Raw genomic sequence first — 129,367 nt, 5'->3', positions numbered from 1 at the left:
GCAGAGTGAAGTGCTCTTGGTGGTGGACTCTCCGATATCGTCTCTACTCCACATGAATAGTCTATCCACCCACAAGAATCCCATGCCTGTCATTGGTTTAAAATGGACACAGGAGCCAATCTTGGTCTCCGAGACATGGAAAGAAGCAGAAAGTTTTCTCACTCCTAAAAAGGAGACACAAAAAAGAGGTATTCCCACTCTTCCTCTGGACATTGGGGTCAAACACCTACCCAGTGGGCTTACTATAAAGCACTAGGCCCTATTTTAGCAGATGAAAAAGAAGGCCCAGAAAAAAGAAAAAGCTAGATATCTGAGTAGAGGGACTTGAAATACCATAGTAGAAAATAGCAATCGTTCTTCCTACAGGCAGGAGCTAAGCCACTTCTAAGAGGCTGGCTGCTTTGTCTGATAACTATTTGCAGAAATCTCTTCCTATCCCTACTCTCTGCTGTATTATAGGGCAAGGACCATGTCTAGGACAAGGCCTCAGGCACAGTGCCTTGTATAGCCCAATCAACAGTGCTCAGAAAAAGTTCAAGAGCAAAAACCCAATAAATGGGGCTTCCCTGGTGACGCAGTGGTTAAGAATCCGCCTGCCAAGGCAGGGGACACGGGTTCGATCTCTGGTCTGGTAAGATCCCACATGCCGCGGAGCAACTAAGCCCATGCGCCAGAACTACTGAGCCCGCGTGCCTGCCTAGAGCCCGAGCTCCGCAACAAGAGAAGCTACGACAATGAGAAGCCTGTGCACCGCAATGAAGAGTAGCCCCCGCTCGCCGCAACTAGAGAAAGCCCGCGCACAGCAACAAAGACCCCAACACAGCCAAAAATAAAAACAAATTTATTTAAAAAAATAAATCTTTTTCAAGGAGTGAGATTGGGTATTTGATAGTGAGAAAAAATGATTCGAAAGAAAGATTTGGGGGGAACTAGTGCTATTCTAGGATCCCCTCCCCCAAATTCTTCATTCCTCAAGCCTTTTTTCTTTTTTTTTTAGTTATTTATTGTATTTATTTATTTTTGGCTGCATTGGGTCTTCGTTGCTGCGCGTGGGCTTTCTCTAGTTGCGGTGAGCGGGGGCTACTCTTCGTTGTGGTGCGAGGGCTTCTCATTGCGGTGGCTTCTCTTGTTGCGGCGTGCGGGCTTCAGTAGTCGTGGCACACGGACTCAGCAGTTGTGGCACACAGGCTCTAGAGCGCAGGCTCGGTAGTTGTGGTTCCTGGGCTTAGTTGCTCTGCGGCATGTGGGATCTTCCCGGACCAGGGCTCGAACCCGTGTTCCCTGCATTGGCAGGCGGATTCTTAACCGCTGCGCCACCAGGGAAGCCCAAGCCTGCTTTCTTCTACAAAAGTCTGCTTTCTTTAGCTGCAGCTCAAGAACTATATTTTTCCTACACTACCCTCTCTCAATTGAGAATTAATTCTACATGCTGCCCCTTCAGGATCCTGTTCTGCCCTCCACTGGTCATGTCAAGTTCCTATCCCTCACTGTGAACTAGATTTTTTGATTTTTTTTTTTTTTAACTATCAAGACCCAGGTCCCACTTCCAGACTGATTGAATCTAGTATGAAGCCAGAGCTGAGAACCAGGATATGACTGTATAATAGACGGCTGTCGCCGCTAGATCTCCAGAATTGTTGAGGAAGTTCTATAGCTATGAACAAAATCCCACCCATATTCCATGTCTGAAGAGCTCACGGGTGTAGGGGACAGATGCCTTCATGTAGGAACTGGAGACAGTCAACCTGCCAGCAGACCCACTTCTTTGACGCAAGAGAGAGAAGGGGAGAGAGACAGGGGGTACCTCTGGGAGGAACGCATTCTGCAGAGTGGCAACCATCCCTTCCATCGCCCCTCACTGTTTAGAAGGTTGGTTTTCAAGCTGGGATCCCCGCACGATAAAACTGAGGCCGAAATGTCGCTTCCTACCACTACCGCTAAGTTGAGGACTGGGGATGGGCTCTGGACTGGCAGTTGGCAAGTCACTGGTCTGGCACAGCACCTGATCCTTGCCAGAGTGGAGGGGGGAGCAGGAGAGAGGTGCTGAAGCTGACGGGAAGCACTAGAAGGCGGGCTGTGTTGCCCTCTTTGGAGCAGCAAGAAGACAAGTGTTCCACTTGGCTCTGACAGAATCCAAGGAAGGTGACTGGGCTTTAGCCGTCACGCTTTCCCAGGCAGCTAAGCGTACCATGGTCTAAACGAGAACATTGCACCTGAGAGAGATCTCCACTTGGAGCATGGCCAGGGGTAGCCTGGAGAGCCCACTGAGGAACCAGCACAGGTACCCCAAGAGAGAAACTGCATTCAGACAGCAAAGGGCAATCAGTGTTGGCCAGATAAGCTGCCCCAGCCTACAGAAAGGAGAGGTGAGTACAGACCTCCTCACCAGAAGCAGGCAGGTAAGAGGAGGCATTGCCAGCTTCCATTCCTACATCGGAATTGTAAACGCTCGCTCGTTTTTTTTTTTTTTTTTTTTTTTTTTTTTGTGGTCGCACCGCGCGCCATGCGGTGTCTTAGTTCCCCGACCAAGGATGGAATCTGCTCCCCCTGCAGTGGAAGCGCAGAGTCTTAACCACTGGACGGCCAGGGAAGTCCCTGTAAGCGATCTTAATGGCGTCTCAGCCCAATTCCATACCTTGTGTCGCTCCCAATATATTAAAAGTGTCATTGAAATCTTAAGACTCAGTAGTGCTCATTTTAGTTTACAATCATTTTCTATTCAAAGGTCTTCTTCCTTCTATTGCCCACACCCCTAGAAAACTCAGTCATCTTAAATGCTGGAGGGTGGGATGGGGATCTTTGTTCTCTCACATCCCAGCGCCCTTTGCTGCGCTTAGGTCACCACCTTGCCCCGAGGTATCAGTTCCCAGGTCCACGAAAAGATTCCAAGAGGAGACTCTGACTTCAGAACCAGTTCCCTAGTCTGAGGTCACTGTGATCCGAGGTGTTTTCGAGAAAGCCCCTCCCCCTCCCTCTGAGGCTAAACTTTCTTTCCCGTGGGTCTGAAATTCTCAGCATTCCTGGCATTCCCCAAGGGCTGCGACAGCTCTCTAAACATTCCTGCCCAAAGGCACCTGAGGAATGGGGCCGCAGTTCTGTGGGAAGGCAGAAGGAAGCTAAGTGCACAGGGCAGCCAAAGTATTTGGGAGGACGACAGGGAGGCCTTACACACACACACACACACACACACACACACACACACACACACACACACACACACACACACACACACACACACACACACACACACACACACACACGAGGGTGGAGGGTGCCAGAGAGGGAGCTTGGTCTAGAGGAGAATTTGCAGCACCTCGGTTCCGGCTCAGCCTGGTTAGGAACTTACCTTGGAAAGGAACGTGGGCCAGCAGAAGCTGGTGCAAAGCTTTGGAGGCTGCAAAGGAACCCAGGGCCCTAATATAAATTTTTAATCAAGATTTTTCGCTAGTATCACTTGCTGGAACCCCTGGGGGAAAAAGTTTTCACTGAGGCCCTAAGTGTACCTCAGTAGCCCAGTCACTAGAGCCTCAGAGATGAACTCCATCGGCAAAAATCCTCTCCCTTTCTGGTCTCTTTCTCTCCCTCCATCTCCCTCCGCCTCCTTTCTCTTTCCCACACACCACCTGAGAGTTTATTGGGGTAAATCTTCCTGAGAACTGGGTACACCTGCAGTTTATTCATCTATGCCTCAGACACACCACTAGAGGGCAGTGTCGTCACTGATCCCCTAAAAAAGGCTCCCGGTTTCCTCTGGCTGCAGTGTTCAGGCAGGCCCAGGCACACATCCTGTGACAGGATGTTTCGGAACTTTTCCTTCCACTCTCATTGTAAATAAACAACCTCGGGGTGGATCCATCCAGATGCACATCACAGCACAGCATGAGCTGCCTGGGCCAAAGCTTCCGGTCTATCTGTAACAGTCTTGCTCAACTGTAGCACAGGTCAAAAGCCGGAGCTTAAACTTGCATTTTCGTCCTTCTGAATTTCTGCCTGAATTCTGGAATTTCTCTCATATGCTGCCCTCAGGAGCAAAAGGAACTTTTCAAAGGAATGAAGAGTTGAAGGATCCTGCACAGCCTTTTTTGTACAAAACTCTGTTTTGTTTCCATGTTCAAGTTACAAGTGTTTGGCTTGCTCAAAAAGCAACGTTGCCCAACTGGTCAGAAGTGATTAGTAGCTTAGTCGTGTGTGCAAACATGGGGACCAGGAGCCACACGTTTCTCTCTGCTGGAGGCACTGGGAGTATGAACTGGGGCCCAGTAGATCTGGTCCTAGTTAACGTGCCTAAAACACAAAGTTGCTAGAAGCTTTGGGCGTTTTTGGCAGAATTCCCCTTCCCGTGAGTTCCACTAGTGCTCCTAGGCCCAGGGGACAGGCTCGTATCTGACTTCTCTGAGATTAGTATTTGAAGAAGCCATGCAAACTAACCCACTGACTGAAGGTCTGGGTGAAATGATGATAAATCAGGGAGTATTAAAGGAATGAGGTAAGGGCTAGAACATGGGCATGGACATCGCTGCCCCAACATTGGTGCTGTACTTCCTTAGACAACCAGTACCTCCTGATATCAAACTCATCTTCAGTTTATCAGCAAAGGCAGATAAGGTGAAACATTTGCAGCCAGAAGGACATCTGGAATTTTCCTACCATGCTGAAATACCATCCAGAGTTCAAGTGGGCCATATTTGGACAAAGATTGCTATGTTTTTTTTCCTATCTTTTGTGTTTTCACTGCTATATAATAACATTAACACTCTTTACACAAGGTCAGTACTATTTACCTAAGACTTTCTCAAAGGTCTCCCTTCTCTTTTCCTATTCTTTTCCCTCAAAGGATCATGAGTCCATATTATGCTTTTGAGGGGAAAAATAAAATAGAGAAGTTTATTGAAATGAGTCAGGTGGGGATTGTAACTCCACAAATCCACGTGCACTGAAGGGAAGATGGGAGCTGAAAACCAGTCCCAAAATTTAAAGATGACATTTCAACAGGAAGCTCCCAGGGTTGGGCCCACATTGTGCTTCACAGCAGGCAAATACAGAAAAAAGCACATAAAAACAAAGATAGAAGAAAATGGAGCAAAACCTAACTAGGTAGAATGTTGACAAAGGGTGGAGATGGATTCAAGAGTTTTACAGGTGGCACCTGTGGCCCTCATCACCCACACACCCCATGAACATTACCAAGGAGGCATCATGGCCTTTTCTCTTACAGGTACCTTCTTTACCAGATGTTGCCCACCCCAGGAAATCAGGGAACAAGCACTTCTTTGCTTTCAGCTCACCTTTACAAGTCCAAGATTTGGGGATAAAAAAAAAAAAAAAAAAAACCAGATAGCTAGGAAAGGATAAACAGTAGGTGAAATCCCAGCTGTAACTTGGCTAAATAGAGTTGTTTCAGAACATGACAACTGGGCTTCAATCCATATTATTCTGAATGTATAATCGATGTGTCCTGTCTGTTTCCAGGAAAGGAATTTGTGTTCTGCTTTTTTCTTCTCCACTTTCACTTGGAAAGAATGGCTTTCTCATTAGGCAACGTTCACATGCCCTCAGAAAATGTGTTTGGAGTAGAAAGACTCCCCGGAATCACAGATTAAAATGCCAGCAGAGTTGAGTATGTTCCCCATTCTGAGCTGGTGAAATGAGCACTCATGCCGTTCTCCATGTGGGGAGCTTCTCAGGTAAGACTATTAAAGCCATGGAGTCATCTACTTAGTGTGGTTATTAAAATCCCACAGCACCCTTGTGAAGAGTGTGTGGACTGGCAGCCAGAACATCTTTTCCCATTCCAGCCCCTATCTTTCCTGAATTTATAGAAGCAAAGCAAGTAGGTAAGATTTAGGTCCTCTCACCCGCTTTGCAGATATTAATTGAGCAACTGTTCAATGTGTTAGGCACTGGAGTACAAGATCTACGGACTTCCCTGGCGGTCCAGTGGTTAAGAATCCACCTTCCAATGCAGGAGATGGGGGTTCAATCCCTGGTCGGGGAACTAAGATCCCACGTGCCACGGGGCAACTAAGCCCGCGTGCTGCAAACGAGCATGCGAGAGCAACTGGAGAGCCTGCGTGCTGCAACTACAGAGCCCACCCGCTCAGGAGCCCGCGGGCCACAATTAGAGAGAAGTCTGCGCACCACAACGAAGATCTCATGCAACTAAGACCCGATGCAGCCAAAAAATAAAATGAAATAAATCAATAAATTTTTTAAATAAATAAATAAACAAGATCTAGCCTAGACTTTGCCTTCACAGCGTTTAGTCATGAGGGAAACAAGCCAGTTAAAAGTCAATTATAACTTCACACCCACAAGCGTGGCCGTCACCACTTAAAACAAAACGAAACAAAACCAGAAAATAACAAGTGCTAGCAAAACTTTGGAGAATTTAGAATGCTCATACACTGTTGGTGGGAATGTAAAATGGTATAGCTACTGTGGAAAACAGAGTTACCATATGACCCAGCAATTCCCCTCCTAGGTACATATCCAAGAAAACTGAAAACATGATCAGGCAAAAACTTGTACAGAAATGTTCACAGAAGCATTATTCATAACGACCAAAAAGAGAAAACAACGCAAATGTTCATTAACTGATGAATGAATAAACAAATGTAGTGTATCCATACAATGGAATAATGTTCGGCCATAAAAGGGAATGAAGTGCTGATACATGCTACAACGTGTATGAAGCTTGAGCACATTATGCTGAGTGAAAGAAGCCAGACACCAAAGGACAAATATTGTATGATTTCATCTACATGAAAAGCCTAGAAGAGACAAATCCCCAGAGATAGAATTTAGACTAGTAGTTGCCAGTGGATGGGGGAGGAGGGGAGTGAGGGGCTCAGAGGGTGTGGGGTTGTTTTCTGGGGTGATGAAAATGTTCTGAAATTAGGTAGTGGTGATGACTGCATCTGAACTGTATACACTTTAAAAGGGTGAATTTTATGGTATGTGAATTATATCTCAATAAAATGAAGTAATTATAAGGCAGTCTGATGAACACTTTCTGAAAGAAGTAACTTTTAAGCAGAGAACATAAAAGATAAATAAGGGGCTTCCCTGATGGCGCAGTGGTTGAGAGTCCGCCTGCCGATGCAGGGGACGCGGGTTTGTGCCCCGGTCCGGGAAGATCCCACATGCCGCGGAGCGGCTGGGCCCGTGAGCCATGGCCGCTGAGCCTGCACGTCCGGAGCCTGTGCTCCGCAACAGGAGAGGCCACAACAGTGAGAGGTCCGCGTACCGCAAAAAAAAAAAAAAAGGATAAGTAGGAAGAGGGACAGAGGAGGAAGAGTGAGCAACGCTCAAGGACCAGCGGAACAGCTGGGTGCTGAGGGGAGAAAGCACGGCACAGTTGGGTAAACAGTGAATTGCCCCGTGAGCTGAAGCAGCGTTTGTGGTGGGCAGTAGAGAGACATGAGGTTTGGGGTAGAAGGGGCTAACCAGCCAAGCTAAGGAATTTGGACTTTGTCCAAATTATAACAGGAAACCTTTGAAAGAATTAAAGCTCAGGGGCACCAAGATCTGATGTGTTCTTCAGAAAGGCTGTTCCAAATGCGGAGTGCAGAGCAGGTTGGAGACAGAGCAAGGATGGAGGCGGGGAGATTAGTCAGGAGGTTACTGCACTGAGACAAGTCAGAACTGACCGTGTAGGGAGAATTGGAAGGTACGGGGGAAGGGCTTCCAGGCTCCCTGGCATTAATGCCCTGCCAACCCTAGTGGAGATGCGGTCTCCTGAAGAGGCGGGGCTGCAGGGAGGCCCTGCTTCTGCTGCGGGCCAGACTTGCCTTCGCTTTTCAGACCACCCCAACCATAAAGAGCCTGACCACCTGCCCTGGAAAGACAGTCTGCTCTGCATCAGCTACGGAGCTGGGACGCAGAGACACCCGAGTTCAATGCCTGCTCTGCCGTTTCCAAGCTGCCTGACCCTGGGTAGCTGTTTCATCTCTGATCTCAGTTTCCTCGAATGTGGGGTGAGGGGTATAGTACATAACTCACAGTCTTTACTCACGGCTCTATGTGACTATATAGGTTAAAAAAAGCCTTGTACCAGGCCTGCCCTGTAGTGGGTGCTCAAGAAACTTGTTTTCTGTACCTTTCAAGCCCTCTGAGATTGTAACTGTGGTTTCAGTCACAGTCATAATTCTTCAAGGCAAAGTGGGAGTCCACAGGGTAAAAAAAAAGTCTGCCTTAGGCCTGGTGCTGTCAGTATTTAAGAGAGCTGGGAAACACTGTTCCGCTATCATCCTAGAAATAGGTGCTTGCCCAAATGACAAACGTAAGTCATCTGGATCCAGGCTCTTTAAAGACCATTTCAAAATCAAATGTATTTAAATAAATTCCTAAAAAGAAAGATCTGAGAGCTCCTCAGACAAGTTACCGAATTGGGCTTGTTTACGCTCCAACAGGAAGGCCAAAGTTCCAGGTAAGACACCCCTTTCAGGAGCTCAGCATAACTCCAGGGCAGCAGACCATATAAATAGTTTGAGGCACTGAACAAATGGAATGTCGTCTGGAATGATAATGTGAAAACAGAAAAACAGTCATGTAAACACAGCAGGCGATTTAATTTAAAGAAGCACATTGAACAAGCCACCTAGAGCTTTCTAGGCACAAGTTAAGGGAATACATTTTAAAAACCAGGCGAGGATAGAAAGTATCAAAATGTATTTTAAACCCTTACTAAGGAGTTTATTGTTATCAGCACTGAAACCAAGGTCTTTCCTCTTCTCCTTTGCCAGGTTGCAAGTCCTACTCATAAAATATAATTTTAATACAGATATCATCTAGTAAACAAACCTTTAGAAAGCTCTCTCGCTCTCTCTCTCACACACACACAATGTATCTTTCATGTATCTGAAACATGTTTCCCTCTCATCTTCCTACACTATGAAAATTCATCTCCGAGGAGACACCCCCCTTCCTAAGGATTTCCCTTTCTTCTCTGGTCACTGCAATGGGTTGCAGAAAGCACAAGGTGGCAGCAGCACACGAGAAATGCAACTAGAATAAGCTCTTGGGCATCACGGAAACTCATCAACAATCGATTTATTTTCATAAAAGTAGAAGAGACTTTTCCATTATAAGAACAAACATGCTAAAAGTTTGGAAAATATGACAGTGAAAAGAGGAAAGAGAATTATACCACCCAGAGATACGGACAAATGTTTAATTCTTCCTGCCATGATGAGTAGTTGTGATTATACTAGATATGCAACTGTATATTTCTCCCTTTTAAACTTTAACAAGTGAGCACTTTAAAATCTTATTTATTCATACATCGCCTTGTTTCAAAAAAGATTTAAGGCATCTGCATGTCTGTCCGTATTTTTATAAACGCTTTAAAAAGATAATTTATTAGAATTAGCATATTTAACCATTTTCCCATTAGCAACAATTACTTTAAGCAAAACGTTATCAACAGTGCCTGAGCTAATAAGTTCACATTTCTAAGATGCAATATCTAAAAGCAAAAACAAAAAAGTTAGTTATTAGGGAGAATCAGAACTGAACAAATGAAATGGTAACCCTCTCTTTTTTCCTAAAACAGAAAATGAAATCATGGTGTCCTTTCTGGGGGAACAGCATTTACTCTAAAACCTCTGTAACTCCAGAAAAAAAGTACAGAATATATTATTGCTTTAGCTGGTCTGTATGTACTGGGATCTTCATTTTCTTATTTTCAAACCTATATCAACAGTGTATAATATGTATTTTACAGGTGTGGGAATAATTGTACATATATGCATAATTTTACATGCAGAAAATATCACATAACAAAATAATTTTTAAAATACTTAAGTATTGCTGAAGCAGCCAAAAGTCCTTTATACTTTTAGAAGATTGCCACTAACTAGATTTGCTCCTGGAAAATTAAAACCAAAATTCATTTGCTGCTTTGGAATCATTGATGAGTTCTTAAAAGAACTGTATAAAATCATTTGGTCTGGTCATCTCCTTTAGACAGAAAAAACCCATTATTATTACCCTCTACTCAGGCAAGTGAAACCTTCAACAACATCAGGCAACTAAGTGGGGAGACAGGGTACTTAAAACCCTGTAGCAAGCACTGAAAAAATTCCATATCATCTCCCCCATGTTTCAGTACCTTAACTCACCCCTTTAATCCGCAGGTCAAATATGAAAAGTTAGAAATAATGTAGTCACTCTTCCCCCTTTTTAAAGTGAAAACTTAATTTGCTTTATTAAATGAACAAAATACTGACTTCCATGGGAGGGGAAATTCAATTGTCAGGAACAAATATTATTACAGTCCAGAAACTCCAAATGGTAAATCTTGATTCTCTCCTTTGTAAGAACCTATTAGGCAATCACATGAAATTCTCTTCCAGAAAAGATCCCATTCAGACTCCCCAGGCCCCAGTCAGAACTCCAAACAAAAGGGTTCTCACTCTGAAGGTTTCACTTGCTCCTTGCTGCTTTCCCCCTTCCCAGGTAGCTTTGAAGAAGTTTCCCATTTTATTCAAATGCTCTCAGGCAGTTCGGAAAGGGGATTTCCTGAACTCTGAGCGCCAAGGTTAAGTCTTCTGTGGTCCAATATATTGCAACTTGGAAGTGACTGAAGGGGGAAAAGTCAGCTTTAAAGAAATTACTAGTGCAGGAATTGAGAGCACTTTCTCAACATTTCTTCACCATAGAACTGCATAAGAGACTCAAGATTGAGTCTGGATGATTTGACTAGAAACTTTTTTTGCCTCCCTAGTAGCTGAGGTTTCCCAAAGATTGGGCTTTTCCATTTCCAGAGCCCTGGAGAAGATTAAAAAGCATGTACTATATTAAGTAACATGCCTTGTGTATGGAGTATCCACATTTTAAAAGCCTAGAAATTCTCTGGCTTGGGAAAGCTAGAAAAGTAAACACCAACTATGACGACTGGCGAACTTAATCTTTCCACTGCTGAATCTCGTCCCCAAACTTTTCATAAAAATAATTTAGGTTTTGGCCCTTGGAACTATTCCTTACGAAAACTGCTTATCATTATACAAGAATAGTTTCCACTATTTTCTGTTTGTTTTTCCTCTATTTCTATTCTTTCCCACATAGATTAAACCAAAATAAGATTAGCCAGACCTAATTTGATTCCAATCCAAGCCACACACCCTATAAGTATTCCATTCCAAATCAAGTTTAATTTACTAACTTCCTTGGGGCCCAACTGAATGACCTACTGGAAAGAGGTCACAGAATAATATTGCAGGCCAAAAAAAGAATGTGAAAAACACAAACAAGCCTGGAAACAGATTGGCCCAAACACATGACTTGGTTAAGATGTTTCTTGTGGAATTCCAATGTTAAAAGATTAAGCCTTCCAACAGGAGAAGCAGCCAAGGGAGAAGTAGATGCATTTGTATTTACTTATCATTCGTTCATCCACTTATTCGACAAATATTTATTGAGCACCTATTATGCAATCAGACCTTGTATACTCATGGACCTTACAATAGTAGAAGAGACTTCAGGAGACTATTTGCTTTTCCAGGTGTCCAGGTCTGCACTAAAGCCTGTCTCCCCTCTGTCTTCAGTATTCCTTCCGTGTACTGTGAAATCTGTGAACAGAAGCTTCATATTTTACCTGCTTCTATCTTTTGATAATTTAGAAGCTGAATTAAAAACCTGCCTTTTGATTCTGGCAACAAATGACTTTTGGATTCTTTTAATCTCAAGGATTTTAGACCTTTTTTTTAAACCTCCTTTTGAAGTCAAGTTTTACCTCTAAAAGATAAAGTCAATTTCATTTGCTAACAATATAAGAGCTAATAGTATAGCAGCTACATATGGCTTTATACTAGTGATAAATCACTAATATTGTTATAGCTCATGTTACAAACTTCCACCATATTTTTGACCCTCAAAATCACTCTCATGTAATAGGAGAGGTATTACTATGTAAGAGTGTATTTTGTAGATTAAGAAGTGGAGGCTAAAGAAGGGGAAATGACACATCCAAAGTCACTTAGTAGGTGGTGAATCCAAATCTTAAGACTATCTGATCAATGTGCTTTTCTACTTTTCCTCAATTTAAATTTAGTTTAAAATTTAAACTTTTGTCTGTTTGTGCTAGCGAGTGGGACTCTGTTATGCTACAAACACATCAAGAATTCCTCCTTAAGATTCAGAAGTTTCCTGCTTAGTTTTGTTTAACAACATACCATATGCCCCATTTGAATTAAAAACAAAAATTAAACACATGATAACAGTAGACTACAGGTATATCAGACTTCCATAAATAGAACAAAAATGCTCTTATTTAGAGCATGTCATTTTGGTGAACAGGAAATCAGAAAAACTATTTTAGTCCTCATTTCAGCATTATTTAGCTAATTAATCCTCTATGTCAAGTTCTGTGACAGTTTTACACACTATAAAAGGTGTATAAAAAGTGTCCTTTAAATTTATAAGAAGAACAAAATCATTAATTCTAAAATATTTTATACAGTACCTAGTGTTACTGTTACATGAATTCTGAAAAGGGAGAGAAAAAAGCCCAGTTTCAGCTCAGCAATATCTTAGGAGAGAAGGTACATTTTTTTGAGGTTTCTTGTTTAGTATCTAGAATATTGTAATCACAATCAGTGAATTCTTTAAATTCCTTTTACGGACATCCCTTTGGACCATGAATCCAAAATTATGTAGGCATTTTCCCTATTACACGATTAGACTGATTGGTTTGCACAAGGTACACAGTAAGTGACTAGGAGGATCAAAGGTCAAAATCTCTGCTCGATATCCTAACGTGCCAGGATCACTAGGTCACACCTCTGCTAATAAGATAAAACTGTGACAGAACTCAACAGAATTCAACAGAACTCTCTAAGCTGAGCCTTAGTTTAGCCATCAGTTCCCATGCTAAATCTTAGCAGATCTGCTTCTTTCTCTTTCTCTATTCATGCCTAACAAGCAAAACAACAGGTAAAAAGCAAGCTGTAAATGTGGAGCCAAGAATCTGAATAATCCACAAGCCAGAAAAACCTGACTGAACGAGAGTTAACTAAATGGATTTCTTTTCTACAGTTTAAAAAGTGAGTTTTCTTTCTTTTTTTTTTTGCGGTACGCAGGCCTCTCACTGCTGTGGCCTCCACATTGCGGAGCACAGGCTCCGGACGCGCAGGCTCAGTGGCCATGGCTCACAGGCCCAGCCGCTCCGCGGTATGTGGGAATCTTCCCGGACCGGGGCATGAACCCGTGTCCCCTGCATCGGCAGGCAGACTCTCAACCGCTGCGCCACCAGGGAAGCCCAAAAGTGAGCTTTCTTAAATCATATAATGAGTCCAAGGATTCAGCAGGCTACAATGTGAGTTTGTATTAGAATTTTATTTTCATGAAAAGATTTTCAGAGTCACAAAATGGAAATAAGAAAATGCACAGGGACTTCCCTGGTGGTCCAGTGGTAGAGAATCTGTCTTCCGATGCAGGGCACGCGGGTTCGATCCCTAGTCAGGGACCTAAGATCCCACATGCCACGGGGCAACTAAGCCCGCATGCCACAACTACTGAGCTCGCGTGCGTCAACGACAGAGCCCGCCGTGCCGCAAACTACAGAGCCCATGCGCTCTGGAGCCCACGCACCACAACTTGAGAGAGAAAACCCGCATGCCTCATCTAGAGAGAAGCCCGCGTGCCGCAAGAAGAGCCCACATGCCGCAACTAAGACCCAATGCAACCAAAAAATAAAATAAAATAAATATTTTTTTAAAAATAAGAAAATGCATAAGTTGGCCTACAGAAAGAGAAAAAGGCCTGTGAGAACTCTATCACAGGACAAAATTGTAAAAAATCACAAAAATCTTTCAGAAAAGGTAATCTAGTCACCCAAAGAAATGTATAAATTGGCTGGAGAAGAGCTACTGAAAAATATAGACCCTGTCCTTAACAGGTTAGTAAGAAATAACAATACTAATAGTTCTGCATTTACCATGTAATACATATTGATTTAGGCATTTTTTAAAAAATCTTAATCCCTTAAAAATTGCTAGATCCCTAAGAAGTTTCACTAGTCCTTCAAAGCAATCTCTCCTTCCTCTGTGCTTGTTCACATTATATCTATCCTTTAACTATATGTAAACCTACTGAAGACAGAGACAGTCTGATTTATTTTACTACTGCCTTCAGCATATACCACAGTGCCCTGACCAGTAAACAGTAGAGTTTAAAAGAGTGGTTTTCAAACTTTGGGTGCATAAAGTATCACCACCAGATTTTGTTAAAGGGGTAAATCCCCAGACGCCAGACTCCAGAAAATTGGATCTAGTATATCTGAATTGAATCTAGTGATTAATTCAAACATTCAATAAACATTTATGAAGTACTTACATGGTAGGTGTCATTCACTCGACTTTACAGATACAGAGCCATGAGTAAAGTAACCTGCTAAAGGTCACAAAACATAATAAATAAGGGTCAGGCTTAGGCTAAAGTAGCAACCAAGGTCTCCCATTTACTCATTCATTCATTCTTGTATTCACTTATTTAACTGGTAATTGAAAACCTCCTATGGGTGGGCCTTTGAAAGGAAAATGTACACAGACACCAAATGCCAATCATTTCCATACTGTTAGCTGACAGTCCTGGAAAACGTTATCCCCACCAGCGTAGTCCTGGAGTAGCCGTCAGAAAGGGTGCAAGAAAGAAGAGAGAAGGGATGTCCTAGTTTTATTTCTAGGAGACAGAAGCACTGCATGATTTTAGGAATAGGCTTTTTCTTTGTACATTAATTTTTTTCATTGGGAATTGTATTTTTTAAAGATGCCTTTTTCACATTTTTTTCTGTTTAGCAGCTTAGTCAGCTATCTTTTAAATGTTAAGAAAATCCACCTCTCTCTTTAAGTCCATACTACCTTTCATAACCTCCACCAATTTAAACTGAAGTTCCAAATATTTTTGGTTGAAAAAGAGTCTATCGCTTGCTTTAATTTTTCTCATCAATCTCACTCATGGGAAAAAACATTCCTATTTCTGAACTTAATTAAAACAGAGATTAAACTTTCTTATACTCCACAAATTTCATATAACAAGTAAAATACACATGTTTAAGCTGAGCAGAGTATTTTCCTACTAGAGCGATATGCATGTGTAAGGTCTAAGAATGGACAAGTGTAAGATCTAAGATATCTCAGGAGAAAATACAACAAAAGGAGATACACTGTGTGTACAATTTCAAATTAATACATATAACTGGACAAATAAAATGTCCACATGCCAGTTGTTTCTTTTTCTAGGTCAGAAGATGAACATTACTTTTAAACTTGTACAATTCAGGAGGGAAAAAAAAATGTCCTAGCCCTTTCAATTGCCACTGGGGTACCCTGCCTCAGTGATTAAAAAAAAAAAAATCATCCCTAGTACTGACACCTGTAACTGCCATCCTCTGCTTTGCCGCCTAATATAGCACGTGTATCCAGGGCAACAGAAACTGCTTCTTGTTGTACAGGAGCAGGTCAGGAGACAAACAACCTCTTGCTTTGATATGCTTCCTGTTTTCTGCTATCAGGACATACCAGTCTCTAGTAATCAGGTACACTGAAAAAAACAAGTGGAGAAGTAGAGAAAGAAACTGACTCGTTGCCAACCTTCATGAATTCAAGCTGATTCACCCTGTTTGTTTAGTTCCCGTATCAGCTCGGTTAATGATACTCCTCTGGAATATATTTGTTCAGGAGTCCGGGCAGAGACATTTCTTAGTAGGAAAACAGGCCCAGGTTGAGCCTGGGGATTTGAAAGGAAGAGAAAGCTAACTGAGAAATACTCTGAGCTTCTCAAGTAAACTAAATCAAGAAGCTCTTTCTTTCTAAAATATGCTTGCCTTCAACCAAGATTTTGTTCAGTGTTTCTTGGGTAGCCACAATTTTCCAGGGGCTATAGAGATTATGTTACATTAATATCAACACATAGCACATCCTCTTTCAGGACAGAGCTCAGACTTGCTTCAATTGGACTTCTGAGGACAGTCTCCCTAGCAAAGCAGATATTTAAGACCAGAGGGCAGTTTTATTACTCACTCAGAGCTTTCTGATTACTTTTTGTTTAATTTCAGGGAGGACAATCATTATCTTCTCAACTTCTTCACTGGTAAAACTCACACGAGAAAAGGTACTTCATTTAAATTCTTCTCCCATCATAGCTATGAACAGGCATGGCGTCACATTTTCATTTATCCTTCACAATGAGCCAACCAAGTTAGGCACTATTTTGTCCTGGGTGCAGATGAAATTATAAAGCAACTTGTCCAAGGTCACTCAGCTAGTAGTGGTACAGCCAGGCTCTGAATTTGAGTAGGTCTAACTTGGAAGCCAGCACTTCATAAGGTGGTGTGTGTATGAAGAACCTTAGCTGCAACTCTCAGGTGCAATACCATGGCTCATCAGACATTGAGTATTATTTTCCTAAATATTCCTGACTATGACTGACACCAGCCCTCCCTCCCCAGTTCCTTCAAACTTGCCTCAAATTCTAGGTCCTAAAGGTGTCTCCTCAGTCCTTTAAGGAATTAATCTCCCCCTCCTCTTTTTTTGTGCACATCCTGTCTAATCCTTAACCATGTATATGCATTTTGAGAACAAACAGACAGTCTGATTCATTTGGGTGTCCCTATGGACTCCAGGTGATTCTGAGGCAGGGGTAGAGGGATTACCACACTTAAAGAAACACTGCCTCCAGCTGTTTGTGACTTTGGATTGAAATCATGTTCTAAAGAGACACGAACAAAATAAAAGTTAATTTCCACTCTCCCTCCACTCAAATAATTTTTATGATTTCCTATATCTTATGGTTTTATAGTATTGTTTAATCTCTGACCTTTCTCTAAACAGGTCGGTGTTGCAGACTAATCTTATTAGTGGTCAGACACCTCCATTTTCAGGTACTAGTAAGATATCTGATTCTGTTTACATCACTATGTGACCTCAGGGTAAATAAAACACTCCTCTCGGTCTTATTTCCCCATCAACGCAGAGATATTCAGCTTTTTAAAGTTATGAAGATGTTATAAGCCTATTTGAGACCAAATAAGAGAAACTTCTCAAGTACCCTGGGGAGGGGAAATAATTCTTACCAATTTAAGTTACTTTTAAGAGTTTAAAATAATCTAAGTATAAAAGGGAAAGGGCTATCCTAAGTTCATAAGTGAATCAGGGGTAAATCCTCAAAACTGGTTCTAATTCCCCCACATATGTTCTTCCCCAAAGAAATAAATCTTTAGGTAACTCACAGGAAAAGGATAAAGTGTCCTGACCGCTCAATTACCAAAAAAAAAAAAAAAAAAAGTAAATGGATGATGATTTCACCGTAGGGGGAGTGTTTCTCAAGTAACTAGACACCAAAAGCTTGTAAAGGACACTGTACTTAGTTCCACCTCAATTGCAGAGCTCAGAAGGAAAGAAAAACACACAGAGAAATAAGTTTTATTTAACCATGGGTGACTTTGAGAACTTTATGAGCTATAGGAACATAGATCCATATTTGGGAATCCATTATAAAATTAAGCATAGAAATGGTAAATAATTACAGATCTTTCAGATGATCAGAATGTACTAGAAAATGTGGAATCCTGACCTCCACTAAGAACTTACTAGCCTTGGCCATTAAGGACATGATTTGGGGCCAAAAATAAAATCCATGTAACAAATTAAATGAATGGAAATACAAATTTATGCTCTAAATGCCCAATTTCTCATGATTAGGGGAATAAATCTGCCTTTTCCAAACATTAGACCTATCAGCATGTTTATGACACAAACTATAGCCCATGACACGTATTGAGGCTACTCTCTCTGTCAAAAGAGAAGTGAATTTCAATTCTCATCTTTTGGGAAGTTCCAAAGGACATTCTGAGAAGCAACCACCCTGTGCCAACACTCTTTTTGGGGCAACAGAGAATAAAATGGTGTTGGCTAGGATTTGTCTTTTCGTTCACTGTGATATACCAAGTACCTAGAACCAGAGCCTAGCACAAAGTAGTATACAAGGAGTATTTGTGAACTAATGCAAGATGCAAAATACAAGAATTCTAGGCTACAGCTGGTTTCCATGTTCTGGAAGAAAAGAGGGGATCCTTCTTTCTGGATGGAGATACTGGCAGGAAGAGAAGAAAGGTTTTGTCAATGTTAATTATCAGGTGGTCCCCTAGTCGATGGCTGCCAGCAACCAGGCTTTATTCTAAGCACCGCAAGAACTCGTGGTGGCTCAGTCACAGGGCGACTTCACAACCTGCCTCTAGCCGTCATCCAACACTCCACCTCCTACTCACCAGGACTGCCTCACAACCAGCTGTGAAAACTTGCTTGGCTGGCACCTCTACATAGACCCTCATTCATATGTGACTAGAGACGGAAGTGTCTAGCATCTATTAAAACCCCTACTCCGAGTTTGCGCCAAATTTTAATGGGGTGAGGAATGAGAATTTGTGCACCACTTTTTAATTATGATTTTATTAGCTTAATTAAATTATATAAGCTCTCTGATGTCTTTTCACATCCAACTCAATGAACATCTATCTATACATGCTGATGTTAGTTCTGTGCTGCATTCTAATTTGAACACCACTTTACTGTGATTTAACTACTAAAAAAAAAAGAAAAAATCTTGACTTTTATAGTCAATCTCCTGAGGTTCTCAACAGGCATGAATAGATTTAAATTTTTTTCAAATCAAGATATGTAAGATCTGCTTACCATTTATTTGCACAGAAAATGAGTGAGAGAATGAGAAATCACAAAGCAACAAGCAGCTTTCTGTCATCTTTTTAAAATTTTCTAGTAAAAGTACGAGTTGGAAAATGTTTCAAGGTCCTTACAGCTTTTACAGTTAAGAAGAACTCTGTAAGTGCTCTCTGGTTTTTATTTCATCTGATAATCTAGATGGTTATCAAGGATTTAATTTTTTACAAAGAAAGGTAGCTCTTAATTCCAGGTCTTGAAAAGGCAATGTACAAGATGAGACTGGAACACCTAATGCCAGAAAACAAGGAGGCTATCCATGACCAAAAGGACACAGGAGCTAACTTGGAAGGGGCACCCACTGGCCACATATGAGATAATCTGGACATAAAAAAATAATGACTGCAATGGATTAAAACACTTTAACCATATAAAACAAACATATGACTTACCTTTGGAGGCAGCCTGGGCTCTGGCCCATTACTGTAAAACTGGTAAATAAAGGAAAAGCATGTGATCTTATCTTCCTTATATTTTAGAGAAACCAAGTAATTGATGAAGAGCTTGTCTTTAAAGAATTCGAACTACTAATGTAAACAGAATGATAGAACTTGAAAATTATCACTGCAATACCTAATGATATAATAGATCTGGGCAATAATTATCAATATTTGCTAAAACCATTACATAAAAGGTTGATGTCGAATTTTTAAATAGAGCAATCAAACTAATAACATCTGAATTTACTGACCTATCTTAACATCATTAAAAGTGAGACAACCAGACATTATGCACCTTCTGATGTGATTCAACAGAAATACACAACACTTATAAATTACTGCCCAAAAGGTATACATATATTGAATCTAGTAAAGTCTCTTCATCTAATTAACAATTTATAGAAAATAGGGGGGATAGAGGGACAAGTTAAACAGCATCTTAAAGATAGAATCAGCCAAATCCAGAATGTGGGAAATTCTACAGCACAAATGATCTAATTTCTTCAATTTGAAAAAAGGCATAAAAATTGGGGGTGTGTGTAATTTATAGGTTAAAAAAGGCTTAAGAGACATAGTAACCAAATGCAATGAATGACTCTCATTTGGATCTTTATTTGAATAAACAGTAAAAGGACATTTTTTGAGGTGTCGGGAAATTTGAACACGAAGTATTACAGGATGCGGCAGCCATGAAAATGGGCTTCTCCATGCTCCTACTGTGGGGTGGGTAATTAACTGACAGCTGCTGTGATTTGAATCTGCCATGGTGTGCAGCTAAGGCCCTGCTTCCTACTGGCTACTCCCTGCCAACAAAGGAGCATAGCAGGAATACAAAGGCAAGCCCATTCCTGCAAGATGTGGGACTACTCTGATGAATGGGCATCTTTGGCATGAGGACTTTTACAGACTTGCTAAAACTTTCTTCAAGCTGCACTGTGGATTAAGACTTCCTGCTCAACCATCCTCCTTCCCTCTCTTCTTCACAGCAGTCAGGTCTATGCTGAGGTTTCCCAACCTGCCCTAGCTCCTGCCCCATTTTTCCTCACATGTGCTTTCCCCCAGCAGATCTCTTGCAGGCCTGCCAGAACCCCAACTAAACAGATGATATCAAGAAATTAGCATTAAATGAGTTGGGGATGCTAATATTGTGATTATTTTTTGAGCCTTATCTATTAGAGACACATACTCAGGTATTTACAGGTAAAACGATAGGATGACTGAAATTTAACTGTAAAAATACCTCAGCAAAAAATGAGAAAATGGGGGACAAATTAAGATTGGAAAAATATGGGTAATTTATCTTCTTTTGTGTATATCTGAAAACATCCATAGTAAGATGTGAGAAATACCTGACCAATAATCCTCAAAACTGTCGAGGTCATCAAAAACAAGGGAAGTCTAAGAAACTCACAGCTAAGAAGGGTGTAAAGAGATACGACAACTAAGCATCATGCGGTATCGTAGAGTGGATCCTGGAACAGAGAAAGGACATTTGGGAAAAAGTGAGGCTACATGAACCAAGTATGAACTTCAGTAAATAATAATGTACCAATATTGATCCACTAATTATCACAAATGCACCACATTAACGTAAGACATTAATAACAGGGGAAACTGGGTGTGGGGTATTCGAGTACTCTCTGTACCATCTTCATAATAATTCTGTAATAGAAACTTGCTCCAAAGTTTTTAAAAAGTAAAAAAAAAACAAACAGTAGATTATTTAACTATCTCATCATGTAAGAAAATAATGATCCCAAATTAAACTTTAATGTTTTTCTTTACTCACTGGGATGCAATTTTGTGGCTTTATCCTCACCAGTCAATTAGCTAGAAAATGCTATTGAATTTCTGAGAGCACAGAGAGTAAACTGAAAATTCAGTCTCCCCATGGACCACCCCACAGTGTCTATACATACAAAAAAATGAAAACAAAACTATAACTCTGATGAAACATACATTTATTTGTTCCCATCAAGGTTTAAAATTTGACAAAAATGCATTTCTGTTACCAAAAACCTTCAGGCAATAACAGAGATCGACCTTAACACAGAAGAACAAAGATTTCATTCCACAGACTCTTGGACTTAAGAATTCATTTGAGTTCCAGAGATAATACTAAACTAATGGGGTCATGTCAAGCTGCCAGTATCCATGCTGAGGCTTTTCCTGATACAATCTTTTGCAATGTAAGCAACAATGAAAATATCATTTTTTTTACAAGTTCATGTTATATTACTTATATAATGTCCAAAGACAAAAGGAGGACCAAGATCTTTGCTTAAAAATAGAAGTGCATAATGCAAATTTGCAAGCTTTGACCTGCATCAGAATCATTTGAAGGGCTTGTTAAAACACAGATTGTTGGGCCTCGCCTCATTCTGTTGTTGGGTGGGGCCCACGAATTTGTATTTCTAACAGGTTTCTAAGTGAAGCCAATGATACTAGTGGGGGGACCACACTTTGAGAACCACTGGGAAAATATTTAATAGGACAATAATTATGGCATGAAAGTGAGTATGTCATAGCAAAAGGCACAAAGTATTGCTTTGTGACCTTGGGCAAATTAACCTCCCAATCTGTACCTTGCATAGGTTTTAAGGAATCAAATAAAAACAATATTTAAAGCACTTAACACAATACCTGGCATATGTGGTTACTGAATTATTAATTATTGAATGTTTTTACACTATACGAAATTAAGGTTAAAGTTATGTTCATACTGTTAACTGAGTCACTATGCTTAACTGAACTTAAGATATACTGATCTCAAAAGAGTTACAAGAAACAAGAGGTACTTTTAGTCTTCTTATGATCATTAATTACCATTCTGAAGTGTACATTTATTCATCCAATTACAATGTTACTGATTAACTGATTTACTTTAAATAATAAAGAATACAGTTAATATGAAAATTACTGGCATAACTTTACTTTAGATTAGTGATGTTGTTTACTATCCTGAATTATCCATTCATGAAACTTTCAATCGGCTACAGAAGGCTAATAATTTTCCTACTTTTCTTAACACTGTATCAAATGAATGCATTCTTACCAAAACTGATTTGCAGGTTCTTCAAATGGAATTTCCTATGCCTTTGACTGATAGCTTTGTTTATACTTTTGCACTACAAAAATAATAAAAGGAGTCAGATACCTTTCTATTATTTTTCCTAAAACTTTGCTTCCATAAAGCTAAAATGTCCACTGATGACATCATCCACCTTTGTTTAACCACAGTAAATAGTTTACATTTCAAAGGAATGCAAACATTTCCCTGGATAAAAGCCTGTAATGTAATATAGACTGTAAATTTCATGTCCCGTAGTATATCTAAGCAGGTATAGCTGCTGATCATATATGGACTAAGACAATAATTTATCCTGAATAATTTTTCATACTTCAACATGAAAAAACATACCTAGCAGTCAAAACCCTTATTTCGTTTTTCTTTCACATGTATAAAGTCAAAGTCCAATCTACCTTTCCTAACTAGCTCATATTAATTTTTTTTCATACTGCTCAACTATCTGACACCAAGTAGCATTCTCCTTTATTAAAAGCATCTTTATTCAGTCAGAGCAGTTTTTTTAAAGTGAGAATTGAATTGTGCATTTGGTCCAGAATTAAGAGAGAAGTGTTTTGCTTTCTTTTTAACCTTACATGGTTAGACATTAAAAAAAAAAAAAAAAAGGTTTGTAAAGGGTATTATAACCAGCCCTACCTCTTTAACATGAAGGTCTAATATTACATAATTCTTTCCAAGAAGCTGACCGAGAGTAAAATGTAACCAACCTCTTGTAGAGGTGAAAAGAGAAAACTAGAGGCATGAGATTAAAAAATCATATGGGTAGTTTATAGCTACTCATAGAATTGTGTGCACGCACAGAGTGAATCTAGAAGGAAAAACAAAAAATAGGGATTTGATGAAGTCTAAGATAAAGAGATCCAGTTCCAGTTGAGACTAGGAGACCTTGCAAATTTTTTCAATAAACTTGCAAATGGAGTACATTCTTACATAATGACTTGAGACTTTATCTAAACAGTCTGACTGAAAGATGCTTGTTCACTTGTTAGACATGTATGACATTACTGAGAAGATTTAGAGTTCTAGAAGTAAAGAAGACTGATTAGCCTGTGCAGGTGTATGAAGAATGACACATTAGGCAAGAGGTTATGTAAACCATTTACTAAAAAAACACAGACTGCATTTTTACATTCCCAGACCTCTACCTATCTTTTCTAAGTATGAGGGACCTGAAATTCTTTGACCACCATCAGATTTAGTGGATGACAGAGCAAATTTTGGATTAAGAAATTATTTGTGCAGTTTCAAAACACAAAAACAATTAAAATTTTTAGTCAGGTTGAACATGTACACTTCCTCATTCAAAAAGCCCCACCACGAATGTATTCAGATCTTATCAATACCATATTTTTGTTTTGTAAAATACAATTCCTTCTACAATAATATACTAATAAAGATTTTAAAGTACTGCATACTGTTTCAGTAAGAGGCACATAATGAGAATATTAACATTGTCCTTTAACTTCGAAAATAAAACTCATGGTCAGGGTTTCACCGATAGTACAGGAAGGAAAAAAATAATTAACCAGTGTTAAAAATTAAACAAAAATTTACTTTTTATTGAGTATTTATTACTTTACATGCAAAGCATATTAAAAGTGAATCTATATCACGTTGACTACCCCAGTGAAAACCTACGCAATGGGAATTATGAAAGCTGTCTACACAATACTAATGTGATCAATAAATGATCCACATGTTTCTCTATAAATTTGCATTACCTGAATTAGCTGATTTTTCAACAAAACAGTAATTTTAGCTTTCATATGGTCTTTACTGGTAACAGCAGACATCTGATACTTAAATTTAGCAGAAAAGCATAATAATAAAAACCCTGAATAGCACAGTCAAAACTTTCAAGAAACAAGTTCACCAAAAAAAGGTAATATACATCTATTAGGTATCCAGAGGGGGAAACAAAACAAAACAAAACAGGCATGTAATAAATGTCCATCAAGTGATCATCACTAACATTCTATTATTACCAAAGTGACTGCCAATATGTGAACTGTTTATTAGACTTAAATACCTAAAACAAACCAGTAATCAATAATGTATACAGAAAAACTAACTTAAAATTACATTTGAATACCATTAACAGTTTGGTGTATCTGACATAAACTGAATTCTTTTTACTTCACCACTGCTACAAATGCCTTTAAAATGTTCTTTTCATAATACATAATTATCTTACAGAAACATGGTAAGATACTTCCCAAAATGCATCAGGTCTTTCATCCACCACTCAGTAAATGCTGCAGCAAATTAAACAGTACCTATTAACCAGACCTAAAATACAATGGCTGGATAATAAATACAAAAAGAATACTTTTGAATGAACTATTCAGATTAGACTGGCTAATGCTACTTAAGATATAGCACTCTTAAGATAGCACTGACACACACTATACAGATTGTACAATGCTAGATAGAAGGGCTGGTCCATGTGCATTTTTTGGAAACTTCTGTAATATCTAGAATTGTATACCCAGTTGACTAATAAATACTTGCTGAAAGAATAAGTATGAAAATTTAACATAACCCCCTCAACCATATTTTTCTCACATATAATTATTTTGGCGGGGTAGGATGGGGATATGACTTTAATATGCTGTGAGATTCTAGCTAAGTAAACTAAAAAAACAACGTGGGCTCAGGTTTTCTTGGACTATGATTCAAGTCTACACTGAGAATGAAACGACCAACTTCTATACATCAATGAGAAAACGTAACAGGATGGGGGGAAGTACCTTTGTTGATGGACCTGATGAGCAAAATGTTTGTCTTATTAGTACTATGTTTTCAGTTTATTGAAACAACAAAAGTGTCACTAGTTCTCAGATAAGTCGTACAAGTTACAATCCTGATCAATGGGATGTCCTTTATTTATGAGAGCATAGTTCCAATGCAAAAGAAGTCAAGTTTACTGTTACATATTAGGAATGGTTTAGATATAATAAGAGAACATTTACCACTGACTTTAACATGTTATTTTAAAGTTCTGATTCCTGAATGTTAGTTCCTTCTCACTTAATATATTCTCCCCAGTGATAAGCTGGTGTTTGGTTTTTCGTATTATAAGATGAAAATATATGCCTGAATCTTATAACAGGTTATTAACAACATTATGAATAGTTATTAAATAAGTGCCAACATTGCATGAACTTACTAGGTACTGAGTCAAGATCAAAGAACTACAAAAAAGATGAAAGATAACTATCACTATACATATGAATACTGTGTAGGACATCAGATTAATCATCAAACCCAAGGTCCTTCCTATTTTGTCTTTTGGTGTTGAACATACGGACGTGCTACTACATTGACTTGCATTATTTTCCACAAAGTATTAGTGGACTCAAAAACTTGCATTTTAATTTCTAATTATAAAAATCCAGAGTAATCCAGAAAACAGAAACCACATGTAACTGAGGTAGGTTTTTTACCTTAAGAATACATTGCTTTCTACTGCAACTAGAAAGTTATTTTTAAAAACACATTGTTTCAGATATCTGCTCCTGATACTTAACCTTCTGTTATAAACTACTTGAGCAAGTATTACAATGTTAATCTACTATATTTAATAAATTCCCTTAGAAATACACACCCTAAAGCCTTCCTCTTCCTCTCTAAAGGTAATTATAGTGCAATAAAATTAGTAACAATTCTAGAAAGATGAAACAGATATTACTACAGTAATTCCCAAGTTTATGCATGTCAGAAATCAAGGAGGAGAGTCACATTCATTTTAAAGATGATAAACTTACTGTTTTGAAAATAATATCATAAACACATTAGAACTTTGGATATGCTTTATTATGCCACAAATTCCCAAGAGATATAAGAAATATTATTTCTGAACGGGACTAATAATTTCACAAATACTAGCACTTTATTGACAATAGCCAAGTTTTTGAAGGTCATGCACATGTATTTAAGTAACCTTTTTAAAATCTCGTGCTTTTTATAAAATTTAAAGGGAAACTGTAGCAGATCCTACTTTATTTTTCAATATTCAGTGTAAAAATCTATATGTGATATAAATATACATTTTAAGGACAGGAGGGAGGACTGCAAATGAACTGCTTTGCCTAAGTTGCCAGGCTCCTGCATAGGTACCGTTATGTAAAAGATCATTGTTGGAAATGCTCCTGATAAACTGAAATAAAGGAAAAACTTTAAAACAGCTTGGTCTTTAAAAGCATTAATACCTGGCATAATTTTAAAGGGGGAAATGAAATATTCCTTTACTTCCAAATGGATTAAACAGAAAAGTCAAAATACTTCTCTTATTGAAAAACGAGTACACAAATACATTTTAAGGCTGGATACTAACACCATTTTCACAACATCCAAAGTATGGATGGGAAACTAGGCAACACCGATATTTCTGCCATACGTAAACAAAGGGAGATGAGGACTTCACCCCCAAAGATGGTGACTGAGCCTGGCATACCACTTTGACATGTGGGCAGCAGATCACTGTTCCCATGCTGGGACTATTCTCCAAAAAGGATGCCCTTATGCAGTAATTCTACAACTTTATCAAGTTTGGTAATCTAACATTGAACTTTTTGCTAAATATATATATGGACATATGTGAAGTTCTCCAGTGACCAAGTTAATTATTAAATAAACTAAATGGTGAAAAAATGCTAATAGCTAAAATTATGTTAATTTCAGGGTTTTCAATGGAAGATATAGGAGGAAAGAGGCAAGGGTAGCTGTTTCCAAATCTAAGTTATGAACAGAATCATTAGATGTTGAGCTTTAAAAATTCTATCCAGGGTCTCAACCTAAACCTATCTAGAAGCTATAACCCAAGAATTCTTTTTAAGCAACCCAAATGATTCTGATGATTAGTCAAGGTTGAAACTTCTGAATTGGGGGCATGGGGGAGGGGAGAGGGCACGATCTAGATTATTGCAGAGTTTTAGTATTCAACATTGATATTTATCATTTACTCTGCATTTTTTCCCAACTGTCTCACCTTCCCTATTTTTCTAACAGTGAATAATGAAGTGGCTTAGCACGTAAAAGGAAAAGAGTCAGTAGGGTACCCAAAATGGGTTTTTACTATGTTCAAGCCATTTACATACATTAATTGGATAAAAGGGTACCAGTAGACTGTTTGAGATTCAACTTCAGACAGATATTTCTTAATGTATTTTAAAGAAGGTTTCCTTACTCAACATGAGAATGTAATAATATAAAATAATTCTAAACATTATTGTTACTTAATAAAAGAGAAAATTTGTATAATTCTTCAAAATAATTGTTTTTATAAATCCAATGTTAGGAAGAAAATCCCTTAAATTTGAGGTAGGGGAATAATTCTCTCATATGGGAACAACTGTGTCACAGTGTTATCCTCCAAGTTAGAAATTAAGCAAAGTATTTCAGTATTATTTCTGTTTACATACTGTTTTGTTACAGTAAGTACAAATGTTTTAAATGTGGATAAATATTTTGGTTTTGATTTTAATGCATATGATAATTAAAAATATGGATTTTTTTTCCTTCTACACTGAAATTGTATACACTCTCTAAGCTTGATGAATAAACAACTTTTAAAATACCCCATGTTCACTTATAAACCTTGGAATAATAATAAAAAAAAAAAGTAGTACCTACATAAGAAATTTTACATTAAAATTACAATTGTATGTTTTTCTGAAGTCAAAGTGATTTTAAATTTATTTCAATATTTGAATACAAAATAGTACATTTTAATTTACTATAGCATAATTCAAGTATTCTCTTAAATTTTATATTTAGCCAACTAGTATATGATATTAACTGACTTTTTATAATAGCTTTCCTTTTTTAAAGATGACTGTTATACAAAAGAGTGTGACTCTATGTTCCTCTAAATTGCTTAGAATAAGTTGAGAGAACAAATGACAGTAGATAAAGACCTTTAGGAGTAAATCATCAACATATAAAAGGTTGCACACATCAGTAATAAGGCATTTGCAGGTAACTCCCTAAAAAGTATTTGAATTCATGTAAACAAAGACTATGTATATTCTTTTAGGGAGAAAATGCACTACCATAGATGAAATATATTCAGATGGTTGTGACTTTAAACCATATGTTATTTGAATACCACACAACACCGAAAGAGGCATAACCTACCAGTTTAATAACTAAAAGATGTTACTTATTTGTGAACTAAAAGGTTGATACTTTTTGAAACTGATAATGAAAAAGAAATATTTTGAAAATAAACATCCACTGTTTTCTAGAAATAAATATACATACTTAGTTAGTTTAATGTATTACAGCATAGGAATACTGTCCTAGCGCCCAAAACATTCAATCAGTAGTTTTAAAATATTTTTCCACACTGAGCCTTGAATCTTCTACCTTGTTAGCTGCCCAACAACTTTCAAAAGAGTTTTATTCTCCTGCTTTAGTTGTTCATTTTCATCTTCTATGTCATCTAGGTCCTTAAGGAAACAAAAAGGAAAATAATACGTAAGTTTTTAAAACACTTAAAAGTATTCTGAAGGTGATAAAAAAAATTTCAAAAATATACATTCAAAGATAATTCATACAAGCAATTAGTCTGCAAACGAGGGCTAGTTCTGAAAACAACTTTGGAAGGAATATGCCCCACCTAAATGCAGCATCCACTACTTAGACTCCTCACTGGTATCATGATAATGCAGGCCAGCTCCTGCCAGATCTTTCAGTTTTTAAAGAGAAGCCAGAAATCAGAATTCTTTATTGTGAATCTTCCAATTTTTAATCACTATAAATAATTTAAGTTTTTAGTTAAAAACAAATCCCTCCTTCCCCAAACTAAGAGCTAAATACATATGCAGTCAATGTGAGGTTTGGGGCCTTGGATTGCAACCCTGTGTCAAATTAGGCATCAAAAAGATCCAGGTACAAGTTCTAGATGTACCCCTACCACCTTGGTGATCTTTGACAAGTATGCATGTTGCAGGGGGAGAATTTGGGGAGGTGATAGAACTGAGGTATACAGAAAAGGAGGTCTGGGGCTTACAGAGTTGATCTGGTTCAATTTATGTTAGGCTTCTCTATGATATTTTGTTTAAGGGAAAGGTTTCGAGCTTAAAAAAATGCGAAAGCCACTAAACTAGGTGCTTTAAAGTTATCTGATTCTAGCTCTATGTTCCTTATATTAATCTTAGTACCATATAAACACCAGTTGGTAAATACAAAGGCAATCCACTATAAGTTTTAGTTTGAAGAAAGACTATTTCAAGGTAGACTATTTACTGATGGTTGGAAAAGAAAACATTTATAGATTTATCCTTGCAATTCAAAATACTAAACTTGGAGAAATCAATTTGAATTCTAAGTGTACTACTGGATAGCAAAATTCTGAAACATTTAGTATACTGTCTTTGAACAATTAGGTAAATGAGTTTTAAATGTTCAAACACAGAACTTGTATTTACTCACAAACTAAATTAATGATATTAGGAAACTAATTTGTTGAAACTAACAATAATAAAGATACGGGATTCCTAAAATCACTACAACTGAGACCTACCTAAGATTTAGAATTAAATAATAAAATACATTCACATATCATTTACTAGATTACAAACTCTGTAAGGGCAGGTTTTTTTTTATTCTTTTTAATGAACACACTGACTAAGACAATGCGAATACATCATAGACATAAAAATATTTACAGATTTTATTAAATCATATTCTAGAACCAAAAGAGGGATGCCCGTGTTCCAAACCAAGATGAAAGGCAGTCTATAAGAATGGAAGAGCTTACTTAGAATTAAAACTATTGAATACCTGAGGGTCAAATACTGGCTCAGCAGATAACTATGTGATTACTACATATGACCTTGAGCAAGTTAAACTCTGAGTTTCAGTGTCCTCATCCACACCCTGCAGTTAATGCTGGAGAGCTGTATTAGAATAAGTCTGCACATAATGAAGCTTTCTATTTTCCCTTCTTTTAGAATTAGAGTTAAGATTGGATGAGGAATTTGTTCCGTTTTTCCCTGAAGCAAATTTATTTCTTTCCTCCATCTTATGTAAAGTCTTCGAAAAAGGGAAACTATGAACTCTCTCCTCATTACCATTATCTAAGTATGGCCTAGCATTAATACCTGCTTCTTAAGCAGGGAGTAAATTTTAGGGCTGAAAGAGAAAAAAAAAAGACAGACCTTAGGTTTAGGCTAAACCTAAAGCTGGGGATGCATATGTATAACTGAAGAAAAAAAAGTGGTGAAAATACCACAAAGACAAGGACATATGGAGTTTCTTATGGCAAGACAGTAGCAATTTTAGTTCTTCACTGGGGCAACTCTGTACCAGTACCATTTTATGTGTGGTGCTGACCAAGCTGCCTCTTACCTCCAGACTCTAACAAAACACAGAACAAATCCATTCACTGGTCCATCCCCAAAAGAACAATATTAAGTAAATACAACTGACTGGTAACTGGCCAGAGGAAATCAGTTTATGGAATGAAATGACGGTTCTGGCTACCACAAATTACTATTGCATTAACAAAAGAATGAACTATTTAGTTCATATTATTATTTAATAAAATTAAATAATTTCTTCATATTTATGTATTTTCATCCAGTTGACAGAAAAAAAGGAAACCATTAAACTGAAATATGTGAATACTCACTCGATTTAACAAATCAATTTCTTCTTTGAGTTTTCCAATCATTTCCTCTTTATCTTGCATTAGTCTCACAAGTCTTAAGTTTTCTTGTCTTTCTCTTACCACTTCCTGGTAGATATAATTACAAAGTATTAATTGGGAAGTAACAAGTTGTTTATAATCTTAAATAGCATACATCTGCTAAGTCTGGTGAAGTACCTTAGATACATGAAGATTTCCAATGAATTTCTTAAGTCACTTGGTAAGGAAAGGAGGACCCCATCCCAGAAAAGAACCAGAGAATGAGAGGAATACAGGAGTTGTAAAATATACTTCTGATTAAATCTATGTTTACCCAAGTTTTTAACAAATACCAATACTCAATGACTTTAGCTCTTTAGTTGATCACCACCATTAGTAATAAAATATCTTAACATTTAATGACCAATACCCTGTTGAAGAAAATTCAAAATTTTAATAAAAAATACAAAGTTCAAGAAAAGGAAATGGCTCTATGGAAAACTCTAAACAGAAAAATAATGATCCTCCATTTTACTTCTGGCTCTGCCAGTTAACTGACAATGGATAAAATGAAGGAACTGAAAATGATTACTGGTTTTTAAACTTTTTTTTTCTTTAAACAATGCAACACCTTTTCCAAAGAAATCTTATCAGAAGCCTGGACTTTACGCTGGGTCAGCCACCTTGGGGGCAAAAGTGAAGCAGAACTGAAAAGGTCTCACATAGAATTTGGCTTCTTTCTTACTCACCCTCAGAGGAAAGCAGCCAGCCGGCCTCATTAATCAGCTGCTGCCAACTGCTAGGAACTCAATCCAAACTCTTGTGGAACTTTAAAAGCCCTTCTGAAGAACCCCCTTGAAAACTATTATACTATGTATTCCTTAAAGTTTTTAATTTAAACTCACAGAAACTAGGGTTAAAGTTCGAATGTGAACTAACAATAATCATAATATTATAAAAAGAAACAATTTTTAAAATTCAATCTCTACTTAAAACAATTTTTATATCACAAGGAATAGTTTCAGTTCAGCAAAATAAAACACATTTTCAACAATCAGAAAGTAATTCAGCACCATTATCAATTTTAGGGATTTAATGTTTACAGAACAAAGTTGAGACCCCATGGTTAATAAATTAATGCCAATATTCATTTGAGATGTTCTCAAAGATACTCCTAAACAGGTTTATCCTTAAAATTGTTTCAAACACCACAGTGGCTCTAGGCTCTACCTCACAACCCAGAAGAAAGTCTACAACCTGTACAGATAATATAATAAACACACAGTAGTACATACTGCTAGCAGAGACTTCTAACCATTTCAAAGGCAAAGATTGTTTTCAATATATTAAAGATAACACTTGGCAAAATGAGAGTATCCATTAAATATTAACCAATTCAAGAGCTGGCTCCATTTCTAAAAGTTTTAACATCAACAGAACTGGACAGAAAAGTATTAAGGAAATCAGAAAATGCTTAGCCATTATGCATCTAGAAAATATATAATTAAGAGTGATTCAAAGCTTTTATTTGACTACACATGGAAGTACCGATTAACACTACTGGTTAGCTTCCATTAGTGCCCCTCATTCTTTTCCCTTTTTTGTCACTGTCTCTTCCTTACACATTTCAATTTTTCTCTGTGCTGCTATGAAAGTGAAAAAGGGATCCCAATGGTATATTAATTTCATAAATCTTAAATAATTTGTAATTCATACCTTTTCAAGATCTTCAATTTTCTTTTCCAATGTGCTACTTGAGACCAAATTACCTGAAGCATTTGCATCCCTGTTATACCTGCTGAACCCACTTCTATCTGTTCGGGAAAATCTACTTGAGACATCTTCTTCAGAGGCAGTGGTTGTGCTATGGAAATAAAAAAGATACAAAAAAAATTTTTTTTTTTTAGATGTTGGGGGTAGGAATTTATTAATTAATTTATTTTTGCTGTGTTGGGTCTTCGTTTCTGTGCGAGGGCTTTCTCTAGTTGTGGCAAGCAGGGGCCACTCTTCATCGTGATGCGTGGGCCTTTCACTATTGCGGCCTCTCTTGTTGCGGAGCACAGGCTCCAGATGCACAGGCTCAGTAGTTGTGGCTCACGGGCCTAGTTGCTCCGGGGCATGTGGGATCCTCCCAGACCAGGGCTCCAACCCGTGTCCCCTGCATTAGTAGGCAGATTCTCAACCACTGTGCCACCAGGGAAGCCCCCCAAATTTTTAAAGATACCTAATATTCAGCAAGAAGAGTGCCAGGAGTATTTTCTGTTCACCCTAAACAATTATCATTCCCCTGAGGACACATGGTTATAATAGCCAACTTATTTATAATTATGGAAGTTAATCATTATTCCAACACGATAAAAAAATTTTTTTAAATTAATTCTTTTGACCAGTATCTACTGAGTAGCTGCTAAGTACCAGACACTGTTATGAGTACTGAAGATGGAACAGGAAACACAGATGTGCAAACATGGACTCTGACTTTCATAGAGCTTTCAGTGTAATAGGAATATAACCAATGACAATAAAGCAAGACAACTATCACAATAAGGTAAGTGTAAGGTACTCTGAGAACTATGACAGTGGACCTAATGTAGCCTATCTGTAGTGAAGAACCACTTTCTTTCTCCTTTTATTTTTAAATTCCATTACATCATGGACAAACACTTTTTTTTTGGCTGTGCTGGGTCTTCACTGCTGCACACAGGCTTTCTCTAGTTGCATCAAGCAGGGGCTACTCTTCATTGTGGTGCACGGGCTTCTCATTGAGGTGGCTTCTCTTGTGGCGGAGCACAGGCTCTAGGCACACAGGCTTCAGTAACTGCAGCACACGAGCTCAGTAGTTGTGGCTTGTGGGCTCTAGAGCACAGGCTCAGTAGTTGTGGCACACAGCAGTTGTTCCGCGGCATGTGGGATCTTCCCAGACCAGGGCTCAAACCCGTGTCCCCTGCATTAGCAGGCGGATTCTTAACCACTGTACCACCAGGGAAGTCCCCATGGACCAATACTTTTGTAAGATCAAACAAAAATGAACTGGAAAAATAAAAGTAAAAAAGGCCATACAAAATACAAGCCTAAATGTTTTATTAGATTCAGACCCATAAAATTATATTTCAAAAACAGGATAAACAAAAAAGAAAAGAATTACATAAAACTGCAGAATTTTCATTGGAAGTATGCATATAGGCAATTATAGAAAACAGCTATCGCACTAGCAACTTTTGTCATTTCATAATTCTTATTTAACCAAAAGTTATCACTGAAATAGCCATTCTTCATATTAAACACCAATTCACACATTCTGAACTAATAGCATATGTCAATATTTAAAGTTTTTAATATAACAAATAAGCTTGCTTCTTGCTTTTGCATTAGTTATCTATTACTGCATAAAAAAATATGCCAAAACTTAGTGGCTTAAAATAACACAGTTATTATCTGACAATTTCTGTTGGTCAGGAATCTGGAAGCAGATTAGCTGGGTGTTCATGATTCAGGGTCTCTTATGAGGTTTTAGTCAAGATGTTGGTCAGGGCTACAGTCATCTGAAGCCTTGTCTGGACTGGAGAATTTGCCTCACTGAGCTGATGGTAAAAGGCCTCATCAGTTTCTCACTGGTTGTTGGCCAAAAGCCTCAATTCCTCAGTATGAGGGCCTCTCTACTGGGCTGTGCACGACAAGGCAGCTGGCTTCCAGAGAGAAAGCGACACAACAACCAAGACAGACACTGCAGTCTCTGTTATGACCTAAACTCAGAAGTGACATAATATCACATCAACCCCATGTTGAATGTGGAAGGGGATTACACAAGGTGAAAATACCAGGAGGTAGAGCTTCCTGGGGGCTCTTTTGGAGGCTGGCATCATTCTTGCTAATCTACCGAATCTAGGTTGGACTGATGACAATGCTGATCACAAGGGGTAAGGTATATCTAAACTACCTCTATGATTTGTTTTAGTAGCACTCACAACAGAGAAATTAGTTTCACAGATGTATATTGACCAAAACAGGGGAAGAGACTTTGAAGCAATTTTAGCAAGCTCAGGATATTCAGTTTTAACTTTTACCCAATATGCAGAAAATGACACTTTTCAAAATTTGTCCTCAATTCTTTATTGGTAGCCAGTTCCAAAAATTTATACATCAAAAGTATAGTTAAATCTATAATAACTTTTGATGAAAAATAATAGATTCTTGATCTATTAATTTCCTATGCATGGGTTTTCTTTTGATGGAAAATAAAATTCAAAGTCTTATCAAATTTGTAAGGTATATGCTTATAACATTTTGCAACAGTGCAATATTAAAATCATCACCTACTTACTGATAAATTGTGGAACCCACCATAACAATTTGAAGAATCTTTTCCCCAAAATTTCTAACTTTCATTTTTGTCCTTGACCTTATGTAACACTGAAAACATTTGATATTTCTTTCTTGCATGAAAGGCTAATTAAGATCATTTTTTAAAAAACAATGATGCTATCAGACAAATAACCTTAATTCACATATTTTAAAAGCTGGGGACTAAACTAGTTTCTTTTTAAAAAAAAATGAAGTATAGTTGATTTACAAAACCTGATTTTTTATCTTGTAAAAACATGAAGTGTTCATGCCAAAGGTCAAATACTTTGCCTGAAAATTTCCCTTTAAAAATTATTGTAGGGGCTTCCCTGGTGGCGCAGTTGTTGAGAGTCCGCCTGCCGATGCAGGGCACACGGGTTCGTGCCCCGGTCCGGGAGGATCCCACATGCCGCGGGGCGGCTGGGCCTGTGAGCCATGGCCGCTGAGCCTGCGCGTCCGGAGCCTGTGCTCCGCAATGGGAGAGGCCACAACAGTGAGAGGCCCAAGTACCACCAAAAAAAAAAAAAAAAAAAAAATTATTGTATACCTCAGCATATCGTAACAGCTGATTGGCTCAGCTTCCAAACTATCATTTAGTTGTTTTAAAACCTCAAATTTAATGTATTAGTGTTTAAGTAATTCACACTTTTAGCGAACTGTTAATTTAGTTGATATACCAAGTACACTACTTAGTTCAGCCGACATAACAAGACTTTCTCAATGAAACAAGCAGGAAGTTGATTTACATTCTGGCACAAGTTTCAACATTTTTTCCCTGTCACTGTCTATATAATAATCAGAACATACTCCTGCAAAGCAAAGCAAAACACCAAACCACATTTGTTGACTTGGTAACTCTTCAAAGTTTTATATATCTCAGACAAGCTGTGTTTGTCAGCAAGGAAGCTGAAAAATAAATTCTTCCTTCACATTACTGTCATGTGAGCAAAATCAATGTGCTGATCATATTGTAAGAAAAATTCCTTTGCTATCCTGATTTGTCTAAGAGTTGGTCTTCTGCATGACTAAAACTGTCCCTAAATATACCAAGCTATGGGTGTTGCTGGGAAATATTACATGAACTACCTTCTTTGCTACAGATTCATCCAACACCTTCCAGCGAACATCTTTGTCTTGTCATTTGTGTGTAGTTTTTTAATGTTAGCAACCTGAAGTCAGACTGTAAAAGAAACTCACAAAATACTAATGAAATCCTGAATATATATGAAATCCTGAAGATCTCTTCTGTCAGCTTAACTGTAATAGTTCTTCTTTCAAATAAGGCATTTGTGGTTGTGAATATAATTATGTCATGCATGTAAATGCCACTTAAATTTTGATGGTTTTATTGTTTTAGCAGCCAGTACATCACTGCAAATAACCCACTGTGGTTTTAGCACTTCCCATCAATAATGGCTAAAAATTGAACTCAATATAGAAGGGAGGATACTTCCCAACAAAACTAGTACAAACTCTTTTGGTCTGTACCTCTTTGAAATTACTTCCATCATCATCATTTGGTTTAGTATTACTGTCACATTCAGAAAAGATGTATCTTTTTTTATTAAAAAAATAATCTAGGAAAGCTTCCTTTATCATAAGTAAATTAAGATTGAAAATAAAGAATATAAATTTTAGGGCTTCCCTGGTGGCGCAGTGGTTGAGAGTCCGTCTGTCGATGCAGGGGACACGGGCTCATGCCCCAGTCCGGGAAGATCCCACATGCCACGGAGCAGCTAGGCCCGTGAGCCATGGCCACTGAGCCTGCGCATCCGGAGCCTGTGCTCCGCAATGGGAGAGGCCACAACAGTAAGAGGCCCGCGTACCGCAAAAAAAAAAAATTTTACTTCCTAGATTTAGGTAATACTAACAAAAGCAGAAATTGAAAAGAATAAAAAAGGTTTTTTGTTTTTATTTGTTTTATTTTGATTTATTATATATTTACTTTTTAATTATTTTACTTATGAAACAAGAATATGCCTGATTAAATTTAACACATGATTTTTAAGGTAAATAAATCCTTCTTCAATTCTTACACATTTTGGGTTACAAATGACTAACATAAAAATAACACAGGTAGAGCAGAATACACATTCTTCTCTAGCTTGCATGGTATACTAACCAAGATAAACCATATTCTGAGCCATAAAACACACTTTCACAAATTTATAAGAACAGAAACCATATAATGTCTGCTCTTAGGCCACAACAGAATTAGACTAGAACCAGTAACAGCCCCAAAATAACATGCAGATTAAACAGTGCACTCCTAAATAACACATAGGTCAAAGAAGAAATCTCAAGAGAAATTTTAAAATATTTTGAACAAAACGAAAACGAACCCACAACTTATAACTTGTGGAATGCAGTAAAAGCAGTGCTTAGAGGGAAATTTATAGCAATGAACGCATATATTAGAAAAGAAGATAGATTTAAAATGAATAGTCTAAGTTTCTACCTTAGGAAACTAGAAAAGAAAGAGCAAATTAAATCCAAAGTAAGCAGAATAAAAGAATAACAAGAACCAGAGCAGAAATGAATGAAATTGAAAACAGGAAACCAACACAGAATAATCAATGAAACCAAAAGCTATTTCCTTGAAAATATCAATATAAGCAATAGGCCTCTAGCCAAGCTAACTAAGAAAAAGAGAGAATCTCTTCCAGAAGATAAAAGCAGAGGAAATATTTCCTAACTCATTTTATGAGGCCAGCATTACCCTAATACCAAAACCAAAGATATCGCAAGAAAAGAAAACTAAACACTAAGATGTCTCATGAACATTGATGCAAAAATCCTCAACAAAATATTTGCAAATCAAATTCGAGAATGTATAAAAAGAATTATACACCAAAATCAAGTGGGATTTATTCAAGCCTGGTTCAACAGTTTAAAAAAAAATCAATTAATGTAATCTATCACAGTAACAGGCTAAAGAAAATCACATGATCACCCATAAATTCAGAAAAAGCATTTGATAAAATCGAACATCTATTCATGATAAAAACTGGACAAACTAAGCACAGACGGGAACTTCCTTGACTTGATAAAGAATAACTACAAAAAACCTACATCATATGAAATGGTAAGACACTCAAAAGCTTTCCTGCTAAGATCAGGAGAAGGCAAGAATGTCCCCCCCCCCACACTATTCCTTTTCAGCATCTTACTGGAAGTCCTAGGTAATGCAATAAGACAAGAAAAGGAAATAAAAGTAATACAGGCTGGGAAGGAAGAAATAAAACTGTCTTTGTTCACAAATGATAAGATCATCTATGGAGAAAATGTGAAAGAATCCACACCAAAAAATTCCTGGAACTAATAAGCAATTATAGCAAGGTTGCAAGATACAAGGTTAACATACAAAAGTCAATCCCTTTCCTACACGCCAGCACTGAACAAGCGGAATTTGAAATTAAAAACACAATACATTTACATTAGCTCTCTCCAAAATGAGATACTTAGGTATAAATCTAATTAAATATATACAACATCTACGTGAGGAAAACAACAAAACTCGAATGAAAGATACCAAAGAAGAACTAAATAGAGAAATAATCCCTGTTAATGGATAGGAAGAGTCAATATTGGCAAGATGTCACTTCTTCCCAACTTTGATTTCCCACTATCTACTGGCTCAATGAAAGCCGAATCAAAATCTTAGCAAATTATTTTGTGGCTATTGACAAACTAATTCTAAAGTTTACATGGAGAGGCAAGATCCAGAATAGCCAACACAATATTAATGAACAATGTTGGAGGGCTAACACTACCCAACTTCAAGGCTTACTATAAAGCTACAGTAATCAAGCAGTGCAACACTCGTGAAAGAAGAGACAAATAGAGCAATGGAACAGCAATGGAAGCAGAAAGAGACTCACATAAATAACCCACAAGTGATCTCTGTCAAAGAAGCAAAGGCAATACAATGGAACAAAACAGTCTTTTCAACAAATGATGCTGGAACAACTGGACATCTGCATGCAAAAAATGAAAAATAAGGCAAAGACTGTATACCCTTCACAAAAGTTACTTCAAAATGGATCACGGACCTAAATGAAAAATGCGAAACTACAAAATTTCCTAGAAGATAACTAACATAGGAGAAAATGTAAAAGTCCCTGGATATGCTGATGACTTCTTAGATAAAACACCAAAGGCACAATCCATGAAAGAAACTGATAGCTGGATTCATTAAAATTAAAAATTTCTGCTCTGTGAAAGACAATGTTAAGAGAACAAGAAGACAAGCCAGGCTGGGAGAAAATATTTACAAAAGACACATCTGGTAAAGAACTGTTATCCAAAATATACAAAGAATTCTACAACTCAACAATAACAAACCACCCGATTGAAAAATAGGCCAAAGAACGTAATAGACACCTCAGCAAAGAAGATATACAGATGGCAGATAAGCATATGAGAAGATGCTCCATATCATATATCATCAGGGAAATACAAACTAAAATGAGATACCACTGTACACATATTAAAATGGCTAAAATCAGGATCAATGCTGGTGAAGATGTGGAGTAACACGAACCCTTATTCACTGCTGGTGGGAATGTAAAATGGTACAGCCGCTTCAGTGACAGTTTCGTGGTTTCTTATAAAACTAAATATACTCTTACCGCCAATCATGCTCCTTGGTATTGACCTAAAGGAGCTGAAAACATATGTCTACCCAAAAACCTGCACGTGGGTGTTTATAGCAGTTTTATTCACAATTGCCAAAACTTGGGAGCAACCACGATGTCCTTTCCAGGTGAATACACAAATAAACTACAGAAAATGGAATATTATTCAGCACTAAAAAGAAATAAGCTATCAAGCCATGAAATGATATGAAGGAAACTTAAATGCATATTACTAAGTGAAAGAAGCCAATCTGAGAAGGCTATATACTGTATGGTTTCAGTTATATGACACTGTGGAAAAGGCAAAACTATGGAGAGAATAAAAAGATGAGAGACTAAAATGCTACCATAGTGATGGATACATGTCATTATACATTTGTCCAAACTCACAAAATGTGCAACACCAAGAGTGAACCATAATGTAAACTATGGACTTTGGGTGGTTATGATGTGTCAGTGTAAGTTCATCAGTTGTAACAAATGGGCCTCCCTATTGAGGAATGTTGACAATGGGGAGGCTATCCGTGTGTGGGGACAGGTTTATATGGGAAATCTCTGTACCTTTCCCTCAATTTTGCTCTAAAAACTTAAATTAAAAAAAATCACGTACGTACCACAGCACCTGAACTAGTCGATATCCTGTTCTGAAAGGATTCTGCTTATCATGCACTTAGGTGTGATGATGACAATGTTAAAATGCAATTCAGGCTTCTAAACATTTACTCTCAAGTTTTATTCTTACCTTGTCATGGATTACTTACAAACAGTTCAAGGACCACACTTTGAGCAGCATTATGCTAAAGAATGTTTAAACTCAGACTTAAAAGAGGAATAAGAATGTGTAAATATCTAGAAACAAAGAGTACGTGGCCCTTTGAGAAACAGAAAAATCCAATATGGCTAAAGCATGAAAGGTAAATATAAGGGTGATAAGATATGACACTGGAAAAGCAAGCAGGAGACCTGAAAGCAAGATATGACACTGGAAAAGCAAGCAGGAGACCTGAAAGCTCTTTTATGAAGAATTTCAACTAATGGTCTCCAAATTTATTCATTACATACACATTGGTATGTATATTTATCTACTATCTTTATAATCGATTTACAATATCATTATGTTTGGTTATATATTACATATTCATATATACTTTATTATACAAACATATGTAAATCAAATAATATGATTTATAATGTGATATTGTTAAAATATTATCTGTATCACTAAAAATATAACATAAAGGGGTGAAAAGATTTTAAATGTACATCTTTTTTCTTTTGGCTGCGTTGGGTCTTTGTTGCTGTGCGCAGGCTTTCTCTAGTTGCGGTGAACGGGAGCTACTCTTCGTTGCGGTGCGCGGGCTTCTCACTGCAGTGGCTTCTCTTGTTGTGGAGCACAGGCTCTAGGCGGGCAGGCTTCAGTAGTTGTGGTGCACAGGCTCAGTAGTTGTGGTGCACAGGCTCAGTAGTTGTGGCTCGTGGGCTCTAAAGGGCAGGCTCAGTAGCTGTGGAGCATGGGCTTAGTTGCTCCATGGCATGTGGGATCTTCCCGGACCAGGGATGAAACCCGTGTTCCCTGCATTGGCAGGTGGATTCTTAACCACTGTACCACCAGGGAAGTCCCTAAATATACATTTTAATTATTTATGATACAAAGTTTTTTGTTTTCACAAAAACTGACTATAGTATTTTTTTTTTTTTTTTTGGGTACGCGGGCCTCTTACTCTTGTGGCCTCTTCCGTTACAGAGCACAGGCTCCGGATGTGCAGGCTCAGCGGCCATGGCTCACGGGCCCAGCCGCTCCGCGGCATGTGGGATCTTCCCAGACCGGGGCAAGAACCCGTGTCTCCTGAATCGGCAGGCGGACTCTCAACCACTGCGCCACCAGGGAAGCCCGACTATAGTATTTTTAATGAAAGTATAATTTGAATATGCTTCACTTCTGAGGAACTTATTTTAACTCTTTGTGATATATAGAGATTTGAAGGTGTAGTTCTATGCATATTTGATTTTTAATGTCTGTAACAGCAGAAAGAGATGTCTCACAGGAAGAATTTAAAGTTTTTTAAATTTTCACTTAAAACTCCAAAGCAAGCATCAAAATTTTTTTCTAATTTATAAGAACAGATCTGATTTTGTGTATCTTGCCAACTGAACACCACATGATCACCTTTGCGTTTATATACTTATTTTTATATTCTCCTTAAATTCCCCCCGACCTATCCATTTTGTATTAGTTAAACAACATAATAATTCATAAATCCATCTAACCATTCAAATTACACTATTGTGCAACATTTAGAAAGTGAACAAAGCACACTTTCCTCAGGATACCTCAAATACTAAATAATCATCTGATACATAGAACAAGGGAATAAATAACAAGTACATAGTGCTAGCTATTAAGTATACAGTGGGCCCTACGAATCTGTGGGTTCCACATCCACAGACTGAACCAACCCACATTGAAAATATTCAGGGGGGAAAAATGCTAGAAATTTCCAAAAAGCCAAACATATTTATATAGCACTCACACTGTATTAGGTACTATAAGCATTCTAGAGATAATTTAAGTATACAAGAGGATGTGCATAGATTATATACAAATACACCATTTTATACAAGAGACTTGAGCATCCACAAATTTTGGTATCCTCAGGGTCCTGGACCCAATCCCCGCTCCGTGAATATCAAGGGATGACTGTAAATGTCTTACTGTCTTTTAGATTAAAAGGTAAATACAAACAGAAGATCTAATATTTCCCTCCTGCATCCTAACATTATCTTGTGCATCACCCTGCCTTGGAGACCAGTTTAGACTCATTTAAAGGTAATAGGAAGTCATTAAAGCAGGGAAAGTGACAGAATCATTTTAATAAAATGCACTAGAAATGAGCAAAACTGAAGGCAGCGACACCAGTTTGAAGGGTATTGTAATCATCTATGTAAGAGATGATGGTGTCCCTGGACTTCCCTGGTGGTGCACTGGTTAAGAATCCACCTGCCAATGCAGGGAACAAGGGTTCGATCCTTGGTCTGGGAAGATCCCACATGCCGCAGAGCAACTAAGCCCGTGCACCACAACTACTGAAGCCACACACCTAGAGCCTGTGCTCTGCAACAATAGAAGCCACCACAATGAGAAGCCCGGGCACCACAATGAAGAGTAGCCCCTGCTCACCACAAATAGAAAAAGTCCACACGCAGCAACAAAAAACCTAACGTAGCCAAAAATTAATTAATTAATTAAATTTATAAATAAATATATATATTATATTTATATATTATTTATTTATTTATTTTAAAAAAGAGATGATGGTGTCCTAGATTGGTGGGTTGGCACTGGAGCTACAATGACTGAGTTTAAGTGAGGTTGTGAAGAAAGGGGAGGGGAGGGGAGGGGAGGGGAGGGGAGGGGAGGAAAGGAAAGGAAAGGAAAGGAAAGGAAAGGAAAGGAAAGGAAAGGAAAGGAAAGGAAAGGAAAGGAAAGGAAAGGAAAGGAAGAAAGGAGGGAGGGAGGGAGGGAGGGAGGGAGGGAGGAAGGAAGGAAGGAAGGAAGGAAGGAAGGAAGGAAGGAAGGAAGGAAGGAAGAAGGAAGGAAGAGTCAAAAGCAATGTCCAGATTTCTGACTTGAGCAAGAATGTATTTTGATACCAACTACTGAAATCCACTAAGTTTCACAAGTTTACTTTTGAACATGCTGAGTTTAAGATGCTTCTAAGATATCTAAAAGTAGACATTTGAAAGTTGTTGGTTATACAGATATAGAGCTAATGATTTAAAATCATCAACATAGGTATATACAGTAACCAAAGTCACCAGAGTGAAAGAAATTTCTAGAACAAATACACAGAACAAAAAGAGAATAGTCTAAGACAAAGAGCTGAGTAACATCAACACATAAAGAGTAAGTACAGGAAAGGAAGAACTACAAATAAAAACTGGGAAATACTGGCAAAGTGGCAGGAAGAAAATCAAGAGGGTAAGGTATCACCAAAGCCATTATCTATCATGTTATAAAAGAGCATTAGAATCATTTTAAAGGACCTCTTTTCACTTAAAAAGAAGTCCACTTATCTGCATCAACCACAGATTATTCAAGTAGAAACCACAACGCTGACAACTACAAACGAAAACCTAAAAATGTGGATATCCCTTAATATGTTTGTTTGCTTGATGTACAAGCTTAAAACAGCCTTTCAAAAAGTTTAACCTATTAACAATTTTAAAAATCCTTCCTATTAGGCCTGTCAATACACAAGTGATAATATCATACAAACTCAAAACAAGGAATAATTATTACTGAAAAACATGATCAGTGATTTATCCCCATTAGGTATTAGGTTTGTAAAGAACACTGTCATAATTGTGAATAACTGTGTTAACTGATCTTATTACCAAATTTAGCTCTGTTTATTTTAAAAACAGGGGCTTCCCTGGTGGCACAGTGGTTCAGAGTCCGCCTGCCGATGCAGGGCACATGGTTCGTGCCCCGGTCCGGGAAGATCCCACATGCCACGGAGAGGCTGGGCCCCTGAGCCATGGCCACTGAGCCTGCGCGTCCGGAGCCTGTGCTCCGCAACGGAAGAGGCCACAACAGTGAGAGGCCCGCATACCGCAAAAAAATAATAAATAAAAACAAATGTTTTTAACCTATTTTTGAGGGCTGGATATGTACAGCGCAAAATACCCAGAATAAAAGATTGTTTTATTAACTCCAAAAAGATTGTAACGTTCTATTCAGGAATGTTAACACAAATCTCTAACCAATACAATTCCAAAAAGAATCCCCCTCTGCCCTTAGCTACAAAGTATTAACCATAATGTGCAGAAAAGGAAAAAGAATAAACAGTATCATCAAAGATAAATACCACCATTTACCGAAATTTTCCCCTCTGGGAATTTTCATATTTTCTGTGGAAAGACTAGAAGGTGTTGTGTTGGGGGATAAAACTATCACGAGAACAAGATTGGCAGCATTATGAGATTACAGCTAAAGGAATTTTCCACTAAAATAGATATTTTAAACCTTAGCAATTAGAAGAAATACAAGACCCATGAGTAAAATCCTAGTTTTAGAATGGATACCAAATATTTAGAAGTATTAGGTAAGTCGGGGAATTACTAAATAACCAAGAAGTACATGACTGGTCTCCATATTTTTAATGTTTCACTATCTTATTCAATTCCACCACCACTGTCCCAAACAGTCCCTCACTCTGGGTAGGTCTTCTCTCTCTTCTCCCTTTAAACACACACACACACACACACACACACACACACACACACACAGCAACAACTAAAGATCAAAATCATCTCTCAGACTCTTTATTAAAATTGTGATACATATTCACTGTGGGAAACAGATAACATGAATCAATATCTCCAGTAACTCCACCAACCCAGAGATAACGGCTGTTATATTCTACAATATATTAGTAGTTCATAACCTTTTTGTATTGCAGATCTCTTTGAAAATCTGATGAAAAATATAGCTCTTCTCCCAGATAACCATGATATTCTTTTATATAGAATTTTAGCAGCTCATCAATAGAGTTCAAGTTAAGAACACATATATATTATGATAGATGTTGTTTTATATCATACTCTTCGTAATATGCTTTCCCTCTCTCCATTTAACATAAATAGGTAATAATTTTCCTATAATTATTAATTCCTATAATTAACGGTTTTCTAAAGAATCAGTTTAATGCCTGTATTGTAACTTTATATTAATATGCTATAGCTTATAACCTATCTCACTGTTAGAAATTTAAGTTTCTTCAGTTAGGGGCTATCATACTTGTTCATTTCTGGTGTGTTAAGTATAATGAATTATCCTAAAGAAATCACTATAAACTTAACCAAGTAAACATTCCACTAAGAAAATTACACATTGGGGGAAAAAAAACCCCCAAAAATACATAACCACTGATCCATCCTTCTTAAACCTTGAGTTTCAGAAATTTCAAGACTCCCCCCTCCAAATAATTATCCAAAGTTATTTAAACATGTTTTAAAAAGGAGTTCAGTGAATATGTTAAGAGACGTTCTAGGTAAACAGGAGTTGATTCAATAAAATAGAGCTCAACTACAGTGACTGCTTAACAAACTCAATGCTTAAAAAGTACATCCTTGATATTTGTAAGAAAAAAATTAATATTTAATCCATAATTTACAAGAGCACACAAACTAGTCTTGTGGGTGGCTTGTACCCTCTAATGACTTTTTCAGTTTGTCTAGTCGTATATATATCATAAGTTATTTGGTTTGCTGAAAATATTTTCTAACATATAATGCCAAATTTCTATCCTTTAGCCCATTCCTCCTTTTTTCACCCCCATTAATCAGCAGACACCCTTCTCCAAATAACATACATTCTCCAGTCTTTGCTACAACTTGCTGACAGATTAATGAAAGTAATGAACTGTTGATATACAATGTAACAAATTCCTCTAGATAAGGAATTGATAATTTCAGATCTAGATTTTGTGCTTGTTTTTATTTGGTGTGTGTTCAACTACGAGTTGCTATGAGTCCATGAATAATGACTAGAAACTTTAAAAAAAAATTGTTGTTGTTTGTTTTATAACAGTATTAAACATGGCTAAACCTTTGAGAGCTAAAAAGTAACAAACCATGTGCTTTAGGCTATGAAAATAAAAGAAGTAACAAGTATATGAACAGGTCACAAGTAAAATAATGGTCTAAAAAATGGGTGGGATGGGGAAGGGAGGGAGATCCAAGAGGGAGGGGATATATGTATACATATAGCTAACTAACTTCACTGTACAGCAGAAACTTATACAACATTGTAAAGCAATTATACTCCAATAAAAAAAGCTTAAAAATAAAAACATACATCATGTGAAATCAATTTTCTACCTAATTTAACACAATATGTAAATAAAGCTTTTGATGAGGATTTGTAAATTATTCCCCTAATGATTCTACCTAAAGAATGCAAATCTGAAAAGTGCCAATTATAATTTAAGGTTTATAATTTAATAAGGATTAAATATGTATGAATGATACAGCAAACTTGGTAAGTTACTGAAGTTTATTTTTATTCCCCAAACCAAAAACTGATGATAAAAACTCTTTTGGTTTGAAAATGTGGCCTGGAAATAGGCCAAATCAAAGCTATTTGATTGGCAATGCTTTCTAGCAAAAGAAAAAAGAGTCTTTCCAGTTTAAACTATTCATGTTAAGTAAAAATTACCAAGCACAAGTTTCATTATATCTACATCAAAATTACTCAGAAATGAAAATAAAAGCAGCAGCAGTGGCAAACATATCAGACCTACTTAGTCAATTGTTGATTACCTTGGCCTTCTTAACTCTTTTAAAAGGTAAACACTGGGACTTCCCTGGTGCCACAGTGGTTAAGAATCCACCTGCCAATGCAGGGGACACGGGTTCGAGCCTGGGCCTAGGAAGATCCCACACGCCATGGAGCAGCTAAGCCCTTGCGCCACAACTACTAAAGCCCACGCACCTAGAGCCCACACTCTGCAACAAGAGAAGCCACCGCAATGAGAAGCCCACACACTGAAACGAAGACCCAACATGGTCAAAAATAAATAAATTTATTTATTTTTAAAAAAGTTAAACATTGAGTTTTATCTATATAATAACTTAGTATTAAAATTAGAGCTCTTCTTAATCAATGTTTTATTTTAGATGAATTATAATAACCACAACTTTTAACCAAATATTTTAAACTTTAACGTAAAAGTAGGGCAAGACAGAGGTTTTATATGTATAAATCTAGGTAGACTGTCTTGTGCAAGCATGCGAGTTCTGGAGTCAGGTTGCCCGAGTTAAAATCCAGACTCTTCTGTTCACTAGCTTCGTAAGCACAGTGAAATGATTCTACCTCTTTATCCCACTTCACTCACCTATAAAATAAGAGTAAATATTATACCTACAGTACCTACCTTACAAGATAACTTTGGGAATTGAATGAGATCTCTACATAAAGCTTCTTGGACATTATAAGCACTTGATAAGATTTACCATTATTCCATTAATTATTAGCACAAGCATGACCACACCTTCTGCAACCTTCATGGCTTCAACAGGGAAAGAAGCTAATATCTCAGTCATCTCCGTTAAACAACTTATACTTAATTGTGATTTTCCTCCTATACATGTGTACACACACTCAAACACATTTCTGATAAAAGCATTACTCCTTGTGTATAGCTGGTGCTATGGACTTGCTAGGGTCTGAATGTTTGTGTCCCCCCAAAAATTCTGTTGAAATCCTAACGTCCAATGTAAGGGTAATAGGAGGTGAGGCTTTGGGAGGTGCCTAGGTCACAAAGGTGGAGTCCTCATGAATGGAGTTAGTGCTCTTATAAAAGAAATCCCACAGAGCTCTCTAGCCCCTTCCACCATGTGAGGACACAGTGAGAAGCTGTTAGTCTGCAACTGGCAGACTGGCTTTCACCAACCAGAACCTGACCCTGCTGGCTCTCTGATCTCTGACTTCCACGCTCCAGAACTGTGAGAAATAAATTTCTGTTGTCTGTGATATTTTGTTATAGTGGCCTGAATGAACTAAGATCAGAATGAACTGGATACTCCCAAAATTCATATGCTGAAAGCACTAACCCCGATGTGATGGTATATTTGGAAGCAGGGCATTTGGGAGGTAACTAGATTTAGATGAGGTCATGAGGGTGGGGCCCTCATGATGGGATTAGTGCCTTTATCAAAAGAGACACCAGGGAAGCCACCCCTTCTCTCTCCACCATTTGAGGACAAAGTAAGAAGGCAGCTCTCTGCAAGTCAGGAAGAGAAGCCTCATCAGAACCAGACCATGCTGACACTGTGATCTTGGACTTTACAGCCTCCAGAACTGTAAGAAAATAAATTTCTGCTCTAGCCATCCTGTCTATAGTATTTTGTTATGGTATCCCAAAGCTGACTAATACAGATGGTATATCTGTATTTTCAGTGTTTAAATACACAAGGGAAAATGACACAGTTTTTCTTTTGCTAAGTTCATCAAACCCTTACAAATTCATGGTGTTTGCAGTATTCAAAGACTGCAGAGTATGTCAGAATAAGTCATGGTCAGAAAGACATTACACTCCTGCCTACGATGTAATTTCTTTTTAAGAGCACAATATTAAGGTTTCTTATTTTTCAAACAGCTGTTTGAAACAGTTCTAGTTAGTTAAGCCATGGTCAGGAAGACATTACACTTATGTCTACAATATGTTGTTAGTCATAACTTAAGGATTCTTACCTTTTGTATCTGCCTGAAACTGTTCTAGATGGCTCCTGTAAAGTAAAAATAAAAAATGACATATCAGTTTGGGTATGTGTATAAGCACACAATTCCGTATTCCATAAAACTACTGACAGAGAATACTGGAACAATTACCATTGTTTTTTTTAATAATTATTTTATAGATTTATTTATTTTTACTTATTTATCTTTGGCTGCATTGGGTCTTCGTTGCTGCTCGCGGGCTTCCTCTAGTTGCAGCAAGTGGGGGCTACTCTTTGTTGTGGTGTGCGGGCTTCTCATTGCGGTGCTTCTCTTGTTGTGGAGCACGGGCTCTAGGCGCACGGGCTTAAATAGTTGTGGTATGCAGGCTCAGTAGTTGTGGCTCACAGGCTCTATAGCGCAGGCTCAATAGCTGTGGCGCACAGGCTTAGGTGCTCTGCGGCATGTGGGATCTTCCCAGACCAGGGCTCAAACCCATGTCCCCCTCATTAGCAAGAGGATTCTTAACCACTGCGCCATCAGGGAAGTCCCTTTAAAACTATTTTTGAAACCACAGGAACTAGATTTAAATGTTTAATCACTGGTTATTTAGATAAAGCAGAAAGAAATACTAAGGTTATGTGTATGCACTCAAAGTACATTTTATTGAATGTAGATAATAATGATTCCATATGGAACTTTTCCCCTTAAGTTTCACAAACAGTACTCCAACTAACATTTTATCAAGGTTTTCTTTCATAAAAGTCCCTAATCTTATTTTATATGAACTAAAACTTAAGGCACAGACCTTGAATGATATCTGTCTAAATATGCATTAGAAAAAATGCTAATAATGCCTTAAGTTCCAAAACATAACACCTCTCTCACTTTGGTTATAAATGAAATATTTCAAAACATGACATCAGCTTGATTATCCAGACTATCTCTTGCTGCAATGAAATAGGCAAAATTGCTAAATAAGAATAGCCCTTGTTGCATTTACTGATTTGTGGGTAACTGATATATTGATTGTAATGGTAGAAACAACCTGGCAATAAATAATATTTCTGAGGCTTAAAGTAGGCATTTTCCCCTAACATGATAAAACTTAAGACTAATACACATTTAGAGTAGAATTTTAATAAATACAGAAAGGTGAAATGGAGGATGTTGGAGGATGTTTTCAGCAACACTACACTATCGTGGCATTATACTAATGTTATACTTTGACCCAACTATAAATGACTTAAAGTCAGTTATCAGGTAAGTTTCCATTTATGTATACTAATAAGTTGTATAATATCTGTTTTCTACGTTTCTCACAGCTTTTTTTTTTTTAAACAACTAGTGACTTAAAACATATGTCAACTTTTACGGTATTTTCTCTACAGCTAGTTTGGTGCAACTGATCAAATGACAACTTGGACATACTTGATCAAATTATTCCATGCTCATGTCCAAGATGTATAAACAATAAGATTTAAGCCTATTTCTGTATAACTAATATTCAAGAGCTAAGATTCTAAAGCAGACCAACAACTCTTAAGCTTATTGTTTATTGGTTAGATGTGAATATGGTTTTTATTAGACAACACTTAAGCTTACTGTTTATTGGTCAGATTTGAATACAGTTTTATTAGATTATACATTTTGTAACTAAATGTTATTTCACAGTGACTCTACTAATCAAATTCTATTGCTTAGGGACTTCCCTGGTGGTGCAGTGGTTGGGAATCTGCCTGCCAATGCAGGGGACACAGGTTCAAGCCCTGGTCCAGGAAGATCCCACATGCCGCAGAGCAACTAAGGCCGTGTGTCACAACTACTGGGCCTGCACTCTACAGCCTGCAAGCCACAACTACTGAGCCTGCGTACCACAACTACTGAAGCCCGCACACCTAGAGCCCGTGCTCCACAACAAGAGAAGCCACCGCAATGAGAAGGCCGCACACCACAACTAAGAGTAGTCCCCGCTCACCACAACTAGAGAAAGCCTACGTGCAGCAACAGAGACTCAATGCAGCCAAATATAAATAAATAAATAATAAATTTATATATATATATAAAAAATTCCATTGCTTAACAATGGAATGTTCCCCAAATTGGATAGACAATATTAGCAGAGATTGGGAGGGGTGGTAGCCTGCTTCTCATGTGTATTCAAGACTCACATTTACAGATGGAATTTAACTATTCCCTGCCAAAAAGAGGAAACTGAAATGATAGAAAAAAAAAAAAACATCAGCCCCTATAGTGCAGTAGAAGAGTCCCTTATAACTTTAAGGAGGAAAATTCTTGTTGTTTCTATACATTAATACAAAATTCTACACAAATATAAACCTTAGATTTGTTAACTAGAAGCCTCTATATTTCTGTGACCACAAAGATTTCCAAGCAAAGAGTGATAATGTCATAATTACTATAATTGTGAAAGTTGAAAATTCCATTCTAAGTGTGTGGGGGGAGAAGAAATACCTTCAGTATCACTGAAATTGCTTGTAAAAAATATGAATGCTAAGACTATATTGGTCTTAAAAGTTTCAAAGACTATGTAATTAGACCTTCCAATAACCCTAAAGTTTATTATACAACTGATTTAAAATATACTTTTCCTGAAATAATCTTTCTTGTAATGGGTGGTTTATATTACAAAAGGGAGGGGGAAAGGCCTATGTAGAGCTTAGAAAATGTTGGCAAAGCACGAACTGTTTTATGTGAGTTTAAATAAAACATTCTGCTTCATTCAAGCTTAGAATGGTCAATAAGGAAATTCCACGAACATTGTCTTTACAGGTGCAATGGCAGATCAGCACTTGTAAAGTATAAACGAATATAAAAGCATATGTGAAATAAGATCAGACAAATACAGGCCCAGTAGAATATAGTAAAATAATACTGAAGTTATTCAAATAAACTTGAATAACTTCAGTATAGCCCTTGGTAAACTATGGCATACCATGGTAACTGGCCCTCAGGACTAACTTTAAAATACCTATACTGGTATATATAATATACTAAGATACAATGTTGAAGCTGAATGCAGAACAGAATATCTGTAATGTACAATTGAGAAAAATAACTTTAAAAATGAGAATAAAATAAGGACATTATCAAATTAACAAAGATTTTAAAAGGAAAAACTAAATAATAACCAATATTTGTAACTATAAATGAAGTATAACCTTTAAAAATTGTGAATCACTATATTGTATACCTGTAACTTGTATAGTATTGTATAGCAACTGTACTTCAATTAAAAAAAAAAAAAGGAAAAGCTCATTATTCCCCTCCTTTCCTGAACGCCTTAGTCCTAAAGCCATTAGGTGGGGCAGAGCAAGGTGGGGAGGAAACAAGGTGGCCCCAACCAGGGTATCAGAATACCGGAACACTCCATGAAGAAGAGCTGCTTGGCAAAAAGAATCAGAGTCCAAGAAAACTGAGGCCAGCATCCATACAGCAGGGGGACTTAGCCTGGCATGAGAAATCAGAGCCTGAGCAGAATGAGGAGGGGTCTACAAAGCATGAAAGGGAAGTTAGGTTATCAGGCCTGAGGCAAGGTCAGAAAGGGAGTCCCAGGAAGGGATACTGAGAGCCCCAAGCATGGTGTGATGGTCATCCATTCATGAGGGGGGCCCAAAATGGGGATTTAGAGCCCCAGAAGGGTAAAGAAGATGTTCCCTCAAAAAAGGCAGCCTGGGGCTTCCCTGGTGGCACAGTGGTTGAGAGTCCGCCTGCCGGTGCAGGGGACACGGGTTCGTGCCCCGGTCTGGGAGGATCCCACATGCTGCGGAGCGGTGGGCCCGTGAGCCATGGCCGCTGGGCCTGTGCGTCTGGAGCCTGTGCTCCGCAACGGGAGGGGCCACAGCAGTGAGAGGCCCACGTACCGCAAAAAAAAAAAAAAGGCAGTCTGGCATGGAGAATTCACAGCCCTTGCAAGGTGTGGAGAGCATCTCTGTAGGGCATGACCAGGGCTGACGTGCCAGAGCCCAAATAGGATGAAGAGAGTGTCCACAGAGTGGCAGCCTGGCCTGGAGGTGTCAAAACCCAATCAGGTGATAAGGGGTCCCCATGACGGAGTAATCCAGCATGAGGTCTCAGTCTGAGCGGGAACAAAGGAAGACCCTAAGGAAGAGCAGCCTGTCACAGGATGGAGAAGCTAAGCAGGGTAAGGACGGAATCCACAGGGGGGGTGAACTGGTGTGAGGAGTCACAACTCAAGCAGGGTAAAGAGGGCAACCTGCAGCTTCACAAGGGATGCCCAAGCCTGAAGAAACTGAGGAGAGTGTTCATGCACAAGGTAAAGCCAACGTATGATGTCAGAACCCACTCGCGGTACGGAGGGCATACGTGTGGGGAAGGAGTGGCAATGGGAAATAGGTTACATATAGGGGAATTGACTAAATAAGAAAACACATTAAGAATAACGGGAAACAGGTTCCTCAGTGTCACAAAAGGAAGTTACAAATACTAGATTTAAGTCTTGTGATATTAGATTAGAATTGGCCATATTGGTATAAATTAGTTTCAGTATCTACATAGATAGATGTAGTTACCTAGGTAGGTAGGCAGGCAGCAGACAAACAGATATGTATATGTATGCATGTACATAGAGACACACACAGTAGGTCTGTACATAGAGAGGGACTACAAATGGTGACATCTCAATAACATGAACATAACTACAGCCCAGATCTTGGCTTCACAATATCATTTACCAGTAAAAGGAATCAGGGCTCCTTAGAGAAATAGCTGCTAGCTTCCAAGACTGGAGTAAGAAGCTAAAGATGAGTCTGCATTATCTTATTATGCCAGAAAACAAAGAAGTATTCCAAGAATGATGGAGATGTAGCAAAGGATACAAAAGGTTAAAGGGGCTCTCACTGGCCAAATTTGGGATAAAGTGACTATTAAAATAAATAATGATGTGCTGTGGTAGGCAGAATAATGACCCTCAAAAGATGTTCACATTCTAATCTCTGTAACCTTCAAATATATTAGGCTACATGGCAAAGGGAAATTAAGGTTGCTAAATCAACGCCACTAAACAGGGAGATTATACTGGGTTATCTGATGGGCCCAATGTAATCACAAGGGTCACTGAAAGTGGAAGAAAGAGGCAGAAGAAGGTCAGAGGGAGATATGGCAAAGAATAAAGGTCACAATGCTGACTTTGAAGGAGGAAGAGGGACAAGGAATACAGGTAGCCGCTAGGAGCTGGAAAAGGCAAGGAAACTGATTCTCCCCTACAGCCTCCAGAAAGGAATGCAGCCCTGATTTTAGCCTTTGATTTCAGTCCATGATTTTATTAGTCCAGTGAGACTTCCAACTTACAGAAGTGTAAGTTGATAATTTTGTGTCATTTTAAGATACCAAATTTGTGGTAATTTGTTATAGCAGCAATATAAAACTAATACTGATGGTAAGTAAAACCCATCAGATAAAATAGGTAATAGTGAGTTGATACAGATATACAGATATAAATAGATGATAGATAAATGGACAGAGATAAATAGAAAGTTTGATGGAGATTAAGGTATCTACATGGTTCAAAGCACTTATCCACAAAATACTTATTAAGAAGGGGCAGCGAAGCCTGGCAAATACCACCTTCATCACACGACCAAAGTGATCATCATCAGCAATGGAACAAACTAAAATCATGTGTGACCTGATAGGATACACAATGAGAAAAACATAGCACCAATTTTGTGATATTCCTGACAAAGACATATAACCTGAATCTAATTATAAGTAAATATTAGATAACCCAAACTGAAGGTCACATCACAAAATAAATGACCTATAATCTTAAAAAGTGTTAAGATTAAGAAAGTTAAGGAAAGACTGTATCAGATTGAAGAACAGATATAGTGACTAAATAGAACATGTGATTCTGAATTAGACCCTCTTGCTATAATTTAAGACATGACTGGGACAACTGGCAAAACTTGATGATGGCTGAATATGTTAGATGGTAAAAGAATGTGTCAATTTTAATTTCCTATTTTTAAGAGGTGCGTTGTGGTTATGTAGGAGATCTTGTTTGTAGAAAACACACAGTGTAGTATTGGGGGTAATAGGGCATCAAGTTAGCAACTTACTCTCAAACATTTTAAGGGAAAAAAATTCTCTGTACAGTACTTGCAACTTTTCAGTAAACTTGAGATTGTTTTAAAAGGCAAATCAATAAATAATCAAAGAAAGGAGAAAAATAAAACTCATAAATGTCCTCTCACAAAATGCCATTATTTACATAAACTGATAAACTTTTCTTCATAAGTAATTTAGGCAATATGTATCAGAAATTTTTAAAATCTTTAAAATGCATTATGGGGAATTCCCTGGCGGTCCAGTGGTTAGGACTCTGTGCTTTCACTGCCGGGGGCACAGGTTCGATCCCTGGGGGAACTAAGATCCCTCAAGCTGCGAGATGCGGCCAAAAAATAAATAAATAAAACATTTAAAAATGCTTTATGGCTTTTGGCCCAATAAGTTCATCTCTGGTAATCTGGCCAAAGAAAATAATTCAAAACACAAAAAGCTTATTTAATCTCCACAGATGTTAATTCCAGTATGACTTATAATAGTAAAAACGTTTAACCACTGAGGATTTGTATTAATGGGAAATTTGTGCCACCTATTACACACATTAAAAAAGAAAATTCTATGCCACTGAAAATAATACACAAAGAGTTTTGAATAACATGAAAAAAAATGTTCATGCTGTAACACCTACAAAGAGAATTTTGGCAATACCATCAAAATTACAAATGCACATTCCTTTTCACCCAGAAATTCTAGTGCTAGGGTTTTATCCTACTGATTTACACACACATATGCAAAAGAACATATATTAAAAGGTTTTCACCACCACATTGTTTGTAAAAGCAAAAAATTATATATAACCTAAATGACCATCAACAGAAATTAGTTAGAAAAATTATGATACATATACAAAATAGAATATTCTGTGTTTACAAAAAAATAATAGGGAAGCTCTTTATGTACTCCACAATATTAAATGAAATGAACAGGATGCAAAACAGTGTGCTAAAAATTAGTGAATACATATATATATATATGTGTATATATATACACACACATATATATACATATGTATATATACATATATGTATATATACATATATATACACACATATATACATATGTATATATACATATATGTATATATACATATATATATACACACATATAGACATAAATTTGTTTATGGACTACCTCAAGAAGGATCTAGAAGGATGTGCAAGAAAAGAAAGCACTAGTTGCCTCCAAAGAAGGTTACCAGGTAGCTGAGGAAGACTTTTTACCTACACCTTCTTATGCTTTTTCCATTTTTTAGCATGTGATTATATGCTTCTTTTAAAATTAGTTAAGCCTAAAGTTTAAAATTTAATAAACAGTTCATAAAATACATAAGGAGACCAAACTAGGTAATTTCCCGTCTTTTACATTTTCATTTTTTTCAAATTTTCTAATTGATCATGTATTATTTAATCAGAGAATTAATATATTACTTTAAAAACTGGCATATTATCTAGGGAAAAAACATGGTTAAAAATGTGTAAAATCATAGCTAAAAATATAAGAAAAAAATATAAAATCTCATTTTTTATTACCACTACTCCATATTATTTGAAAAATGCCAAACAGAAACTTAAAACACTCTAACCTTTCACAGAGCTTACTGTTATGCCAAATTCATGTTCCCATTTCATTCTTCATTTAAAAAAATTTGTTTAACTGATTCACATACATAACGCTAAGAAACAAAATCTCTCTGTCCTATTCAAGAAAAGCCTTAAAACAACCAATGATGCCAATATTTTCTCTCTCTTTTTGTTGTTTTTGAAGTTGGAGTTATAAATAAAATCTATATCTTATCTGAGTAATAGAATATGTGAGTTTAGGTAGTAACTCAGAGAGAGGTCAACTATGTAGACAGAAAAGTTCCTGTTCCCATTCCAACTTCAATGTGGCAATTTGGGATCCACTGGAGAGTTTTTGCCTCACTTTCATCCTAAGCACATAGCCTGGAATATACATACTTAAAACCAAGATCATCAGTGAGTTACATCCTAATTGCTAATGAAACAAACAAATAAACAAAAATGAGAGAAATGAAGGGCAGACCTAGGAAGAGACTAGAAAAGCTACAGGAAAGAAGATAAACTGGATAAGGCAGAAAGCTCCTCAGAGAGCCCCGATCAGCAGAGACTGCTACATATCTGGGTATAAACTTGGAAATAAACTAAACACTAGGCTCCTCAGCTTTGACTGGGTAAGGAACAGAAAGAAATCAGCCCTCTTTCCAAAAGCTGCTGCCTGATGTTAAGTGACATGACCAAGAACTAAAACCAGTTCTAGACTCAATCAAAATGCTATATTGTCTCTATCCCAATAAATTAAGCCTATTTCTTCTCCTGGAATAGGCACAGATTTAATTTCAACTTTGCTGTAATACACAAAAACAAAGGATACAAAGATACTTTAGATTATGAACAGTCACAGAGGTGCTGAGAGAAGCACTGCTGCTTAGCTTACACTATGTTATAATAGGGTATTCTAGCAGTAGCAACTGCAGTACAGGGGCACAGAAAAACCCACATTACCATTCTTCGCATCAATGTATCTGCCTCAAAGAGCAGAGGAAAAAGAAGTTTTGCGTTCACATCCAAACCATTTCAAAATATTTTGCCTCTCTCTGCCAAATGCCTTCTATCATAACCTTGCAAATTAATAGACAAGTTTACATTTCATTTTTTCCATCAGTAAAACAGGGAGATATGTGTACTGCTCGGAAACTCCTTTTAGAGTAGTATCATAATAAAATGCACTTAAAAAGTCAAAGCTGGAACTCTGAAAAGACAACACAGTAGCTTACAATCTCAAAATGTCATCAAATTAATTTAAGATTAGATTTATCAAGATAATTCCCAAAGTACAGTTTATATGGAATGATTCTGAAGAGTGATTTGCTTTAAACTCAGGCACCCCAATGCCAACAACTCCCAATTTTCTGTGCTACAAGAAGCCAAGATAACAGCTAATTGGAAACTGACTTAACTTTTGTTTTAAAAAGTATTTTATAATTACACAGAAATATGGGTGTTTCTGGCAATTCACAATACTACATGTTGTGTTTTATTATTATGTTGAAACATTTGGCTTGGTAGACACTTGTTATTCAACTCTTTATTTGCTACATAATTCTAATGCAGATATCAGCCTGGAACAGTACTCTCCACTCACTTAAAACTCACTAATCCTTACTTTTTTAAGAGCAAAAGGGTAATTATTTTTCCTGCTTATTTTTACAACAGATACTGTTTAAACCTGCTTAGTCAGTAAATATTCACTGGTCAGGAACTAAGGACCAAATACTGCTTACGTCAAAAAGTATTTAGATATAAGGAAAATCACTGGTTAAATCCATTTAAAGTACTTAAATGGAGTTGATGCAACCAAAATGAAACATTATTAACAGTAACTTAAAAATTGTTAAAATAGCTAGTGACATTCTAGAATTTTTAAATACTCACTTGTAACAGATAGGAACTTCCTGGATCTAATAAGCTTACAGCCTCATTTTGCATCGTGTTCTGTTGTGTAATTGCATCTTCTCGTTTCCGCTCTTTCTGCCCAGCTTCATCATCTTCATATTCATCTAAGCACTGAAAGAAAGAATAGTTTCCATTTTACTTCTATATAATATTAATACAATGTTTTGATAGTACGTGAAGATACATTTGATAGCATTAAGAAATACTAAGCATTCAGAAACTACACAATAAAAGTGTTCCTTTCAACAACTGGTACATTTAATTCCTATAAACTAAATTATCTGCTTAAAATCCAAACCTCCACATTCACACCCTTGTCAACATCTTTCTAGGCTCTAGGCTCTAACTACCAGTGACAAGGTTTGCTTAAAGGTAGGGTTCACTCTTTCTTCATCATTCAATCTTCAAGTAAATGGACTACCTTAAAGCACTTTTTGGAAGGTAACAAAAGACACACCACACAGACATGGAATGTAGAGTCTAACGGGAAGGGGTGTGTGTCTGTGTGTACATGTGCAGATAACTTAATAATAAAAGCCACTGAAGGTAGGGGTGTGTGTGTGTGTGTGTGTGTGTGTGTGTGTGTGTGTGTGTGTGTGTGTGTGTGTGTGTGTGTGTGTGTACATGCGCACATAACTTAATGTTAAAGGCCATTTTCTACCTTAGTAGCCTATAAGTATCTTCACCTAGGGAGTAAGTCTTCTACAAACACTCTGTAGAAGAATTTACAATTTAAAAAATGCGTTTAATTTGGAATTGCAGATATTAAAAAAAGAAGAATCTCAGATGATGGGAAGAACATATGGAAAAGCTTACATGAAAGGGTGCTGTTTAAAAAACCGAATCACCACCTGTGTTATCTACCCAGACTTTTTACATTAATAAAAAAAAAACAAAACCAACAACCCATAAACAGAAACTAAACTCTATCCATTACACCCACTGTGAAATAGGTCATCTGTTCCTTGTAACTGAACACATTCTTAACCAATATACTGCCTGTGTGTGTTTTGTAAGAGACAAAAAATAAATAATATCTCTGCAGGCACTTTGTAAACACTAAGACACTGACCAAAGCACAGAATAGCAGGAAAGACAACAGTATTTACAAATTGTGCAAAGAGAAAAGAAAGGCTGAAGCCACTGTGCAAACCAAGAAGGATCCCTGGAGCATCTGAAATAGGAGAACACAGAAAATAAGCCGCACATTCAAAGACACAAGGTCCATAGCGGGGGGTATGGAAGAAAGCATCTGTTTGACATGGAGTCTTAAATCAGGATGATGTGGAGGGAAAGCTGGGGGACAGAATGGAAGGGATGAATTAAAGAAACAAGTAGGCTGAGATTCCAGAGAATGTTTAGGGTCTCTCCTGTAATGCAACTAACTATGTGTACAGGTGTCACCTGGCCCTCTTCTCACCCTGTGGGAACTGGGGCTTAGGTAACTGGTACAAGAAAAATGATAACGCTGTGGCTACTGCTATTGCTGTGAGGAACAAACTGTTCTTGACTCCCAGGAGACTAGTGTCTTCTGCCAGGATCCATGAAACCAGAGCAGGCTAACTCGTTAGCTTGTAAGCAGGGTAAGATCTCAGATCCTTCAAAGTCCTTGACAGAGGTGAGTATTGGAAAGGCATATGCTCTGATCACAAAGAAATACAGATAATAAATAGCCTAAGAAGTCTAGACTTTTCATTACGTAACACTGAAACATGTTACAGTGCTACAATTCCCTGGAATATAAGTAAAACATGATCAAAACTGATTTGGGGAAAGGAACCTGTATACAGCAATTCAGAGTTCTGATTAACAGGGACCAGAAGTGGAGACTAAACAACATAGTAGGCAATGGGATCCTATGAAAAATGATATATCTGGGAATTCCCTGGCAGTCCAGTGGTTAGGACTCAGCACTTTCGCTGCCGGGGCCTGGGTTTGATCCTTGGTCGGGGAACTAAGATCCCTCAAGCCTCTCAGCATGCCCCCCCCCCAAAAAAGATGTATCTTAGGTGGAAACAGAATCAATAAAAGGAATCTAGTAAAGGGTACCAAAGTTTAAGAAATTAGTCCTGATTAGAAAACGAATCTCTCTTAGGACTTTTAAAAAGACTTTCTCAAACCAATAGACAGTATCATGTTTTATGCCAAAATATCAACAAAATTTAAATGCAAAGCCAGACTTAAGACACTGATGTCCACTATCAACAGGGTGGTTACCATCACTCTGGAAGTACTATTTGGTAAAACTAGGGAAGAAGAATAAGAGATTTCAGCATCAGAAAGGCAAATTTTCATCATTTCAAATGATACAAATTTGTCAGAAATATTTTAGAATTACTACAGTTCCTTAAGATGGTTTTTCATTAAGCACACAGAAATAAATAGCTTCTCAGAGTAACATCAATAGCTAGTTAGATTATATAATTTTAAGAGTAACCATAAAAATAAACTAAAAAAACTTTATGAAAAAACTATAAAACTTTACTGAGTGGTATAAATTAAGATCTCTTCTTAAGAAAAAAAACTAATACTGAAGGTGTCAATATCTGTAAATCAATTCATAAGTTGAATTTATTTGGAAAGTAAGGGTGGATCATCTGGATGCATAATTACATAAGACACCCAGAAAAATTACTTCTTAAAGAGAGTTATGACAGAACACTCACTCTAACTAACATTAAAATGTATAAAACCACAACACCGAAAACTATGTGATAAAGACACTAGAACGGAAAAGAGAGTGGAGTACAGAAATTCTTCAATACATAGTACTGAGACAAGAGTCAGCAAGACTCTAAGACCTAGAAAGAATAAAAAGTGGTCTCATCTAGCCTTCTACTCTGTGAAAGCAATCATTCTCTGGTACCTGGGCTGTAAAAATCCCTGACCGTAGGATCAAATGTCAGTAGCATGAATTCTTAAATCATAGAGTAATATAGACTCACCAGCATTAAAAGAAAGCAGAAAAAATAAACTTCAGTAAATGTTTGCTAAATGAACCAAGATGAGACAAATTAGGGAAATGGACTGTTGCATACCAAGTTAAAATTCTGAATGTTCTTTTTCTTGGCAACACTCTTACACCCACTGACCTGGGAACCTATTTATCACACATACTATCTCTGTGGAGAGTGTGTACATCTTACTTTCCAGGAAGCTTTTAGAATAGGAATTACTTGATGAATCACAATTTCCCTCCAAATTGACAAAGGTGGGTAAAGACATCTCCTATTCTACTTCTTGTAAAGATTAATAATTTTCTAAGCACAGAAGCTGGCTGGTATCCTCAAGGGAGAGAGAGAGTTGGTCTTTAAATAAGTACTAGCAAAAATAAAACCAAAAAGAACCCTAAATATTTTTTAAAGCTTCTTTCTATGAATTATAAGCTTTTTATCTGGGAGGGGAAAAGATGAGAAGAAAATAGCTACTGATTTTATAGTATACTTACAACAGTAATGTGGGACTGAATCTCCTACCTCTCTTCTCAGCTCTCATTTATAGATAAATGTAATAAACATGTAAAAGTTATTCTCTCCTTTCACACAGATTAGAGAGGAAGTTGCATGGGAACTGAGTTAACAATTATTTGAAACAAACCAAAAAGTCAGATTTTATGAAGTGATAATAATAAGCATCACTAATTCTCATCAAGCTCTTTGCTCTTCCCAAAGGTACATTTAGAGTGTTAATATTTTAGCAAATAAAACCTCAGAACAAAAAAGGAAATGTATGATTTTCATTGCTAATAACAAAGTATCAACACTGGAAAAAAAAAAGAAGCTACTTTGAATAATTTTTTATAACATGTAAGATTATTGCTCAGATCTGACAAAGTAACCAAATAAAAAGAAAATGGATTTTTTGTTAAGTCCTATTAGTTAGGATTCAAAAAACTGTACTTCATAGGAGCACAACAGAAAGTTCAGAAACAGATCTAAATAGACAAATTGTGTTTACAATAAAGTAGAAACTCTTACTGGTGGGAAAGAATGGGCTTTTTTTAAAACACATGGTTTGGGGATGACTGGATAACTATGTATTTTCTAATGTGAAATTGGATTTATTCCACATACTAGGATAAATTCCAGTACATCATTAAAAATGAGCAAGGGCTTCCCGGGTGGCGCAGTGGTTGAGAATCCGCCTGACGATGCAGGGGACATGGGTTCGTGCCTGGTCCGGGAAGGTCTCACATGCCGCGGAGCGGCTGGGCCCCTGAGCCCAGCGGCCATGCTGGGCCTGTGCGTCCGGAGCCTGTGCTCCTCAACAGGAGAGTCCGCAACAGTGAGAGGTCCGCGTACCACCAAAAAAAAAAAACAAAGAGCAAAAATTTGAACACTCTGCTGAAGAAAATATAGGGGTGACAAATAAATACATGAAAAAAAGGCTCAATATCAGTACTTATTAGGGAAATGCAAATGAAAACCACAATGGGCTATCACTACATACCTACTGGAATAATAAAATTAAATATCGACTAAAATTAAAGTGTTAATGAGGATTTGAAACAACCGAATGTCTCCTATATTGCTGGTAGGAACTAACAGTGGCGTAGTCATACAGGGAAACGCTTGGCAGTTTCTTATAAATTTAAATATATGCTTACCATATGACCCAACAATTCTACTCCTAGTTAGTTACGAAGAGAAATGAAAACATATTCACTCAAACCTTACACAAAAACTTGAACAAAAAAAAAATAAGGGCTTCCCTGGTGGTGCAGTGGTTGAGAGTCCGCCTGCCGATGCAGGGGACACGGGTTCATGCCCCGGTCTGGGAAGATCCCACATGCCACAGAGCGGCTAGGCCTGTGAGCCAAGGCCACTGAGCCTGCGCGTCCAGAGCCTGTGCTCCGCAACGGGAGAGGCCACAGCAGTGAGAGGCCCGCGTACCGCAAAAAAGAAATAAAATAAAAAATAAAATAAAATAAAAATCAGTTTTCATAATAGCCAAAAACTGGAAATAGTCCAAATGCACATCAACTGGTGAACAGATAACCAAGAGTAGTACAGCCATGCAACAGAATATACTCAGTAACAAAAGAATTATGCTAAGACACCAGGAAATGAAGACTATATGCTGTGTGATTCAATTTCTGTAAAATTCTAGAGAAAGCAAAGTCATAGTAACAGAAAGCAGATCGGTGGTTGTCAGAAGCTGTGCCTGAGGGGAGCGGGCTGACTAGAAAGGGGCAGAATGAATGACGGAAGTGTTCTACATCCTGATTCTCATGGTGGTTTGCCCAGTTGTGCATATTTGTCAAAATTCATCAAATCACACTCTTAAGACAGTAGCATATTATTATATGTAAAAGACACCTTAATAAATATGACTTAACAAAGAAAGAAATATCGTGGAGGTACTGAACAAATAAAATGAGTTTTAAAAAAAACTGAACCTAAATCTGATTAAGACTCTAGATCCAACTACCAACTAAAGGAAATAGAGGGAATAGAACAGTATATTAGACAACACCATGGAGATGCAATCATGAAAATCCAGATTGTGGGGATATAGAAGACCACAGAGCAAACAGTCATCTGGGGCTACATAAGGTTTGTTGCTTAAAAAAAAAAAAAACACTTTAAAAACCATTCTCAGCTCTCCATCATATAGAAATAAGCCTCTGCTGATCCCTGTTATAACTATAAAATACAAATGGCCAGTTCTTACAACTAATAAATTGTAAGAAAGGGAGAGAGAGGGAAAAGGAGAAGAGAGCCACAAATTTGAAACTCAAAGGACATATGAATGAATATCAATATATTGACCTCATTTGCATCCTTACTCAAAGAAACTATTTTTTTTTCAAAGAAACTATTTTTAAAATAATCATTTAAGAGACAGTTCGAACAATGATGAAATCTGAAATTAAGTCTAAGGAGTTTCATGAGATTAAGGAACTATATTTAAGGTTTGACAGTGATATTGTTCTTTTGTTTTAAAAAGATTCCTTATATTTTAGAGACATGCTGAAATCTTTAAGAATAAAATAATAAGTCATCTGAGATTTGCTTGAAAATAACATAGGGATAGAATGGGTAGTGCGTGGTGGTATAGGTAAGACAAAACTGGTCAGGAGTTGATCACTGTTGAAGCTGAAGGATGTGGACATGGCGGACTTCACTGCACCATTCTCATGACTTTTATATTTGACCAAAATTCTCACAATAAAGTTCTAAAAGTAGCAATAAAATTTGACTGTGCACTGACTAAGTAACTAGAACTAGGTAAGTATCTTTCCTATGAAGCATAACATTTCTGCCTCTAGAGAACAAAATGGTGGAATATTATTTGAAAACTGTTTTCAAAGAAATGGAAATGTTTGCAATTTAATGTAGAGTGGGGAAAAATACTATGATGAATGATAAAAAGAAAAATATACATTATCTCTAGATTTTCTTTTTTTAAATTTATAACTGTCTATAAGTTATATTTTAGATTAAAAAATATAAGAACTCAGATTTTGGAATCAGAGAGACCTAGATTCAAATCCCACGTTGGTGAATTAAAATAGTAATAGCATCTACTAGTAACTGAATATTTTCTAGGTGTGTAGAGAGCACTGTTAAGCTCTAATATCTAGTATTTCAAATACAGGTAATTTTCACAAAAACCTTAGGAGGTGGGTACTACTTTATATAAGAGGGATGTGAGGATTAGAATTAAGTAACAGGACACAAAGTTGTTGAGGGGTACCGTCAGAACTCCAACCCAAGCAGCCTAACTACAAACCTCAACCTCAATTTTCCAACTACCAGTTGTAACCTATTCATCTGTCACGAAATTCATTTAGTGCTCTGCAACCCAGAGTTTATTTGAAGAAAAAGAAAAGGAACAGAACAGAAAATATCAGTGAGCACTTTTCTGTGAAACTTTGGTTTCACGTTATCTCGTGAGGGTCCTGGATCACTTTGCAGAACACAGAATTACTGGAAGTTACAGGAAAAAAAAGAGTGGTTATGAGTTGACTATTGTTGTAGCTGGATGACAGTTATATAAGGCGGGTTCATTTACTCTGTATTAGCTCTGTGTATGTTACCTTTTTTTTCCCCCATTTTTAAAGGGACTTTTAGGTTCTACCAGGTCTCACTTCCATGTTTATTTCAGTCACTGACAGCAGACCAAACTTCCCCAGGTCTCACCCATTCACTTGTACAGACTCTCATTTCCATACCACTCTGTACGGTCCCTAATCTGACCCAATCCTGTGTCCTTCCTCTCCCTTCCAAATCATTCCTCTGTGCGCCCTCTGGAATTCCTGCTGATTAACATTTTGCTTTCCTCAGCTACAGGATGAAACCTAGTTGGCTCCCTGAAAAAGCCCTTTCCCCTGTAGCTCAGTCAACTGGAAGCTATTTGTTTTTGAAGTTCTTTCATACCTTTGGGCCTGGTGGTAGGATTAGTGTATTCTCTGACTACCTCTCTGGAGCAAGTATCTCCTTTGGCCACAATGCTCTAGGCCAATGATTCTTATTCAGTCAATACCACTCCCTACAAGGCATGGAATTTTGTGGTGGCATTTTTGGTCATATTGATGACTAAGAAATATTACTTGTTTATGGATTGGAAGCATGAAATGGATATCTTGCATTTGAAAAATTAGTCCCTCTAAGATAGAACTGACCCACGTCCCATCCAAATGTAAAATGTAATACCAAAAAGTCATGCGGTGAAAAATCTATTTATAATTATCTGAGCCTAAACATATTTTACGGGGTGGTGGTGCGGGGGGGCGGGGGGATGGGGGAGTGGAGGTTCCAGAATTTTAAAATACATACAGATTTTTCCAGGAAGACAACTACCCTTTAAATCCAGAGAACATGATATTTCATTTGTTAGTAGCCTTATTTTTTTAAAGTTGCTCAACATTTTGGAAAAGGTCGCTGACAGCAAAACTATTTGTGGTATTTGACTCACTAATAAAGCACACTTTTATCAGTCCAAAAAAAGGTTTTTAATAATCAACATTTTATAAGTTCATAGACTAAAATAACTAAACAGGATCCATTTCATGGTAGCTTTTCCCTATTAATTTGAAAAAGCAGAACTCCACAAAATTCAGGAATCCAGAAAAAGCAACCAACATACCATTTGCCTACTTTAAACACAACTTGTATTAACATTTTTAAATGCTTCTAATATATGGAGAAGAGCATATTCAATAGAACTTTTTACTTAATAAGAATTCTTCGACAGTAAGTAAGCCTCAACAATCACTCATAACTATTATTTATCTGAAACTATGCACACACAACTAAAGAAAATACAATTTTAAAAAATATTTCAAATGCATTAAAAATTGTTAAAAATAATTTTTAATAAAATAAATGCTGAAGCCAAGTTTTGACACTTTCATAACTAGAATAAATTGTGTGGTATACTATCTAGTTCTTGGAAGAGCTCAGCTAGAGATTGCTTCACATTCCTTTTTCTTTTTTCACATTTGTTCCCTTTCATAAGTGAGGAGTCTTACAAATGAATTAAACAATTCATTCATCTCCAAACACTATTAACAATAGTTCTTAAAATCCATTCAAAAATACTAGTCCCCTTAATTTTCAGAATCCCTCCCCAAAAGTGTAATATCATGTTCTTCTTCCCAAATGCCTGTCTCTGTAACCTATGAACACCTGATCTTAATATAAGGAATCCACACAAATTCCTTAGGTGTTTCAGTTTTTCAGTAAATTTTTGCAAAGTATAATTACTTCTCTATAAAACTCTAACACTAGGGAATAGCACAATATTTTCAACATATGAATCAGAATGAGGAACAGAATTACAATAGAACTAAACAGCCAAGTAAGTTTAATTGTATTTATGTACAATAAATCATATAAATGTGGCTCTAAAAGCATGCTGATTTCCCTTTGCATTTTAAGCAATCTTAGCAAGGCTTTTAGGGAAGAGAAAAAAAACTATACAGCTCCAGGAGAGGGAAAAAAAGTCTGTATTCGGGATCACACAGTTACAAACCATGAATGTGGATAAGTGCCTGTACTTTCCAAAACGAAAAGTTACTGTGTCCGTGAAAGGTATTAGGGGAGCTAAGCTAGATTCCACTCGTTTTCTTCAGAGAGACCATGCCATCCTATCAGTACTACTGCTGCTTCATCTGCCTCCCACTCTGGTAACACCCCTTTTCATCCTCCATTAGTCCTTTATCTAGCATATACCACTCTGTCATCATTCAACCTCTGCCAAGCTATTCCTTCCCTTCCCTCCCTGTTCCTAAGCCAAGAGGTTTCTTTTGAAATGGTTAAACAAAAGGAACTTTACAACATTAACAAAAAGAAGAGTAAGATCAAATTAATAAGCATCTTTATGTGAAAAGAACTGAGCAAAATAAACAAATGACTGCTCTCCTCTCATTAGATAGCTGAAAAAGCCACATATATAACACAATGCTTAAAAACTGCCACACACACACAGCCTTAAGCTAGAAAGTTTGGAAAATAAGTGGGATAAATTATAATGTATGGGGCTTCCCTGGTGGCGCAGTGGTTAAGAATCTGCCTGCCAAAGCACGGGACAAGGGTTCGAGCCCTGGTCCGGGAAGATCCCACATGCCACGGAGCAACTAAGCCTGTGCGCCACAACTACTGAAGCCTGCACTCCAGAGACCGTGCTCTGCATCGAGAAGCCAACGCAATGAGAAGCCCGTGCACCACAACAAAGAGTAGCCCCCACTCTCAGCAACTATAGAAAACCCGCCTGCAGCAGCAAAGACCCAATGCAGCCAAAAATTAAATAATAAATAAATAATTTTTAAAATAAAATAGAATGTATGAATTTTTCAGACTAATTATTAAACATCCTGATTAACTTTGTAAATTAGCAATGAATTTCATCTATCATACTGAATTAGGCTTTCTAACAACTTGCTAATATATTGATACTAATATAAGTACTTTGATTTCATGGATTTAAAAGCTGAGTTTGCACGAAGGTTAGCATTTTAGACAAAAATGAAATCTTATCTGTAAAGAATCTGAAAATATAACACTCCAAAAAAACAGGAAATGAAAACAGAATTTCATCCTTCCATAATTTTAAAGTACCTTCCCCACCTTAAATTCTACACCAATACTATCAGATATGACTCAGCCATGGACAATCCAACCTCGTGCTGGGATCCCATCAGATCTCAGGGCTAAGCAGTGTCAAGTTCTCTAAAGAGCAACAATATTCATGATTAGAGAGGCAGGCAGCATTCTCACTTTCAGCAATCTCAACAACAACAATAACTTAAAAACTACAGTTGGGTACTTTCTATTTAAACAGAAAATGAGATTTTCCTAATTACAAAATTAATGTACATTACAAGAAAACTTTTAAAATACAGAAAAGAAGAAATTAAAAATCATCCTTTATCTTAAAATAAACAACTGTCATCACTTTGGTACAAATCATTCTAGTACAACTTTTTCTTTCTTTTTTTTTAAATCCATATAATTGTAGGCATCCTGTTTTGAGATCTATTTACATGGCCTCTTCATTTTCAACAAAAATTTTAGTAGTTGCATAGTATGATACTAGATTTGTTTAATCAGATCTGTGTTGTAGGACATATAAGCTAAATAGCCTTTCATATAAATTTGTGTGCCTATCTCTAATTTTTATGGCTCTATAAACATGCTGCCAAATTTTCCTCCAAGAAGGTTAATGTTGTCTCACCCTTATTACTGTTTTAACTCTCTCCGAACATGTTAGGCAAATAATGGTTTCACTGAATCCTAGGTGAGCAGGATGAACTTGTGCTCTCTTTTTATTGGCTTTATGTATTTCTTTATGTATCTTCACTTTCTTCACTGATATCCTCTCTCAATTTTTACACTGGTTTATTCATTTCCTTAGTATGTCCAAAAGCTCTTCATATAGTAGGATGGTAACCTTTATCGTCAATTTTTTTTTCTAGCTCACCTTTTAATTCTGTTTAAGTTTTCCTTCTGAGATTTTACTCCCTGTGGTTTTATGTTAAGAAAATGTTTTTCTTACTTTAAGATCTAATAAACAAGGACTTCCCTGGTGGCCCAGCAGTTAAGACTCTGCACTTCCATTGCAGGAGGCGCACGTTCAATCCCTGGTGGGGAAACTAAGATCCCACATGCCGCTCGGTGCAGCCAAACAAAAAAGTCCATGAATTCCAAAGTTCATGAATTCTGGAATTTGTGGATATTCCTATTTTTAAAAAATCTAATAAACACACATACTTTCTAACTTTTACCATCTCACTTTTTTAAACTTTTTAACTCATCTCATATTTAATTTCTTGTATAGGGAGTGAGTTTGGAATCTAATGATTTTTTTAGGGTAAGCCATTATTCTAGCCACAGAAATGGACTAACCCAGAACTGCAACACTGGCGGGAGGCTGTATGAGTAACAGCCCTGGGAGGAGCTCAGCAACCCCTCCAGGTTCACACCTAGGGGCTCTTAAGCAACCCCTATCTCCTCACCACTGATTCAAAATGCCATCTTCATATTTTTATATATGGCTATGTTTTAGCTTTCTATTCTGTTCCATTGATCTATTTACGTTAATGCTCAAATCATATTATTTTTATCATTAAAAGTTAATAGTATCTAGTAGTATCTAACAGTTTCCTTGATTATTATTCATTATTCAACTCTCTTGGCTATTCCCAGATGACAAATTCTCCTGGTACAATGGAATAATTATTTCAGTACATTTGAAATAATGTATAAATTATTTGGAGAAGACTACCGACAACATTAATTAGCTGTGTGATCTTGTAAAATGGGAACAGCAGTACCCACATAACAAGTTTGTGCAATAAGTTAGAACTAAGGAAATGAAAGTAGATATGGACTGTGGACAGACATAGCAAACAGCAGTGGAATCTGAACGGACTGAGAGAGTCCAAGCAGTAAGCAGCAGTAACAAGATGACTCTTAGTTTTCTAGTTCATGGTATCATTCTTGCACGCAGATAATTTAGAGAGGAGAAACAATGAGGTCTTTGGTGTTGAGTATTTGGAATACTTGTGTGATATAAACAAATAATTCAAGGAAAGGAAGGACCAAGGTAGAGATCAAAGGCTAAACCTTTTCTAGTAAAACTCTCAAGATGGCTCTAAATGTAGGTAAATTGGACAACACAGGCAAACAAAAATTGAGAGAGCTCTGACAGAGGGTTCTCGAACTTCTCTGAGAAGTAACTGTGCTTTTTTGCTGACAAACATGGGTAAAAGTTTAGGATAAGGTAGTGGGGTGTAGGTTGATTAAAAGTTTAGAATACATATTTGTAGGAAATATGAAACTGAGTGAAAATAAAAGTATGTAAAGGATTTCCAGACAAGTGCTGAGGGTCCAGCTCAGAAGGAAAACCCTAAGACTTCAAAATGGCACCCATCTCTAATATCAGCTGTTATTAATTTAAAGCTCATTACTGCTGTGAGTCCAACTCTAGTAGAGAAACTTATTTATAAATATTTTCAGCAAGTTGTCTAATTATTTTTGGAATGAGTAAGGAGGAGGGTCTCCCCATATCCCTAACTGTTCAAACAGGTAACTCAGAAGCAAGTCTTGACCAGCGAGATATTAATTGTGCGATTATACTTGAACATAAAAACTTTGTTAGGGCTTCCCTGGTGGCCCAGTGGTTGAGCGTCCGCCTGCCGATGCAGGGGACACGGGTTCGTGCCCCGGTCCGGGAAGATCCCACATGCCGCGGAGCGGCTGGGCCAGTGAGCCATGGCCGCTGAGCCTGCGCGTCCGGAGCCTGTGCTCCGCAACGGGAGAGACCACAACATTGAGAGGCCCGCGTACCGCAAAACAAAAAAAAAAAACTTTGTTCATATCATTTTCCATCAATATCTGACTTTCCCCCACTAGACTCCAGAACCACACTGATTTTAGATGAAAATTCTTTCTATGGTTTTATATTATACTTTCTTTTATTATCTACAACCCAGGTCTCAACCTAATTATATTTGTTTTAATGCTTAGCAATCCCAAGTACTAGGCTTGGGTATTTACAACATAAAATTTCCTCAACATGAGTCACACAAACAATGCTAGGGAAACAAACTAGGCACTAGTGTAAGGAAAGAGACTATCTTCAGAACGAACTACCAAAAGAGACAAATGTGTAAAATATATTCTATCTTAGATGTATCAATGATGGCTCTTAAATAAGCATAGTGCTGAGGTTGGAAAAATAAACATCACACTCCTAAGCTTAACGGCTCACAAATTATTGATTATACTCCTAGAGACTCAATGAGTAATCAAAGAAAACAACCCAAAATACCTATATTTAGCTTTCAACCATTATCAGATTTAAACCATCCAGTATTCACAGCCTTTCTTCAACTATATCCAATGATGCAAATCTAATCCCATGATTGTTATTCTTCAACTTCCTAGATGTCTGGGCAATGTATGTAACTGCTCTATGCTTCAGGTTTTTTTTAAAATCCGTAAAATGGGGATGACAGCAATAATTATGTCCCATAAAATTTTAAGGATTAAAGGAAATCATGTATGCAAAAAGCTAAGAACAGTGATGCACACAGCAACTTAGTAAATGTTTTATTATCATCATTATAACTCCCATCAATGAACACTCAGATGTACAAGTAAACATGATAATAATAACACCAGCTAACTTTTACCAGACACAATGTACTAGGCATTATTCTAATACTTTATTTGGATCATTTCATTTAATCCTCACAGGTAGGTACTAGTATAGATTCCTTTGGTCAATGCTGTTTCAACTGGAATTGCTTTCTCCTTACTCCTCTGTGCTAATCCAACCACAAGTATCCAATTCTTCCACTGAGTAGGCACTTTGTATTTACTGAATATTTATTTATTGAATGAAACCTTGTCTGATTATTCCAAATGTAAAAAATCAGATTATAAATTCTCCATTTCTTAATTTTTAACTCATTCCAGTTCTTGATTACATATTATATAGCACTGGTCCCTTTTCTTTCATTTCTTTCTTTCTTTTCCTTCCTTCCTTCCTTTATGGCTGCGTTGGGTCTTTGTTGCTGCTTGCAGGCTTTCTCTAGTTGCAGCGAGCAGGGGCTATTCTTCGTTGTGGTGCATGGGCTTCTCCTTGCGGTGGCTTCTCTTCTTGTGGAGCACAGGCTCTAGGCACGTGGGCTCAGTAGCTGTGGCTCACAGGCTCTAGAACACAGGCTCAGTAGTTGTGGTGCACAGGCTTAGTTGCTCCGTGGCATGTGGGATCTTCCCGGACCAAGGCTCCAACCCATGCCCCCTGCATTGGCAGGCTGATTCTTAACTACTGCGCCACCAGGGAAGTCCCTGGTCCCTTCTTTTACGTTGCAAATTCTACCTACTTAATTAGGTTTCAAGGTTCCCAAAGGCAGAAACCTCATCCAGTATTATTTCTGGATCCTTCAGTTTCTTGTCAGTAACACCTACACAATGGGAACTTAATAAACAAATGCAAATTCCCTAATTTAATATTTCCTGACTGTCCTATATAAATTTTAAATAATTTTAACAGCATATTTATTCACTTTTATTCAAAAACATTCCTTCTGCTTAAAAAATACAGTTTGAAAAATCCTCATGTACACAGAAATAATATCTGGTAACTACCTCCCATTTTATCCCAGTCAATTTCATTATAGATTCTAACGAGAAATACAGGATTTTCAAGAACTCTCATACACAGCATACTTTAAGAAACACTATATAAATGCAGTAAAGCCTCGTTTCTTCAGCAATAAACAAGCAAAACTTCCCTCTTATATAATGAATGTGGATCACTTTCAGCCTCAAACCCCTCCCCCCTCAAAGAATGAAAAGCAGTAATTAATAAATTCAGAGGACCTGAAACTAAGTCAAGTCTAAAAGGATTGCAGGCAGAAGCCCTGAAACTTTTAAAATAAGTTACCTTACTAGTTTTTGTGGAAATGTTTATTTATAAAAACACTCAGAATTTCCTATAGTCAAACCACCTATTGAGATTTTAGGCAGCAGGGAGAGAGAAGATTATAGAACAGAAGGCAATCTACCACACGTTGAGATTTCCCCAATGTAACACACATTTTCTGAGAATTCAGAAATATTTGGATGAACATAATGACAGAATAATTTGTATACATACTTGAACAAAAAGAATGATAGCACCGAATCCTTTGAAAATGAGCAATTATCCTGGAATCTCTTTTATGCTTAGAGAAACAAAACCACCAAACAGCTTCTCTGTCTCCTTTCACCAATGGTCAGTAGTACTAAAATGAAATAACTAAATAAGGAAAGGTTATCGGAAAAGGGATCCTAGAGAAGAATACATGGAGACTCATAATTTTGCTAAGGTGTCCACATGCACAGCTAAAGCTCTGTAGAGTTCCTATGGACGACATACCTTTCTGGTCTAATGTCTGTAAACTTCATTTTCAGTCCTCTTTCCCCCTTAGGAACATTTGTCTAGCCCCTCTCAAGAAGCTTTACATTTCTGTTTAAATTTCCTCGTCCCCTATGCATATCCTCTCATCCCCCAGATAGTCAATCTGAAAGTAATTTAATTTAAACTTATCATACAAATCATTCATACTAATATATACTTCCATTTTTAAGAACAGTTCCTCTCACAGAAAAATTAAAAGTTTTGTCTATATTAAAAAAAAAATTAAAACCGACCTTGAATGTAAGCTAGCACTTAACACAGAGGCTGGCACGCTACCAGTACTTGAATATTAAATAAATGAATGAACAACTTAACAAGTAAACTAATTAATCTACTTGAGCATAGCATGCTCCGCACCCAACAAGGGTCTTTCCTTAGCACTCCCTTAGTCTTAAATCTTTCACTTCTCTCCCATCCCTTGGCCCAAGAATCAAGGACTCAGTTCTATTATATGCTGTACCTTCTCCCTTTATCCCAGGCTTCCAATCATAAAATGAGCCAAGTAAGCAATCCAACCTGTATGACCACAAAATTCCAACTTCTCAAGCTCTTTAATACTTTGGGTATACACATTTTGGGTATGAAGAAGAGAAAGGAACTAGGAGAGAACTGATCAGCTGGGAGGACAGGAATGCAGCTTAAAGAAAATCAATCCCGGAATGGTTTGATGGGTGGGACTCTTTGAATGAGAGTTTGTAAGTATTATGTGTATGTGCATCTACGAGTGAAGTTAGGGGAAATAACTAAATTGTACTGGCAGTGGCTAGATAAAGATAGTAAAAAGAGAACTAAAAATGTAATTTCAATTTTGTCTAAGGACCATATAACACCCATCTTTAAATGATGGGTTCGTTTTGCTTTAACTTTCATTATATAACGAACTCTATTTGTGCCCTTAATTCTCAGGTTTACTGATTATACAAAGGAAGTTAACCGAAATTTTTAAAATGTTTTTAGAGAGAATACTATTGATGTTAATTCAAATATAATAATGACAAGAACACTAACAATTATACAGCACTTATGTGCCAGGCACTGTTCTAATTCTTTTCAGAGCAAAATTCTTTTAACCTACACAACCACCCTATGAGATAGGCACTATTATTATCCTTACTTTACAAATTTGGAAGCAGTTAAGCAACCTGCCTAAAGTCACACACCTAAAAAGTGATGGAACTGTTATTTAAACTCAGACAATCTGGCTGCAGAGTCTAGGCTCTTAACCACTAGGCTATATTTACTATTCTGGGGTGATGTAGCTTGTTCTCTACTTTCACTGTTAAAAAAAAAAAAGGTCTCAAATACAGCAGATATTTTATACAATGCTTATTAACAGGATTAAGAAAGTCTAATGATTTACCAAGGGAATCTGCGTAACAACTCCTTTTGTGAGCATTTTAAGGAATCATAAACATTCATTTACCTCAGATGCTACAGGACGAATCTAGGGTGGGGGGCAGATAATCAGAAAAATATATTTCATTGAATCTAAAGATGCCATTGACTGAAAACATACCATTATTTTATGTGCCACTGAGAAAGAAAATTCTGCCAAACTATAATACACCATTAGTTTAAAACATACCCTTAAATGAAAAGTGAACAAAGTATAACTAAGCCAATGAACTACAGTCACTTATCAAGGGCACTTTTAATAGATGGTTGCATAAAAGATGAGACCATGTAAAAGACTATTAGCATTTCTTGAAATCTGCTGTATCATTCTGGGAATCCACATATTTGGAAGAACTTAAAAACATGAGAGCAACATATGATTAGAGCTTAAGTTGTGGTTGTAGAGAACATCAGGACAACATGATAAACTGGTTTACCAAACATATGCTTAGGTCAGGGTATATGTATTAGTTTGTTGGGGCTGCCATAATAAAACACCACAGACTGGATAGCTTAAACAACAGCAATTTATTTTCTCACAGTTCTGGAGGCTGGAAGTCCAAGAACAAGGTATCAGCAGGTTTGGTTTCTACTGAGGCCTCTCTTTGGTTTGCAGACAGCTGCATTCTCACTGTGTCCTCTCATGGCCTTTTCTCTGTGTGTTTTCAGCCCTGGTGTCTCTTTCTCTTCTTAGAAGGACACCAAACATACTGGATTAACACCTCACTCTAACAATCTCATTCAACCTTAATTATATCCTTAAAGGTCCTATCTCCAAATACAGTCATATTGGGGGTTAGAGCTTCAACGTACGAATTTGTGAGGGGGATACAAAATTCAGTCCTTAACAACATAAAATAGCTGATCTTAGTGGAACCCATTCCTGGAATACAAAACATCATATCTGTTAGAGCAAGATACTACTGAGGTAATAGTACTCAACACAAGTCATTTCTACATTAGGATCAACAACTCAAACAAACAAACAGAATAGCTCTTCATTTGAGACTAAAATAATTTACTCTATGGGATTTTAGAAAATTGTTTAAGCTCCATAAAGTGTCCTTATTTTTGGTTTTTGCTACATTCTTGTATTAGAATCAATTCACATTTTATATTACAAAGGAAAATCTTGCTTTCAGGCAATTTTTGCACACTATTCTCTATATTACTTAAGAATTAGAGCCACTATTTACCTTTGACTCACTGGCACCTTACAAAGCGCCTAGCATATAGTAGTGACTCAACAAATATCAGAGGTAGGAAGAGTAGAAGGAAAGAAGGAAGAAAGTAAGTTAGATAATTATCAATTTAGGGTACAGTACTCTAAATTCTTATCTGCTTTCAGTTTTGTACCCTCCGGATTCCTTGAACCAAAATGCTTAACATTCAAAAAACGTATAAAGATAACAGCAAGTTTAAGGTCTAACACAGACTTCAGCTGATTCTTAGCTTCATGTCACAGTTCATAAAAGTAGAAAGCAAGCAAATCTTACGAACAATGTCCAGCCCCCCCGAATGAGCATTTAAATGCTATTTGAAAGCAGAAACAGACACAGTTCAAAAGACCTTTCAGAGCTCATGGGCCTATGTAATTGCCAGGAAGTCTACTAGTTCAAAAGCTGGCTTTTGAAGTCAGCTGATTCTACAGTTTCAACGAGAAATTTTTACATTTTATCCCCCCCCAAAAAAAGGCCTTCATAAAACACAGCATTTACATATAATACCTACTCTAAACCCTAGATATTCAGAAACCATCCACTGAGTAGTCAACTCATTTAGTATTTATCATCTACATTCTCTTGTGGCTCCAAATCTACAAGGGAGAAGTGGAAGCATAGAGTAAGCTAGATCTATATGAAAGAAATATTCTTAAATACTCTGCTATTTTCAACTGTCAAGGAATATCAAAAGGAAAGCAAGGGGCTTCCCTGGTGGCACAGTGGTTGAGAGTCCGCCTGCCGATGCAGCGGACGCGGGTTCGTGCCCCGGTCCGGGAGGATCCCACATGCCGCAGAGCGTCTGGGCCCGTGAGCCGTGGCCGCTGGGCCTGCGCGTCCGGAGCCTGTGCTCCGCAATGGGATAGGCCACAGCAGTGAGAGACCCGCGTACCGCAAAAAAAGAAAAAAAAAAGGAAAGCAATATTTAAATGTTTCATTGCGGTCTTAACCATATGAAAAATATCTCAATCACACTGGACTGAATAACAGATAACATAAACAAAGGTGGACCATTTTGGGTCTACTATTTGATGTGCCCACGCTTCTCTATAAATTTAGACCACTGAGTATGAAAGCAAATTTTAAGGTAATAACACTACTTTAATTTGACACATCTGAATTAATGAACATTAACAAACAATAGTTACTTATTATTTAGAAAGGAAAACATTCCTTCAGTACAAACATGTATATGGTTTCTTTTCTTTATAATTGAAATTTAACATATGTTTAAATTGCCAAAATCCCATATCACTCAGTTTCAGTTTATTTTAAAAGGATCCAAAGTTCTTGATCTCATACGTCAGGAGAAATGAACAAGACTTTTATAATGAGAAAGAAAACAAAATGTCTATAGTAAACAATAAGTTCATTTTGTCTTAATTCTCATTTACTGAAAAATGCTCTGTGTAGCCTACTTTTCAAAGCCTTTTAAAGAATGATAATAATATGCCTTTCCCATTACATAATTCAGATCAAATTCTATGCCTAACAATTACAAGCATAAAGTATTCATTTACATACCTTCCTTCAGTGTTCAGAATGCATTTATTATTGACCAAATCACTTACATAAGAGATTTAAATAGGACACTAGGTAACAAAAATTCCATTTCTCCTTGCCTTAGTTGTTTTCTTATTCCCTTTATCAAATAACTGGTATTTCAATAGTGCCCTTCTTCAGAAAGTTTAAAAAAACAACTTTTACCTACAACGATTCATGTTTTGTGAGCAAAGAGAGGAAGCTTTGTATTTTTGTTATTTTTATCTGTAAATATATTTTCCCTTTAACGACCAGAAACCTAAGGTAAAGAAAATACAACTTATGTGAAGTCTAAACTGAAACTAGGATTTCAAATTGAAAGTTACATTTCAAATAAATTTGAGTTTATACATTCTATCCCTAATAGTTCTTAAATAAGGATGATGGTTTCCAAACAGTACACCAAGGTAGAGTGAACTCAGAGGCTCCTCCAACGGAAACAAATAATTTTTGATATCTGTGGAATACTGCATGAGCCACTAGGCTCAAGGCAGTTCAGTTTCAAAATCAGATCCTACTGCATTCCTTTATACGCACTCATTATCTTCGCAAGACTAAGTCTCTGCAACTAAATTTTAAATTTTTCAAAAAGAGAAAAAAAAATGGCCAAAACAAAAAATAAATGTGGAATACAAAATGAAGAGTAGAAGTTCCCATTGATTCCATTCCAAGTTTTATGAAGTTGCATAGTATAAACTGTACACATCCCATTAGAAAAAAATTGTAGCTACTTAAGAATAAAATTAAAATATTTCTTGGGGAATTCCCTGGCAGTCCAGTGGTTAGGACTATGCGCTTCCATAGGGGGTACGTGTTCGATCTCTGCTCAGGAAACTAAGATTCCACATGTGGCGTGGTGTAGCCAAAAAAAAAAAAAAATTTCTTCAAAGAAGAAAGTCAAAGGGACTTCCCTGGTGACACAGTGGTTAAGAATCCACCTGCCAATGCAGGGGACACGGGTTCAAGCCCTGGTCCGGGAAGATCTCACATGCCGCAGAGCAACTAAACCCATGCACCAAAACTACTGAGCCTGCGAGCCACAACTACGGAGCCCACGTGCCACAACTACTGAAGCCCGTGCGCATAGGGCCCGTGCTCCGCAACAAGAGAAGCCACTGCAATGAGAAGCCCGCGCACCGCAACCAAGAGTAGCCCCTGCTCACCACAACTAGAGAAAGTCCATGCGCAGCAACGAAGACCCAACGCAGCCAAAAATAAATAAATAAATTTATTTTAAAAAAGAAAGTCAAAGAATTCATATGTGTTTATTCAAGTTGTTAGAACATAAATACTTAAGTCGTTTAGACCTAAGTAAATGGAGTTATTTGGTATTTCTTTGCATCGAAGGGCATCATGAAGGAATTACTGGCACACTAAGGGTGTGGTGAATTGAGAAAGTTTGGGAACCTTTTGATAAGAGTATAAAATGAAATGCCACTGGGACTGTTACTAAACTTAACGAAACATTAAGTGACTACATTATCCTCAAAAGACCATATATAAAAGTTACTGTGTAGGCTCTAATAACTCTATTTACAAATGTCTGAAGTCATCACCTTTTCAAAGAACATTCTCCACCCCTCCCTCTTGTTTAACTGAAGTCCAGCTCTTACCTAAAGTCCAGTCCCTCTTCAGCTGTCTCTGGGGTAAAATACTCCTCAGTCCTCATTTGGGCTGGCACAAATTCATCTTCCTTTTTCCATACTTAGGAAAAAGAGCTACATAGTATTCTTATGATAAAGGCCGAACTTCTTCAACAAATTCTCATGGGTCAACAAATTCTCATGGGTCTATATATATATAACAATATATATATACAGTACCAATATTAATATTATACAAAATTCTCCAAAATAGTTTCAGAGCCATATCCTGAAATATCAATATCCTCATTATGCCAACAATAGTGCTTCTCTGTATAATTTGAAGGCACACGAAGTCAGCTCAATGTTGATCTGGTTATAGCAATTCAAAGAGCTTTCAGTAGTACCAAGGGCAGGATCTCAATTAAGAACAAGTGGGTAGCAGTCAAGTTCCGCTACCGTTAACTTTAAGCAAGTCCCTCTACCTCCTGAGTCCCAGTCTCCTCAACCATAAATAGGGTCATTTATTTATATAACAATATTTAGGAATGTTCAAATGAAATTATGCTTATTAAGCACTTCATAACATGTTACTTATTATACAAACAAATGGATCCATCATTCTTCCAAATATATACATGCAAAGCACCGTATTAGCAAATAGCGACAGAGCAAAACACAAGACAAAAAAACCCTCTCCTCATGGAACTTAGATTCTAGTTGGGAAATAATATATTTAATCTCAGCTCCCTTCCACTAAAATGACAACGAAGACATGTTAAAAAGATATTAGCACGTATCAACAAAACTTGAGACAGAAGAGTGAGAGATGACAGCTAAATTCTGTCTATAAAAAGTAGATGGGGACTTGCCTGGTGGCGCAGCGGTTAAGAATCCGCCTGCCAATGCAGGGGACGCGGGTTCAAGCCCTGGTCCAGGAGGATCCCACATGCCACAGAGCAACTAAGCCCGTGCACCACAACTACTGAGCCTGCGTGCCACAACTACTGAGGCCTGCGCGCCTAGAGCCCGTGCTCCGCAACAAGAGAGGCCACTGCAATGAGAAGCCCGCGCACCACAACGAAGAGTAGCCCACGCTCACCACAACTAGAGAAAGCCGGCGTGGCAACGAAGATGGAACTCAGCCAAAAATAAATTAATTAACTTAAAAAAAAAAGAGTAGATGAACAATTGCAGATTTTGCAGTGCAAAAAAAGCTGAAATCTACACGTCAAGCAAAAAAAGAGGGAAAAAATTATACCAAAGAATTGGGGAAGAGGCTTAGGAACCGAAAGTTCACAAGTCCCTAATGGCAAGGGAGAGGAGTGGGCAAAAACAGGAGGAATGGTGAAAAGTCTACATAAGAGGAAGTTAGGGGCTTCCCTGGTGGCGCAGTGGTTGGGAGTCCACCTGCCGATGCAGGGGACACGGGTTCGTGCCCTGGTCCGGGAAGATCCCACATGCCGCAGAGCGGCTGGGCCCGTGAGCCATGGCCGCTGAGCCTGCGCGTCCGGAGCCTGTACTCCGCAACGGGAGAGGCCACAACAGTGAGAGGCCCGCGTACCGCAAAAAAAAAAAAAAAAAAAAAAAAGAGGAAGTTAGGACACCTCACTCCCTACCCTCCTCAGTCAGGCAACTATCTTATCCCCATGGACAAGGTTTACTCTCTACAAATACTGAACCAAAGAAGTGCCGGACTCTGAGACACCAGTAATAGTCAAGGGTGGAGGTGAGGAAGGATCATACTGAAACAAGGAGTGAAAGTCTATGTATAAAACAGTGGTATTTCCAGTCCTCTTCCCCAAGTGCATCTCAAAACATCAAAATGAAAAAAGTTTAGATAATAAATATTCCCCATATTTTCAGACTTAAGAGATAGCTATATATAGTAATTATTTATAATGGTTCCTGTTCACCAAAAAGCCGTATTTCGCTATTAAAAAAAAAGATTTATTAGGTTCAAGTTTATATAGAAAGGGAGGAAAAACAAGAAAGAAAGGGAATTATATTTAGAGGCTAGATGATCGTCTTGTCAGGGAAGCTTTAGGCAATGAATAAAGAGGTAATTCAATACAATTTTTAACAGTACACAAAATGTCATGCAGTTATTTTAATATACATTAGAAACAATATAGCTAGTTTACTGAACCTATAATTTCAAAATTAGTATTGCTTAGCTAAGGCTAAGTTTAAAAAATATTAAGAAAATATTAACACAGGTATTTTGCAGAAATGGCAGTAGTATGTAAATGTCTAAACTTTGAGGCAAACTACTGCAGAGACGATAACTAAATTGGATGGTAAAGTTAAGGCCAGGTAAACGAAAATTACTTCAAACTCCAAGGATCCCTTCAATTCTGATTCTAGGAATATTTTTAATAGACATACTTTAGGAAACAAATGTTTTCTGGATATATATTAACATAATGTAGGTTGACCAAAGAGATGCTTTTTCAGAAACATTTTCCCAAGATACAACATTAGGTAAAAAGTATTCTTTGAGCAATAGTAATTTAAAGTTCTAAAAATAGAATAATAGATTAGATGAATAAGAACAGTTAGATAAGGTAGAGGAAAATTATAAATTATATTAATAGAAACTACCATTTATTGAGCTTCTACGGTGTACTAGGCACTGAGTTAGCCAATCAAAACAGGAACTCTTTACACAACTCCCTTTTACAGGTTAAAATTCTAAGACTCAGAAGTTAAGTAATTTACTTATGGTCCCAGTTGGGGGAAAGAGGGGTAGCTGAAGGGGAAAAAGTGTGACATAAGGGAAGAAAAATCTTTGATAATCAACTAAGTATCCCAATTAAATTCCCAATACTATAGTTTTCCACATTCCTAACATTCGGAAACCCTTATAAAAATCCACAAAGTAAACGACTAAAAACTAGTGGTTAAACAAATGGCCAATAAATTAGATGTATTCCACAGAGATACTGTACCCAGGAAAAAAACTTCAATTTGATAGAGTAGATTCATCATGTGCATCTTATCCTAGCTGAGGACTTAATTACATTGCTGGTTCAGCCAAAGAAGAGACATAGCGAAAAAAATGCCCAAAACTTCTTAAATGGTCCCATTTCCAATATTCAGTTAAACGAAGTCAGACGTTACTGAGCAGCCCAACCAAACAACAACAAAAATAACTGCCATATGCTTTATAATTCTATGATCTGTGTCCTTAAAATGTCAAAGAATGTTTAGCAGTTAAAAAACTTCTCTTAAGTTTTCAGAAATCGTCCCATATTTACATTATCATAAAAAGCAGTAATTTTGTAAAACTGAAGGGAGACTCTGCTATTCATGCTTTTAAAATGTGCTCTTAATTTTTCTGACTACGAAAGGCTATAATAATGTCACTTGGAAAACAGAAGGCTGAGTGAGCATCTGAGGGTAAAAAGGAATGTTTTCACAGGCGCAGTTGGTAAATACCACTGGCTCTAGATGAGCATTCTTCCCTAACTGGAAGCCAATCCAATTTAACTTAAAAAATCTCCTTGTTACATAGAGCAATGGGAGATCATATTATCTCAATTATCCCTTCACATTAAACTCAAGGGTTGAACTAATACGTTAAACATTATCAACATCCATTCCTTTTTACTGTGTTTCCAACTGAGTCCATAGCCAGAGTTAAGATTTAGCTAAACTAGTCTTAGATGTTGTTCTCTAGTTTGGGCACTACAAAAAGCTTATTTTTATACTCCATACTTTCCATTTTGATTATGCAAATATTCAATTTGCAAGTTATAATACATTACCAGTGCTCTCAGGGAAGGATAGCTTGTGAGACCCAATCCAAACTTTAATGTCATAGCAATCCTTCATTGTATTACTGCACAGCAGTGTGAAAAAGGCCAGTATGGCATGGGAAGAAACAATCCTATACAAACACATTTTACAGTAATGAATCTGCAATCAATAAATCTATTTGGATACTGGAGTAAATGATCTTGAACAGAGAAACTTAGGTGCCTAGGAAATGAATAAAGCATAATCACAAGAAATAAAATTTTAAAGTAAAGCAAAATATTGCATTTCTGAAATTTAAAGTAGTTTTCTTTCTTCACACTTAAATTTTTACACTAAGTGACTGCATAGAATATACACCATAAACATGAACAGGCAATTCGGAAAACATAAACACTCAGTATGTAAGTAAGTAAACATGTACAATTCTCAAAGAAAAGCAAATTACAACCAAAAGAGAACTGGTCACAGAAATTTCGGCACATATATAATTTGCACTTAAAGCTTTCCCTTCCAGGCCTGAATCCTGGCTCCCAGATCTGTCTTCCTTATCTCAGCTCAGTCTCTCAATGTAGCTGTCTCATGTGGTATCTCAGCTTAGATCTGGCTAGAGGATCAGGCTATTCTCATATCCAGGCTGGACTAACAAAACAAAGACTCAAGTGACAATAATAAAAATCAAGGAGGAAGGGATAGTCAGTCCCAAGGCTTAAGTCCCTCAGTCCCCTTTTATACTGGATTTCTAAACCATTTTTGTAAACACTAAAAGGGACTGATAAGGTCAGTATTTTTTTTAGTTTATTTTTTAAATTTTTTGGCTGCACCTCGGGGCATTCAGGATCTTAGTTCCCCGACCAGGGATCGAACCCAAGCACCTTGCAGTGGAAGCGTGGAGTCTTAACCACTGGACTGACAGAGAAGTCCCAAGATCAGTATTTTGAATTTATGCTATAAAAGGAAAGAAAAGGAAGCAACCCAATGTCATTCAACCCATGAATGGATAAACAAAAAGTGGTATACATAAGCAGTGGAATATTATTCAGCCTTAATAAGGAACTTCTGACACACACTACAATACGGATGAACCTTTGAAGATACTATGCTAAATGAAATAAGCCAGTAACAAAAGGACAAATATAGTATGAATCTCCTTCTATGAGGTACCTGAAATACTCAAATTCAGAGACAGAAAGTAGAATGGTGGCTGGTAGGAGTGGGGGGCAGGGAGGCAGGGGAAATAGGGAGTTACAGTTTAATGGAGTTTCAGTTTGGGAAGATGAAAAGTGGTTGCACAACAATGTAAATGTACTTAATGCACTGAACTGTACATTTTAAGATAGTTAACATGGTAAATTTTATGTTATGTATATTTTACCACAATTAAAAAAAGGGAAAGGAATGATAAAAACAATTAAGCTCACAATGGCTAAGACCCTGAAAACCTTTCAAGAGCATTAGCGGTATTTAAATATTTAATTTATTAAGTAATACAGACACTCATTGGCTAAATATACCTTGTAATACAGACCACAACCTGACGAATGTGAATATTTGAGCGGATTAAAGAAAGACTTTCAATAGGAGTCACTTTAAATCTTTTATATAAAAAAGTTTCAGATTTGTGATTCTGTAGGGAATGTCTTTTCAAAAGCTCTTTGGAAAGAGTTCAATCATAAAAGAAGACAAAAATATGGACCATCATGCGCTTACTTCATTTTCCAACCTCTATATTAACCTGTTCCTGAAATGTATTTACAAAGAATGCAGCAAATCTTTTCATCAATCACCATGTGAAAACCTTTGGCAGGGACACTGTGCATTCCTGGGAGGATTTAAATTAGTTTGTGAGGGACGGAAACCTGGCTTAAAAGCAAAGAATTGGATTTAGGATTTGACAAAGAGTTTCTTTTCTGAGGAACTTAAAATGTTCTATCATGAGTTTTCACATTTATTTCCTCCATTATTAGCAAAGACACAAAATAACAAAGAATTTCAATTAAAATTATCCTTTGGTAGTTTTCTACTCATTATTATGTTAGCTTTATCTGTCCACCACAGTACAGTATTTGAAATCACATTTCTGCTTTAAGCAAAAAAGGAACTAAATTAAATATTCCAAAGGCAGGAAATCCTGTTTCAATTGCATCATTTAAAAACTCTTAACTGATCTACTTTGAAGAACAAGAGTTATCCACCAGAAAGTAGGATAATTTTTTTAACTGATGCAATTTCAATCTCCTTAAACATTTTACACTTGAATATATCAGTGCTTATTAAAAAAAAATCACTCTATCTTTTTTTAAATTTCAAATTCTAGTTTATTTTTTAAAATGTTAGTTGGACAAATTATTTTAACTGTAGATAACAGGCACTTAATTTAATTCTGCAACTTTTAGTTTAGGCCTAAAAACTCAAATTGTTCTAAAGGATCCATATATGTAGTGTGGTAAATCACAGAAACGCAAGTACTACTAGAGGTAGTATGTGAATGATACGCACTCTTCCTGTAAGAGCCAAATTGTCAAATAAGCTTAATTTAAGTAGTCAAACATGTTGAATAGCTGCAATAAACCTGAGAGAACAAGAAGAAAAGATCAGCAAAAATAAATTGACAGTCCTTAAAGAATAGAAATGGGGAAAACCAAAAACATCCTTGTGATAATGCTGGAAGAATCTTCCAGTCCTATGACTCAGGGAAATAACATTCTTACTGGCACAACAATAGGGATTAAAATAATGGATGAAAGTCTACCCATAACGGCAGCACCCACTATTTGCATAAATAGTTTGGTTAAATATGACTACATTTAAATTTTATCTTAATTACAAATACTATTCCACTAAAGCACCAGCAAAGAAGGTGTGTGCAGAGGGGGAAGACATGGACTAGCCAATCCAATAGTTATAATATGGCCAAAAATAATAACAACAGTAATAGTAATAAGGTAGTACCTGTAATCAGTATATTAAAAAGAGAGGATATGGTCCCATTTAACAGACAAAGCTTGGCAATAATTCTAAGACAATGGCTCAAAAGACAGCCTTCTCGTCCCTCTGTGCAAAAGGAAAGTGTTCCTCTTTCCCATAAATCAACCAACTAAGGAAGGCTCTGGGAGAGTTTGCAGATGGAAAGCTGCTCAAAAAGCCTAGTTCTGGTGATACTTTACCACCCCTTGGGTGGGGGAATTACCACATGGGAACTGGGGACTGCAGTATTTAAAAGCCCTTTCTTTTCCGTTCGGTAACAATCACGGAATCATTTCAGCTTGTGAAGTACTGCTACTATACTCTGAGGGGGAAATCAAGGAAGTAAAAGGAAGTACACGTCTGTTTTCATTAAAGTTTCTTAACATCTCTACTAGTTTCCTAATGCATTTAATCTTGCTAAAACGCACAATCTCAGGCCTCACCCCAGATCCTTCCAAAAAAATCTGCATTTTACAAAAGCCTCAGGTGATTTGTATACAGATTTAAGTCTGAGGTGTCCTGGTCTAAAGTGCCACACCTGACAGCCTGACATCCCCAACTAACCCCATGCCTAACTGCGTATCACTACTTTCCAAACATTTTAAAACTTGAGAATGGACAATGAAAGCAACTCAAAATCTGAATATACTTCTGATAATGGAGAAAGTGCTGAACTAACTAAAGAGTTTGGACTTCCTAACTCCTTTTCCAAGAGGAAAATTGTATGAATAGATTTGTGTTTTGAAATCTAGCTCTAACAAGATGAATAATATACTGGAGGCAGATAAATTAATTAGGAGCTACTGTAGTGATCCAAATGAATGATAACGGTGGCCTGAAATAGTATAGTAGTAATGAGGATATGAGGGAAGTAGATGAATCTGAACGATATCTAGGAACTAAAGTTGACAACATGTGGTGAATGAATAGATGTGACATGGAGGTGGGGCAGGGAAATATGCCAGATACTCATGTAATTCAGGACATTCATATCAATAACCTGGAAAAACTAAGCAGATGGCCATACTACTCACAAGTTAGGGAACACCAGAGCAATAAGGTTTAGCAGAAAAGACTAAATTTTTAGGAAAAAAACAGAAATGTTCAGTAGACAGACTGGCACACAAGTCTTAAGCTCAAGAGGAAAATAGGCACTGGAAATACATATTCATAAATTAACAGTAGTAACACCCACTTCTGGCCAAGTTGGAGAAAGAGGGACCAGATTTACCTGCCTGCTTGAAACAACAACAAATACATAAAATGCATGGAAAAATGGTTTTCAGACAATAACTATCAGCACACAGTAATGAATCCTGAGAGACAGAAAACTAAAAACTCTGCAATTACTTCCTAGAGAGAGTTTCCAGACAGCTGCACAGTGAGAAAGAACCTGGGCAGAGACCAGCAATCTCCCTGAATTGAGGAAGTGGGTATGGGAGCCCAGCAAGGCCAAGGTAGCTAGAGTACGCAGGACCGCATTCTGAAGAGAAGAAAGCTGCCCAAAAATATCCAGAGATCGGAAAGGGCCCCCTCTCTAGATTTAAGCTAAGCATTGACCAGTGCAGGCACAGAGGAAGCACCCAAGGCTAATGCATCTGAAAGGATTAGAGGGAAACCGATACAAGAAGAATGACTGTGCTCAATGAAGCCAGATTTTAAGGAGTACGCACTATATGATTACCTTTATATAAAATTCTAGAAAATGCCAAGTAATCTATTGTGACAGAAAGCAGGTCAGTGGTTGCCTTGGATGGGGGAGAAATTACAAAGGATCACGGGTAAACTTTTGAGGGTGATGGATATATTCAATATCTTGGTGGTTGTGATGGTTTCATGGGTGTACACACGTGTCAAAACTTATCAAACTGTACATTTCAAATTTATGCAGTTTATCATATGTCAATCTATCTCAATAAAAAAAAAATTTAACTATCAGCATATACACAGAACCTGAAGTTATGAGGGTGGTTGCGATTGCTGAGCAATTATACACAGATTGAGAAGAAGGCCTAGGAAAGGACCATAAAGAATACCAACATTTAAAGAAGTAATAAAGCAGAGAGATTGTGAAGGAGTTTTCAAAGAATTAGAGGAGAAACTTGCAGAGTGTGGCATAATTGAAGCAAAGGAAAAAGAGTTTTCCCTCAAGGAGTCTTTAAAGGAAAGAGCAATCTATGTCAAATTAAGATAAAGCCTAAAAAATGTTCAATGTACAAAAGAGAAGAATATTATGAGGTAGGCATGGTGTAGGAGAAGGAGCACCAAGACAGTCATCCTTGATCCAATAATTTGTTATTTTAACTAGAAAGACTAAGAAATATAGTAAAAAAATTTATTTAAGGCTTGACTGTTAAGAAAAACCATGAATCCTAGATACTAATAGATTATTTTTCATCTGGCACTGGCACCCTCCTAACTAATATGCTACATTCAACATAAACAACAGTAATTAACTGTCCTTAATTGAGTCTTTAAAGGAAATCAAATCAGAATCAAGCTAACAGTAATTAATGCATATACTCATTAAGCATGAGTGAAAGTCCAACTTGGAGGTCTATCTTCCCATCTAAATTTAATAGGAAACTAAATACTTGAAATTCTTTCAGTTTTTCTTTTTTAATGAGTAATAGGGTTATTTATGTTCTTCCTATCAGCCAACCAAGAAGAACAAGATTTTTTTTGCCTCATGTTAGAATAAAAATTTATGTTTACATACAGATGCACATCATCAGCACACATAAGAATTTAATTCAGTAAATTAAATTAAGTGAACAATCTTCAAAACAAATGCAGATTTATCTATGTTATATAACACTAAAATTCCAAGAGACCAAACTAGTCATCCTTCAAAATAAATAATACCAAAAAGTAATTATGTTTAATTGCTTCTTTTAAATTTTTACACAGATAGAATATTTTATAACTTTTTTTTGTTTCATTTCTGAATATTTAGTAAATTCAATCTGTTACATCTCTTGACTATCAACATACTTTTAAATATCTAAACTCAAGCTAAAAATCTCTAATATTTTGCAGCAGGGGCGTTTTAGATATTGGATAAAATAGGCCAATGTAGAAGGCCAAACACGTGTATCATTCACAAACAGAGGCAGACTTTGTTCTTGTCATTAAAAACACTTCCCCTGCTCTCTACCTCATCTTACTAGCTTCATTTCCATTTGTACAGTAGTAATAAATGTCTGGAGAAAGCCCACTAGTTCACAATATTGTCCAGACCAACCAATCCCTAAATAAGACTAAAATGTTAAAAAAATTTCACAGTGGGACTCCCCTGGTGGCGCAGTGGTTAAGAATCTGCCTGCCAATGCAGGGGACACGGGTTCAATCCCTGTCCAGGAAGATCCCACATGCCACAGAGCAACTAAGCCCGTGTGCCACAACTACCGAGCCTGCGCTCTAGAGCCTATCTACTTCTCCTATCCTGATTCAAATGGAATGCCAGTATGGCAACTCCTAGGATTTGTCACAAATGGGAAACCAAGTGCCATCTTCAAAATTTCAGGTCTTAAATCTGGAGGAGGAAGCCAGCACCCTTTTGGAGCCATGAATATTGTCCGAACTCCATCTGTTGCTCAGATTGGAATTTCAGTGGAATTATTGGACAGTCTGGCTCAGCAGACTCCTGTAGGTAATGCTGCTATGTCTTCAGCTGACTCACTCAGTTCACACAAAAGATGTTAGACAACTTCTACAATTTTGCTTCATTGTTTGCTGTCTCTCAGGCCCAGATGACACCAAGTCCATCTGAAATGTTCATTCTGGCAAATGTGGTTCTGAAATGGTACGAAAACTTTCAAAGACGACTAGCACAGAACCCTCTCTTTTGGAAAACACAATTTGAATAAAATAATTTTTAATGGATTCTGAAATTTGTCATGTTTTGAAGATAATCATTCTATTTGAAAGCATGAAGTCAAAAGGATCATGAAGCATAAGTTTAAAAACTGCTTATGACTATGAAGCTTAATTAAAATCTTTATAAAAAATTAAAAACACTGAACTACTGAGCCCGCGTGCCACAACTACTGCAGCCCACGCGCCTAGAGCCCGTGCTCCACAACGAGAAGCCACAATGAGAAGCCCGTGCACCGCAACAAAGAGTAGCCCCTGCATGCCGCAACTAGAGAAAGCCTGTGTGCAGCAACGAAGACCCAACACAACCAAAAAATAAATAAAATTTTAAAACTTCGCCTTTAAAAAAAAAGAAAAACAAAAGAATTATAGAGGAAATCCGTCTTTAGTTAAAAAAATTTTTTCACAGTAAATCCCATTTTACAACTATGCACATTTCTATCCGTAATCATTCAGAACATCAATTACATTCTTATATAACATATAATTTAAGAGGAAGAAAATAACCTATAGTAGCTTGAGACCAGACGTTCATTTAAAAAACTTACCAATGAAAGACAGAACATTAGAAGTTCTAAAAAATTATTTTCTGTGATATTTAGAAAGGATTTTTGTCTGTGGCCCATGCCGTTTCCTTTTTTTTTTTCTTTTCTGATATTTAACAAAAGAAAATATTTGGGTTTAAAAGACTACATTACTCCCCACAAGCAGTTTTACAAATTGTGCAAAAGAAAAGAGATTAAAGGCGGGGGTTCAGGGGTGGGCATGGAAAGAAAAGATTCACTCTTCTTAACCAACTATTTTATTAGACACAGCTGCAACAAATATAGTTTTAAAAAAACAAACCTGAAGACAATAGCTCATTATGTTTAGTGCCAGGCCCATAACAGTTTGGGAGACACAGCTAGACATTAAAAGCAAATCTACCACAGACATACTGGGTTATAAATGCAAGTACCTGGAGTTGTGCAATCAGCTGTGGTGAGCAGCCTCTGATCAATTTATCCTAGTCAGGAGCAGCCAGAGGAAATGAAATGAAGGAAACAGGAAACAGCAAAGATAAAATGCTTTTTCCTAGGGTAAACTTCAGTGTGGCATTGACAGGAATCTGGTCCTTTCCTGATCAACTGACCATGTTAGGAACAGGGAATGAAAGTAGTTATTAAGTACCACAGGACAATTCAAGATGACAGACATAAAAACAAGCAGCAGAAGTGCTGGGAGCAGGCATTGAAAAAAGGAAAAAAGAGGAGAAGAATGAAAGAAAACAGAACTTAAAAAACGCTTCATGGGAATAACCTTCATACTTACGCTACAACGCAGCAGCATTACCTGGAGCACTTGCTACAACAGTAGGTCTGGGATGAAGCCCAAGAATCTGCATCTCTCACAAGGTCCCAGGTGATGATAAAGCTAGACCCAAAAACCACACTTTAAGAAGCACTGCCCTATACTTACCCTTTTGTAAGACTCAACCCACTCATGCTCACTTATTTAATTAATATCTGTCATCTGGAGTGGGGGGAAAGACTGCTAAACCCATCACTGTCATCACTGTATTCCTATCACCTAGCACAATGCCAAATACATCACAGTCTCCAAATATTGCTTACTGAATAAAGACCATTGTGAAAAACACGGAATGTAGTGAATGGCGGCGGGGAGGGAGATTAAAAGAGAAAAGTATGAAGACATAGAAAACAAAAGCACAATATAAATGTCCAAGTATTTGCTACAGGAACTGCCCAAGTCTTAATGAGAACGGCAGTAACTGGCCATCAATCTAATTTCATAGGGAGGTCATAAGCCAAAGAAATTTGACAAGGGCAGAAAAAGCAAAAAAGTTAGAAGTAAAAGAAGAAAAATCAATGAATATTTTATATCATTAAAAAGATGGTATTTTTAAACAGCAAGAGTGATAAATTCAAGTGGAGAAGAGAATATGTTATGGATATACCACCATTAGATATCTATAATCTTAATCATCATCACTAAAATTCATTAAGTATCTATGAGTCAGACACTAACACTAGGCAGTTACATTTACTCAACCACTCCAGATAATATTCTCTACATTTCAGAGATAAGTAAACTAGGCTGTAAGTGATGAAATCATTTGCCTTTAGAGTCAGATGGACCTAGGCTCAAATCTCAGTTTTTCCTACCTCACCTCCGAGTAGAATGGCCTTGGGCAAATATTTTGGCCTTTGAGCCTCTTGCTTAACTGTTATTTTTTCCATTCCGTCAGTTTTTTTGTTATAGCTGTCTTGCTTATTTTTAACCTACCATTTAATGAGTTCCCCGTGTGCTAAATAACATGGTAGTCAAGGGCATTAATGTGTAAACTCAGTGAACACAGTAGTGCATGGATCTGAATTCCAAATAAAGCCAATTTCTTCTTTTATTAAACAGGAGTAATAATAATAATACCAACCACATAAGGGCTCGGAAGAGTGTCTAGCAATAAAACCTAGCTTCTATTGTCATTATCATCATCACCATTATTACTACTAATCCATATATCAACACCAAGATGAATATTAGTCCCATTTTACAAGTAAGGAAATTGAAGCTAAAAGAGATTAAGTCCTGGGATCTGTAATTACTATAACTATTTAAGTACTTTGTGTATGTGGTTATTTTATCTGTACTCAAAGTACTGTTAACTAAAATTTTGTTTTTAAAAGTTGCGATTTATAAACCTTATAGTTTTCAGTCTTCTCGTTTACAGGAAGGGATTTTGTAAATGTGATGGGGGTGGGCGGAGACACTGTTTAACAGAATTAACCTCCAATTAAGAATAGTTAGAAAGGTAGTGTAAAAGAGAAAAGAAAGCAGAGGCATCATCTTCTCCTATATTATATACAGAACTCATAAAGGAGGCCTTCAAGAAATACTTGATCTGATGTAGTTCTACTTTCTTTGAAGCTGTGTTTCTCATTTTAGGGTACATATACCCTTCCTGGAAATACATATCCTCATATGCACAGGCACAGTTAATATATGACCTATTCCTAAAGTACTAAATGTATTCAAAGATTGGGGGGAATAGTTAAATAGTACAGAACACTACAGAAGACTTCAAAGAACTGGGCAACCATACTAGTACAACTTGAGCCCCTTGGGATATAAACCATGTCCTCTCCTACCAAAGTCATTTGATGGCAGTCTGAGTACACCAGTTTGTAATGTAAACCTTTTAGTAGCATAACATTAAATCTGTTTCTACAATTACCAAAAATGAGGTCAATATGATCAAATCAGATAATACATGTTCATTTTCTTCAAACTGTTAAGCCCTATCTATATAAATTAGTATTAATGTCTGCTTTGTTTTTTAAAAACTATGGCCCACCTCCTTGAGGAAAGGGCACATGTAACAAATAGTTTTCTCTCTCCAAAGTCATTTTTATAATTAACATTTATAGAAGATTCTCTACCACTATATCTTTAGAATACATATGCAAATTGCTATTGTCAAGCAATTTAAAGATAACAGATGTGTGTTAATCTTTTCATAACATTATATGATTCACTACCTAGTTCATCTCTTCCCTTCCCTTTCATCCACTGACAAATGCCAGAGTATTAAAAGTTGGATGTTCCTATTTTAATTTTCTTCCCCCATACCCATGCTGTCCAATAGAAATTTAATCCAATAACTCGAAAAAGTATCATTTCAATATGTAATCCATATAAAACATTATATATGAATGTTTAATATTTTAATGATTTAATATTTACATTTTTTCAAACAAAGTCTTCAAAATCCAGTATGTATGTATTTTATACTCACAGCACATCTCAACTCAGACTAGTCACATTTCAGGAGCTCAACAGCCACCTGTGGTAGTGACTCTGTACTGGATAGGGAAACCATATATGGTGACACAAACAAGAATTTCCCTGGCCTGAAGGCTACAAATTCCTGACATTCATGCCTACCTAATCTGCTAAAGCAACTAAAAGAGAAAAACTTTATTTATTCCCTCTCCTTTTACTATATATCAGAGTACAACTGTGAAATTTAATGAAAAAAGGTATGAGTAATTCAACATAATAAGTACAAAAAGTATAAATCTCTGCACTAGCAAAACTGAAAACATTCTGTGCTATAGCAACAAACAAGAAACCAAAAAAGACCATTTGGTGAAAGTTAAAATGTATTAATTGAGTACCTACTGTGTGTAACATTAATCTATAAAAAAATACAAGGGACTTCCCTGGTGGTCCAGTGTTAAAGAATCTGCCTTGCAATGCAGGCGACGCTGGTTCAATCCCTGGTCAAGGAACTAGGATCCCACATGCCATGGAGCAACTAAGCCTGCACGCCACAACCACTGAGCTCACGCGCCTCAACTAGAGAGACCAAGTGCCGCAAACTACACAGCCCACGCACCCTGGAGCCTGTGCACCACAACTAGAGAGAAGCCTGCGCATAGCAACTAAGACCCAATGCAGCCAAAAATAAATTAAATAATTAAATAAATAATAAATAAATCTTAAAAAAAAAATACAAATAGGATCAGTCAGTGATTCTCAAACGTGGCTGGAATTCAAACACAGGCAAACTGACTTCAGAATTAGGAAACCTCTAGGGCCTTTTTGCTGGTACCACATCCTCTCTGTAATAAACCCGGATGACTTTCCTTTTGGTAACTGCTAATACCTCCCCAACTTCCATGCCACACCCACCTCCTCCCCCCCCCCCCGCCCCGCACCCCCTGCCAGCCAGGAAATGGTAAACTGTCTCTACTGCAACCCTTTCCTTCTGCCCCCAAGGCAGATATACAGAACTGTTCTTTAAAACATGTAGAAAACCATAATTCAGGAAGACACATGCACCCCAGTGTTCACTGCAGTGCTATTTACAATAGTCAGGAAACAACCTAAACGTCCATCAACAGAGGAATGGATAAAGAAGATGTGGTACATATATACAACGAAATATTACTCAGCCATAAAAAGGAATGAAATTGGGTCATCTGTAGAGACATGGATGGACCCAGAGACTGTCATACAGAGTGAAGTCAGAAAGAGAAAAACAAATATCATATATTAACGCATATATGTGGAATCTGAAAAAACTGGTATAAACGATCTTATTTACAAAGCAGAAATACAGACACAGACATAGAGAACAAACGTATGGATACCAAGGGGGAAAGGGGGGGGGCGGGATGAATTGGGAGACTGGGATTGACATATATACACTACTGATATTATGCATAAATAGATAACTAATGAGAACCTACTGTATAGCACAGGGAACTCTACTCAATGCTCTGTGGTAACCTAAACGGGAAGGAAATCCAAAAGAGGGGATATACGTATACATATAGCTGATTCACTTTGCTGTACAGCAGAAACTAACACAACATTGTAAAGCAACTGTACTCCAATAAAAATTTTTTTTAATAATAAAATAAAATGGAAAAAAAAAGTGATCAAGAGAATGGATTAAACAGATTGTAAATCAAGATAAGTGTCCCAGTCCTGAAGTTGATGCTGATTTGCTAATCGACCTCTGTTAAGACATCTTATTGCTTTGTGTCCATCCTTTGTCAGCACTAAATGAAAACCCATAAAGCACTGTTTTAAAACATGTTGGAAATGTTTGCCCCCTACCAACCAACCACTGGAAAGCCCTAATAAAAATAAAAGGAAAAAAAAACCTGTAATTCTCTCCTCAGGAATTTAAGTCCTTTACCATGTTTGTGTGTATTCTGAAACTTTCAAGAGAGTGATATAACATAAAAGATCTTCCAAATTTATTTAACTACCTGAACTTTTCTCCTTCTCCTGGCAGGACCTCACCCTACCTCACCCCACCCCTTGCGTCCATTAATTAAAGGTACCCAGCCCTCAGAATTCTGTCTGCTCTTTCACACCCAAGCTAACTCAATCTATCTACTCTCATATGGTTTGAACAGCACAGATCTCTGGTTCTCAAAGTGTGGAATCAGAGTAGCATCAGTATCACTTGAGAACAAGTAAGAAGTGCAATTCTTGGACACCAACCCAGACCTACTGAATTGGACACTGGGTGGACATCAGTAGCGTGTGTATAACAAGTCCCCCAAGTGATGATGTGCACTAAAACTTGAGAACCACTGCCACAGACTAACTAGCTCCAAACTGTTATCTCTAGGCCAGACCTCTTCCCTAAAATCCAGACACAGTCTAGTAAGATGGTCAAAAAGCATTTTATTGAACTTTGAAAAAAGATGAAATCATACAAACTGGAGAATATAAATAGTAACTATACACTCACAGCTAAGGAAAAAAATCTGTCCTTAAGAACTTGTATTTCAAACTCTTAGCCATAATATTTCTAACGAGAAAGTTACTAACAAAAAATTTCAAATTCATGACAGTGTTCATCACCAGCCTTGAAAGAAAGAATCTCTGGGGATATCCATACATATTTGTTGGCAAAAGTAGAGAATATCTCTGGAAGGTACACAAAAAAATAACAGTGGCTGCCTGTACCATTTGAAATTTTATCATGGGCATGTAACTTTTAAAAATTAATATATTACATTTAAGGTAATATTTCACTTTTAGTTATAAGAAGATAGTTTTCTTATTTACTTTCTAAAAAAATTCTTATATTAGTAACACTTGAATTTAAAGCCCTATTAGAACTAGGAGATTTGTTTTCTGTGAAGTTTGATGCTGCCTTTGCATCATTATGTTACATTAAACCAAAGCCCCCTCCCTTCATCATGTTCCCTTTATCTCCATAAACATTTTTTTCACTAAGAACCTATGAAAAGCCACGTGTCATCAGTAAAAAAAAATAATATGATCAAACAGGGCCATACCTTAAGCAGGGCTCAGAGGCGACAGGATTCAGGGAATTATAATATAGGAGGGTTATAGCCTGCTTAATCATATTCAGAAAGTAAAATGGGAAAGCAATAAAAAGTAAAAACAAATAAAAATATCTCAAATGAAAACCCAAATGTTGCCTCTTGAAAAAAATGCTAGAAAAGATTCTCAAACTAAAAAACAGCCTTCTCAAAAGAAGCTGAAATGCAGTAAATGTTACCTGAAATACAGAAAAATCTCAGTCAATATGTACAGTAGAGCTTAAAAAAATCCAGATATCTGAGACAGGAGAGAGTGAAAAAAAAAATTTGTAGGGATAATACTTCACATTCCACAAAACAGTTTTTATAGATAACCTCTCATCTGAATCTCACAATAGTCCTGTTAATAGGCTGTGATATTAGAACAACTACGTTAAGATGTATTCTAACAAATAAAGAAATCAAAGATGAGAGAAGTTAGGTAAAAGCTGTAGAAGTCAAAAATATTTTAGTCTTTACCCTGTATCTTTCTAATGCATCTAGTCCTTTCTTCTGTATCTCCACATGGGTAAATCTAGATAGCCTGGGATTACTAAACTCTTATTTCCATTCACATCCGCATTCTGGCCCATTCACTAATGGACCTACCACTTGTCAAAGCGAACTAGAATTCCGTTCAGCTTCTTTCCCTTTATCCTTTCTTGCAAAGCGGAAGCATCATTCACACATAAAGACCAAAGCAAGAACCCAGCTCTTACAGATTCCAGAGTAAGAAATCCACAAAGGCTTACACCAAATCACATTAAGTCCATTTATGCATCTGCAAACTTCAAGTCATAAAATGGCACCCATTCCCATCAAGTCTATTCCTAGAGGACAGAGGACAGAAGATAAATTCTAAAATGTGTGAATCAACACTTAAAATCATGAGAGTGACAGGAAAAATGGGCAGGGCACCAAGAAGAATCTCAGCAGATTTCCATACCCCATGTGAAATATACGGTAAATACAGAGTAAGTGATCAGTGCTCCAAGACAGCAAGCCTCACATTACGAAACAACTATCCACTCATCATTTTCCCATTATACAAATTATTGTTAACGTAATGTTAATCTTTAAGAATTATTAATTCCTAACATTTATTCTTCATGTTAATTCTTAATAAGTATTATTGAATATTGTTAATTACTAATGATGTTAATGATTAAGAAGGATGGATTCAGGGGTGAGATACACCTAGATTTTAATCTCGGTACCATCAGTTATTACTTGTGTAAAATTGAGCAGGTGCAGAGTTCTCATGAATAAAATGGAGATTCACTCGCCTATCTCTAAATTCAGGATTAAATAAATTAAATGTGTTTGTCTAAATTATCTGTCAAGTGAAAGTCCTCAAATAAGTGGTAGCTTTTTTTTTTTTTTTTTTTTTTGCGGTACGCGGGCCTCTCGCTGTTGTGGCCTCTCCCGTTGCGGAGCACAGCCTCCGGACGCGCAGGCTCAGCGGCCATGGCTCACGGGCCCAGCCGCTCCGCGGCATGTGGGACTTTCCCAGACCGGGGCAAGAACCCGTGTCCCCTGCATCGGCAGGCGGACTCTCAACCACTGCGCCACCAGAGAAGCCCAGTGGTAGCTATTTTTATTTACAATGACAACACAGTATCATTTTCATTATTTCCTTATGATTAGGGCTCAGCATTTTTTAAATAGCATTTTCTCAATGCTTCCTTACTCTACCTTCACAGGCAAAATACCAAATGTTTAATAACTCTACGAAATCTTCAAAAAAGTAGGACTTCTAAAATGAAAGCCAAGAAAAAAGAAACCGCAGATTTAAATTGAGTAATCTGTTTTAGCTAACATGAAGCTATTAATAAATTCTGTAAATCAATATTTCTCAAAGGTATTGTTGATGGTCCACATTCATCAAAATTATCTGGTGAAATCTTTAAAATGCAGACTCATGGGTCCTATCCTAGACTTACTAAATCTCCCTTAGTAATTCTCTGGCAAATAAAGTTTTATAAATTTGTTTTAAATAGGCTAGTGTGAACTTTTGACACAGCAACCAACAAACGAAATAAAGTTAAAGTTATACTATATGTAGCAATTAACTAGGCTATGTGTTTGTAATGTAATAAATAAAGATAAATAAAAATAAATCCAACTACAAAGCACATGCAAAACATACATGCCAGAAAAAGTACTAAGTCTTGGCAAATATGAAATTGTCAAAGGGAGTTAATAGCTCATGTCTTAGTCTCTTCAGGCTGCTATAAACAAAATACCATAGACTGGGTAGCTTATAAACAACAGAAATTTATTTCTCATAGTTCTGGAGGCTAGAAGTCCAAGATCAAGGCACTGGCAGATTGGGTATTCTGGTGAGAGCCACTTCCTGGTTCAAAGTTGGAGTTCTCTGCTTTTCTTTCACGGTGGAAGGAGCAAGGTAACTCACTTGGACCTCTTTTATAAGGGCCCTAACCCCATTCATGAGGGCTCCGACCTCATGACCTAATCACCTCCCAAAGATCCCTCCTCCAAATACCAAAACACTGGGGATTAGGTTTCAACATAAAAATTTGGGGGGGACATAAACATTCGGTCATTAGCAGCTTACAATAAGGGAGTTTATTTTACATTCTAAACAAAAAATTGCCTATTAAAAATAACTAGACCTGGTAAGAAATTTAGTAGGACTATTTACCTATTGTACATAAATGATTATTTTCATAAAAGCTGTACAAAGCAAACAACAGTCCTTAAAATAGTCACTAGAGGCTACCACTTCAAAGGTTTGGGGCTGTTAACTAATCCCCAATTTTTTTTGAAGTGAGTTTTCATTACTCAAAAGGATATAGAGATTTTATAAAAGGAAGACCAGAATGATCCTATTCTTTCACTACACCTCTGCAAAACCCTCCCCCAATTAGAAAAAAATTATATAATTTCAGGACTTCCCTGGTGGCGCAGTGGTTAAGAATCCATCTGCCAAAGCAGGGGACATGGGTTCGATCCCTGGTCCGGGAAGATCCCACACGCCACGAAACAACTAAGCCTGTGCACCACAACTACCGAGCCTGCACTCTGGAGCCCGAGAGCCACAACTACTGATGCCCACGTGCCTAGAGCCCACGCTCCACAACAAGAAGCCCGCGCACTACAATGAAGACCCAACGCAGCCAAAAATAAATAAATATAAAAATGTTTAATTATATAATTTTAAATTAAAAACTCAAAAAGAAGGTTTCTTTACTGCCTTAAGAGTCTTCTCTAAATCTTGGCCCTTTACGGTCATGTCGTGCTTTTATATCATCAATTATCCTAAACTATAATAGCAAGTTTTTACACTAAATCTATATTTACTGGAACACACCCTGAAAGTATATTTTATTTATGTTTTTAAACCCATGAATTAGCTTGTTTTGGGTCATATATTGTTTTTCAGAAAGTCAATGCTTTTGAATGCAATAGTAAAAAGAAAGTCCTGGGCTTCCCTGGTGGCACAGTGGTTAAGAATCCACCTGCCAATGCAGGGGACATGGGTTCGAGCCCTGGTCTGGGAAGATCCCACATGCCGCGGAGCAACTAAGCCCATGCACCACAACTACTAAGCCTGCACTCCAGAGCCCGCGCGCCTAGAGCCCGTGCTCTGCAACAAGAGAAGCCACCGCCCTGTTCGCCACAACTAGAGAAACCCCGTGCACCGCAACAAAGACCCAACGCAGCCAAAAATAAATAAAATAATTTTTTTTAAGTCCTAAGTGTGATACCAAACTATTTCAAGGTCAAAGTAAGCATTTTTTTCATAAAGCTCCAAAGTTTATACTTTAAAAAAAAAGAATGAGAACAAAACACATACTGATAATTGTATAAACATAGTAAATATGCATCTATCACTACCTTAAGTAAACCAAAAACTTTTTTAACTTTGTAGTGAACATTCAGTCAATGCATTCTTCATTAACAACTAGAAAACTCTTCTTCAATTTCCAGGAAGGAGGGACAGTTCACCAAATATTTTTCCAAGAATCAATACTTACATTATGGGCTTCAACTGTGAAGAGGTTTGATAATACCCCCAATATATATGAGAAAAAAAGATTAAAAGATAAGATTTAATTTCTTCTCCAAACAGATATTTTTCCATAGAATGATGGTGGTTACTCAAAAGATTCTCCAAAAAATGTAACTTTTTTCAAAGAAATTTTATAAATGCAAAAATTATTCAAATTTTAAAAATTTTCTTATAGTCTACAAATAAAGCTAAAACAGATACCTTCAAGCCAAAACTATGCTATTAAGTTCTAATCTCTAAAATAATTTTCACCAGGTCCAAAAACAACAAGAGATTAAGTCCAACTGGAAAAGATTTATTTTGCTGACATTATTCTATTTGGTTCAGTTTCTTTCCATCCTTCAACTCACATCCTTTCTCACTTCTAACCCACATTAAATAACTATTTAAACTGCCAAATATTTTAAGATCTATAGATGGCTGGCTCAATAAACTCATCTCAACATATTTCTATTGTATCATAAAAATTCCAAAAGTCAATTAAAATAAAAATTGTTAAGTACAGGAAAACTGAGTCTACATTTCATCTCAAGTACACAAGAGTAAGAAACTAGGACGACCTTCCCCTTTCATTTGTTTTTAAGAACAAGAAATTAAGTTTTATTATGCCTAATTAATCTACTGCTTATACTTCTCTGACACACATCTCCTCTCTCCAAACTTCATTCCATTCCAAGTTTTAGTTTCTGGATTTTATCATTTATGACAGCTTACAACTCCCAGTCTTGCTTCAAGAGTGCTCAAATTTTGGAAGCAATTCTGGAAGTAGATTAGAAAGTTCAGTTTTCTAAAATCAAACTGCAGCAAAACTTAACATCCCGTAAGAGAGCCTATAGTCTTCCTTCTATGGAGTTAACAGTAATACATCTCACAATATACAAGAGCTTTAAACTATTCACAGACATTATCTTGTTAATCTTTACAAAATTTCTATAAGGAAGCAGATAGGTAAAAGCACCAGCTACCTTGGAAGCTTTTCAATCCTTTTTAGACTCTCCAAGTAGTTTCTTAGCTTACAATGTTATATGATATACTACTAAATAAGCAACCTGTAAGATACAAACTGCACTTTAATAATTTAGGAAGGCAACTCAAATGTATTAGCAGAGGAGACTTCCCTTCCCTTCTAGGAGACTCTAACTGGAAGACATGGTTTCAATTAGTACAAAGTGGGCTTCATGGCCCTCTCTTTCTCTTTCTCACATGGCAAAACAAATGCAATAAAGCTTCTATCTCTCTAAAGGGAAAGAACCAAGCATTTAGCCTACCTTATTTGTACAGGCCATATCTTAAGGTAACTAAATAGTTGATAAAAGTTCTCTTTATAAAATACTCCAGCTAATAAATTACAAGGGAATGACAGAATTAGAGTATCCCATTTTGCAACCCTTAACAAAATGGAGCTAGACCAACAGACCCCAAAGCATGGTCCAAGGAACCCCTGTGGGTGGGTTCCCAAAACTCTTTCAGAGAATCTGCAGAGTCAAAAGTATTTTACAATAATACTAAGATGTTACTCGCTTTTTCCCCCTCACACTCTCATGAGTGTACGTGAAGTTTTCAGAGGCTACATGACACGTGATATTACAACAAGCTAAACGATAAAGCAGATGAGAATCCAGCTGTCTTCTTTTAAGCCAGACAATAAAGAGATTTACAAAAATGTAAAACAAAGCCACTCTTCTCACTAAGTTTCTGTTTTGGAAAATAGTTTTCACAAAAATGTTATTTATTTAAACATGCAATGGGTTTATCTTTGTTATTTCTAAATAAATAACAGATATTTCTGAATTTTTTTAGTTTTAATTTCTAATAAGGTAAACACCAATAGATATAATATCATTTACACATAAACAAAAGGTCTTTAGGTCTTTAATAATTTTTAAGAATATAAAGGGTCCTGAAACTAAAAAGCTTGGGGACAGCTATCTAGGCAATTCATCAGCATCTGCTAACATCACAGAAAAACAGTTGACCAGAGTTTTAATCCTCCTGATGGAAATACAAAATATCACCTATGAAGTATTCTTGAGAAAATAAAATTGAACATGAATCTAATCAAACATCTAGTTTAAATAAAAATCTACCTATTTACAGGATACAACGTTCAGAGGATTACACTAAACAACGCCATAGGAATGCAATCAGCAAAATCCAGCCTGTAGAGAATACTACAGGACAATCAGCTTTATTCAAAAACTAAACTGCAAAAGAATAAAAGAGGAAGAATGTGAAGACTAAAAGCAACTTAACAGACACAGCAACCAACTGCAGTGTATAGACTTTATTTGGGCAAATATAAAAACATGCATGAGATAATCATGGAAATCTGAACACTGGATATTTGATATTAAGGAATTATTATTTACGTGTAATAGTGGTATTGTGGTTATCTTTAAAGAGTCCTTATCTTTATAAATTTATACTACTTACAATGAAATGACATGATTCTAGAATTACCTCAAAATAATGGGAATTGGGGAAAAGAGATGAAATATTATTGAACCTGGGTAATAAAATACATTTATACATAGGGTTCATCATACTATTTTGTTCACCTTTGTTCATTTGATTTTTCCATAATAAAGGTAGTTGTTTTTTAATGATTCAAGTTAGGAAAAAATTTATTTCTGTAGGTAAGCTGAATCATTATCATTTACTCTTAAGCCAAAGGCTATTATAACCAGTATTTCTTCCCATTAAGCTGCCTGATGTTGTGCTGTTTCTGCTTCAGAAGACAGCCCTGAACAGTATGTCTTTGGTTTTCCAGCGTTTTATTTCTGAACCCTTCGCCTCCAAGAGTATCAAAACAAAAGCAAAAACAAAAAGGACAACTGGTAAGAAAGGAAGGTTATAGAGAGGACAAACATAAAGAGAGGAATCAGTATAGCAAGTTGGAAACTTCACACTAGAAGGATATAGTCTCATCCCAATAGAACAAATACCAGCATGCTTACACACATGCATTTCTGATTGTGTGCTATAGCCGAGACCCTGAAATGAAGAAAAAGTTCAAAACAGAGCCATGGGAAGGAAGGAATGAGTGCACGTTAAAGTAAGTTCACGCCTGTCTTTTGCTATTTCAGATATGGACTTTGATTAGTCTTCACATTTTGGTTTTCCTGGAGGTGTTGAAAGACTAGCCCTAAAAGTTATTGGCTTGGGCTACAGATGAGATTCCCCACCCAATGAGGCTATGTAAAGATCAAGGATATAACACCAATAACCTTACACTGAGGGTTTCTTGTACTATGATTTTAACAGAATTTTAAGTAACTTGCATAACAGATTTATGAATCACACAAATCTCAAAACTTTCCCCACATGATAAGAAAGAGTAAGCCATGTCATAGAGTAGGGCCATGTCTATTTTTCCAGGATCATCCAAATTTCAAATATCCTATCTTGTCGTCAGGTCTTGTATCCTGATTACTGGTCTGCAAAATACAGTCATCATATCCATGGAACTTAGATAACTAAGAAACATATTTAAATAACATCTCCCCATCTAATAATCATCTTAAATTATGCTTCATTTTCAAGTCCTCCAAAAGAAGCCACTCTAACAAACATCTTGATAATCTATCCTTAGCTGAGTAACTCTCAAGTGTTCTTTAAAAAAAAAATCAGATAATAAATGGAAAAGTATATTGAAACTGGTAAGTTATACTCTATGAATACCAGTTATTCTTTGTTTTTAATGGATTACTTTTCTGAGAAAAAAATATCAATATTTTTAACTTATGGGTACATAAAAAGCTAAAGATAGGTGTTGGTTTTAAATAAGAAAGAAATAAAAGTTGTTAATCACACTGTTTCACTCCTTGCACCAGAGCAAATTTCTATTTTTCCCCATTTTAACAATGTAAACAGTTTTAACAACAAGTTTTAAAGAACTCAATGACAGTATGTAAGCAAGGTCTAAAAGAAAAATGCATGGAAAGTTAACAAATTACAAAAGGGTTTTACTATTTGTTTGTTTTTAAAACTATTCTCAAAATTTACCATGGAATCAGGTAATTTAAACTTAAAAAATGAAACTATCATCCCAGTTAATGCAATAAGAAAAGGAAATAAAATGTATACAGATTGGGAAGGAAGAAATGATACTGTTCACAGATGACACGATCATCTATGTAGAAAACCTGAAAGAATCAACAAAAAAACTCCAGAACTAATAAGGAATTATAGCAAGGTTGCAGAATATATGATTAGTATTTTAAAAATCAATACGTTTCCTATATACCAGCAATGAACAAGTGGAATTTGAAATTAAAAACACAATAGCTCCCCCCAAAATTAAATACTTAGGTATAAATCTAACAAAATATGTACAACATCTATATAAGGAAAACAAGAAAACTCTGATGAAAAGATATCAGAAGAACTAAATAAATAAAAGGATATTCTGAGTTCACAGTTAGAAAAATTCAACACTGTCAAGATTTCAGTTCTTTCCAACTTGATCTACGGATTCAACGAGAGCACAATCAAAGTTCCAGCAAGTTATTTTGCGGACATCGACAAACTGATTCTAAAATTTATATAAAGAGGCAAAAGACCCAGAATAGCCAACACAATATTGAAGGAGAAGACCAAAGTTGGAGGACTGACACTATCCAACTTCAAGACTTACTATAAAGCTACAGTAATTAAGATGCTGTGGTGCTGGTGAAAGAACAGTCCAATAGGAGCAATGAAACAGACAGTGAGCCCAGAAATAGAGCCACATAAATACAGTTAACTAACAAAGGAGCAAAGACAATACAATGGAGCAAAGATAGTCTTTTCAACAAATGGTGATGGAACAACTGGACATCCACATGCAAAGAAATGAAACTAGACACAGACCTTATAACTTTCACAAAAATTAACTCAAAATGGATCACAGACCTAAATGGAAAACCTAAAACTATAAAACTCATAGAAGATAACTGGGACTTCCCTGGTGGTGCCCAGATAAAGACTCCTCGCTCCCAACGCAGGGGGCCTGGGTTCAATCCCCGGTCAGGGAACGAGATCCCACATGCACACCGCAACTAAGAGTTCACATGCCACAACTAAGGAGCCCACGTGCTGCGACTAAGGAGCCCACCTGCCAAGACTAAGGAGCCCGCCTGTCGAACCTAAGGAGCCCGCCTGCCGCGACTAAGACCCCATGCAACCAAATAAATAATTTTTTTTTTTTTTAAAGATAACTAACATAGGAGAAAACCTAGATGACCTTGGGTTTGGCAATGACTTTTTAGGTACAACACCAAAGGTACAATCCATGAAGAGAAATAGTTGATGAACTAGAAGACAAAACAGAGTCTGGGAAAAAATATTTACAAAAGACACATCTGAAAAAGGACTATTAGCCAAAATATCCAAAGAATTCTTAAAACCCAACAAAAAGAAAACGAACAACCCAATTTAAAAATGAACCAAAAAAATAAAAATAAAAAAATAAAAAAAAATAAAAAATAAAAAAAATAAAAAAAAAAATGAACCAAAGACCTATTAGTAACCACTTCATCAGGGAAGATATACAAATGGCAAATAAGCATATAAAAAGATGCTGTGTCATCAGGGAAATGCAAATTAAAACAAGGTACCACCACAGGACTTCCCTGGTGGCACAGTGGTTAAGAATCTGCCTGCCAAGGCAGGGGACATGGGTTCAAGCCCTGGTCTGGGAAGATCACACATGCTGCGGAGCAACTAAGCCCGTGTGCTACAACTACTGAGCCTGTACTCTAGAGCCCACAAGCCACAACTACTGAGCCCTCGTGCCACAACTACTGAAGCCTGCACACCAGGAGCCCATGCTCTGCAACAAGAGAAGCCACTGCAACGAGAAGCCCGCACACTGCAACCAACAGTGGCACCCGCTCACTGCAACTAGAGAAAGCCTGCTGGCAGCAAGGAAGACCCAACGCAGCCAAAAATAAATAAATAAAAATAAAATTAAATAAATAAAAAGCAGTATTTTAAAAAAGAGAATCCACCTGCCGATGCAGGGGACACAGGTTCGAGCCCTGGTCCGGAAAGATCCCACATGCCGCGGAGCAACTAGGCCCATGCGCCACAACTAGTGAGCCTGCGCTGTAGAGCCTGCATGCCTACAACCTGTGCTCCGCAACAAAGAGAAGCCACCGCAATGAGAAGCCCACGCACCGCAACGAAGAGTAGCCCCCACTCGCCGCAACTAGAGAAAGGCGGCACACAGCAACGAAGACCCAACGCAGCCAAAAAGTAAATAAATAAATAAATTTATTTTAAAAAAAACAAACAAACAAGGTATCACCACATATCTATTAGAATGGCCAAAATCAGGAACAATGAAAACCCCAAATGCTGCCAAAGATATGGAGCAACAGAAACTTTCATTCACTGCTGGTGGGAATAGTACAGCCACTTTGGAAGACAGTTTGACAGTTTCTTACAAAACTAAACACATTCTTACCATATAATTTGTTGATCATGCTCCTTGGTATTTACCGAAAGGATCTGAAAACTATGTTTACACAAAAACCTACACGTGGATGTTTATAGCAGCTTTATTCGTAACTGCCAAAATGTGGAAGCAACCAAGATGCCCTTTAGTAGATGAATGGATAAATAAATTGGTATATCCAGACAATGGAATATCATTCAGCACTAAAAGGATACGAGCTATCAAGCCATGAAAAGATATGGAAGAACCTTAAATGCATATTACTAAGCGAAAGAAGCCAATATGAAAAGACTACCTACTGTATGATTGCTATTATATGATGTTCTAGAAAAGGCAAAACTATGGAGACGGTAAAAAGATCAGTGGTTGCCAGGGGTTAGGAGGAAGCCTGCATAGGTAGAGCACAGAGGATCTTTAGGGTGGTGAAACTACTCTGTACGGTACTATATCGATAGATATATGTCATTATACATTTGTCCAAACCCACAGAATGTACAACACTAAGAGTAAACCATGATGTAAACCATGGACTTTGGGTGTCTGTGTATGTTCATCAGTTCTAACAAATATACCACTCTGGTAGGGGATGTTGATGATGGGGGAAGCTATGCACAATGTAGAGGGAGGAGAGATGTGGGGAATCTCTACACCTTACACTCAATTTTGCTGTGACCCTAAAACTGCTCCTGAAGTCTATTAAAAAACAAAACTGTCAAATCTGTTTCTGGAGCCAAAATAAAATTAAATGAGCAAAACATTTTACCATTATCACGCCCATCTTATGTGTTACTATTACACATTTTTTCTTGAACAAAAAATTCCAGTCAGTAACAGTGAAAATTCTTCATAGAAAAATCAGTGGGTTACAAAATGCTAAAAATGTCTCTCTTACAGTTTCATTCTAAAAAATTCCATGACATTAAAAAAAAAAAAAAGATATTTCCTGAGACACAAGTATTGCAAAGGGAGTAATTTACAAAATATCAAAATAACAGCAGTTACTGTAACTGACTCTCTCTTATGCCCACACAAATTTTTTGGCAGATGTTTTCTAGTATTTGTTATCCTCAACTATTCACTGGAATAGATAACCATATTACCAACTGCAGTTCACAATAAAAAGGAGATATCGTAAGTTTAACTCCAATTTTAAGTCAACTTCAAGATTTTGTAATTTTAGAGCAGGAATCTAGGAGAAAATATAATTTAGAAATGAAATCATTTACTCAGATTTGCCACATTTGCCACATTCTCAATACAGTCTTAATTCTGCATAGCAAGCAATGAGCTAAGTGTTGAGGATATTAAGTGGAGTCTCAAGGAAAGCTAAGCTTAAAAAAGGAAAACATTACATTCTAATAATTATTTCAGAACCACGTATAGCTTAAAGTTGTTTTGCGTTCACCCTTTTAACCTTGAATTCAACAAAATAAAAATTTGAGGAATGTAATTAAAGTTCCTTGTCTCTAATCAACTTACCATCTAAATATTCCACCAATCTCAAGATTGAGTCCCTTCTCTGGGAGAAGTCTGTGGTTAGATTTCATTGACGCAGGAAAGGTTTTAATCAACAGGCTAGAAACACAGGCCTTAAGTTCTATATACTGAAGGTGGAAGTAACTTCTCTGAATTCAAATATATTGCCATCTAGAAATGAAGCCAGGCATAAAGAAAGCACTTAAGCTCTAGATGTTTACCCTTCTGACATTTCACTGAATCAATAAAAAAATTAATTAAAGTATCATTAGAATTCATAAAAAATGAATTCTAAGGATCTTTGGAAAGTCAAAGATAGATTTTTATTTGTTTCTTTGTGCAAACACAGGATCAGATATTTGGTGGAAAACCACATAAAAAACTACAAATGTGGACTAGAAAGTAATGTGATTAATATTTTAACATAAAACATATTCTAACTGACATGATCAAATAAGCAATAGGACCTTCTCAAGGCTTTCTATACACCTTATGAAGTTGTACACACTTTATGAAAATATCATTAACCAAAATATTTTTTAGTGCTCCTCTTTTGATATTTCCATTAAAGCTTTGGCATACTCTTCTGAACAACTGTTCATTCGATAAACATTGACTCAACACCTCATTTATGCTATAACTCCTTACTGGTAACAAATGTTTGTCATCTGAGGGTAGATAATGATGCTTTGGAAAAAAATCATCCCAGGTCATCTGGGGAAACTTAGGTGATTAGGTTAATTAATACCATTATTATCTGATTTTAAAAAAATGAAATCTTAGAACCTTAAATGCATGTTGCTAAAATCAAAGAAGCCAGTCTGAAAAGACTGCATAGGAGAATTCCAACTCTATGACATTTGGGAAAGGTAAAACTATAGAGACAGTGGAAAGATCAGTGGTTGCCAGGGGAAGGGGAGGAGGTATGAATAGGTGAAGCATAGGGGATTTTTTAGGGCAGTGAAACTATTCCCTATGATACTGTAACGGTAGATACAGTGACATTATGCATTCAACAAAACTTTTTTAAACTGTACAACACAGAATGAACCCTAATGTAAACTACAGATTTTATTTAATATTGGTTCATAAATACAGGTTCATCAATTGTAACAAATGTACCACACCAATGCAAGATGTTAATAATGGGGGAAACTAGGGAGTAGGGGAGTATATGAGAACTCTCTACTTTCTGCTCAATTTCTCTGCAAACTAAAGCAACTCTAACAAAGTCTTTTACAGGCACACCTCGTTTTATCGTGCTTTGCTTTATCTCACTTTGCAGATATTGCATTTTTTATAAACCTGAGTGGAGCAAGTCTTTCAGAACCATTTTTGCCAATAGCATTTGCTCACTTCCTGTCTCTGAGTTAGATTTTGGTAATTTTTGCAATGGTTCAAACTTTTTCATTATTTTATTTGTTATGGTAATCTGTGATCAATGATCTTTAATGTCACTATTGCAATTGTTTTGGGGTGGCACAAACGGCAACCACATACGACAGCCAACTTAACTGATAAATGTCTGTGTTTTGACTGCTCCACTGACCGGCTGTTCCCCCATCTCTCTCCCTCTCCTCAGGCCTACCTATTCCCTAAGACACAACAATATTGAAATTAGGCCAATTTATTACCCTACAACGGTTTCTAAGTGTTTAAGCAAAAGGAAGAGTCCCAAGTCTCTCACTTTAAATCAAAACCTAGAAAGGATTAAGTTTAGTGAGGAAGGCATGTTGAAAGCCAAGACAGGCTCGAAGCTAGCCTTCTTGCACTAAACAGTTAGCCAAGTTGTGAATGCAAAGGAAAAGTTCTTGAAGGAAACTGAAAGTGCTACTCCAGTGAACTCGATGATAAGAAAGCAAAATAGCCCTACTGCTAATATGGAGAGAGTTTTAGTGGTCTGAGAAGATCAAACCAGGCCACAATATTCCAGTAATCCAAACCCTAATTCAGAAAAAGGTCCTAACTCTCTTCAGTTCTATGAAGGCTGGAGAGGTGAGGAAGCTGCAGAAGAAAAGTTTAAAGCTAGCATGGGTGGGCTCATGAAGTTTAAGGAAAGAAGCCATCTCCATAACATAAAAGTACGAGGTGAAGCAGCAAGTGCTGACATAGAAGCTGCAGGAAGTTATCCGGAAGATCTAGCTAAGATCATTAACGAAGGTGGCTACACTAAAAAAACAGATTTTCAGTGTACTGATAGGAAAAAACAGCATTATATTGGAAGAAGGCGCCATCAAGGACTTGCACAACTACAAAGGAGAGATTCAATGCCTGGCTTCAAAGGACAGTCTGACTCTCTTGCCAGGTAGGAGCTAATGCAGATGGTGATTTGAAGTTAAAACCAATGCTCACTCACCATTCTGAAAATCCTAGGGCCCTTGTGCTCCATAAAAAGAATAACAAAGCCTGGATGACAGCACATCTGTTTACAACATAGCTGGCCCACTGTTGAGACCTACTGCTCAGAAAAGATTCCTTTCAAAATATTACTGCTCACTGACAATGCACCTGGTCACCCAAGAGCTCTGATGGAGATGTACAATAAGATTCATGTTGTTTCCTTGCCTGACAATACAACATTCATTCTGTAATCCATGGATCAAGGAGTACTTTCAACTTTCAAGTAATATTATTTAAGAAATACACTGTGTAAGGCTATAGCTGCCATAGACAGTGATTTCTCTGATGAATTTGGGCAAAGTAATTTCAAAATCTTCTGGAAAGGAGTCACCATTCTAGATGCCATTAAGGACATTCATGATTCATGGGGAGAGGTCAAAATATCATCATTAACAGGAGCTTGGAAGAAGGTGATCCCAACCCCCATGGAAGATTTCAGTAGAGGAAGTAACTGCAGAGGTGGTATAAACAGCAAGAGAACTAGAATTAGAAGTGGAATCTGAAGATGTGACTGAGATGCTGCAAATTCATGATAAAACTTGAGCAGATGAGGAGTTGCTTCTTATGGTTGAGAAAAGAAGGTGGTTTCTTGAGATGGAATCTGCTCCTGCTGAAGATGCTGTGAAGATTGTTGAAATGACAACAAAGGATTCAGAATATTACATAAACTTAGTTGATAAAGCAGTGGTACGGTTTGAGAGGACTGACTCCAATTTTGAAAGAAATTCTACTGTGGGTAATATGCTATCAAACAGCTTTGCATGCTACAGAGCAATCATCGGTGAAAGGAAGAGTTGTTACCTGATGCAGCAAACTTCATTGTCTTATCTTAAGGAATTGCCACTGCCACCCCAGCCTTCAGCAACCAGCACCCTGATCAGTCAGCAGGCATCCGGCAAGACCCTCCACCAGCAAAAAAAATTATGACTTGCTGGAAGCTCAGATGGTTAGCAATTTTTTAGCAATTAAGTATTCTTTAATTAAGGTATGTACATTTTTTTAGATATAACGCTAATAGACGACAGTATAGTGCAAACATAACTTTTATATGCACTAGAAAACCAAAAAGTGCATGTGACTTGCTTCATTGCAATGTTCACTTTATTATAGTGATCTAGAACAAAATCTATAACATCTCTGAGGTATGCCTATAAATTAAAAAGAAATATTACTATGAACAAATTTGAGTGCTTCAAATGATCTACAAAGTAGAGCTCTGAAGGTAGCATCAAAGCAAACTACCAATTGTAATACCTGTATCCTTCTACTCTATGGGTTTCAAAGCTGAGGTATATTTCCTAATATAAACCCTCTATCCCAGGAATTCCCTGGTGGTCCAGTGGTTAGGACTCGGTGCTCTCACTGCCAGGGGCCTGGGTTCTATCCCTGGTTGGGGAAATGAGATACCACAAGCCACGCGGTGCAGCCAATAAATAAATAAATAAATAAACCCTGTATCTCAATCAGGTTGCTAACTCCCACCTTTGTACCACTGCCCACTCTGCTCTCTCTCAGTCTGAAATATGACTCTCCTCTTCACCTGCCCATTTCTTATTAGTCCTTCAAGATCAGCTCAAATCTCACACTCCCTCCGTGAAACTTCCTGGACTATTCAGTCCTCTACGGAACTCTCACTTCTCTGTACTAAGAGTATGGCATTATTTACCACTTTATTACACATTTTTTTAAATGTTTCAAAATTATCTTATTTCTCCAAATTAGATTTTAAATTGCTCAAGGAAAAAAACATGAATTAGAGTTTGTCCAAATCCTGGCAATGCTGGTAACAACAGACATAGCAACTCAGATGCCCAAAAGGCCTAATTCGGTGTCTAATATGCAATATATACTAAGAAGGTAGCAAATGTGTTGTAGCTTTACTGGAACATCTAAATTATTAAATATTCTGTAGCCATTAAGAATAACAACACAGCTATATATATATTCACTGACATATAAAGATGATCATAAGATAGTAAGAGCAAAATGTTACAATATTTGTAGAATGACTAAATTTCTGGACTTATATATTTATTTTAGGTGTATGCCCAAAAATATCCTCAAAAATTGTACACTAAAACTATAAAGTAATAGTTATCATTGGACAGTGGGAATTACATTTATGAAACCAAAAAATTAACATCTCCGCTTTCAAAAAAAGTTTAAAAGGAAATAATATTCATGATATAATGTCAAGCTTAAAGATAGGTTATAGGGGCTTCCCTGGTGGCGCAGTGGTTAAGAATCCGCCTGCCAATGCAGGGGACACCCCCTGGTGTCCTGGTCCGGGAAGATCCCACATGCCGCAGAGCAACTAAGCCCGTGCACCACAACTACTGAGCGTGCGCTCTAGAGCCCGCGAGCCACGACTACTGAAGCCTGCATGCCTAGAGCCCATGCTTTGCAACAAGAGAAGCCACTGCAATGAGAAGCCCGCACACTGCACCGAAGGGTAGACTCCGCTCGCCACAACTAGAGAAAGCCCATGAGCAGCAACAAAGACCTAATGCAGCCAAAAAAAAAAAAAAAGTAAATAAAAAAAAAGTAAATAAATAAAATTAAAAAAAAATAAAGATAGGCTATAAAAATGTACATAGAATATAATCCCAATTAATAAAAATGAAAGAATGTATGTCAAATCGATAGCAGTAATCTATAGCTGATGTTTGCACAATCCTGTTTTGGCTGTTTAACTTCAAATTTTCTGCAATGAGAAAGCACTGCCTTTAAATCATCAAAAATAAACACTATTCCTAATACGTGATTTGGAGAAGCACTTAACTTCCTCTAAGTAAGAGAGGGCAGAAGGAAGGGAGACAGGAAGGGAGGAAGGGAACATCTGTAGAAGCTGAATGAATAAAGGCAGGAAAAGAATCAAAGGCAATGCCCATCCTTTAGCATCTGTATTCCAAGCATCTGTATTCCAAGATGAACTAAAAGAATCTGGGAGTGGAATTAACACCTGTTTTTATATCAAATACAGGAAAAAGTCTAAACCCAGGGACAAAATTAAGCTATAAACCTCTTCTTGATTACACTCAGAACAGAATCTGACAATTTAATATCACCAGAGCCCCCACCTCCACTCCATCCCGCTCCCCTAAAAAGTCACCCCTAAATCTTCAGTACATAATTGTTTTTGGTATAACTTTGCTTAGGGCCTATCCTCTCGTTTCTTTTTAACCCATGTGAAAATCTGGATTTATTTATTCTATTATATGCATATTATTTTTACAGGATTTTATATTGTTTAACATTCTTGAATAGGTACCTGTCTCTGAAGAAGAAAATTCCCTTAATGACTTCAAATTAGGCAGGCAAAACTTATTCCATTCTGGAAGCTGTCAGAGTTATTGTATAAATAGGTATGGACAAAGGAAGGAAATGCTTAGCCAATAATACTAACAAAGAACAGCAGAATAAAGTCTGAATTCCCTGGCATGACATTCAGATCCATCACAATTGGTCCATATCATTCCTATTTAGCTGTTCTCCATTCACTCCCAATCATGAATTCTGTGCATGTCAGTTTCCTCTGTAAGAACATATCCCTCCCTCTTTCCAACAATGATAACCAACGTGTGAGCACTGGCACCTAAACAAATGTGGAGTCCAAGTTTGCCAGTATAGCTTTGGGCAAGTCACAACTTCTATGAAGCTCAACTTCCTCATCTTGTAAAATGAGAAATATAAAAAAATCTACCTTGTGAGTTAATGTGAAGATCAGAAATAATGCACAGAAAGTTCCCAGCACAGTGTTGTGCACACAGTAGGCATGCAATGTAATGCTATTATCTCTTGGTTCTGTGCCTTCCCTTATCTAGAATGTTACTGTGTCCCCTCTGCACTTGGGAAGTCTTCATCAGTCAAGTCTCAGGGCTTAATACCACTTCATCAAATATAAAGCTCTCTTTGACTCCCTCATGTAACTGGTGGCTCCCTTTTCTGAGCTAGTTCAATACTTTGTTCTTTTCTATATTGCAGTTTTTATAACATCAAATTATAATTATTTGTTATCTGTTATGGACTGAATATTTGTGTTTCTCCAAAATTTCTATGTTGATAATTCAAAAAGAGTCATGTACGACAATGTTCCTTGCAGCTCTATTTACAATAGCCAGGACATGGAAGCACCCTAAGTGTCCATCGACAGATGAATGGATAAAGAAGATGTGGCACATATATACAATGGAATATTACTCAGCCATAAAAGAAAACGAAATTGAGTTATTTGTAGTGAGGTGGATGGACCTAGAGTCGTCATACAGAGTGAAGTAAGTCAGAAAGAGAAAAACAAATACTGTATGCTAACACATATATATGGAATCTAAAAAAAAAAGGTCATGAAGAACCTAGGGGCAGGACGTAAATAAAGACGCAGACCTTCTAGAGAATGGACTTGAGGCCACGGGGAGTGGGAAGGGTAAGCTGGGACGAAGTGAGAGAGTGGCATGGACATATATACACTACCAAATGTAAAACTGATAGCTAGTGGGAAGCAGCCGCATAGCACAGGGAGATCAGCTCAGTGCTTTGTGACCACCTAGAGGGGTGGAATAGGAAGGGTGGGAGGGAAGGAGACGCAAGAGGGAAGAGATATGGGGATATATGTATATGTATAGCTGATTCACTTTGTTATAAAGCAGAAACTAACACACCATGTAAACCAATTATACTCCAATAAAGATGTTAAAAAAATAACAAGCTAAAAAAAATTCCTATGTTGAGATCATAAACCGCAATGTGATAATATTAGAAGATGGGGCCTTTGGGCAGAGATTAGGTCATGAAGGTGGAGTCCTCATGAATGGGATTAGTGCTCTGATAAAAGAGACCCCAGAGATCTCTCTCAACCCCTTCCACCATGTGAGGACAGAGTGAACCAAGAAGCAGGCTCTCACCAAACACAGATTCTGCTGCTGTCTTGATCTTGGGAGTCCAAGATCACAGCCTCGAGAATTGTGAGAAATAAATTTCTGTTGTTTATATACCACCCAGTTCATGATATTCTGTTATAGCTGCCTAAACTAAGACATTATTTTTTCTCTAAGAGAAAACCTGAAGTTCCTTAAAGACTGCTGATAATGTAACTCATTGTATCACGGAGCACTGAGCCTGGGGCACAGAGAAGGCACTCAAATGTTTTTGAGTAAACCAACTAAAAAAGAATCTACCAAAAGTGCTGTAGCACCCAAGGGAGAAGAGTGACAAGGGCAAATGCTTAAAGAAGGTCAGGTAGGATGAAAATAGAAAAGAAGCTGCCACGTTGGCAATTATGAGGCCATAAGCAAACTTGGCAAGATCAATTTTAATAAAGTAATGGGACTGAGCAGTGAAATGGGAGTTAGCAGGTGAAAACAACGCCTTTAAGTTGAGCAATTAAGGAAAGAAAAGTAAGTTGAAGGTGAAGCAGAATTAAGGGAACATTCCTTCATGGCAAGATGAACCAACAGAGAAAGGCTGAGTATTTAAGAAGGAATAAAATAATAAAATAAGCGAGATTCCAGATAGTAATCAGGAGAGTTAGCCTGGCGGGGGCGTGGTGGGGGAGAGGCAGGACTGCAACACTCAGCTACAGGGAAGAAGGCTGAGGCCGAAATACAACTTAAATTCTGAGATAAAAGTAGTCTGGGAAAACCAAGTTAACACTTTTTTATAATGGACTAGATGATCTCTAAAGACTTTTCGAGTTCAAAACACCCAGTTATGTGATTTTCTAATACCAAAGAAAAACCCTCTAAAATCCATCCACTGCTTTCCTTTTCTACCAGCATTGCCCTAGCAATCAGTATTAGTATATGGTTAAATGAGTATTCTCAGCTCTAGTCACTGTCTGCTCCCTAGATCTTTCTCTACCTCACTACTTGGATTGATCTTCCCATGCCACTGTTTTACATATTTTGGATATATGGATGTGGATATGAATACAGATATAGATAGATACATAGATATGTATGTATGTATGGGCATATACATATACACTCCAGCATTTGTTTAGAAAACTGTATTTGTTCCAAAGTAACTAATATGTTAGGGAGCAAGTTGAGCATAACACAAATTTCACATTTGCTTCTGTGCAACTGCAAGAAACACTAGGTGAGCAGAGAAAACACTACCCAGCCACACAGAAACACACAAAACACACACACCACAAAGTTCTGCCAGGTAGCTCAGTTCACTCACTGCATGTGTTATGAGCTATACCCATCCATATCTGGTGTTGAACTTTCAATCCAATTTCAGATAGCCCTTCTTCCACCACTTCACAAGTTGCAACCTTTTTGACACCCACTTCTGTAAGCAAACTTCAGGCCTTTTACAAGGTAAAGTGTCATATTTATTGCAGTACTTCTATATTTAACCATTTAACATGTATAAAATTGTGCTAGTCTTCATTAGGTTTCTGTCTTTTCACATGTCACTGACAAAGATTTTGAGTGTTCTGCCCCTAAACTCCATTTTTCCATACACCCTGGGGTTTTTAATCATGTGACTTTTGCATACCATGTTGAGTTTTATGAACTTGTATATTGAGTTATAGCTTACACACACTTATAATTACTGCAGCTCTAATCACGAATTTCCTGCCAAAATCAAAGGCAACAGAGGAGGTAAAAAAAAAAAAAAAAATCTCAGGCATCCTTCACAATTATCTGAAGGTCCCAGTACCTATAAGATGCTTTGAATGACCCAAACACATTTCTTGAATGGTTCAGGAAACACAATATATGAAAAGGAATAAATAGCTGTTTAGCAGTAGGGCCAATAAAGCAATGTTGAAATATTTTAACATCAAAAAACACAAACATATCCATCCCTAAAGACAGAGAGTATACTGGTGGTTGTCAGGGGCTGGAGGGAGGGTAGAATGGAGAGTTACTGTTTAATAGGTATATAGTTTCAGTTTTACAAGATGAAAAGAGTTATGGGGATGGTAGTGGTGATTTCTGCACAACAATGTGAATGTGTTTAATACCACTGAATGTACACTTAAAAATGGTTAAGATCTTATGTATGGGTATTTTACCATGATTAAAAAACAAAATCCAACTCTCGGGCTTCCCTGGTGGTGCAGTGGTTAAGAATCTGCCTGCCAATGCAGGGGACACGGGTTCGAGCCCTGGTCCGGGAAGATCCCACATGCCAGGGAGCAACTAAGCCCGTGCGCCACAACTACTGAGCCTGCACTCTAGAGCCCACGAGCCACAACTACTAAGCCCGAGTGCCACAACTACTGAGCCTGAGCTCTAGAGCTCGCGTGTCACAACTACTGAGCCCGTGTGCCACAACTACTGAGCCCGTGTGCCACAACTACTGAAGCCCGTGCACCTAGAGCCTGTGCTCTGCAACAAGAGAAGCCACCGCAATAAGAAGCCCACGCAAGACCCAATGCAACCAAAAATAAAAAATTTTTTTTTTAAAATCCACCCCTATTTTTGAAGAACACCACCATAAAAATATTCATAATGAATGACTAAATATACACACAAACCTGTACAGTGTGGTTCCATTTTTTATGTAGATAGAAAAAGGACTATAACAAATATTAATATGTATAACAGGTGATTGGTTTCTCTATCTTTTTTTGTATTTACACAAGGGAACTACAATGAATACATTACTGTTTTAACACATTTTTACCAGCAGAGAAAAAATATTTAAGATACAAATTTGATTTGGATCAACTTTTGCTGGCATTACAGAATATCAAGAGGTCTTGTCAAGAATTTGAGACCTAAAGTAACTTCTTTGACTATTTCAGCTAAAATACTTTCTATTCATATTCCTCAGGTACCATCTTCTGAACGTTCATTTTGTTCTTCATAACTCAGATTTCCATTCTTTTTAAATACTACTAAAAGTATTCTGCAAGGAATTCCAAAAGTAATAGAAAATCATTTCATACTTCATATAATCTGAAAATTTCTCAAATAAGATTAAGTAGTTCACTTACATGTCCATAGATAAGTTGAATATTAAAAGGTATCTTTTAAAGTTAATTTTATTACAAAACACGTTTTCATCAGATGTTTTTCAAACTGTATTTTATTATTTTTATTTATTATTCAATTAGTCTCTTAACAGTTTATAAAAAGAGCCTGCAAACAAAATTTTAGCTGTCACAGAATTGTAATCTACAACATAAATTCTCTCCTATCTGTTCATTTCAGCAAAACTCTAATAAAATACTCACTTTCAGAACACAACAGCCCTTTTTCTTTAAATTCAACTTATAAAGCAAATGAAACTATTATTGAAAACCACATTGTAACCTATAATAATTTGGTGAAGGAAATTTCTAAAGACTATCACCGAATAAACGTTTATTAGCCAATTCACGTGCTTAGTTTTGAACTCACTGGAGCTGTTTTTGCCCTTTATGTATATAATTTTGCTGCTTTTAGAAATTAAATATTGTTATAATTTTATTCAGACATGGTGCCTGGCATATTTTTAAGTAACCCAAGGAGAATGTAATAAATAGCTGAGGCTCAATTCTAACACCCGTATGTACACAGCTATAAACAAAACTGCACAAGACTTGGGCTTCCCTGGTGGCACAGTGGTTGGGAATCTGCCTGCCATTGTGGGGGACACAGGTTCGAGTCCTGGTCTGGGAGGATCCCACATGCCGCGGAGCAGCTGGGCCCATGCGCCACGGCTGCTGGGCCTGCGCTCTGGAGCCTGCAAGCCACAACTACTGAGCACGTGTGCCACAACTACTGAAGACCGCGCGCCTAGAGCCCGTGCTCCACACAACAGGGGAGGCCGCCACACCGCAGCAAAGAGCGGCCCCCACTCACCGCAACCGGAGAGAGCCCGCGCACAGCAACGGAGACCCAACTCAGCCAAAAATAATTAAATAATTTTTTTTAAAAAATGGATAAGACTTACACCAAAAGTTGCCTCAGCAATAAGCAAATATGTTAAGAATCAATTGGCTAGCTAAGGACACCGACAGGTCTAATATGTAAGAGTAGTAAACAAAAGGAGAAAAGTCTTCACTTGAGACTATTTTGACAAGATGGACAAAACCTGTTTTAAGAGTTTGAACTAATTATTAAACATATTTACAAACATACACTTTCCCTTAAAGAATATAAAAAAGAAAAATGAGTAAAAGTACAGTTCAAATTACACGTGAAGTATTAGAGGTTTCTTCTGTAGGCTAGGCTTCTGCAAGAAGCAAGACAGACAACATTTTGTACTAAGTATATGACATTACATAAATGTTTAAGATCCTCTGAATTTCCAAGTACCTCAAGTTGTCTCTGTTAAAATATCTATAAAGTTCTTAATTAAAAGGGAAAAATAAGAATGTTTAACATCCCAGTAAGAAATTTCCACTAGACATCAACAACCACCTTTCAATGTAACCTACACAGTAACTATAATTTATCATTTGGTCATTCTTCGAACATTTTCAGAAACATTATCTCACAGGATTATTATATGAATTAAATAAAATAATCAGTATCAATTTCATTTCACAGATCAGTAAACCAGTACAGAGCATTTAAGTCAGTTCTTCTCAAACTTTAGTATGTACAAGAATCACTCAAGAACATGTTAAAATGATGTCTTAAGTAACTCCTTCCCATCCGCAGACTGAAGTGGATCCCAGAAATCTGCATTTTAAATAAATAACACAGGTGATATTGGTACAGGTGGTTCCCCCCACCCCAACCCAGCCACATCTTTTAGGACCCTGATTTAAGTAATGTATGACTAAAGCCATTAATGGCATAAAACTCCATTTTTACTCTGAATCAAAGTTCCCAAAAGTTTAGATGGTAGAGCTTTACAGATCTCATGAAAGATACGTAAAATTTTAAACAAGTTGAAAATATTACATTCAATTAAATTAAGTACCTCTTATACTAAATTCCAGTAAAAACAAGTGGTAGTAGATGTCTAAGTTTTTTAAGAAACTTAAAACTGAGGAGATTCTACCATTTCATTTCTCTGTGAAATGCAGGAAAAGCTGAAATTAAATTATATTAACTTAATAGCTTCTCGTGGTTTGAATACTGTTGCACTTTACTGAGTAGGGAGCTAAAACTTAGGTACCACAGGTTCTAGGAACATAATTAAAAAATTAAGATGAAAATGTAAAAGCACTTAGAGCACAGCTTTGTGAATACACTGAAAACCACTGAACTGTACACTTTGAAAGGGTGAGTTTTATGGTATGTAAATTATATCTCACTTTTTAAAAAGAAAAAAACTCTTAGAAAATTTCAAACTAGTATTTTCCAGTAATTTTAAATTTCTAAGACATTATATCAGCATTACTATTAAACAGCATAATTATTTTCTGGCCTATATCACAGATGCTGAAAACCAGTGCAGAAATAATAAAGAACATAAATAAGGCTGCTAGCTTGACAAAGATTTTAAACAAGAATTGTAATACCACTGTTTATATATTTATTTGCTCTCAAATTCTTCCAGTAAAGTCCCACTTCATCTGCCTTTTATAACAGGGTTATTTTCAAATTCTATAGTAATTTATTAGCATCTTATAAAATAATCTTTTATTTCTTTATTTCTTTTCATTTCAATAATCTTGTATTTCTTAAACTAGGTATATAGTATGTAATACACTGAAATATAATAAGATGGTTATTAAGCACCAGACTTTGAAGACAGACTACTTTGCTTCTTACCACATATATGGCCTCTGGCAAGTAACTTATCCTTTCTGCCCCATTTTCCCATAGGGTTGTAGAGAGAATTAAATGCACCAATATACGTAAGGTGCTTAAGTCAGTGCCTGGCACTTAATAAACACACCATAAATATCATCTACTTTAATTACATAATAATTATTTTTATGTAAAAAGGCCTCTCAGCTTAGAAAACTCATTACAAATCCTGATAATATTAAAATTTCAATTTTCTTTATCAATTTAGGAAAGCTGCGACTAAAATATTATTAAGGAACCTAGGTGTTTATGCTGTTTCTACCCTATTCACAAGTCCAATTTTCTCCAACTCTGAGTCACTATTAGTTCTTCTCCTGACTCATCACATAGAAAGGTAGACAGTCTGGAATATAATTGGCATACTAAAAGGCATTTCTTAATCTATCTGGATTTATAAGATTTACTAAGTGGAACTTGTCCTATATAATGGTCAAAAAATATGCTAAATAATTATGACTTAAACTGTGTTCACTTAAAAGTGTTTGTATATATCAAACGTTCCTTCAAAGTATGTAGTAGGTGTTATAACCCCATCTTGACTGAAAAACAACATATCACTTAAGTAAAATCGAAGATCCACATTTTCTGACTGCTAGCCAAAAGCAGATTAATAATTTGCTGATGATCTGGTGTTCAAAATTTTGCCAAGCAAACTACAGACTAGAAGCTCAGAAGCAATCTCTGAGCCTACAAATTTGACCTTAACTTCTATTCAATTCCATACTTTCATTGTTTTCCCCATTCAGATGTTCAAATCATTTAAGATAACCTCTAATAAAAAGTTATTGAAAAAAATCTAGGGACGTAAGCTAAATAATGCAACATAGATTAATTAAAAACTCCACTTTCCCTAGACACACACAAAAAAAAATACTTTTAAAATACTACTCTACCACTTATTCACTTTCCATGTGATCTTGAGTCATTTAAACTCTCCAAGCCTCCACCTTCTCCTCTGGAAATGGGGATAAAAAGAGTAACTATAACTACCATATGGGATTGCTGTGAGCATTAATCAAGACAACACATAAAACACTTTAGCCAACCACTATGAAAACAGTTAAGTTTCAATAAATGTTAACTTCTATATATAAATCCAAACTTTAGCATCATTTGACCTCTATCTATTGAAAGATTTTATTTTCTATGAAAACCATCTCTGTTAACCCATTCATGCACACCTACCCAATGGCAATAACTTCACAAGCACTCTGAAAATGTGGATATTAACAGTCGAGGAAGTTATAGTCCCCTCCTCTTGAGTTAGGTACCCTGCTCAGGAAATAGCCTGTACTTAGCACTGTACTACTTAACACAGTTCCCTATATTACTTGAGAGCCCCTTGTGGGCAAGCCCTGTGTCCTATTATTCATTTCTGTATCCCGAGACTGAAACCCAATAGTTCTAAAACCTGACTCACAAGGGGAGGTTATCAAAATATTAATGCCTGGGATCCATCCCAGACCCAATAAATCTAAGAAGGTCAGGGAGGTAGAAGACAAGTAATCAGCAAGGGGGGAGCATTTTTTTTAATATCCTCACGTGATGTTAGTGTGCTGCCACAGTTAAAAACCACTGCACTCTGACATTTAAAATACTATACAAACAGGTATGTATACGTGTGTGAATATATAAATATATAGGTAAAGAAATATAAGTCTCAGTTCAAGACCCTCAACCTCACAGCTAGTCCTAGCCCCATCATCTCTTTCCTTTAAACAGACAACACTGTTAATAAACAATTAGTTACATGCTGTGTTAAGATGGTTTTTAAACTGTTAACTCAGTACAGTACTTAAGCTTCTTCATGTAATTATGCCTTAGCCTTCTTCCTAGATTACAGTCTTGCTCCTTGAAAATATACACTGCCTTATTCTTCTTGTTTTCTCCACAGTGCTTATGATAGTGCCTTGAACACCAACATGTAATAAACACGTAGCTGATCTAATAAATGCATACAAAAATTATCAGCAGGAAGTATGTCACATCCAAATTAACCAATTTGGGCTATGACTCAAAAACAGAAAAAGTAAAAAGTCAGAAAAAAGTTTAAAAAAACCTCTAACTTAGTAAATAAGAACAACTAAAGTTTATCTCATTAATGAGCATCTATATATTTGCATTTATTACAGCCATCACATGCAGTATCCCATCACCATCCACCACTTTAAGATTCTGAACTGCTTCCTTACTAAAACTATCTTCCAGTTGCTTGTGGTATCTTTAGCTGCTGTCATGTTCTTTTGTAACAACTTTACAATACTCTGTAATTAGTAAAATAAGTTAATGAAAGTCACAACAAATGTGTCACACATGCTTAATAAATACGTCTTGAAGAAACAATGTTTATCAACCACTAAAATAGACTCTTTGCATACAAGTTACATGCTAATCTCTAATATAAATTTAGATGGGAATACTGTCTGAAAATAAGAGAGTCTTATTCAACACTATATATAATACAAGTCTAATTGTGAGTATTGACAGACTGATGATTTTCTGCTTTTATAGTATTTTCATACCTGAAAATTCTATTAAATAGTATATGACTTTAAAAAATAGGAGTGCTAAGCTGTATTACACAAGAAACTCCACAGCAACTGGCATTCGCAATGTTGAAACTACTAAGAGAAATGAATGGCACACAATTCTAAAAAAAAACAATTTAAAGATATGAAAATGACTCACCTTAAAAGTTTTGTGTCATACGTGTACCACTATTAACAATCTGAAAGACTTATGTTGTTTTTAAAAATCTGAAAATATGGGGACTTCCCTGGTGGCGCAGTGGTTAAGAATCCGCCTACCAGTGCAGGGGACCCGGGTTCAACCCCTGGTCCGGGAAGATCCCACATGCCGCGGAGCAACTAAGCCCGTGTGCCACAACTACAGAGCCTGTGCTCTAGAGCCCGCGAGCCACAACTACTGAGCCCAACTGCCACAACTACTGAAGCCCACGTGCCTAAGGCCCATACTCTGCAACAAGAGAAGCCACCCAATGAGAAGTCCGCGAACCGCAACAAAGAGTAGCCCCCGCTCGCCGCAACTAGAGAAAGCCTGTGAGCAGTAACAAAGACCCAAGGCAGCCAAAAAACTAAATAAATTTTTAAAAAAACTGAAAATATGGGGAGGAGGCACTCAAGAAATATGCCTGCTAATTAGATACTGTGGTAAAACATTACCATGTTTTGTTGGGTCCTACAGCATTAAACAGATAGAGCAGGAGTTACCACAAAAAGAAAGCAGTACACAATTCCCTATTCAATAAAAAAGGTTCAAATTCCACAGTCAAAAAAATGGTACCCTGGGTTGTTTGTTTTTAAGGAAGATTAAATTTAGGAGTTGCCAACACCCAAACGAAAAACATTCCAGAGTATCAGACTCAATTGTAGTGGGGAGTCATCTACATTCTCAGCACTACGTTCCCTTACCCAAAACAGGAATATTAACAAAGGATGCTTCTTAGGATCTCACGAGATACACCATACTTATTTACCCCCGGTAAACATTACCCTTGTTTAAAAACCAAAAACAAAAAGATACTTGAGAAATAACAATTTTAGCACAAGCAGCCAGACAAAAAATGAAGTTTAACATCTGCCAAGATATTCCCCAAAATAAGACCCCTGTCAAATGAACAATGAGGAAAAGATTGCAAATGACAAATTCTTTTATTTGGACCATCAGCTACTTTTAAAAAGAAAGTTGAGGAATGTAGCTTTTCCAAAGCCTTCTCTTCAGTTTCTCCCTAATCTTCATATTTTTAACTTAAAAAAAAAAAAACCCTAGAAATTTGATTACCACTCTTATGAATTCCTTTTAAAGCAATTTAATGAGTAACAGATCTTTTGTGCAAGTAGGAAACCACAGAGGACAGTTTTGCTGGCTGATAAAAATCTCTCTGAAACACTCATAAAAATATACCCTTCAAAGACAAACTCTGATTTTCCAGGTATGGAAATTATATTAAGACTTAAAAATTTGGGTATGTTTGATATACACCCTAACTTACTGCAAATGCTTTTACTTGAACCACAATTAAAGTTGGTGAATTCTTACTATTTATTTACTGTGTGTCAAAGTTGAATAAATTAGAAGGCCAGGAGGGAAAAAAAGGTAAAACCTAGAACCAATGAGAAAAAGATGCAACTACTTCGGGTGAAACAAGGTTATTGAATCACTTCCCCAAACCGGTGAGTTACTATTAAAGTAACCAAATACTTGTTAGAGGATTGTTTTGTTTTGTTGAGGGTAGAGAAAGGTGCAGTTATACCCCAAGTAGAAATGTTTCACCAGTAACTCTGTAACGGGAAGATGCTGCTGCCTGCATAATGGTTTTTGAGACTGCTCAAAAATACCAAAAAAAAAAAAAAAAAACCCAACAACAACCCAAAAAACAAAAAATTCCCAACCCTACCACAAATGTTTTCCAGAATACACAGAGCCAAATACTTAAATACAGGGAGAGAGCACTTTAGCAAAAAGAATTGAGGGTTGCTACAGCGTTCCTAATGTCCACAATACCACTCAGAAAAAAACTGTGTGTGTGTGTGTGTGTGTGTGTGTGTGTGTGTGTGTGTGTGTGTGTGTGTGTGTGTGTGTGTGTGTGTGTGTGCGCGCGCGCGCGCGTACTGGGGAGCACTATTTCCAAAAGCTGGTTTATATATGAAATAGAGCATATGCTCAACTGGATATACTTATCTTGGGTTCACTGAAAGATAAAGCTGTCTGGGAGAGTGCTAAAGCCACGTTTTCTTTACAGGTGCTATTAAACACTGTTAAGAGAGAAGAAGAGATAAACTATCTGATAATTTGAGACGGGCACGTGGGAAACTAAAGTACGTGGTCATCACCATTAATCAATTTTTCTAACTGATCAAGCATAAACAAACAAGGCTAGGTGGGCAAGTTCTAGAGCCCCGAATTGTCTTTCCAACACTGAAAAGAAGGATCCTGGGTCTGAGATCTTAGCCGGGAAGCCTGAAAAGCACGCGTCCGACTTTGGATTTGGGGAACTTCCCAGCAAGCATTTGTTGAGAGTAAAACTCCATCACCCCCTGCCTGCCTAACTCAGTGAAAGGCTAAGAAGTGCAGGCTCGAGGGGGAAAGCTCTGGGCCCTGGAGAGAAGACACCAGGAGGCGGCAGCCCTCCAGGGTCCGGCCGCGGCCCCCGCCCGGCTCACCTCTGCGGCAGGGATGTTGACCACGCCGGTGGAGCGCCGCTTCTCCCGCAGCTTCCTCTTCTCGATCTGCCCCTTGCCTTTCCTGGCGCTGGGGCCCGAGCTCTTGCCCTTCTCCAGGGCACCGTCCCGCTCCTCCTCGCCGTCCCGTGCGGGGGCTGCCCCCGAAGCGGCAGCGGCGGCGGCGGCGGCGATGGGGGACTCATCCTCCGGCCGCCGCGGGCCGGGGGCGGCGCGACTCAGCTGCGCAGGGCCCACGGCGCAGTTCACGCCCCCGGGGCCGGGGGCGGCAGGTGCGGCGGCGGCGCCTGGGAGGTTGTTGTTCAGCTCGTTGGCCGCAGCGGCGGCCGAAGTACCCAGGGGCCCCGGCGGGAGCTTCCCGGCCGCGTCGCCCGTGCCCCCACCGGGGGCGGCCGGGCCCGGGGGATTCTGCTTGGCGCGCATCTTCTCGCGCTTCGCCTTCCACTCCTCCAGGAAGTCTGTGGTGCTGCCGCCGCTGCCGCCGCCGGTCCGGTAGCCACCGGTCGCCATATTCCCAGCGGGGCCGGCCGGGCTCTCACCTCAGGCCGCCGGCCCCGACTCCGGCCGCCGCCCCCTCTTCCTTCCCGCCACCCGGAGGAGGCGAGGGAACGACCCCCGGGCGCGGGGGTGGCCGCGGCTCCCCCAGGGACCGGCTGGTCTGCAGGGAAACACAAAAGGGGGCGGAGAAGGGAAGCGTAAGATCCTCGCCCGGCCCGAGGGTCTGCCCCGCGGCCGCGCCCCTCGGAGACCCACAGAGAGCGCGCCCACTCAGCCCCGCAGGCGAGGAGCCGCAGAGTCCCCACCCTGCAAAGTTTCTCCGACGCACCTACACGGCTGGCCCGGACGATCACCGCCCCTCGAGGGGTGGAGAGAGGCACGGTCCCCACCCCCGGCCCGCCTGCCTGCCCGCCCGCCCGCCCCATCCCCGCCGGGGTCCGAGCCTGCGGCGGTCGGGGGACCCGGACCAGACCCCCCACCTGTCGACCCGTCGCATCTCCAACCCTCGCTCCGGCCCGGGGTCCCCGCGACCGACACACTCATTCCCGGGACGAGGCGCGGAGTCCCCTAACCGACTCGCGGAGGAGGCGGGACGCCTCCCGACCCAGCAGTCCAGCCGAGTCCAGGGGGACGGGTGCGCGTGTGGAGCGCGGACCGACCGGGCGGCCCCTTACCTGGGAGGAGTTGGGGGGACGAGGAGCGGGACTGGGTGCTGGCGCCCAGGTGAGCCGAAGCAGCCGCGCGGAAAGATCCGCGGCCAGCTCTCCGTCCTGAGCCCGCCGCGCTCCCGGGCTAGGAGGGAGGAGGGAGGGAGGGAGGGAGGGAATGAGGGAGGGGAGGGAAGGGAACGAGGGGAGCCGAGCGGCGCCGAAGCGCCGGCGGAAAGGACCGAGACCGCGCGCGAGGGGCGCGGCGCGCGGTGGGGGCGGCGGGGCCCGCCGACGCCCCGCCCCCGGCGCTCAGGTGCGCGGCGCCGCGTCCAGCCCGCTGCTGCCGCCAGTCCCGCGCCAGCAGATGCGACCGCACATTCCTGGGCGCGCAACCTCGCGGCGGCCGACCTGCCGGCGCCTCCGACGCTGGAGCGTGAACCGCCCTCCACGCCCTTCTCCCCGTTCCTCTTCTCCGCCTCTCCAGTCTCCCACCACTCTTCCTTTTAAGTACAAGACATATTCTTCCAGGGAAAATCACAAATACTGCTGGCTGAGGGGGAAAGTGCATGATTCAGGGCCTGACTAGCTAGGATGGAAAAATACTCTCGCGTCCCTCTGCCTAGTCGCTGCCCCCTTTTCAGATGTACTGGGGTGGCAAACAGGAGAGTG

The 129,367-nt window shown here is 37.5% G+C and overlaps 1 protein-coding gene across 6 annotated transcripts; it reads right to left on the bottom strand.

Annotated features, from left to right (window-relative positions):
- Positions 1 to 19,722: 19,722 nt before the first annotated feature.
- PAWR (pro-apoptotic WT1 regulator) lies at positions 19,723 to 128,842 on the bottom strand. 6 transcript variants are annotated; one of them, XR_009543350.1, is made up of 9 exons: positions 128,723 to 128,842; positions 127,533 to 128,208; positions 58,656 to 58,787; positions 49,132 to 49,166; positions 32,614 to 32,761; positions 30,901 to 31,005; positions 28,632 to 28,714; positions 22,230 to 22,302; positions 19,723 to 20,646 (listed from the first exon to the last, which is right to left on the bottom strand). XR_009543350.1 is itself a non-coding variant. In XM_060165203.1 (8 exons), exons 2-8 carry the CDS (start codon positions 128,058 to 128,060, stop codon positions 20,616 to 20,618), a joined length of 1,062 nt encoding a protein of 353 aa, XP_060021186.1. In that variant the 5' UTR covers positions 128,061 to 128,208; positions 128,723 to 128,842; the 3' UTR covers positions 19,724 to 20,615. The 6 variants fall into 6 exon arrangements, 5 of the variants coding, with proteins under 5 accessions (XP_060021186.1, XP_060021188.1, XP_060021187.1 ...); XM_060165203.1 differs by lacking the exon at positions 22,230 to 22,302 and having other exon boundaries at positions 19,724 to 20,646; XM_060165205.1 differs by lacking the exons at positions 22,230 to 22,302; positions 128,723 to 128,842 and adding an exon at positions 128,354 to 128,370 and having other exon boundaries at positions 19,724 to 20,646.
- Between the last annotated feature and the right edge of the window lie 525 nt (positions 128,843 to 129,367).

Source organism: Lagenorhynchus albirostris, chromosome 11 (assembly GCF_949774975.1).
Source record: "Lagenorhynchus albirostris chromosome 11, mLagAlb1.1, whole genome shotgun sequence".
Lineage (NCBI taxonomy): Eukaryota > Metazoa > Chordata > Mammalia > Artiodactyla > Delphinidae > Lagenorhynchus > Lagenorhynchus albirostris.
This window is presented reverse-complemented; position numbering and strand designations above follow the sequence as displayed.

What these genes read in the sequence shown, in the direction of transcription:
- PAWR (XM_060165203.1), bottom strand. Translation starts at nt 128,060, where the DNA reads ATGGCGACCGGTGGCTACCGGACCGGCGGCGGCAGCGGCGGCAGCACC. An exon ending in GAAGTTCCTATCTGTTACAA is followed by an intron (nt 49,167 to 58,655) that starts GTGAGTATTTAA and finishes TTTACTTTACAG; the next exon opens with GAGCCATCTAGAACAGTTTC. An exon ending in AAATTGATTTGTTAAATCGA is followed by an intron (nt 28,715 to 30,900) that starts GTGAGTATTCAC and finishes TGTTTCCTTAAG; the next exon opens with GACCTAGATGACATAGAAGA.